Here is a 121896-nt window from a genome sequence, read left to right as displayed (position 1 = left end):
AGAATAGAAGCAAAACAAATTTAGGATACACTTTTCAAATATAAAACCTTTTTTGCTATATTAAAAAGATGCTTAACAAAGTAGTTATTAACACATTTGTTGTGTGTATAATCTTAAAAATAAACCAAAAATATTAAAATCTGTTAACCCAAATAGAATTATAAAAATGTTTATTTAAAAAGCATTAATTTTTAATATATAGTTAGAGTACAGCCAGAGCTTGTTCAAACACTGCCCTGCAAATCACAACTTGAACACTATGAAATGGGGAAGGGAAGCAGAAAGGCAGATGGGAAATGGGCATTAAAGAAAACAAAGACAATAAAAAGGATTGCAAAAACACAATTGATAAGTTTGTTTCTAATTTGATAAACTTTTTAGGATGGATAAAATTAAAAGTGCTTAAAACAAAAAAAAGTCAATGTCACTCATTACTTGTTGACATTAAAACATTAGTTATCAATGAACTTTATTGAGAGTTGGCCACACTTCAACTACTGACATGCCACAACATTACTCACAACATAGTGCCTTGTTTAAACTTCAAATATTTATCAGTTTTTTATCTTACACATGTACATATATACTAGGGAATTTTAAATATTTTTATTTACTATTTTATCTTTTTCTTAAAAATGCAAGATTTCATCTTCAGTTATGTAGACATGACAAAGGTGAAGTAAATAGGAACTGAATATAAAGAATATTCAATACCATGACATCATGATCTGGTACAACTGAAATTTTCAACCTCTTGCTCCATTTTCTAAATAAAAGGTAAGAAGGAAATCAGTGAGTTCAAAATGGAAAAAGGTAAAGAGATAGTACTCAATTGCTCCCCCCCCCCAGTAAACAACCTTAAAGATATTATTATATACACACACATATACCTGATAGTACCATCGATGGGACTTCATTAATTAAATTCCTTTGAAATGAGCCGGGACATGTTCATCTTATATTGAATTCAAATAGTTATAATCAAGGCACTGATGTCTTTATAAATACTAGTATTTCATATTTTACCACAATACTAGTATTACATACACATTACACTATGTGGGTACCATAGTATGATTTAGTCTAAGGTATATTAAATACTACATATATTATATACTAGTAGGTATATACAGTATGTAGCATTAATACATACACTATGCAGATATCATCTAATATTTACTTTCAGAAATTAGTACTCTAACATCCATTATATAAGTAAAGATGAATAGGTATAATTAAAAAGGAGCCACATATCTTCAAAAATACACAAAATACTTTTCATTTTACTGATAACTAATTTTACTTTTAAAGAATCAAATTAGTGACATGCTAGATTAAAATACATACAGAACTCACTGCATCTAAAAATAATCCATAATCCACAAATTTTAAAAAATGGTCTTTAAAGTTCCTTTTCTCAGTTGATTTCTTATATAGATTGGCTTACCTGAATAAGTGCTGTTTTGTCGTAGTCCCTGCGATGCTGATAAATACACTGACTGATTACTGCATACAAATTTTCCAACTGAAAAATATTATATTCTTGACTTTTTTTAATAACAGTCTTCAAAAGGTTCTGAAAGAAAATTTGATGTTTACAATGTGAGAGATAAATTCCCTGAAACAAGTTATTTTAATTTGGAGATCTGGGGAATTTTTAGCATTTAAGCCAGAGCCTTGGAGGACAAACCAAGTTCTGAGACAAGGCAGCCTCTGACGGTGCTCTGACAATTAGCTATAGTTAACTTTATCATCAGTCTATGATCCTGGCGCCTCTACCTCTACCTCTACCATTGGGATCTCTATCCTAAACACTATACTTAAAGAGATGCCCAATTTCAATTCTAGCCACATATATCTACAAATTGAAAAATAATCTCAAAATAGATTAATAGGAACAGCAATGTTTGCACAGACTATTTCATGGCACTTAAAAGTACATTCTAATAAATTTCAGTATGTGAAACAAAAATAGATGGTACATATACATAAATGAACTACTCTACCACTGCAGTGTTTTTTCCTTCTGAAACTTACTCACTGGACTTCTATGATTCTCTTAGTCTAGTTCTCCCGGGATATGCCATTATTTCAGTTACCAAAACATCCCATTGTGGTTAAGTAAAAACTAATGAAAAATGTCATAGTAAAAACTAATTAAAATGGTCATAGATAATGGTTATAAAAACAACAGAGGATCAATGACGTAGACAAGTATGTTAAAAACTGTAGTATCAACACTCTAACCACCTTCAACCATCCAGCATCTAAGAGTTGTTCTATACCTCAAATTTCTTCTTTCATAGATCATTATTTATTGCATGCCAAATTGACACACTACACCATCACAGTCCCTTTAATGGTATGTCATGTTACTAATCTGCACAATGAAAGCATTATGATGTTAATTTACATACTTTTAATCGCTCATGGTCCACAACAAGTGACGGTGTGGGCTGAGAAAGAATTGCCAACGCCTTTTCAACACTGATGAGCTGCTGTTGCTCTACTTGCGATCGTCTAGCTCGAGTCATTCGTAGAACACACATTTCTAGAATGAAAAATTATTATGATTGGTCGACAGATATCATAACTCCTAAGATAAATACCAGGTAGATTAAAAAGCATGACACAAAAACCGATTCTTCATTGACACTCTGCTGTAACATTAAGCTACTGCCCTCTTACACATTCAAACAATTGAGCACATTTGATAAGTATGTCTCAAAAACTGAGTTATTTGAGGGACTCTGTCTCCTACCAAAGCAGGAGACACAGAATTTTTTTAAAAAACATTTATTTTATTTATACAATAGCTGGGGTACAGGCCAGAGGCGCAGAAAGGAGAGAGGATTCACCAGAGACAGAGCGGGGAACAGAACAGGCAGATGTACCAAAAGCACTGCTGAGGGGAGCAGTGGGCGAGACAGGAGAGGTCTGCCGCACCATGTGGGTATCTCCTTGACCTGCAGGGAATCGAACCCATGCTGCAAAGGCTGTGAACAGCTTCACAGTGCTGTGCTCAACCCTCTGCATCACCAGGGAGGCCCCAGAAATTTTTTCAAGATTTATTTATGGGCCTCCCCTGGTGGCACGGGCGGTTGAGCGCTATGCTGTGAAGCTGTTAGCAGCCTCTGCAGCGCTGGTTCGATCCCAATGGCCAGAGAGAGTCCCATGTGGCGCCATAGACCTCCCCTGTCGCGCCCGCTACTCCCCTTAGCAGTGTATTTCGTCAGTCTGCCTGTTCTGTTCCCCGCTCTGTCTCTGGTGAATCCTCTCACTTCCCCATGCATCTGGCCTGTACCCTGGTTCTTGTATAAAATAAATAAATCTTTAAAAAAAAAAATCTTTTTTTTTTAAAGATTTATTTATTTATACATACAAGAGCCGGGGTGCAGGCCAGAGGTGCAGGGGGTGAGAAGATTCACTAGAGACAGAGTGGGGAGCAGAACAGGCAGATCCACTGAAATACACTGCTGAGGAGAGCAACGGGACAGACAGGAAAGGCCCGGCCATAGTCATTTCTGTTATGATTACTCAAACACATCAGAAGTCATGTCAAGGAAGTCCTTGAAAATGATTTACTGACAGTGTATAAACCACTGAAGAAATCCAATTTGATTAACTTAGTCAATACTTGTTCTTGACAAAATAAACCTTTGACCGTTACTCCTGTTTAAATTTTGTAAGACTAAATAATATTTGAGTTTTCTAAACACCAAACATATCTACTGCAGAGGTGCAAGATCCAGACAGAAGACAACTCCAAATGAAAAACTTTGGGAGTAGATCACTAGAATAAATACAAATAATCTTGGAACTATCCTACAATAGGGACAAATGATGGAGAATGTAGAACACTTGTTCTACATTACATGTTTGTTCTACATTACTCAGCAAGAATCATAGGAAACTGCTTATCTTGAACATCAAGTGGTACCTTGCCAGTTTTAAAAAACTGTATGGCCAAGCACTATGATGCATGCTTTATAGATATTTTAGTCAAGCCTCAAAATACCTCATTACCTGCGACTCTCTACCCCAAATTTGCAGGTGACAAAACTAAGGCCAACAGGTCAAATACCTTGCCCCAGGCCACAAACTACTAACCAGTGGAGCAAGGGCAAAATTTCAGCTATACTGATGCCAAAATGTGCTTTTAACAACAGTGACTCACTAGCCCAATCACTATGTTGTTATTTCTAATTAACAAATATCTGTATTCTGAAAGAAGTAGAAAAAGGAATAATGGAGATGGCAATTAGTCATGTAAGAATTTTAAGTGAAACACCTTTTAAAGTTTCTAAGATGCTTAATTGAGACAGACTTACCTTTTGTTTCATTTTCATCAGAAATATCTATTATCTGAGAGCTAGAAGCATCTCCATTGCAAGCAATCTTATCTTTCCTCAATTCTGGACATGGTGCAGTCTTCCTTGATTCTTCAAGTTCATTCTCCATACTGCAAGTATTTAAATTATTATTTCCCAATTCTATTTTGCTTTCAGAGGCATTTTGCTGCTTCTCATTTTCTTCCATTGAAGATTCTCCAGTGTTTCCCGTCTCATTGTGATCTACACTTGTATCTTGATTTTCCTCTGTATCACTCTCAATTTTGTCATCCACGACATTTTGGCTGTCATCTTTTGCCTGTGAAATTCTCCTCCGTTTTGTTATATTACCTAAGTGCCACTTCGACTTTTTGCGGATTTTTCTCTTCAACTGAGCTTCAAAGAATTCAAAGAAAAGGGATAGAATGTTGAACAATAGTCTAAAGTCTAAGTGGAGGGTCAGGGGAACAGGAAACTATCTTCTGAGATAGAAGAGAATCTGAGAAACTATACTTTTGTGTGGTTGGAGTATTAAAAAAAAAAAAGTGGATTACTGTGAAAAGAAGGTAGAAGTGGAAATAAATGACCTGTTAGTCTACAGACTTTGGATTTTATCTTCAATAATTTTTTTGTAAGTCTTAAATAATTTTAAGGAGGGTAATGACATGATCTGCTTGAGGTCTATATTACAAAAGATAATATTGGCAATACTATAAGAAATGAAAGAGAAGAGGAGTTACATTCTAAGAATAAGGACAAAAGGAAAGAGTATTTACAGACTCACATGAAATGAAAATCAGTTTCAAATCAAGTCACTGCACAAATACATGAATGTGGTTTCTTTGCAAAAATAGAAGTGGTTTTTTTCCTTTCAAAAATACAATGTTTCCTTAACTTTAACAAAATATATTAAAGGAAACTAAGGGAGAAAGTAAATGGTATTAGAAAAGAAAAAAGAATAAAAAAAAAGTACCCAATAGTTGCAGTACTTACCTGGAGTACTGCAAGCCACAGGAGTACTGGGTGTCTTTAGCTTCTCATTCTGTTCTGGATCTGATCTTTTATCACCAGGAATGGAATTTTGCTTTGGCATCACATGGTAGTAAGATGGGGCATATTTGGAAGAGCTACAACCTTGTAAATAGAAAAATGGGATACCATATCAACTTTCCAGATTTTAAAATTTCATGAAGGATTAAATATACTACATACGAAGCATTAATTCTAATATCAAATCAGTTTCCTACCTCTCTTCTTTCTAGATTCCTGAATTTCTTCACAAAGATGCTCAAAGTCTTCATCAAGTTCTTCCTTAATTATTGCATAGGCAGTATCTCTTAAAGCACAGGCTCTATGCCTAATAAGGCGATCTGAGAATAAAGAAATTTTCTTTACTAAAATAAATTCACCATGTTGGGTGAAGATTGCAGCCATTACAATACCCTTTTAACCCTTATCATAAATAGTACAAATTACTGAATTTGTGTCATTTTGTTTTTGGTGCTAATCTAGTGATCTGACCATCCAATTCAATATGGCAGACTAAACCCAAACAATTTCACTGTTGTCCTATCCAGACCTCTTTGAATTATCAGGAAAAAATTTAAGCACTAGTCAATAGCAAGACTCAGCAACAACATAATGTCAACAAAAGAGCAAGGAAGGTATCGGTGTCATCTGTGAACCAGGAATGTTAAAGAATTTTGGAAGTTGGGCATCCCTGGTGGTGCAAGGAGTTAAGTAGCAGCACTATAAAGCTATCCACAGCCACTGCAGCATGAGTTTGATCCCCAGGCAGGGAGCTGACGCACATGGCTCAGCAGACCTCTTCTTCCTCACCTGTTGCTCCCCTCAGCAGTGTATTTCAGTCAATCTGCTTGTTCTGTTCCCCACTCTGTCTCTGGTGAATTCTCCCCCAACCCTGCACATTTTGCCTGTACCCCAGCTCTTGTATGCATAAATAAATAAATCCTTAAAAAAAAAAAATTTGGGGGGCCTCCCAGGTGGCGCAGTGGTTGAGCACTGGGTTGCGAAGCTGCCCACAGCTTCCGCAGCGCCGGTTCGATCCCCAGCCACCGGGTGAGGGTCCCACATGGCCGCAGACCTCTCCTGCCGCCCGCTGCTCCCCTCAGCAGTGTACACTTCGGTCCTTCTGCCTGCTCTGCTCCCTGCTCTGGCTCTGGTGAATTCTCTCACCCTCCCGCGCTTCTGACTGTACCCAGTGCTTATATAAATAAATAAATCTTAAAAAAAAAAAAAAAAATTTGGAAAAGATACAGCAGATAGTACTATAATGACAGAGAAACTAAACAAAGACAATGGAACAGCAAACACTGGGGAAAAAAATCCATATTCAGAGTCCAAGCACTGTTAACTGAAATATACTTTGAGAGAGAAAGCAGGCTAACAAGTGAATGCCAGATTGCCTGAATGGCTGCCTCAGTGCCCCTACAGGGAAGCAGGATGCAATACTTATACCCAGTTCTATCTAACAGTTATAATATTAGAAGGGACAAAAGGGAGTTGCAGCAGCTTCTAACATCACATTTGGAACTAAGGCAAGGCAGGGCAAAATCTAAGCAGTGGTTCCCTAGTTTGGTAATACTGCGTCACCTGGGAACTTGTCAGAAACCATGAAGATGGGGCTCCATGATCTATATATTAAAACTTCCGTTCAGAGATTCAGAGTTTAGTCCATAGCACGCTTAGACTGTCACCATGAAAAGGAAAGCAGCAAGAGCAACATAATTGCAATGAAAAATAAAAAGCCCTCTGCTTTTAGGTGAATGCTCCTTCTTTCTACAATTAAGAGAAGTTTCCAACTTAACACACTATTTCCCATGGCATACCTCCAGAACTCTGAACTAAAGGGGAAAGTTTAAGGGCTGATAGGTCAAAGAAAAATAGTGAGTTTTTCAACTGTTAAAAAAAATCTCAGAGTTTGGATGTTATGTATAGAAAATAGCTGGAAAGATTAAAAAAAACCAAAACAAAACAAAAAAAAAACCTGGAAAAATATCCCAAAATTTAAGGGTCCTCCTCTGAAGAAAGGAAATGGGGATTTAATTTTCCAATGCTATTAGCAAAAATATTTTGATAATTAGAATTGTTATGATCTTAAACTAAGAAAATTTTTTCAAACCTACTTTATTACAGAAACTTGGGAAAGAAAATTGCTATATAAAGGAAGCAAGCTAAAGTTGATATGCAGTTTTGTGTCTCAGAGGTTTTTATCAGGTGACTGTTTATAAATACAAGGATTTTAAAGTGGGAGAAATCTGCATTCAAATTTTCTGTCACTTCCTATCAGTATGACCTCAAGTTTTTAAACCTGTGCATATTTCATTTTCCTATGAGTATATGGCACTAGAGCTATAAAAATGTTTATAATATAGCATCTACGATAAAATCAACCCGCACCAAGTTTTAGGACTCCCGATTTCACCACCCTGGAAACAAACCCGCTTATGTTTACCTCCAGGATCTCTATCCGGATTGTATTCCAAAGCATTGCTACAGATTAGATCAATATCACTCAAATAGTCTTTCACAGTCAGATATTTGTGGAGATCAATTTTACTGATTACAGATGAGAGGTCCATGGGCTGCTTTATTACAGTGACATAATCAGGAACCTAAAATGAAAACAAATGACCAAGTCACTAAATTAACTCCGAACATAAACATTTGGGTACAATTTCTCTGCCAGGTAATTTACAGGGGAGAGAATAAATATTGAAGAGAATGATAATAAATGAACATAAAGCCTTTGGCTATTTAAAGCTGGATTGTTTTGAATTTATTCCTATTTTTGGGCACCCATACCCCCCAATAACAGCCTATAGCTCTTTCCTCATCCAAATACCACCCACTCTTCAAAGTCAACTTAAAGACCTCACTCTCCAGCTGATGCTAAGTCTATCATGAAGTACCACATAGCATAAAGTCATTCTCAAATTGCCCCTAGAATGTTGGGCTAGACAGGAAATGTTTTAGCTCCAGGAGAAAGGGATGTTACATAGCTCCCGAAGACTCCATGTGCTTAGGACACTACTTAGCATGTTTTCATACAGAGAAAACAAACTCAGAGTATAGACAGGAAATGACATAAACTATTCAAATATTCTGATCTTTTGAAGCATTATAGCTTGAACACATTTCATCCAAACATTAAATTAATACCTCATCAAGGTCAACAGGTTTAGTAAATACTCTGAATCGCTTGTCAATAGCAAGTCTATGTGTAACATTTCTTAAGAAAATCCTCAGTTCTCTAAAGGTATCTTCTTCTTGTTCTTCCAGTCGTTTCACTTCCTCTGCTGTCATTGGTCTTGGCTCAGGTGGTGGTGCGACTGGGAGTACCTCCAAGGCCTGCAAAACTTCACATGAATGGAAGATTTTAGTTACAAGTTTCCATAATATCAAGGGTGAGAAATGATTCAGTGTATATAGTCATCAGGCTTTTAGCCTCCTTACATCTGCTAGGAATTGAAAGCTTTGCAATATTAAAGTGTTACTGTAATTCCTATTCTTACATCCCTCTCTAGCAATAATTTGGAATGCTAATTCCTAATTACCTCTGTTCTGGTTTAAGAACTTTGAAATGCATTATTTCCAGGACAAGCATATTCTAACTGTTAAATCTTTTTTAGTTAACATTTAAAATAATAAAAAAATATAACATGCATCAAATTCAACAAAAGTTTAATTCTATTTAAAGAGATACACAGGGCCTCCCAGGTGGTGCATGGGTTAAAGTCTCAGTGTGATCAAGCTTTTGCAAGCCACCATGGCATGAGTTTGATCCCCAGCCAGGGAACTGACCCACATGGTGCAGCAGACCTCTCCTGTCTCGCCTGCTGCTCCCCTCAGAGGTGTATTTCAGTAGATCTGCTTGTACTACTCCCCAGTCTACCTCTGGTGAATCCTCTCACCCCCTGCACCTCTGGCATGGAACCCAGTTTTTGTAAGCATAAATTAAAAAAAAAAAAAAAAAAAAAAAGATAAACAGAGTACTCAAGATAAATAAAAAAAGGAGTATAAGAGTGCTGCCCCAATAAGTTGGCTATCTGCTAAATGAATAAAAGACATAATTAAAACATCAGTGTAATATCATGTTACTAGCATGAAAAAGTACAATGGGTCATAAAAGTAGAAAATGGACTTGGAAAAACAGATTGGGGCTTTCTTTGAATTCGGCCCAAAGTTCATATAGGTAGGACCTATGTGAAATACCTCAGATACTTTAAGCACTTTATTCTGATAGGATGTGTAGATATTTTTTTTTTTTTTAATTCACCACCACAGACAGAGTGGGGCACAGAAAAGGCAGATTTACTGAAATATGCTGCTAAGGGGAACAGTGGGTGAGACAGGAGAGGTCTGCTGCACCATATGTGGGTTAGCTCCCTGGCCGGGATTTGAGCCCAGCTGTAATGGCGACAGCACTGAGACATAACTCCTAGGCCAACAAGGAGGCCCTGAGATTTTAACCAAAAGAGGTAACTTATGACAGGTTTTGTTTTTTTTTTTTAAGGTTTCATTTCTTTTCTTTTTTTTTTTTTTTAAAAAAGATTTCTTTAATTATGCATACAAGAGCTGGGGCATAGGCCAGAGATGCGGCAGGGTGAAAGGATCCACCAGAGACAGAGTGGGGAGCAGAACAGGCAGACTGGCCGAAATACACTCCTGAGGGGAGCAGTGGGCAAGACAGCAGAGGTCTGCCTCGCCATGTAGGTTTTTCCCTGGCTGGCCGGGGATCGAACTCGTGCTACAGAGGCTGCGGATTGCCTCACATTGCGGTGCTTAACCCCTTGTGCCACCAGGGAGGACCCTGTTTGGTTTTTTTTAAAGATCCATTTATTTATGCATACAAGAACTGGGGTGTAAGCCAGAGATGCAGGGGCATTGAGAGGATTCACCGGAGAGAGTGGGGAGCAGAACAGGCAGATGTACTGAAATACACTGCTGAGGGGAGCGCAGGCGAGACCAGAGAGGTCTGCTGTACCATGTAGGTTGCTCCCTGGGCAGCCAGGGATTGAACTTACGCTGTAGTGGCTGGCAGTAGCATGATAGCGCTGTCTTTAACCCCTGTGCCACCAGGGAGAGCCCCATGACAGGTTTTGAGTTTGTGTCATTTGATAGGTGGTAATGTCATTAACTGATATTTTATTCCTACCTTCTCAAAATTATTATATACTAACTTTGATATATAAACTAACCTGCTTTCTTTTTTGATATAGGAGGCTTAGCAGCTTGCTTTATAATTAAATCTTCAAAAAATTTTGTCCGTTCTTCTTTACCAGGTAACTGGACATTAAAAATTTCTCCATAATCATGAATAAATAATTCTTGCACCTTAAAAAGGAAAATTTATGCATCACATATATGTATGTATATAAACACACAACATGTACTAATTATGCAGTGCCAACAGCAGTTATTACACACAGATTTTTAATGACAACCTAAATTATTATAAAGAAAGGATTTCTTAAACCTTTCACATATCCTGGATTTATGTATATTTACATACAGAATAGGAGCTAAAAACTGTAATTCAGGTAACTGACATGATAATATTTTCCCTAAGGATTTTTTGAGTATTTTCACAACTTAAAGCAAGATATGAGAACGAGTGGTTGTTCAGTAAGAGCAAAGGCTTGAAAATAACAAGTATTGGTGAGAATCCTTGTGCTGGTATGACTATAAACCAGTGTAGCCACTGTAGAAAATAGTATGGTGGTTCCTCAGCAAGTTAAAAAGAATTACCATGTAACCCAGTATATATCCAAATAACTGAAAACAGTTTTTGTTTGTTTTATCACAGGGATAAACAATATGTGGCATATACACACAATGGAATATAATTCAGCCTTAAAAAGGTGAATTCTGACACAAGCTACTACATGGATGAATCCTGAAAACATTACACTACTAAAACAATCACAAAGGGACAGATAGTATATGATTCCACTGACATGGGATAAATAAATCCCTAGCAATGGAAGGTTTTTTAAAAAAAGATTTATTTATTTTTATAGAAGAACTGGGGTAAAGGCCAGAGGCGCAGGAGGGTGAGAGGATTCACCAGAGACTGAGGGGGAGCAGAACAGGCAGACGGACCGAAACACACTGCTGAAGGGAGCAGTGGGTAGACAAGAGAGGTCTGCCACACCATGTGGGTATCTCCCTGGAATGGACCTGGCAATGCAGAGACTGAGGACAACTTCACAGTGCTGCGCTCAATCCGCTGCACCACCGGGGAGGCCCCACGATGGAAAGTTTTAACAGAGGTTACCAGGGGATAAAGGGAGGAGAGAACAGGGAGCAAAGGGAGCAACTGTTTAATGGGTATTGAGTTTCTGTTGGGATGAAAAACTTTGAAAAATGATAGCAGTAATGATGTGCAACATTGTGAATACACTTGATGCCACTGAATTGTACACTTAAAATTATTTAAAATGGTACATTTCAGGGGCCTCCTGTTAGCAGAAGGGGTTAAGACACAACCTAGGAAGCTGTCCACAGCCACTGCAGCACGAGTTCAATCCCCCGGCTGGCCAGGGAGCTAATCCACATGGCACAGCAGACCTTTCCTGACTCACCTGCTGCTCCCCTCAGCAGTGTACTTCCGTCAATCCCCCTGTTCTGCTCCCCACTCTGTCTCTGGTGAATCCTCTCACCCCCCACATCTCTGGCCTATACCCCAGCTCTTGTATGCATAAATAAATCTTAAAAAAAAAAAATTGTACATTTTATGTTTATGTATATTTTACTGGTAAAAAAGAATAAATGCAAACAGATCACCAAAGGATGTCTCTAAACAAACCGCTGGCCTTTTCCAGTGTCATTACTATAGGACATGGAAGTTTATTCCTTATAATGAGGGCTTGTACACTTAGTTTGGGATATCTTTGCTAGAGAAGCTTATATTCTTAGCTTTTGTATTTTCTCCTTTGTAGGGTCTTCCATATTCAAAGATTATGAAAATGTTTTCCTCTAACATGTTATGATATAAACATTTTCCTCTTATTATTTCAACATCACTTATGAAACAAGTCTTCAGTTTTACCTAATTCCCTTACTAAGTTACCATGCATACAATGGGCAATAGAGTCTATTAATGGACTGTATTCTACTAATTTGCCCATTCTGGTCTAAATTCTAGTTTTAATTATTAACTCTGGTATATTTTAATATTTGGTAGGCCGCCTCATTACTTTCTTAAACTTTTCTTGGAAATTGAAGCACTTTATTCTTCACTGAATTTGATAATTCACCATTTTTATTGGGATTTTTATTAGAATCTGTCCTTTTTCCTTCTTTCTAGTGGCCTAGAGGGTATATGTTCTATTTCTATTTTTAATTGGTCTAAGTTTTAATAGACACATTCAAGCTTTTCCCCCCTAAACTGCAAGGTTAATTAATATCAGGCAAAAAAAAAAAAAAAAAAATCTGAAGTTTTTTTTATTATCCTTCTCTTTTACTATGTTCTTCCTCCCACTTCAAGTTCAAAGACCAATTTAATTTCACATCCATTAAAAATTTTTCCTATCACAAACTTGGGACAAGTTTTACTGATTTCTGCTCACCGATTTTCACATGCCACCCATACAAAATAAAAATTCCAAAAAAAGAGATAATCCCTTAATAATTCTTTTAGTCAATGGTTTATGGTACAGAATTTCCACATTTTACTTGTTATAGTTTTTTACCTTCCCTACATCCATATATAGAAAATTCAGGTAGTTTGTCTTAAGTAACTGCTCTAAATTACTACCAAAAGTATAAACTTACTCTCTTTGCTTCAAAATTCAAATTATTAACAAAGTTATAGATGACAGTGAGAATAAGCCAAGGGTATAAAGTGGCTACCAAATAGCAATTCTTTACTCTGTGTTAACCAGAGTCCTTAATCCATTCTGGGGACAGCCTTTCAAAAAGAATATGCAGAAAGACATTCAGGATAGTGACTAGAATTTTGAAGAAATTAAAAAATATATGTGTATTGTGTGGCAGAGCCTGCAGTATCATAATCAAGTTCTCTCTTTTTTTGGGGGGGCATACTGCTGTATTCTATTTCCTAGCCTCCCTCCCTTACATTTAAAGTATGGTTATGTGACCAAGTTTCGGCCAATGTAACCTGAGAGGAAATGATAAACGTCACTTTCAGGTTAGGAACGTGAATGGGATATGTTCCTTTCAGCTGGGTAGAATGGAAGCAATTGTCCTTGCATGCCAAGAGTTATCACAAGAACAGATTAAACAGGTTTACACTTGGAAACAGGTTACCTCGGAAACAAATGGAAATGAAGAAACGGAAGCCTCTCAAAACAAGATGGTTAGTTTAGGAGTCAGAGCTAACAAAATGAATAATGAAGAATGCATTTCAACAAAGGTGGGGACAGCCATATAAAGGACAGACTATAAGAAGAGTCCAGAATGATGATTAAACTAGAAACCTCAAGGATCTGTAATTCATAATTTCCCAGTGTATTCAAGTTCCAGCTAAATAATTCACAATCAACTACTGAGACAAAGTCTTTGAGAAGTCCTTGACCTCATTTCCTTCGACTGCCCTTCATGGTCTATTCTAGCCACCCTGGCCCTCTGCTATTTTCCCAACACACCTCAAATACACTTTTGCTTCAGTCTTTGCACTTGTTTTTCCCCTACCAGAAATCTCTGTTGCTCACGGGTCACTATCTTACCTTTTAACAAATGTCACTTTCTTCACAAGCCCTTACTTAGCCTATTTATTTAACACTGACCCTACCGCACTCTTTTGGCACTGCTTAGCAAGACTTTTCTCCATAGCATTAGATTAGTATTATACAATTTATTTAGTTTTGTCTTTCTCTTAAATAAAACATAAGTGATAGGATACAAATTTTTATCTATATTGTTCATTGCTATATTCTCAGTGCCTATATAACCATGCCTGGCGCAGAATAAGATTTCAAAGATCTTTTTCAATGATGTATTTGAATGTATTTTCTCACTGTTCCAAAACTGCAAACATATTTTGTCACAGGTATGGAAAAACATTCAATTCATTCAGTAAAGGAAAACATTCAGAATCCTACGATATGCTTATTATGTACTCTGGGGATGGAGGAGGAAGGAAGACCCTGAATGTGAATTTATGGACTTCATGTTCTGTTAGGGAGACAGAGTCCAACAAATTATCTAGTAACAGGATAAAAATAAAGAAGAGCAAGGGAAAAGAGCTATGGGTACAGGAGTTATTGCAGTAATTGAGAAACTAATCTGAAGATATCTTTAAGGTGACATTTGGGCAGAGACCTAAGAAAAAGAAAGGCTCATGCCAGATGAATATCTAGAATTAATTCCAGGGAAAAGCACGAATATTTGTTCTCCGCTGGTTGTTTTCAAAATTGGCAAATTTGAAGGACAATAATTTGGTACTATGAAAATTTGTTAATGGGCACACGCTTTAACTAGTCATTCAACTTTGAAAAATGGACATTAGCAAAACAAACAAACAAACAAACAAACAAAAAAAAAAAAACCTACAACCAAAATACCTAGGGACAAACTTAGATTTAAAAAAATCATGGGCGTGGGGAAAGGAGGAATTGGGGTGAAAATAAGGGGGTGCAATTGTATGGGAAATATAAAAATAAAAAAAAATTTTAAATGTGTGTAAATAAACGAACATAGGTGAGTAAAATATATAAACTGTAAAATGTAAAAAAACAAACAAAAAAAAATCATGACACATCAAGACAATGGAAAAAAAAAATCCATGCTGCTCTTAAGAGATTTATCTACTAGAAAACATAAGATATAATGCAAATTGCATATGCCATTTTGTAAGATACAATGTTGCACTATTATACACACAGATATACCATCCTGCCCAACAAGCACATATATCAAATGGTCATCAATGATATCTTTAATAAGAAAACTTTATCCTTTTAGTTACCTCTATAGCATTTAGAAGTTTTATAATTGAGTTTCTAATATTTTGTATGAATAATTCTTTTTAAACTGTAATAATTTTTCCTCTCACAAATTACCTCTTCCGGCAGAATAGAATGGGGTTTGTCAGAAGTTGCAAGTAGCAAAACTGGAGCAAATGAAGGAATATTCTGTAATAATGTGGTAAATGTGGCTTTGAGTGTGGGTCCAACTATTTCCCACCACAAGTGGATATGAGGAACATACACTATACTTGGTGCTGTTCTCTTGGCTTCACGAATCATCTAGGAGAGAGAAAAAAATTACTTTGGTATTGACTTAGCACATTTATGATGCTAGTTTAGTCTAGCAATTATGTTTAACTTCACAGAATTACCATTTAATGCTGTTTTTAAAAATGCTTCCCCCCGGTACAACAATCTTGTGCTTGTAAAAGTCTCATTTTTAGGAAAACATAATTGCTTCAAGCAATTATACAGCTCAAGAAACTTATTCCGATATAATAATCAAGGTCAAATATAAAACAATTTTACATTAAAAGTAAGTCAAATAAAAAATTAGCAAAACCAGAAACAGGATATCTGAGCATTTACTATGTTGCAGTCACTGTTTTAAGTAATTTATTCATTTAATTCTTGCAACAGCAATAAAAGGTAAATACTATTATCTCGATTTTGCAAATGGGGACAATGAGGCATAGAGGTAGAAATAACTTTCTTTCTGTGGGAGGTCACACAGATATTAAGTAAGGATTTATATCCACCCCCTTTATTGAGAAAACAATTATGCATAGTTCTACTTCATAAACATGAAGTCAGAAATAAGACGAAAGTAACCCACAGTACAGAGAGAATGAGGCAATTCTAGATTTTGTTTCTAGGAGACTGATCTGTCTTACAGGTTGTCTGATCAATGTATTACCTGGGCACATGTTTCTTCTGGAGATGTTGCACTGACTCCAAAAAGAACAGGAATGTCTAATGTATACACTGCAAATTTTTCCAAAGCATGAATGACTGCTGGTGCCAAATGAGAACCTTGTCCAAATCCTGGTTCTCCTACAATCAGGATTCTTGGTCGAAAAGACATAGGTTGATAACAAGCATTTCTGAAAGAAACGAAAAAGCTGTGTTTTACAAAAAGCAGAAATTTAAATTTGTATCATTTTTATTGAGGTAAGTTTAGTTTACAACACTGTATGTGATTCAGAGGCATAGGATCACACCGTTACAGATGCATGCCACCAAAGCACACCACCAAAGCACCCCTAGTCCTCCACCATAATCCATTGTGCCCCTTCCCCATTTGGGTGCCCCCCAACACTTGTAGCCTCAACTCTAAGGTCAGATTTTTGGGGTTATTGATTTATTATTTTTGTATGGCCTTTTGGTTTCCTATATTCCACATATAAGTGAAATCATCCTCTATTTGTCTTTGTCCTTCTGACTTATTTAACATTATTCTCTCTAGTTCCAACCATGTGGTCACAAATGCCAAGAATTCTTTTTTTTAACAGCTGAGTAGTATCCATTGTGTATCTGTATCACACTTTCTGATCCACTCCTGTCATTGGGCACTTAGGTTGTTTTCATAACTTAGCAACTATAAATATGGCTGCAATGAACACAGGAATGCACATATCCCTTCAAATTAGTGTTTTTGCATTCTTTGGGTAGATACCTAGGAGTGGAATTGCTGGGTTGTAAGGTAGATCTATATCTTTATAATTTGCGAAACTACCACACTCTTTTCCATAGAGGTAGGACCAGTTGATTCCCACCAGGTGTATGAGAGAGACTTTTGCTCCACTTTCTTGCCAGTACTTGTTGCTTCTGTTCTTTCTGATATGTGCCATTCTCACAAGGATGAGACATTATCTCACTGTAGTTTTGATCTGTAGTTCTCTGATGATAAATGATGAACACTTTTTCATGTGCCTGCTGGCCATCTGTATGTCTTCTTTGGATAAGTCTATTTGGTTGGGCCTTACAACCCAATTTTAACTCATTATGAGTTAAATTTTACATAATTTATGAGGCGGTGATCTAGTTTCATTCTTTTGCATGTGGCCATCCAGTTTTTCCCGCACCATTTGTTGAAGAGACTCTCCTTTCTCCAATGTATATATCCTTGGCTCCTTTTACTGTAAATTATCTCTCTCTATAGATGTGGGTTTATTTCTGGACCCTCAATTCTATTCCATTGGTCTGTGTTGTCCATTTTTATTCCAGTACCATATCATTTTGATTACTTTTACTGTACAGTATAGCTTGAGGCCTGGGAGTGTAATATCAACATTCTTCCTCTTGCTTTCAGGAACATTGTGGCTGCTTGGGGTTTTTTGCGGTTCCCTATGAATTTCAGTAATATTTCTTCTATTTCTTTGAAGAATGTCATTGGAGCATTGATAGGAATGGTGTTGAATTTATAAATTGCTTTGGGTAAGGTGGCCATTTTAACAAAGTTAATTCTTCTGATCCATAAGCAGTGAATATTTTCCATTGCTTTGTGTCTACTTCTATTTCTTTTAGCAATGTCCTGTTGTTTTGACTGTTAGAGGTCCTTCACCTCCTTTGTTAAGTTTACTTATAGATATTTAATTCCTTTTAATACAGTGTGAGTGGGACTGTTTTGAATTTCTCTTCTAGCTTACTGATTGCATATAGAAATGTACCTCATTGTTGTAAATTGATTTTGTAGTCACTTCATTGTTTTATTATTTCAATTAGCTTTGTAATGGTGTCTTTACGGTTTTCTATCTCTATTATCATGTCATCAACAAATAGTGATAATCTTAACTTCTTTCCCAACTTGGAGCCCTCTTTTATCTTTCTCCAGCCTAGATGCCCTAGCTAGGACTTCCAACAATATGTTGAATAGTAATGGTAGGAGTGGACATCCTAGTCTTACACCAGGACCCTAGAGGAAAATCTCTCAGTCTTTTACCACTGAGTATGATTCTGGCTGTGGGCTTATCATATACAGCCTCTGTTATGTTGAAACCTCCATTAACTTTAGGAATATTTAGTACTTTTTACTATAATACAACTTCAATGACCAAAAGAATTGAAATTTTAGAAAGAATTATCAGATGTAGAAAGAAAAAACAGATTAGTTGGCATCTTCCATCTATTCAACCACCATCTCATTTAATTTCAGGAATTTTCACATACACATGCATGTATGAATACATATATATTAATATGAAAGGGAAACATACCTATTCAAATGAAGAAAATTAAAATTTTCTTTTGCCTTATTAAAGGATTTTTGAGACAGTCCATTTTCATATACTGATGGAACATCATCATCACTGTATGCCAAGTCACTTTCTAGCAGAGGACAAGAAATATCTATGAAACAAACCAAAAAATTGCACATTAGTTACTTTTCTGGATTGCAAAGCAAATCTTTTTGATTCAGTCAGCAAATCAGTATATTTCAATGAAAAAAATTTAAGAATCAAAAACATGTGTATAGATATAAATAATAAGCAAATATAAAAATGCAACCCAAACTTGGGTTAAGAGCATTCTGTCAAAAGCCAAGGCAAAAGCACAGCCAAATTTTTTTCAAGAGGCTTTTTTAAAAAGAAAAATTTATTATTTATGCCTACAAGAACTGGGGTACAGGCCAGACATGCAGGGGGGTGAAAGGATTCACCAGACAGAGTAGGAACAGAACAGGCAGACTGACTGAAACACACTGCTGAGGGGAGCAGCGGGCTAGACAGGAGAGGTCTGCTGTGCCATGTGGGTAGCTCCCTGGCCAGCCAGGGATCAAACTTGTGCTACAGAGGCTGTGGATAGCTTCATAGTGCTGTGCTTAACCCCTTACACCACCAGGGAGGCCCTCAAGAGGCTCTTTTATAAAGAAACATTTATGGGATGTATAAAACATTCAGCTTTTACTGAGTATGAAGACTAAACGGCCAGCCACGTTTCATACCTGAGTCTAATGCTTTCCTTGTATTGATTTCTGCATGTGGAAATACTCTCTGCAGGGCTTCTAAGATCTTGTGAACAGTGCTCTGCAGGAGTGGTTTCACGATGGTGGAGAGCGCCTGCCCAGGGGATGTCACAGCTCTTTGGGAGGCTGGTATCATCTTTTGCATAGCTACCTCAAAATCCTTAGCTGAGATAATAACTGAAGAGAGATCCAACTGTAGTTTCTCACTCGTGGTATAGATCTGTGGGTAGCGTCGACGTAGAGCACATAAAGCAGCTTCAGAACATATTGATTTAATATCTGCACCACAATATCCTGTCCAAGGTAATCATAAAAGATTTTTTTAAAGTACATCACCTGATTAGCATGACCATAATTAAAAAAAAATTAAAATGAGTCTAGCAATACAGTAGCAAAATATTTAGAAGTAATAAAGCTAAAACTTTTCATTTATCCAGTGAACTTACACGACAGTAATAACTGTTACCAACAAACCTACCAACATTTACGAAATATAGAAGCACTACATATAACACAGGGGTCAAGGGCAAGTTTTAGAATTGAACAGGCTAGGTTCAAATTCCAATTTGTCAATTACTAAATGTGTGTTCTTTAGAGAATTACTTAGCTCTCTTAGCCACTTATTCATCTATAAAATATGGGTAAGAGTATCTATGTATAGTAGTGATGTGAAAATTACCTGAAATATGTAGCATGCTTAACAGGAAGATGAGAAAAATATAAATAGCAAAAGATAGTTAACATTAATATTATTGTCTGCTTTGCCCTCAAATTCTCTGATGACCAATTTGTCAAATACTTTTATTTAATAGGCAGAACTGTGTAATAAAACATGCCACAAATAAGAGATAAGAATACAGCCTCACAGTTCATTAAATATAACCTTGTAAGACTATAACTTGTTCCATCTTTGAAATGTATGCAATATTTCTTTTAATTGCTTAAAACAATGTTTACCAACACAGTTTTCTGCTAGTTCTTCTAGAAATATGTCCAATGGTTTAGGATTCCAATCCCTTGTATGAATCTTCAGAATTTCTTTTCGAGCCTAAAGATTAAAAACAATCCAATTTTTAACATCTGTACTAAGTCTACTCAGTTTAGAACAATTTCAATTTACAGTACTGCTAATTATCTAAATTTTTTTAAAAAAGATTGATTGATTGATTGATTTATACAAGCACTGGGTACAGTCAGAAGCGCAGGAGGGTGAGAGAATTCACCAGAGCCAGAGCGGAGAGCAGAGCAGGAAGAAGGACCGAAGTACACTGCTGAGGGGAGCAGCGGGAGGCAGGAGAGGTCTGCGCGCCATGTGGGACCCTCCTCCGGTGGCCGGGGAGCAGCCGGGGATAGAACCGGTGCTGCAGAGGCTGCGGATAGCTTCGCAACCCGGTGCTCAACCGCTGCGCCACCAGAGAGGCCCTAAATATCTAAATTTTAAAGAAATAAATACCTAACATACAGAGAAAAATTAAAAAGCAAAAAATGAGAAAAGATACATTTATGACCATTTAAGCAAGTTATGCTAAACAAATTTACATTATAGTGCTCAAGGTCTAGGCATCATAAATGTGAATTAAAGAAATTAAGTAACTCGAACTATTATTCATGCTGGTACATATTGTGAACTATTTCAGAGTACTAACAGCTCTACCCCTATTTACTTGGTTATCAAAGACAAAGTAAGCGGCTTTAAGATAACTGAGTAGGTTTTATGATGGTATCCATGAAAAAACCAATGCTAATGAAGTGACTAAAAATTGACAGTTCACAGGGTCATTTCTGAAACAAAATAAAGTCATAAGATTAACATCAAAGGCTTTCTTCCACCTGAGAGAATTTCAAGAGTATTTAAGTGAGGAGTTATATTTAAGAAAATAAAAAGTCACTTAAAAATTTTTTTTTTAAAAAAAGATCTATTTATTTATGCATACAAGAACTGGGGCACAGGCCAGACATGTGGGGGGTGAGAGGATCCACCAGAGACAGAGTGGGGAACAGAACAGGCAGACTGACTGAAACACACTGCCGAGGGGAGCAGCGGGCAAATCAGGAGAGGTCCACTGCACCATGTGCGCAGCTCCCCAGCCCGGGAATGAACTTGTGCTGCAGTGGCAGCGGGCAGCCCCACAGTGTTGATTTCCCAACCCCTTGTGCCACCAGGGAGGCCCCTTTCTTAAACTCTTTTCTTAAAAATGCTTCTTTTTTTTTTTTTAAGATATGTTTTATTTATTTATGCATACAAGAGCTGGGGCTTAGGCTTGAGATGCGGGTAGAGTGGGGTTGAGAGAATTCACCAGAGACAGAGTGGGGAGCAGAACAGGCGGATTGACTGAAATACACTGCTAAGGGGAAGAGCAGGTGAGACAGGATAGGTCTGCTGTGCCATGTGGGTCAACCTCCCTGGCCAGGGATCAAATTTGTGCTGCAGTGGTTGGCGATGGCTTCATAGTGCTGAGGCTTAACCCCTTGTGCCACCAGGGGACCCCTAAACAATGCTTCCTAAAAATACAAATATACATGTTTGGATGATAATCATGTGTGACTTTGCTTCAGAACACAGAGAACGCAATCTTCAAACTTTCACTGTATAAAGATTTGTTAATGATACAGACAACTGGGCCTCCCCTGGTGGCGCAGGCACTTGAACGCAGCATTGTGAAGCTGTCCGCAGCTTTTGCAGCGCAGGTTTGATCCCGACCGGCCTGCCAGCCAGCCGGTGAGGATCCCACATGGCACAGCATACCTCTCCTGTCTCGCCCGCTGCTCCCCTAAGCAGTGTATTTCATCAGTCTGCCTGGTCTGTTTTCCACTCTGTCTCTGGTGAATCCTCTCACCCTCCTACACACCTGGCCTATACCCCAGTTCTTGTATAAATAAACAAACAAATCTTTAAAAATAAAAAAAATGATACAGACAACATGCTTTGCTATTGCTAAACTTTGTGGGTAAATAATGAAGGCCTGCTGGGAACAGGACTTCTAAAATATGGCTAGAAGGCTGTGGTCCAAGGTCATTTTTGCTGGCTATAAGTGGAGGACTCTACAGCCAGAGAGCACATACATTATAACTAAAGGTATAAATTATGTGTGATATAAAACTGAATTCTTTCTAGGTAAAGATGTGCTAAATTCTGAGGCAGGGCCTCCCTGGTGGCTCAAGGGGTTAAGTCGTAGCATTATGAAGCTATCCGCAGTCTCAGAAGCTAGAGTTCGATCCCTGGCCAGGAGCTGACCCACATAGTGCAGCAGACTTCTGTCTCACCCTCTGCTCCTCTCAGCAGTGTATTTCAGTCAATCTGCCTGTTCTCTTCCCAACTGTCCCTGTGAATCCTCTCACCCCTGCACCATTGGCCTATACTCCAGTTCTTGTATGCATAAATAAATACACCTTTAAAAAAACAACAACACATTTTGTCAAAATTTGATGTTAAATTCTTACATCTTTATCAGGTAGACTGAAAAGGAATTCTCTATCAAAGCGACCAGGCCTTCGTAAAGCAGGATCGATAGAATCCAGTCTGTTGGTAGCACCAATGACCACAATTTCCCCTCTGCTGTCCAATCCATCCATAAGAGCTAGCAGTGTGGAAACAATAGAACTAAATTAAAAATAAGAGAGAAGAGATTAATCATATGGATTTTAAATTTATCATTTCATCTTTTGGTAAGATTTTATCCATTAAATATTTAAGTGAATTTTCTCAGAACATCTTATTACTTCCAGTGAATGAAAAATACCTAGAAAATAACATGGTAAATGGCACATGGAGATTAAAATCAATGAAAAACATAGTCAGTGTTTAAAAAGCCACAAAAATAATCTTGGCAATCACTTCATTAATCATAATTTCACAAAAGAATTTCAGAGTTCCCAAATATGGATTAGAAATAAAACTAATGAGTACTGGGTAGAGCAAACAGTATCTAAATATTTAAAAATATTAATTACAACTTACTATGTATAACTAATATGAAATTATAATTTAAAAAGTATAAAATACCCTGTATGTACTTATTAAAGGAACCCTAAAAAAAAAAAAAAAACAAAAAAAAAAAACCCCAAGACTATAAAGCATAAAAACAGATTTTCAATTACATTTAAGCTTTTTGCTACAAAGAGAGAATAGTAAAATGATCTCCGTATCTACCCCATCCAGTTTCAAGTTTCTGGTATTCCTTTTTTAAGTCCTTACCCAACTGTTTAAAAAAACCCAACTCACAGATATCATTTATTCCTGAAATATTTCATGCTAAGTATGTTACGTATATTGTGCTGTGAAAGGGACTTTAAGACTCCTACAATACTATGATCCAATGTAAACAATAATTCCTCATCATCCAATACCCACTTTTCCCTGATTTTCTCAAGGTATCTTTTAACATTTGATTTGTTCAAGCCAAGATCCATATATTGTATGTTGTCAAATGTCCTTCAAATCCGTAACAGTTTTTATTGCACCTTCCTCACTTTTTATTTTCTTCCTCCATGCCATTTATTTGCTGACGAAACTGAGCCATTTTCTTCTAGAATTTCCTTTATCACACTCTGAATTGTGCTGACTGCTTCCTGATGGGTTCATTTAACTTCTCCTCTAATTTCATTTTTCCTGTAAACTGGTAAGTGGATCTAAAAGCGTATAGATTCATGTTAAAGTATTGGGGCAGCATTTTTTTCCTTGAATTTATAACGATTTTTAAAAAGTTTTAAATTTTTTTAAAAAGATTTAATTTACTTTTGCGTAGAACTGGGGTGCAGGCCAGAGGTGCATGGGAGTGAGAGGATTTACCAGAGACAGAGTGGGAAGCAGAACAGGCAGATCTACTGAAATACGATGCTAAGGGGAGCAGTTGGTGAAACAGGAGAGATCTGCTGTGCCATGTGGGTTGCTCCCTGGCCGAGTGGGGATCGAACTCGTGCTGCAGTGGCTGGCAATAGCTTGATAGTGCTGTCCTTAAACCTTGCGCCACCAGGGAGGCTCTATATATTTTTCTTTGACAAAAAAATTCATCATGAGTTCATACTGATATCTCCAATTCAAGGTAAAGATTTTAGGGTGTAAACTCAATGTACTTTACATTTGTATCTTCTTTCTCTTAAGCTAAAAATCTTATTTCCTAACACATTCACAAAATTACTTATCTGCATTAGTCTACAATATTATTACTAACAAGAAAATAAATAACACGGTTCAATTATGGCCAATGCACTTACTTCTAGAGAAGTTTTATTGTCTAGATTTTTAATTCTTTGGTTAAAAAAGATTTGCATACTAAATTTTTCTCTTAAATTACATACACTTGAGATGGTGTGTACTTACAAAAATTATATTTTTTCTGTTAATATTTCTCCAATCCTTTTAGAACCATAACAAAATATAATAAGTACTCAATTACTTGAATGCAAAGTGGTGACAATATTGTTAAAAGTTTCTCCCTAAGGGAGGGAGGAGCACAGAGGACTGTGGTGATGGTGCACGGGTGCCTTGGGGAAGGAAATTCTATGGTGACTCAATCTGAGGGGGTGGGAGGAAGCAAATATTGTTTAAAAATAAAAATAAATAAAAAAATAAAAAAAAATTTTAAAAAAGTTTCTCCCTACTAACACAGTGAAATAGTATGGCTGATAATGAATTGTGTCATATATAAAAATTATATATAGATATAGATATTTTTACAATAGTACTTAACAATTATATTTTCTCAGAGCAACAAATGCAATATTGTAAATACTGTTTGGTGTTAGGAAAGTTAAATCATTCACATTACTAGATCTTGTTCCCCTTTTATGTTAATGTTATATTAATATAATAAAAAACCCAGGCATATAAGGCGGCATGTAAATATTTGCCTTTGGATACCCATAATTCATTAAGCAATTACAGGTAATTTATGAGACCATTTGAAAAGAAACTGAAAAACTAAGATGAACTGGGAACAGAATTAATTTAGATTCAAATGAGGCAATGTCACTAAGGAGAAGTGATCCCTTGGGTAAAGTTGTTTTATCATGGGGAGATAAAATCTTCCTATCATGAAAATGAGGAAATTGGGAAAATATTAGAATCTTAAACTAATTGTCATGCCCTAAGATATTTTCTTTGACTCAAATGGTGTATTAAAATTATTTGGCAACATTTAAAACATATTTAACCAAAACTTTGAAAATTAAATTTAAGGAAAGAAAATTTAACTCTATGTGAGCTTCTATACTTCAATAATGGCTGGCAATAAAAACAACTGACTACTCTCTTGTGACTGAACACTGAGTCACACATCCCCAACTCTTACTGTTTGCCTTACCTCACTGGACAGTGCACATTTAGTCTGTATCAGTTACATTTGTAAACAAGATTGTAATACTGTGCCTGAGAACACCCTGCCACCTAAAACAAGTTCATTTTCTTTTTGTATTACATATTGGGGTCCTACTACCAAAAAGGGGAAATTACTGGTGTGCAATGTTTCTTTCCCCATTCAACACTTTTATACCTCATGCATCCATCATCAATACAGCTCAAAATAGGAAGAAAGATGTATGTAAGCGCCATCAAACAAGTTTCACCTGTGAATTTGATCTTGCCTGCTTGAACGTACTGGAGCCAGACCATCGATTTCGTCAAAGAAAATAATTGATGGGCGCATCTGATAGGCCTACAAAGCAGATCCAGTGGTTGCACGTTATCAAGAAAAACCTCAAGTATATAGATTTAATATAAGCCATTTTAATCCATTTCATTTCCATGTGCTTATAAGAATTTATTTATAAATCTAAACATAAGTTCAAGAACTGTTTAAAGATTCAGAGTAAATTGTAACTATAGTTTAGTTTTATTTGCATTTTCAACTAGAAATATTTAAACTATATACTTTACTGGTTTAAATGCCTTAGACTTTATATAGTTATAGTTATTGGAACACACATACAAAAAAACTATTAGACCAAGACAAATAGAAGACAATGACATAAACTCCCTCCCTCTGTGCCAGAATGGGAAAACATTTCTCAAAGTGCCAGAGTTTTAAAAAATCTACTTCAGGGTCTCCCCGGTGGCGCAGCGGTTGAGCGCTGGGTTGCGAAGCTGCCCGCGGCCTCTGCAGCGCCGGCTCGATCCCCGGCTGCTCCCCGGCCACCGGAGGAGGGTCCCACATGGCGCGCAGACCTCTCCTGCCGCCCGCTGCTCCCCTCAGCAGTGTACTTCAGTCCTTCTGCCTGCTCTGCTCCCCACTCTGGCTCTGGTGAATTCTCTCGCCCTCCCGCGCTTCTGACTTTACCCAGTGCTTGTATAAATAAATAAATCTTTAAATAAATAAATAAACACCCTTCTAAAAAAAAAAATCTACTTCAACAGAGTTAAAATACAGCAGCTCAGTGAATTCCATAGATTAAAAAGCATTTAGAAAAAACGTAGATCATAATGTATTATCTCACAACATGCTATCAATACAATCTGAGATATCAAACTGAAAGTCACTCTGGGGCAGAACTAAACTACAACTTGCGTATGAGATGCTTTATACTGAAGACTGTCTCTTTAAGTATGAAATTACCACGCTCTCTCTAGGTATGAGACCTAGGACTCCAGAGAACTTAAGTCCAACTATTCCTTTCTCTTCTAACAATATAACTGTTCATTACAGGTTGATTTTTATCTCGCATACAAAAGAAAATGATCTAAAAAGATTACATACTTGGTTTATTTCTTCTGAGTTTATTTTTGTGAAAAGTAATTAAATTTAAGATTTATTTAATCCTTACATAATTGCATTTACATTGATTACATATCTATGTAGATAAATTTTAGTATCATACCTGATCAAAGAGCAATCGTAGCTGTCTTTCAGACTCGCCTACCCATTTACTCAGACAATCAGCACCTTTCCTCATGAAAAATGCTACTCTCTTATCTCCTTGACTGCATTCATTGGCAAGGGCTCTAGCAACCAGAGTTTTCCCAGTTCCAGGTGGACCATAAAATAAACAACCTCTGTAAAGGAAAGTTTATTTTAGCACTGCATTAAAAGATAAATGATTAAAACAACTAGAAACTAATTTTATGAATGCACTTAGTGAGTAAAAAAGTAAATGAGACAAATGAAATATTAAATATTGTTCAATCCACAAAACACAACTTAGAACACGGAATACTAATACTATGAAAGTAAGACTAAAACACAATAAAACCCTTCATTTGAAATGTGTATGTATTTTTATTCATCATGCTCACTGTATTACCTTACCTTGCATACAAGACATACTTAAAAGGACTTGATAGTTTACTTATGCAAGATATAAGGGGAAAGAAGAGGTTAAATCTATAACTTCTGGTGTCAGTGTCAGTAAAATAACATCAGAATTTTGCAAGAAAAGAAAAAACAAATTAATAATGGTTGGCTGGTAGGGATTAGAAGAACATAAAGTAATACCTGGTGAATTCACTGCTATGAGGTAACCTACAGCTATCTCAGAATATTTCCAGTTACTCATTGCTCTCAAAACAGAATTATGATAAAATGGTCTACAATCATTCTTAGTAGACATGTAAAAAGTATGTAAAAAGAGAATGTGCCAGGGATTAAGTTCTAAAAAAGTAATATGGAATATTCAATTTCAGATCATAAAATAACTGCTTTTGAAAAGAAACACTAATGGGCTTCCCTGGTGGTTAAGGGGTTAAAGTGTCAGTGCAAAAGAATAACTATAAGAAAGAAAAAAATCAAAATCAACAAACAACAATGAACCAGACACACTTCTGGGGGGGGGGGGCGGGGAAAGGAGGAATTGGGGTCAAAATTAGGGGGTTGCAATTGTACGGGGAATATTAAAAAAAAAAAAAAGAACTTATACATAGAACATTAAAAAAAAAAAAGTGTCAGTGCTATCAAGCAATCCGCAGCCACGGACGCACAGGTTCGATCCCCTGCCAGGTGGTTGACCCATATGGTATGGCGGACCTCTCCTATCTCCCCGCTGCTCCCCTCAGCAGTATATTTTAGTAGATCTGTCTGTTCTGCTCCCTGCTTTGTCTCTGGTAAATCCTCTCACCCCCCACACCTCTGACCTAGACCCCAGTTCTTGTATGCATAAATACAGCCTTAAAAAAAAATGGGTAGAGAGCCTCCCCAGTGGCTCAGTGGGTTGAGCACGGCGTTGTGAAGCTGGTCCACAGCCTCTGCAGTGCCGGTTCGATTCTTGGCCAGGGAGAAACCCACATGGCACAGCAGACCTCTCCTGTAGCACCCGCTGCTCCTCTCAGCAGTGTATTTCGGTCCCTCTGCCTGTTCTCCTCCCTGCTCTGTCTCTGGTGAGTCTTCTCACCCTCCCGCACCTCTAGCTTATACCCCAGTGCTTGTAAAAATTAAATATATCTTAAACAAAACAAAACAAAACAAAAAAGGGTAGACTCCTAGTGAAGCAGATTGAATACATTTTACATGTACTTTCCCCCTTAATTCCACTCAGTGCATGAAAAGCAAAGTGAACAACAAAAAGAGATGACATCACTTAAGATATCCCAAGAAAATTTTGCAGGTTACATGCAGATATAGAAGACACAAAGAAATGGAAAAATATTCTGTGTTCATGGGTTGGGAAAATAAAGTGTTGAAAATGGTCATAAACCTAAAGCAACTTACAGATCTAATTCAATACCTATCAAAATCCGAACAACATTTTTCAAGGAAAACCACCCCAAACAGCCAAAGCAATTGGAAAGAAAAGATAAATGGAGATATCACACTCCATGACTTCAAGCTATATACTACATAGTGAGAGTAATCAAAAAAAAGTATGGCTTAGAACAAAAACAAAAACCAGGGCCTCCCTGGTGGCGTAGCGGTTGAGCGCTGGGTTGTGAAGCTGCCCGCAGCCTCTGCAGCGCCGGTTCGATCCCCGGCTGCTCCCCGGCCACTGGAGGAGGGTCCCACAAGGCGCACAGACCTCTCCTGCCGCCCCCTGCTCCCCTCAGCAGTGTGCTTTGGTCCTTCTGCCTGCTCTGCTCCCCACTCTGTCTCTGGTGAATTCTCTCACCCTCCTGCGCTTCTGACTGTACCCAGTGCTTGTATAAACTAACTAACAAAATCTTTAAAAAAAAAAAAAAAAAGGAATACAACAGTGCAGAAGTAAGCCTACACAAATATGGGCACTTAATCTTTGACAAAGATGCTATGACATACGACAGAGAAAGGAAAGCCTCTTCAACAAACGGTGCTGGGAAACAAGCACCGTCTCACTTAAAAAAATGAAACCAGTTCATTATTCAATTCCATACAAAAAAATCAATTCAAAATGAATTAAAGTCTTACATAGAGGACCCGAAACCGAAAAATACATAAAAGAAAACATGGGAGATATACATTCCTAGGCATCAACCTCAGATATGTTACTTAGGGACTCAATTCAAGTGGAAAGGAAATAAAAGCAAAAAATAAACAAATGGAATAGCATCAAATTAAAAAGCTTTCACACAGCGAAAGAACCACAAAAACAAAAAGGCAACCTGCAGTTTGGGAGAAGATATTTGTGTATGACATGTCTGACGGGGTTAATTTAAATAAATACAATTCAACAACAAAAGAACAAACAAGCCAATCAAAAGATGAGCTAAAGAGCTAAACAAACACTTCTCCAAAGAAGACACAGATGGCCCAAAGGCACATAAAAACATGCTCAGCATCACTTATTATAAGAGAAATGCCGATCAAAACCACAGCAAGATAACACCTCACACATGTCAGAAGGGCCTGCATAGACAGCAAACAACAAATGTTGTTGAATGTATGAAGGAATTCTCGTTCACTGTTAGTAGAAGGTAAATTGGTACAGCTACTATAGAAAATGGTATAGAGATTTCTTAAAGAACTAAAAGTGAACCTACTACATGATCTGGCAATACCTTTCCTTAGCTGATTATCCAAAGAATATCAAAAAGACAATATGCACTCCTATCTTCATTATTCACAATAGCTATGCTACAGAATGAACTTAAATGCCCACCAACTAATGACTGGATAAAGAAATTGTGGTATATATACTCAATAGAATATTTCCCAGCTATTTAAAAAAGATAAAATAGTGTCTTTTGGGGTGGATCTTGATGTGATAAAGTTAAATGAAGTCAGAAAGTTAAAGACAATTATTGGATGGTTTCACTTACTTGTAGAGTATAAGTAATTGAAGAAATCAAACTGGCAAAACACAAAAGTAACTCTATGAAAAATAAAGTAGAGGAGAGGGGTGAGAGGAGGGATAGGAGAAGAAAAATGACAGGGTAGTGGCAGAGGAACATCAGTGACGGATGAGTGTAGAATATGAACGTTTAAGTATGACGCTGTACTCCCAAAATTATAGTTATGTAAAGGAATGTCAAATCAGTAAAAAAATGATTAAAAAAAAATACATGACCTGAGCAAACCTGGAAAAGCTAAAAAATCTAAATAAAAAAGCCCCAAATAATAAAGTCAATTTATAAAACCACCGTTAAGAGTTTAGAAGCAGGGCCTCCCGGGTGGCGCAGCGGTTGAGTGCCGGGTTGCGAAGCTGCCCGCAGCCTCTGCAGCGCCAGTTCCATCCCTGGCTGCTCCCCGGCCACTAGAGGAGGGTCCCACATGGTGCGCAGACCTCTCCTGCCGCCCGCTGCTCCCCTCAGCAGTGTACTTCGGTCCTTCTGCCTGCTCTGCTCCCCACTCTGGCTCTGGTGAATTCTCTCACCCTCCTGCACTTCTCACTGTACTCAGTGCTTGCATAAATGAATGAATGAATGAATGAATGAATGAATGAATAAATAAATAAATCTTAAAGAAAAAAAATTTAAAAAGAGTTTAGAAGCAATGTATTTCAAGGCAGGAATGAAAGGTAAGGTTGAAGGAGGAAGGGGTAACAGTGAGACCTTGATTCTCTGCTCCTATCCTATGCAAGCAACTTACTGGGGTGGTTTATTTTCTGGATGAGTTAGAAAGTCCATACCTACTGGTGCAACCAACTAACACTCAGTTTCACTGCTAAAATGCTGGCAGCCAGGCTGATAATTTTCACAAAACTGTAAGATTCATCTCTGGGAAAAAAACACCCATAGATACTGACTTTGAGGATTTAGCCCCACTAATGAGCTTTAGGGAGGAAAAAAAAGAAAAAAAAAAAAAAGGGGGCTTCTTTAACAGACAGTTAAAAAGAGTTAACTCTCTTTTTAACAGAGAGTCAAGGGATCACTAGATACTTAAGGAAGGCCTCTATCATCAAGAGACCAAAAGAGAGAAAAGGTAAGAAAAGTAAATTAATCTAGAAGGTCTAACATTTATCTGACATGAATTAAGGAAAGAGCAAAAAATGAAGTGGAAGTTACCAAAGAAACAAAAAAATTGTCTAGAAATCAAAGAATCAAAGACACATTTCAAATTACAAAGATATTGAACAACAAAGGGGGAGGGGAAAAGGACATTAATAAAGTGTGAAGTTACATTCTCAAAGAAGAAAATAGGGCCTCCCAGGTGGCGCAGTGGTTGAGCGCTGGGCTGCGAAGCTATCCGCAGCCTCTGCAGCGCTGGTTCAATCCCCGGCCGCCAGGTGAGGGTCCCACATGGCGCGCAGACCTCTCCTGCCACCCGCTGCTCTCCTCAGCAGTGTATTTCGTCATTCTGCCTGCTCTGTTCCCTGCTTTGGCTCTGGTGAATCCGCTTACTCTCCGCGCTTCTGACTGTACCCAGTGCTTATGTAAATAAATAAACAAATCTCTTAAAAAAAAAAAATTGATACAATCTCAGGATATTCCTAAAATGTGTTTTAGTGAAGCACAACTATAAACCAAAAGGCCTCAGCTAAACCAAGGAAGCAGGGAACTCCGCACTGAAAGAAACATAAAAGTAATTCCATGATGATGGTGATGGTAAGACCAAAGGCTTAGTTACGCTACAAGACTAAGAGCAAAGGGAAGCAGAGCAAAGGCTTTAGGAAGATGTGTTAAGAAAAATGAGGAGCTAACATGTTACTTGACATATATATGACTACTGAAAAGAATTTTATAACGAAGATTACATGGATGAACTAATAAGGACACATCAAAGCGTATACAAAAAAACAATGCCCTACTCCCAACACACACCCCCCAAACCAGACAAGAATTAAAGCTGAGGGTGGAAGAAGAAGCTGTAAAAGAGAGGAAATAGTCATATTATGCAATATATGGGTCAGCTCTAGGAAATTATCACATAACCATAAAGTAAACCTGTGTATCAATTCAACAATTTTATTTATTTATTTATTTATTTATTTATTAAAATGATGTTGCATGAATATGATCTTTTTTTTTTGGGGGGGGGTTTATTTATTTATTTATTTTTATACAAGCACTGGGTACAGTCAGAAGCGTGGGAGGGTGAGAGAATTTACCAGAGCCAGAGCGGGGAGCAGAGCAGGCAGAAGACGGAAGTACACTGCTGAGGGGAGCAGCGGGCGGCAGGAGAGGTCTGCGCGCCATGTGGGACCCTCCTCCGGTGGCCAGGGAGCAGCCGGGGATTGAACCGGCTCTGCAGAGGCTGCGGGCAGCTTTGCAACCCAGCGCTCAACCGCTGCGCCACCGGGGATGCTGGCAGCCAGGCTGATAATTTTCACAAAACTGTAAGTAAAGCATCTTTATAGGACAAGCTTTATTAAATGTATGAAGTCACAAGAGATATCATTTTCAAAGAATCAATTTTGAAACCATTTTTCATGTGAAATATTAAGAAAGTAAAAATATTCAAAGCATCCAGTTCCTTGGAGAAGTATAATTACTGTCAAGTTGGAAAATTTAAATAGAAAAGTACCAATTTTCTGTACAATAACAGCATAACACAGATTCTGGTTAAAAAATGTAATCAGATTACCTTGGAGGCTGAATTTTGAATTTCTCAAAGACTTCTGGGTAAAGTAGTGGAAACACCACCATTTCTTTTAGAGCTGCAATATGATTAGATAGGCCTCCAATACTATCAAATCGCACCTGGTAATAGAAGAGTAACGTTGAAATTATTAATTTTTAAGCCAAATTGTCACTCCATCCCCAAACCATCCCCAGACCACAGTCAACTGAGTAACAGTATCTTAGTTGCAGTGTGATTATTAAATAATATGTAAAGACTTAACTTTCTGATGAAAAAAAAACTTTTCTCTTTAATTTTTAAAACTAAACTAAAACAAAAAACAATATACAGTTTAAGAATATGCTTCAAAATACTACTCACTGAAGAATCGAGCTGCATTGGGTCAACATCAGCAAGACTTGCTCCAATTTTCATTCGATCTTTATAAATTCCTTTTAATTCATCTTTCCGAAAATTTAGTGGCAGGCATCTGTTAAAAAAAAAAAAAAATCCTTCAACTCACCTTCCTCCCCAAATTCCACATTAGAATAGGGATATTGTTCTTTTTTTTTTTTTTTAAACATTTATTTCTTTATGTGTGTAAGAACTGGTATCGAGGCCAGAGGTGTGGAGGGTGAGAGGATTTACCAAAGACAGAGCAGGGAGCAGAACAGGCAAACTGACTGAAAACACTGCTAAGGGAAGCAGTGGGCAAGAAAGGAGAGGTCTGCTCCGCCATGTGGGTATCTCCCTGGCTGTCTGGGATCTAATTTGTGCTGCAGAGGCTGTGATAGCTTCATAGGGCTGTGCTTAACCCCTTGAGCCACCAGGGAGGCTCGGGATATTTTTCTTATAAATTAAAAAAAATTTCAACTGGAGCAATCTTGAGATTATGTATTATAAATTCTTCATTTTCCTTATAGGCTGAGAACTTAAAGTGTTAGAAAAACATATTATCTATCTGAAGCCTTACTGTAAGATTAAAGATATACAACCAAATGAAAATATTGGTTTTTCAAGATGACACAGCAACTTCAAGAAATTCATGGTTGAGAATTCACAGTATCAATATACATTACAATGACTGTGTGTAACACATGCAGAATGTTTACCATTTGGCAAAGAGTATTTTAGTTTAGGTATTTTATATGGAATGGTTCATTAAATCCTAGTAGTCTTATGAGGTTGGTATTTTTATTTTTCCTACTTTAAAAGAAAGCCAAAGTACAAAAAGTTCAATTAACATGACCAAGGTCGGGTCTCCCTGGTGGCACAGGCAGTTGGGTGCAGGGCTGTGAAGCTGTCCGCAGCCTCTGCAGTGCCCATTCGATCCCTGTCAGCTGTGGAGATACCCACATGGCATGGCAGACCTCTCCTGTCTAGCCCGCTGCTCCCCTCAGCAGTATATTTCAGTCATTCTGCCTGTTCTGTTCCCCACTGTCTTTGGTGAATCCTCTTGCCCTCCCACACATCTGGCTTGTACCCCGGTTCTTGTATAAATAAATAAATCTTAAAAACTATATATATTTAAAAACAAAACAAAACAAATAAACATGACCAAGGTCACAAACTACTAAGTGGCCGAGCCAGGAATCAAACACAAGCTGTGTCACCAGACATGCAACAACTTTTGCTATAAAATCTCCCAACAAAATGTTGAGTCCACCAGCATTTGGATAGAAACCAATCTTCTCAAGCAAGGAAGTGTTACTACTTTCAAAAAAGTTACGGTAGATTTCAGAGAATATACCTAGAAGAACCTGCTTGTTTTCTAGATGGGAGAATGAAAACTGATGCTATCAGATGGTAAGATATCTGTATGAGAATGCCTAAGAAAGAAGCACAATTGAACACCAGTAAAATCAGACCATGCTTATTCACCCAAGTGTTAATTCTCTCTTGCCCTAAAAATAAATTGCCCATGAGGAATTTATACATTGATCGAAGGGACACAAAATTTCAATTGTGGCTTCTTAAATAATTCTTAATATAAACACAAGTATATAAGATAAAACCCACAGAAGTAGATGCCTATTTCTACAAATGAAGGCAAAGAAAAAACCAACTAATCTAAGTATACAGCTTTTGCTTTAACTCACTGTTGTCTAATAGAAATGAAATGCAAGCCACAAAGAAATTTAGATTTTGTTACCCATCCTAAGCAAAGAAAAAAGTAAAATTAATTTTCATAATTTTCTTTATTCTATCAAGAATATTATCAAATCAATATACAAACAATATTTTTAAAATTGGGATAGTTTATAATCTTTCTGCACTAAGTCTTTGAAATCCAAGAGTGTATCTTTCACAAAAGCTTATAGTATGTATCAATTCAGACTCACTATATTTAAAGAATTTAACAGCCGCACATGGTTAGTGCCTACCACACTGCTGTAACATGATTAATAAAGGATGCAAAGAATGTGATATAAAGAATGACTGGTTTACATGCCCCTTTAATTATGTTCAAACTGCTTCGTCAAGCACTGCTTTCTATTCTAAAAATACCATGTTTTTAGAATCTAAACACTACATTTCTCATTTGCCCACCCATACCTGTAAAGGAGAATCATCCTTGTCCTATCTACTCAGATAATTATTGTGAAAATCAAATGAGTTGATTAGTACACGTGGAGACTTACATTATATGGAGGATGAAATGAGTAAATCCTTCAATTTTCCTTGAGTTCTATAATAAGAACGTATTGTCATAAACAAAACATATATATTTGGAATGAAAAAATTTAGTTGCTTCCTCAAATTAGTGTTTACCAGGCACCATTTTGAGTTATATAATGGCTGTTCAAGAAGACATGATCGTAACCTACTATTAGTTTCAAGGTTAGACATTTCAAACAAGACAGTATGTACAGGTTTGTACATTAACCTGTTGCGTAATTTTTCAATTAGTCAAGCTGTACCTATTCCCAAATTATTCAGTTTCTTACCACCTAAAAAGAAAAAGAAAAAAAGCTGGCAATTTAAAAAGGTATCAATATGGCATATACCTGTTGATAGCTCTATTACGGCTCTTTTTTCTTCGCCTCTCAAACTGCTGTTCATCATCAGAAGAGGAAGATGAAGTAGAGTCACTACTGTGGATTGCATGCCTTCGCCTAAAGTAAAGAAAACTGAAATTATGATGGAGAAGGGCAGGGGAAAAAAGGCGTAAGACACAATCATCAGAAATACCTAACAATCCAAATAGGTTTATGATAAGATTAATACATTTGCTGAACAAATAAAGTAATCTTAATTTTTTTTTTTAAAGATTTATTTATTTATACAAGAACCAGGGTACAGGCCAGATGCGCGGGAGGGTGAGAGATTCACCAGAGACAGAGCGGGGAACAGAACAGGCAGACTGATGAAATACACTGCTGAGGGGAGCAGCGGGCAAGACAGGAGAGGTCTTCTCGCCATGTGGGTTAGTCCGAGGCCGGCACTGCAGAGGCTGCAGACAGCTTCACAGCGCAGCGCTCAACTGCCTGCGCCACCGGGGAGGCCCAATTGGTTGTATTTTTGAAGGTAATAAAATACTTGGATAACGAAGAAGAAAAAAGAGGACACTGCAATAGAGCTGACCATTAAATGTTCATTAAAATAGGGCATGACCCAAGCAGAGTGATTCTTAATCTTGATTTAAATCAGTTTTCCTCAAAGAGCAAGATAGGATAAAGAGGATATGACCATCTTTGGGATTGTAATTTTTTTTAAAAAAGATTTATTTATTTATGCATATAAGAACTGGGGTATGGGCCAGAGGTGTGGAGGGTGAGAGGATTCACCAGAGACAGAGTGGGGAGCGGAACAGGGGGATTGACGGAAGTACACTGCTGAGGGGAGTAGTGGGCGAGACAGGAGAGGTCTGCTGTGCCATGTGGGTAGCTCCCTGGCAGGGGATAGAACTTGTGCTGCAGAGGCTGCAGTTAGTTTCATAGGTTGCGTCTTTACCCCCTGTGCCACCAGGGAGGCCCTGGGATTGTAATTTTTGAAAGTACCTTCAATGTTTCATGATAAATAGTTTCACATTTGGAAGGGAATACCTATTTCCAAATGTCAAAAAACCGTAAAAGGAGAAAATGAGAAATTTCATGTAAACAAATCAAGAAGGGTAAAAACTTAGGAAAAAATAAATAAGATGGGTCTTTTATCTACAGTATAGTATTAATTTTGTAAAGTCACAACTGTCATATATGTAGATGAGTTGTCCAACTCATATGAGCCTCAATTTTCTCACTTAACCACATAAAAGATAAAAATATCAAATTCATAGGTTGGTATTAAGATTTTTTAAAAAAAGTAATCATTTCTACTACTGGACAATTAATTGCAAAAGACCTATGCGAGGGGGGCGTTGCAGGGGAAGAGGGGAGGTGTGCAAAGAATCTGACTGGGAAAACCTTTAATCACTCTATTTGCTCAGGGTCTAAGCTTTTCTTGAGTCAGAGTGTTATTACAGCTAGGTAATTTCCAAAATGTAAAAAGTTCACAAACTATTATTTGGATAATGTAGACCCAGAACTTTGTACCTAAAAAATTCTGAAAACATATCTTTCTATTAATTTGAAATGTCATAAAGGCAATTTATACTTATTATGACTACTCAAATGTTTTGCTATAGAATATACTTCACTACATTGTTGTAGCACAGATGCCCCCTGCAAGGTTTATGTTGCACATTATGTGTATTGCATGTTACCTTTGTAAATCACTCCCTGCCACCCACAATCTGAAACACAAGTGGCCCCAAAGATTTCGGATAAGAGATTGTGAAAACACAGAAATAAGTGAGAAAATATTCCTTTACTGTTCATCTACCCACACACACCCAAGGTAAGCCTGAAACTAAAGCTAGCATAAGTCCACAGTTTTATAAGAACAACTGATTTAATATTACTATTAATATTAGAGATTCTAATTTGTAGTCACATAATTCACATAAATGTTTATGGTTTCACCATGCAGCCACATAGACTAACTTCACAGTTAGCACACAGTTACTGAGTGCTTCTGGGAATTCTTCATATTATTTCATTCTTTTTTTTTTTAAGATTTAATTTATGCATACAAGAACTGGAGTACAGGCCACAGGTGCAGGGGGTGAAAAGATTCACCAGAGACAGAGTGGGGAACAGAACAGGCAGACTGACTGAAATACACTGCTGAGGAAAGCAGTGGGTGCGTCAGGAGAGGTCTGCTGTGCCATGTAGGTAGCTCCCTGGCTGGGGACTGAACTCATGTTGTAGTGGCTGCAGAGAGCTTCATAGGTTGCATCTTAACCCCTTGAACCACCAGGTAGGCCTTCATTCATTCTTTATTAATGTTAAAGCTATTAAATATGTCAGAGTGTAACATGTAAACTTAAGGTGTTCCTATTAATTTGATACATTTATATACTGTAATATGAATGTGACTGTAGCAATAATAAGCACCTATCATATTACATTATTATCCTTTCTTTTTTAATGGTTAGAATAAATTCTAGTCTCTTAGCAAGTTCGATGATTATTCCCAAAGTTCAGATCTACATACTAATAATGCTGGTGACACAATAAAATCCTTTGAACTAATACGAAATTTCCAACGTTTGATTAACAATGTGGGTACTTTTAAACACTTCAATTGTAAAAAAACATATGTAGCACTCAATGTGGTTCACACACTAAATACTTATACGTATCAATTCACCTAATTCTTAAAATACTGTAAGATAGGACCTATTATCTTCATCCCACAGTTCAAAAATCTAAAGCACAGACTGCCTGGTAACTTGCCAAAGATCACTAATAAGTGCTAGACCTGAACGTGAAGTCCAGGGCAGGCCTAGTCATGAGTCCAGGTTCTTCGTAATTATTCTATACTGAAGAAAGGCCATTATTTCAGGTTACAAAGGATTATAAACACATATACCCACACTCGCTTTTTTCATTTTACTAAAAACTTTTAAAAAGGGGCATGGACAAGCACTGGAACAGCATTTTAAACCTAACCAGAGCTCTTAAGAGTTACCAGTTCTATGGGCCTCCCCTGGTCGCACAGGCGGTTGAGCACAGCGCTGTGAGACTGTCCGCAGCCTCTGCAGTGCAGGTTTGATCCCGGCCGGCCGGCAAGGGTCCTCCTACATGGCGTGGCAGACCTCTCCTGTCTTGCCCGCTGCTCCCCTCAGCAGTGTATTTCGTCAGTCTGCCTGTTCTGTTCCCTCCGGTGAATCTTCTCACCCTCCCGCACAATTGGCCTATACCCCAGTTCCTGTATAAATAAATAAATAAATCTTTAAAAAAGAAAAAGTTGTCAGTTCTAGTGCCTTGACAACAGGTAAGGAGTATTTTGGAATATTAGCAAAAACAATTGTGCTATTATGTTATCTTCTTATTCAAAGGGGTTAAGTTTATCCCAGAAATTGCAAACTTAAGCTGAAAAATAAACCTTAAGGGCCTCCCTGGTGGTGCAGGCGGGTGAGCGCCGCACTGTGAAGCTGTCCGCAGCCCCTGCAGCGTGGGTTCGATCCCAGCCGGCCGTCAAGAATCCCACATGGCGTGGCAGACCTCTCCTGTCTCACCACCTGCTCCCCTCAGCAGTGCATTTTCAGTCAGTCTGCCTGTTCTGCTCCCCACTCTGTCTCTGGTGAAGCCTCTCACCCTCCTGTGCTTTTGACTGTACTCAGTGCTTGTATAAAAAAATAAATCTTAAAAAAAGAAAAAAAAAAAGGCGATGAAATATTCATACCACCTTGCAAGAAAGTTAAAGAGAAAAAAAAAGCTTCAAAAGGTAACTGTCAAAAGATCAGGTGATAACAAGCATTAGTAAAAATGTGGAAAAATTGGAAGTTTTAGACGCTGCTTTATGGGAATGTAAGATGGTGCAGACATTTTGGAAAACAATTTGACAATTCCGCAAAACATTAAATATAAGCATATGACCTAGCAATTCCACTTCAAGATATACACCCAAGAGTAATGAAAATATGTATACATGTGAAGTTGCATATTCAAATTCATAGCAGGCCTTTACACAATAGCTAAAGTGGAAACAAAATAAATGTCTAGGGGCCTCCCTGGTGGCTCAAGGGGTTAAGCACCACACCATGAAGCAATCCGTAGCCTCTGCAGCATGAGCTCAATCCTGAGCTCTATCTCCGGCTGGCCAGGGAGCAACCCACATGGTGCAGCAGACCTCTCCTGATGCGCCCACTGCTCCTCTCAACAGTGTACTTTGGTCAATCTGCCTTTTCTGTTCCCCACTCTGTCTCTGGTGAATCCTCTCACCCCCCGTATCTCTGGCCTGTACCCCAGCTCTTGTACACTATTAAATAAATCTTAAAAAAAAAAAAAGTCTATCAACTGATCAATGGATTAACAAAATATGATATACTCATGTACTGGAATCTTCCTAGACAATAAAAAGGAATGACATACTGATACATGCAACCATGTGCATTTACACTGAAAGTGTTATCCCAAATGAAAGAAGCCAGTAAGAAAAGATTCCACTTAAATGAAATACCCAGAAAAGGCAACTCTATAGAAACAAAAAGTGAATGCTATTACTGGGGTCTTCCTGGTTGCGCAAAGGGTTAAGCACAGCTCTGCAAAGCTATCTGCAGCCTCTGCAGCTCGAGTTAGATCCCTAGCCAGCCAAGGAGCTACCCACCTGGCATAGCAGACCTCTCCTGCCTCGCCCCCTGATCCTCTTAACGATATAGTTCAGTGAATCTGCCTGTTCTGCTCCCCTCTGTCTTTGGTGAATCCTCTCAACCCCCCACACTTCTGGCCTACACCCTAGTTCTTTCACACAAAATAAACAAAAACAAAACAAAACAAAATATATGTATACATATAAATATATCTATATATATATATAAACTTTAAGGGAGTTATCAAAACCAACACCAAGAAGGTCACTGCATAAAATAATGTGCCCTATACTTTAGACGTGTCAGAATCCTCCAATAGTTTATAAGATCTCCAGGTAAAAATCCTGGGTTAGTCATTTTTATACCCACAGTGCTTCACAAGCAGTAGTACTCAAACATTTGTTAAATAATTAAGAGAGGGGGAAAATCCTTTACCCATGGAGTTATGAAAAAATGTGAGACATCTTCCCAACACAGAATGAGTAGACTCTGTAAACATGAGCACTCCGGAACCAAAGGGGCAGAAAGGTTTCCTACTCTCTGGATGATATGTTGTTTATAAAGAAAGTCAATGAGCAGCATGTTACTTCTAGAAACAAATGCATTAAAGATGGGAAAAGAAATTAAATCTCAAAGTAACTACCAGTCTCACTTCTGCTCACTCTTAGAGAGACCTGTCCCTTAAATTAGGCAACCAAGACAGCTGCTCTGGGCATATGCTTGGTGGTGATTTCACAGAGTACTATACTTTCCTTTTCTGAAGATCATTAAACTTCACTACTAAGTCTTTCACAATATGGCACCAATGAAAAGTACCAAAACACGGCATCGTTGGGAGTAATTTATCTTGGGCATCCCTGACAGGCTGAGTTTGCGTTCCTGGTTCTCCATCTCTCCTCTGGTTGTGTGAAAAGGGATGATGAAACAAGAAATCTAGACTGTATACTTGTGATTTTAAGAATCTTAAAATAAAAAGACCTAAGGACACATGCAGTATTTCATTTTCCCTGTGAGAGCAGTTGCCAGCACTTTCAAGGTGCTTCCTTCCATGACCAAAACATGGTCAGATAGTCTGCTTCTATGAGATTTCAAGAATTGTTGCCATAGCTGCAGTCTCATAGGATTTCACTTTTACTTCTTAGCAAATTAATAGCATTAGGGAAAAAGTACCATTTCCTAAACCAATGTCATTTCCCCCCCCCTGCCATTTTAGTCTTCACCAACAAACTGTCTCATTCATAAACTACTAGTACATCGAAAGTTCTAATGCATCAGAAAGTCATTTATTATTTAGGAGAATGAGCAAATAACAAGAATTCTCTTTTGAACTTAAATATGAGACAAGCGACAAGTGTGGGGATGCAGAAGGAAAAGGAATTCACAAATAATTTGAACAAAGAAAATTAATGTTCCCTATATGTAAGAGAAACAAATTAAAAAGTAGACCCAGAAAAGGATGGCGAGTGTCATGAGCAGTCCAGAAGTTATATAGCTTAGAAAGTTTGTCATGGTAGGAAAATATGTGTGTGATAGATTAAACCTATGCTCTAACTTAGTGAAGATTAAATGAAACTGTCTATATAAATGCTTAATACCAAGCAGGGAGTACAGAAACTAAAGCAAAGGTATTAAAGTGTGGAACAATGACAAACTACCTTACCATGGTAGTTACTAACAATACCTATCAGTGGAAGCAAAAATAAAAACTAGACGGCAGTAGTAGGGATTAGAGCAGTAAAGACATACAGCTAAATCTTCCAAATATACTCAATTCTGGAATCAGACAGCACTGTGAAATTCTATATTGATACACCCAATCCTAAAACTCTAGAATCCCACCCTAACATAGCCGCAATGTTGTCATGAATCAATCACTACTTCAGAAGCAAACCTGTTCATTCGTTTACAATAAGGACTTCTTGGTCCCGCAGAAGATAGTCGATATCTTGATCTTGCAGGAGAAGCTGGGCCACTGTAAAATATATTGGGCTTTCTCTGGTGACGAGGTTCTAAAAAACAAAACAACAACAACAAAAAATCACATCTATATGATACGTAAGTATAATTTTGTACTTCATCAAAATACTACAAGAGTGCTTCTCTCATGAAAATACTAATACACATATATTAGAATATTTTACTGATCATGTTTTAAATCATTTATGTCTACAGAGTTGCCACTGAAATTATGGACAGCAGAGACACCAACCAAAACACACTGGCCATAAACAACCATTATGATTACACTGATGTATAACAGCTGATTATAAGCCCTGCACATGTTAATAAGTATTGAGGCTCAAAACTGATATAAATCGAAAGCACTCCTAATTATATATACTAACAAAATAAACTAAGTAGAAAACTGTGGAATCAAATAGACAAAAACATAGATTTCAAAATAGCCCAATTATTTGCTTTGGTCAAGGCTAACATTTAACTTTCTCTGGAAGAACTGACTTCTTAAACATTTAGGATAGATATGAAAGACAAAGGTCAAGAGTAGTTAAGAAAATAAAGACAGAAAGAATAGAGGATGAGTAGTAAACATAAAGGTAATATAAGTACATCTCCTGGAAAAAATACATATACCACATACTTTCCAATGGAGCTTGGTAATATACAGTGGCTTTTCTCTGTCTAAGATAGTATCGTTTCTGATTATCTTCTTCTCCATCTTCTTCATCTTCATCATCATCATCTTCATCTTCTTGGTCTTCCCCCTCTTCAGATGATTCTGCAGTTAAGAAACATTTACTTTCAGGATACTCAGCAAAATGTTAATTTTTAACATCAGGGAAATGGGATGATCTACTTATAGATTGTTCATAGAAAGAATCTAATTTTTTTTGTAACATGAAATGAAGATTTTTAAAAATAAATGATAGAATTAAAAATAACTAAGGGGGGGAAGTAAAGAAAGTTGTCTGAAGGCTGTTTTAAGTACTAACCTAAAGTTTATAATATTGCCATAAATTTCATCAATATAGGAGACTAAAAAACTTAAGCTCCAAGTTACTGACAAAATTTAGTATCACCTCACTTTGCTTTTGCCTATTTTAAACTTAAGTTTCACATTCCATCCAACCCTTGTAGCTGTTGAGTTACTTGTACCAAAACTCAAATAATCTACTTAACGATAGTGTAAACTACCCTCACCAAACACTTAAAATCAATTTCATTAAACTGGTTATAACTCAAGAAAAATTCTAATATATCACAGCAGAAAATCATCAACAGACTAGTAAAACTAAATTTCAGTTACCTTTAACTAAGATAGGCACAGAGAAACGTGTTGTCCGTTGATGTACTATTTAAGCAAACCAATTTTATTTACTTCAAAACTGATTTCAAATACTTTCGCAAACAAAACATATTATCCTTTTAAGCTCTCCTCTGCTACCACTTTCTTCCTTTGAAATTATGACCAATCCTCTGATCACTCACAAACTACTATAGCTTCTAAAAAGCATATTTCCTATTAAATAAAAATGATTAAAATTCAAACCCAGACGGAACTAACCTGCACTGCCTTCTTGATTGTCAGTTGTTTCTTCATCAGTTCTTTGAATATCTTTCTGTTTTCCTCTTGTGTACATATTAAGATCCCCCTCAAACATTTAAAGAAAAGCCATTACATTCAGTATATTTTTTTAAAAAAGTTCAGTAAGAACTCCAAATATTGCGTAAAATGAAGGTATCAACGGCGATAAAACTTTCACAATTCCAGCAATGACTAGTGACTGATCAAAAAATGCTGAACAAAGTAACAATTTAACTAATGGTTAAAGTTAAAGGGGTCAAACTGGAGATTAAACCATCCTCTTAACAGAAGAACATACTTACTTCTCCTGTTTCGTTAAACACTCCTAAGTCTTCAAGTTCTCTCATTCGCTGTCTACGCATCTTCTTCATGTCATCCATTTTTTGAAGTACAGCTTCAGCAGTGCTTGGAAAAAAAAAAAAAAAGGTAATAAATAAGCTAAATTTCTAAAAGTAGTAAAATTTAAAATCTTAAACTTTCTCCCATTGGACTGAGTGATATTTAAAAATTCTATAAGCATTGTTTTACTTTTACAAAAGTACTTTGAAGTTTCTTTGCAACAATCCAATATATAGCATTTATCACAAAGTCCTCTAATAAACATACTTCATGGTTTACACAAACAAAAAGCAAATATTCAGGCTAGCTAAAATTTGTGATCCCTTTCCAGCAGAAAAAACTTTGCCAGCTAAATCAGCTTGATCTAAATAATTTTTTACTTACTTTGTTATAAGTTTGTCAAACAGTACAGACTGGTTCATCGCACCATAACGACTTCTAATTCTACAGCTGCGGCGTACTTCTACATCGCCATTCTCTTCATGCAAGCGTTCCGTAGTTTGAACAATGTTTCTAGTCCTTGATGATGGAGTAACTGGAATCACTTTATCTTCATTGATGCATATATAAAAATAAGTGAAAAGATTTAAAATAGCATTTATGAAACAATTCTAGGACCTCCCCGGTGGCACAGCTGTTGAGCGCTGGGTTGCCAAGCTGCCCGCAGCCTCTGCAGCGCCAGTTCGATCCCCGGCCACCGGGCGGGGGTTCCACATGGCGCACAGACCTCTCCTGCCGCCCGCTGCTCTTCTCAGCAGTGTACTTCGTCAGTCTGCCTGTTCTGTTCTCCACTCTGGCTCTGGTGAATTCTCTGACCCTCCCGCACTTCTGACTGTACCCAATGCTTGTATAAATAAGTCTTAAAAAAATTAAAAAATAAAACAAAAAACAATTCTAATATGAAAACTCAGTTAGCTACACTTTCATATAACAAAATTATAGCATCTTGAACTTAACTTTCTTAAAAATATTAAAGTGTTCTAATACAACATTACTTCAATAAATAAATTAGGTAGCAGGCCAAATTAAGGTAGATAATAAACAATTTGGCCTTTACACACCAATTTAGTTTCTGAAACAAAAACGTTTAAGAAATATTAGAAAACAAAAATAAAGTTATAACATACACCTACCATTTAATCCAGTCATTCCATTCTCAAGCAAAGAGGAAAGATATATAATACAGACTTGTGTACAAATGTTCAAAGCATTTTTCTGATAGCCTCAAATGTCCATCAAAAGATGAATAAACAAATTGTGGGAAACAACCTAAGCATCCATCAATGGATAAAGACAATGTGCAAATAATATCACGTACACTCACATAATGAAACATTATTCAGCAAGGAGGACAACATGGGTGGACCTTGAGGGCATTATGCTAAGTGACAACACTATGCTCAGTGACAGAGAAAGGAATTATCTCACTTATCTGTGGAATCTTAAAAAAAAAAATCCAAATCTACAGAAACAGATTAGACTAGTTGTTACCAAGGAGGAAGGGGGAAGAGGATTTTGAGAAAAGGGAAGATGTTGGTCAAAGAGTACAAACTTCCAGCTATAAGACGAGTAAGTTCTGGGGATCTTACATATAATGTAAAAATTATAGTAATATTGTATTATATACTTGGAAATTGCTGACAAAAATTTTAAATGTTCTCATCACAAAAAAAAAGAAATGGTAATTATGTGACACCATAATAGGTATGACTAGCAAATCAATATGTGTTGTATGCATACCTTAAACTCACTGTATATAATTGTAATTACGTTACAATAAATGTGGAGGGGATTGTAGTATAGCCATATAATGGAATACCACTCAGCAATAGTAAGTAACAACATGTTGGGATATTCAAATATGTTGAAAGTCAGACAAAAAAGAATGCACACTATATAATTTCACAGATACAAAATGCTAGACTATGCAAAGTAATCTAGAGTAACAGAAAGCAGACTGGTGGTTGCTCAGAAAAGCCGAACTAGGGGAGCCAAAAGGGACTATAAAGGGGACTTTATAAAGGAAATTTTGGAGGGCAGTTGTTATCTTCACCACCTTACTGTGGTGACAGTTGAACATCATATGCTTATATGAGTAGGAACTGCATGCATCTCATACACATGTAAACAAAATATTAATTACATGTTTAAAAAATCTGAAATGTCTTTAACATTACTTACCTTCTTTGCTCTCTTCCTTTTTTTTGTTTGCCTGCTGTCTGGCCAACTGCCTACATGAAAAAAATACACTCAATAATTCAAAGTAATTGATGTAACTCGAAAATATCTATGCTGATATGAATTGTGGCTAGATAAAGTCTAAGAACCCTGCTGTGAAATTCATTTACTCTTAGCTAAACATAATTAAATGCAAAGCCTCTTACTTAGAATAAATGAAATCTGTAGCCTGAGTGTTTAGGTACAAATGGCCTAAGCTCTGAGCAAAAATAAGACAATGTGTTTTATATCACAGGGCTACAGCGATCTCACATCTTTGAGAATATAGACCTACAAACAGAACTAATGTCCTTTGTGACATTCCAATTTCCAAGAACATTTGTTGGCTATAATTTTATAAACACAGGTGAAAACAGTCCTATTCGTGAATCATATATTTCACCTACAAACTAGCAGATACAATCTAATTAATTGCAGAGAAAAATTTCTAATGCTTAAAAAAAAAAAAAAAAGTACCCACCCTCCACTCATATTTTTTCCAGAATCCAGTGAACAAACAAAACAGTAAGTCTCATTAACTTATTCTTAGTAACTCAATTTTCCTTACTATTTGAACAGGCTGTATCTTTATTTGCAAATGGGCTGGTTACACACATGGAATTTCAAATGTGATACTTTAAGATAAAATGAAACCATCTTATCCAAAGAGTTAATTCATCTATTCTTGTAACAATATGTGTCATCAAACAGGAAAGAAACAAGAAGAAAAGAAAAACCTCTGCGAACTCCATAACGGTCTAGGGTTACCGTTTTCAAAGGCTCATCATAGACTTTTCTTGTAAAGGAGCCCTTCTATACCATTTAGATCAATACTTTTATAATCCAGGGCCCTGTGAGATGCTAGGGACATAATCATTAAAGCAGTGTTTTTCTTCTCCTTTTTTTTTTTTTTTTTTGCCTGCATGGACAGGGGAGCACGCTTCGCCCTGCAGATGTTGATAAAACTTTTTCTTAAAGGGTCGGATATTTTAGACTTATGAGTCATACAGTTTCTGTACCAAGTACTAGAACAACTGTAACACTGAAACAGGAAAGCTATCAGACAGAATGAATGAGCATGGCTTTGTTTCAGTTAAACTATTTGTAACAACTGACTTTTGTCAACCTGAGACTATGATGAAAGTGATGACTCTTTTCTCCCTAGAAAACAACATCTGTAAACACAAGCTTAAACATTATTCAGAGGTGTCAGGTGCTCTCTAAGAACCACGATTACTAGACTTAAGAATGTCAGATCAAAGAAATATAGATCCTGCCCTCACAAATCTTCCTGAATTATCTAACAATCTTGGTCCATGGGTCTTTGAGGCCCAAACAGTTGAAAGCAAAGGAAGAAAAAAAAAAAAAATCAGGGGCCTCCTTGGTGGCACAGGGGTTAACTATCAGTGCTATCAAGCTACAGCCAGCCACTGTGGCATGAATTCGATCCCAACAGATACCTGGCCAGGCAGCTACCCACATGGCACAGCAGACCTCTTCGGTCTCGCCCACTGCTTCCCTCAGCAGTGTATTTTGTCAGTCTGCCTGTTCTAATCCCCACTCTGTCTCTGGTAAATCCTTTCACCCCCAACCTCACTGGCCTACACCCCAGTTCTTCTATGCAAAAATTAAGTATTTTTTAAAAATCAAGAAGAGACTACTACATTCAAGCAAACAGGTAAAAAATAGCACAAAGAGTTAATATCCTGATAAGAAACAGGAAAATTACATAAAGCAGAATTCAAAAATACTGTAGGCCATTTCACACTAGGTCTCATAGAAATAGATCCATATGTTTTCACTATGTAAAATAACAGTCTTTGAGCAGCAGTTCTCCTGCCCACATGCAACTATGCAAGTGTTGCTCTACACCAACCTTCTTCCTTTGCAAGGCAGCGCTCCTCCCAAGACTGTGACTATGCCCACCTGTGACTACGCAGGCCTCTTTTAACAAACCTGTCCTTTTCAGGGACAACTCTTTCTGCCCACTTGTGTCTGTGCAAGCATCCCTGACTCCCCTTCCCTTTTTATAATAAACACAGCCAGACGGGGGACAGTGTCAAAAACAAAACTGTTCTGTGTCCTATGTGAAGGCCGCCTGAGAAGCACACCAACACAAGAAATTCATAACTGATTCAAAATTGATAAAATACTTGATAATGAGCAGTTAGGACTATAACTACCATTCTCAATGTATTGTATAGGCTATGAAGCAGAATCACATATTATAAACAAATTATAGTCACAGTCTCTAGCTACTCAAGTTCTTAAGAGATTAGATTTTGTTTGCATCAACCATCTCTGTCAATTGTATTCACACATTTCACGAATGTCTCCACACGAGAAAATAAAAACAAACCTCTATACAAATTAAAATTTTAATAACCATTTTGACAATTTTATTTCAAAGAAATTACATTTGATGTAATGTTCACTATTAGTCTAGAATATACTTAAAAATTAAACGCAAATCCTAAATTATTACTTTTAATAGTATTCTGAATTAACATTCAGCCACCATGTATTACCTTGTAAAATGCCTGCCATTAGTATGCTTCTCTGTTAGCGCCATATTTTTATCAAAACTAGAATCTGAGGAATTCTGTGCATTCTTTTTCAAAGATCTTAAGGCACGTGTCCGGTGATAGGTTTCAACTTCCTTAACTGAAGATCCATCCTGTAAGAAAAATTAAGAAAGTCATCCAAGTTTTTCTTTAGTCAATATCCTCAAGTTAAACTCCTAAGAATTTTCTCTGATTATAACTTGTTAACTGCTTTTTGAGTGGAATCATTTTGTATCTGTCCACAAAAACAACAGTAGTTAATAGAGCTAAGACTAATAATCAGTAATGTCATTTAGCAATGAAATGGCTAAATATAAGATTTACTGATGGCTTTTAACTACTTGATAGCAAGTGTTCTAGAGAGTGAAATTTTCCACAGCTGATAAAAAATTCCAATAGTTCATTAATAATAAGTAGTCCTTTATTTTAAGGTTATAGAATTTAGACACAGGACCTCCCTTAGTAGTGCAAGGTGTTAACTGTCAGCACTGTGAGGCGATCTACAGCCACTACAGCTTGAGTTTGATCCCCAACCAGGGAGGTGATCCACATGGCGCAGCAGACCTCTCCTGTCTCACTCGCTGCTCCCCTCAGCAGAGTATTTCAGTCAATCTGCCCGTTCTGTTCCCCACTCTGTCTCTGGTGAATCCTCTCACTCCCCGCCCCCCAACCTCTGGCCTGTACCTCAATTCTTGTATGCACAAATAATCTTTAGGAAAAAAAAAAAAAGAAATTAGATACACACACACACCCCACCACCACCACCACCACCACCACCACCACCACCACCACCGTATGCCATGAAACCAGTGGCCGCATACCTTATAATAAACTGGCCCCATCAAAATTGGAACTTTGGCTAGAATGCCAAAAAGTAGTTATTAGTACCCATTTCACCCAGGTAATGCAAGCAGTTCAAGTCAGAGACTGTTTAGCTATGTTAATCTACTAGAAAAACCACAGAGGTCTACATAACTTTATTTTGGCTCAATAGACTAGAGGCTCTCTAGTGGGTTGCTTTATAAGGAACAGAGGTTCTGTCACAAAGTGTTCAAAAGTTTATACACGTGTCTCTGAAATATATAAAAGATAATTTTAATTAGAAGAGAAGGCAAAAATACTTTTATCAGGACATTTTGTCATTTAATTTTGTTTCAGGCAGAAAATGTGATTGCTCACAAGTAAAATACAGGTTTTACACTAAAGGATTTGTTTAAGAATTAGACAGGTACTACATACAACATTAAGTGTTGTGCATTAAGTGTGATTTGTTACACCTTTATCAGTGTACTTACATCTAAGGACGTTTGGGGAAAAAAAAAAAACCACTTTTAGGTAGATGTCTCATTAGGAAAAGCTTAAGAAAATGTACTTTTAGGCCTCCCTGGTGGCGCAAGGGGTTAAGCACCACACTATGAGGCAATCCGCAGCCTCTGCAGCAAGAGTTTGATCCCAGGCAGGCTGGCCAGAGAGAAACCACATGGCAAAGCAGACCTCTCCTGTCTTGCCTGCTGCTCCCCTCAGCAGTGTATTTCAGTCAGTCTGCCTGTTCTGTTCCCCCTCAGTCTCTGGTGAATCCTCTCACATCTCTGGCCTGTACCCCAGCTCTTGTATGCATAAATATATAAATCTTAAAAAAAAAAAAAAGAAAAGAAAATGTACTTTTAGATTCTCCACTTCCATAAATACTTTTTCTTAAAACTAATGTGCCTGAGAATGCACCTTAACACAAGGCATCCTTTCACTGACCCTCTTCCCATTTTACAAAAGAGAAGTCCTCTCATTCTGAATCTTACTATTGTGGATTGCCTGAAGGCATTAAAAACCTTCAAAGGTGTAGGTGTTAAGAAATTGAATGACTAAGCTAGGCAAAAAATTCTTTTCCTTTGTTAGTGGCTTCCAATTCTCTGCTTTCAACAACATTGAAAGGAGGCCTAATCAAGCAAAGAGACCACTAAAAATAGTTTTTGGCAGATGATTTTCAGCATATAAGCTGGAAAAACTGAGTGAGTGGCAGGCACTACTAAACAAAACTCTTTATTACTATCTGGTTATTCATATGAACAATATTTCTCAGTGCTTACTTACATATATAAAAACAATGAAACCGATGCAGAGCACTGTCTTCAGCAATAGGTTCACCCGCAGATAGATGAACTAACTGGGTAAGGGGATGGTGAACCACATGAAATCTTAGTGAGTCTTATTTTCTAATCATTTCTGGATCAAAATAGAGAATGTGTTTCTGTTTAGATAGATCAATCAATCATTAGTAAGTATAATTAACTCAATCCACAAAAATTTTATTTCTTGAAACCTTGTAGTGACAGAAAAGTTGGGGTAAATTTCGCTTTACAAGTATGAAATGGTAATTAATGAGCACAAAAATATATCATACTAAAATACTGTGGGTTAAGTAGATTGGGGAAAAAACAATAAAAGGTAAAATTTCTGGCTACTAAAAGAGCTTGTTCATGTATTATTTTTTAATGTTTCAAGACAAATATGTCTTGAAATTTTTAGACAAATATGTCTTCCAATTTTTAGAGTCCAGTGAATACACATGAAAGTCTCATATAACAGTTTTTTTTTTCAAGTCAACATTAAAAATTATAGACTTTGTAACAATTTAAATCAATGGTGAGTTGGGGGCCTCAGATGGCAGGTTTTTTTTTTTTTTTTAATTATTCTTTTGAGTCCTAGCACAGTACTCTTTTTTTTTTTTTTTTAAATAGAGGCATTTTATTTATTTATTTGTTTGTACAAGCACTGGGTACAGTCAGAAGCGCGGGAGGGTGAGAGAATTCACCAGAGCCATAGCAGGGAGCAGAGCAGGCAGAAGGACCAAGGTACACTGCTGAGGGGAGCAGCGGGCGGCAGGAGGGGTCTGCGCGCCATGTGGGACCCTCCTCCGGTGGCCAGGGAGCAGCCGGGGATCGAACCGGCACCGCGGAGGCCGCGGGCAGCTTCGCAACCCAGTGCTCAACCGCTGCGCCACTGGGGAGGCCCGGCAGGTTTTTTTTTTTAAGATTTATTTATTTATGCATACAAGAGCTGGGGTGCAGGCAACAGATGTGGGGGCTGAGAGGATTCACCAGAGACAGAGTGGGGAACAGAACAGGCAGATGTACTGAAATACACTGCTGAGGGGAAGCAGTGGGCGAGGCAGGAAAAGTCTGCTGTGCCATGTGGGTCAGCTCCCTGGCCAGGGTTATAGCTTCACAGTGCTGAGACCTAAGACTTATGCCACCAGGAAGGTCAAGTGATAGCTTTAAAACACAGCAGAGCATATAGAGCTTCAAAAAGGCAGAGATTTTTTGAAGAAAACAAAGGGGCGAAAGTTTTGTGACACTGAACTTGGGAATGATTTCTTGAGATTATGACAACAAAAGCATATACAACAACAAAATGTGTAAGTTAGACTCCATCAAAATTAAAACTTTTATGCAAAAGACACTATCAACAATGTGAAACAGAAACCCAGGAAATAGGAGAACAAGCTTGCAAATCACATACAAGGGACTGAGATCTGGAATATATTAAAAACTCCTAAAGAATGGCAAAAAATGGGCAATAGACATTTCTCCAAAAAATAAATGCAAATGACCAATAAACACATGAAAAGATGCCCCACATAGGCCGCCACAGGAAATAGAAATCAAAACCACACTGGTACCACTTCACAGGCACTAAGAAGGCTCAAAAAGAGAAAAATAAGTGTTGGGGGATGTGGAAAAACTGGGACTCTTGCACACTGCTAGTGGGAAAATACAGCAGTATAACTGCTGTGGAAACAATAGTGTAATTCCTCAAAAAATTAAACATATTATTATACCATATGATCCTAGCAATTCCATATACCAAAAAAAAGGTAAAAGCAGGGATTTAAACAGAGAATTTGTATACCCATGTTCATAGTAGCATCATTCACAATAGTCAAAAGGTGAAAGCAATCCATGTGTCTATCAACAGGTAAATGGATAAACAAAATGTGGTACATATCAATACAACAGAGTATCATTCAGCTTTAAAATGGGTATTTTAACACCTCATGCAACATGGATAACCTCTGACTTTCAAAATGAAGTAAGTCAATCATAGAAAGACAAATACTGTATGTTTCCTCTTATGTGAGGCTCCTAGGGTAGTCAAATTTATAGACAGAAAATAGAACTGTGATTGCCAGCCTCTGAGAGGAGAGAATAGGGAATTAGTGGTTAATGGGTACAAAGTTTCATTTTTGGAAAATGAAAAAATTTGGAGATAGACTGTGGTGACTTACAGAAGAATGTGAATGTATTTAATGCTACAGAACTGTACACTTAAAAATAGTTAAATCTTATGTTTTATTACAATAAAAAAAGAAAGTAAATGTCATATTCCTGGGGATAATAAAAAAGGTTTGTTTCCATAGAAAAAAGAAAAGGGTGGTTACAGTAGGGGGAAAAGGTTCCCTGAGAAATCTGGAAGATTTAATCTCAGAAGTAGTGTAAGTGAATCTCTGACTTACATAGTGAGTTGGCCTCACTACATAAACAACAGGCATCAAGAAAGGCTCTCAGGCCTCCCTGGTGGCGCAGCGGTTGAGCGCAGGGTTGCAAAGCTGCCCGCAGCCTCTGCGGCGCCGGTCCGGCCGCCGGGCGAGGGTCCCACATGGCGCGCAGACCTCTCCTGCCGCCCGCTGCTCCCCTCAGCAGTGTATTTCGTCCTTCTGCCTGCTCTGCTCCCCGCTCTGGCTCTGGTGAATTCTCTCACCCTCCTGAGCGTCTGACTGTACCCAGTGCTTAAATAAATAAATAAATAAATAAATAAATCTTTAAAAAAAAAAAAAAAAAAGGCTCTCCTTCGGTGGTGACTGATAACTACACCTGAGGGGAGAAATCCTACACTGTGAGAAAAAAAAAACAAAGATGTAAAAATAACAGTAAGTCATTAAAAATAAATAAAAATTTTTAAAGAAATACCAAAAAGAAAAAAAGAAAAGAAAGGTTCTCCTTAAAAAGTCACCTATAGAGAGGTACAAGTGAATCACCTATTTTATACATTGGGGAACTTAAAAATTCCGTTAACTTTCAAAAACGTTTGTTATAAAAGCAATACACACCCATAATAATTGGAAAAATGAAGACTGCACTAAGGTGAACTTTCCCCAATTTGGGCAATCCAAAACCACTATTAACCTTAGCATAGTTCTTAAGAGAAAGTCACATTTTAATACAGCTAACCAAAGTAATTCTGGAGCGTTAAACTCCCAGTGTTAACGATAATTAACTCTGGATAGAAATGAAACTTTCAATTTGTTTTTTATATATTTATAAAATGTATTACTAGAAAAAAATTTAAGAAGTAAAAAAGAAGACATACTTAATCTGAAAACTAAACCTGGATACATATGGTATTCTCATTTAAACTTTGGTTAAAATCTAATTAAATACTGAGTTTCGATAGTTTTTTTTTTTTTTTCCCCAAAAGATTTATTTATTTATTTATACAAGCACTGGGTACAGTCAGAAGCACGGGAGGGTGAGAGAATTCACCAGACAGGCAGACTGACGAAGTACACTGCTGAGGGGAGCAGCGGGCGCGGCAGGAGAGGTCTGCGCACCAGGTGGGACCTTCAGCGGCCTGGGGATCGAACTGGCGCCACAGGCCAGTTCTCAACCACTGCGCCACTGCCACCCGGGAGGCCCTGTTGATAGTTTTTTGAAAGTTGAATTTTTAAAAATAAAAGACACAACATGTTGAATTTTAAGTCTGTTATATTGAAAAGGTGACGTTTTAGCAAAGGTTTGAAGGGAACAGATTCCCAGGTTACCCTAGAACTCAGTTCCATGGCTTACTACAAAGGTGAATGTGGCAAGTTATTTAATATCTCTGCACCACTGTTCTCTCATTGCAAAACAAAGACAATCATACTGACTTGATTCAAGTTATGAGAACTGAGTTACTATAAGAATCTTGGAACACATCAAACATGACAGGTTCTGAGCTTTTTTTTTTTTTTTTTAAATTTAAAAAATGGTAATTGAGCCCTGGGTTGCCAGGCAGCCTCTGCAGCGCCAGTTTGATCCCTGGCCACCCGGGAGGGTCCCACCAAAAAAAAAAAAAAAAAAAAGGTAAAAGGTAAGGAATGGAGCAGGCAAATATTCACGGGAAGAGTATTCCCAAAGAGGTTAGAGCAAGTGCACAAAGGCCTGGGTATTCAAGGACAGCTAGGCCAGTGTACTGTTAAAAGACTGAGTTTTGCAAAAAGGAGAATGGAAAAGGATGGCATGCTAAAAGAAGGATGTCACTGGTCGGTTTTTGAGCCGGAGGGTTTTGACTTTAAAAAAAAAAAATCACTCTGCAAGCTATAATGCGAACTGATTGTTGAGGGAGGGGAGGATATATATACATATAAAGGTGAAAGAGAGAGCCCAGTCTAATCTATTTAATAATCCAGGTAAGGTATAATGATCTGCCCAGGATGACAAGAGGACATGAGAAGTGGTCAGATGTTGAACAAACTTTTGAAAGCAGACCAACAGAATCTGCTAACATGAAAGGAGAGAAGAACCAAGGATGACTCTAAGGCTTTTGGCCTCAGGAACTAGAACGATAAAGTTGACATTAAAATAGTTTGATTGTGGCCTTGACAGCTCACAGTGACGGAGTCCGAAGTGCCAGGTATTCAAGTAACTGCCTCACATCGAGGATCACATTTAAGCCTCGCTCCCCGCGCGGCGGATCATCCCTCCTTTGAACAAACAGACACTTACTCATAAGCTGCGACTCAAAACTAACAGTTGTCCGAAGCAACTATGTTGCTTTACCAGCGCTCCACACACCCCTGCAGTTCCAGGATCGAGCACTGCCCGGAACATCCTAAACACTCAATTGCTATTTATTGAAATCGTCAGCTTTTCTGAGCGCAGGTTAATAAGTGACTGAATTCACAGCAGACGTGCCTGGCCTCCCCAGCCCGCTACCAACTTCTGCAAGCGATTGAGAAAGAGAGAGATCCGATCCCCAGCCGGGAAACCCTTTGTTTTTCCAATTCAGAGCCACCATCTCACACTGAGGGACTCTTAACCCACAGTCCTGGGGGCACCCACCGGAGAGAGACGGCGGATTTCATCATGCCCACTCCCCCTTCGGCCCGCTGCATCGCTCTCCCGCACGCACACCCGGCCTCCCCGCCCCGTGCGCTCTCGGGGCGCGCGTCCCCCACCCCCAAGCCTATCTTCAGGCCGGCAAACCCGGCTACTTCCTGCAGCCCGAGCTTCCCCAGCGCGGCTTCCTCAAACCCCCCCACCTCCCGGGCGCGGCCCCTCCACCTGCCCCTCTCCGCGGCCGGCCGCCCCGCGCCCCAGACATCCGGCCCGGGTTTCAGACCTGGACGGGGCAGCGCTGCCCGCAGCCCCCGCGCCGCCCCTCGCAAACTTCCCGCGCGGGCGGCGCGGAGGCGGCAGCGCGCGGCGCGGGGAGCCGGGGACCCCGCAGACAGCACGAGCCGCGGCTCCCGGGGCACCTTCCCGAGCGCGCCCGGCGCAGAGCGCGTCCTCCGGGGCCGCCCGGGGCGCCGCGGGAAGAGCCCGCACGCGGGCGCCGGGCTCCGACCCCCACATTATGCAACCCGGTTAGTCACGGCGCTCGCGCTCCCCGCCGGCCTCCCGGGCCGCAAGTGGCGGGCAGGGAGCCCCGATTTTGATCTCGCCAGCCCAGCGGTTCCCCCAAACGTGTGTTCTGCGCCCAGCGCGCGGTCAGTCGCGGCGCGGCGCGCTCGACAGCGGCCACCCCGGGGCGAGGCGGGGCGCCCGGGCGGGGGCGGGGGGCAGCGCCGGGCCGGGGCTCCCTCGGCCCCGAGTGGGGGGCAGGCGGCCGCCCGGCCGGCCCCGCCGCGCGATCCCCTCCCCCGGCCCCCGGCCCGCGGCCCCCGGCGCCCCGGGCCTCAGACGCCGCCCACCGCGCCCGCCCTCGGCGCCCCGCTCCCCGCCCCTCCCCCCGCCAACTGTCACCCCGGCCCGCCGCCGCCCAGCCCTCACCCGCCCGCCCGCCCGCCCGCCCGCCCGCGGCGCCCCCCGCCCGGCCCGGCCCGCCCGCCCGCCGGCACTCACGCCCGCGGCGACGGCGGACGGCGGGGCTGCGCCCGAGGAGCGCAGCCGCCTCCGGCCGATCCGCTCCAGGCTGAGGAACTCGGAGGACAGATCCAGGGAGTCGGCGGTCGAGGTGGCGGAGCGGCTGGGCAGCTCCGCGCTGCTGCGGAGGACCACCATGGTCGCCCTGCGGCCCGCGCCCGCGGCGGGAGACGGACCGGGCCGGCGCCGCCGCTCGGGCTCTTCCGCGCTCCGAATTCTGGCGCCACAAGCTCCGCGCCAGCGGCCGCGGCGCGCACGCCTGGGATCCCTCCGCCGGCCGGCCCGCCCACGCGGCCACGCGACGCCGCGCGCTCGGAACTTTCCTCCCGGTGGGAGGCCGAAGGCGCGCCGGCTGAAGGCGAGGGACCCCGCTCCGACCTGGCCGACGGCCTGAGCGGGCCCGGGTGCGAGAACACTGACTTCTTTTTGTTAAGTAGTTCCGGCTCTCCGGACTCGGCGGAAGGAGACGGCGGGTAGCGGAAAGCAGTCTGTTTGGAATTTTGGCGCGTGGACGTCGGAGGGGGGAAGGGAGGCGGACGCCCGCTCTGATTGGCTGGCGGCCTGGAGGCCCCGCCCCGCGCCGCTCCGCCCCGCCCCGCCCCGCCGCTTCCCGCCAGGAGGGTTTCAAACTGTGCGCAGAGCCCTTGACTGGGTCTCTCGGCCTTTGACAGGTCTTGGCCTTGATCCTTAAGGACTTTGTACTGATTTTTGTTTGTTAAAGAGAGCTTAAACCAAGCAAGTTAACTACCGAAAGAAACGGAAGCTAAAAGCGACCCCGCGGAGTACTAGCAAGGGCGCTAGTTCGATACCCAGCGCTGCAACATACCAGTTCATTTTTTTTTTTTAAAGATGTATTTATTTATGCATACAAGAGCTGGGATACAGGCCAGAGATGCGGGGGTGGTGGTGAGAGGATTCACCAGAGACAGAGTGGGGAACAGAACAGGCAGACTGACTGAAGTACACTGCTGAGGGGAACAGTGGGCGAGAGGAGAGGTCTGCCGCACCATGTGGGTAGCTCCCTCACTGGCTGGGGCTCGAACTCGTGCTGCAGAGACTGCGGATTGCTTCATAGTACGGTGCTTAACCCCTTGCGCTGCCAGGGAGGCCCCAGTTCATGAATTTGACCCAAATGTTCATCTCCCAGGATCCTCACCTGCAATTAACTATAATAATAATACCTCACTGCCTAGATATTGTACCCTGGAATCATGTCTGCACATGGCAAGTGCTGAACAGTATTTGTTACCATTACAGAAGCACAGAACCGTCTTTACGCTACAGCAGATACTTCACTACTTTGTAATGGATAATAAGGACATGCTGAATGAGCAGAATGGGACAGGAGTCGGGGGATACAGAAACAAAAGCTATTTATTGATTTGAATAATTACATTTCCTTAACTCGATTTTATTAAATATTTATTGAGCATCTGTTATGTGCAGGCACTATTCTCAGCACTGTAGCTGCAGCAGTAAACAAAGAGCTGAAATGCCTTGTAGATTTTTTTTTTTTGCCCTATAGATCTTAAATCCTGGTGGAAAGAGAGACAAACTACATGATACGTTTGCTGGGATGTGGTGTTATGGAGATATATAAAGGAAGGCAGCAGAAGGGAAGCATGCAGTTTTATTTATTTATTTATTTTAAGATTTATTTATGCATAGAAGAGCTAGGGTATAGGGCAGAGATGGAGGGGGCTGGTGACAGGATTCACCAGAGACAGAGTAGGGAACAGAACAGGCAGAGTGACTGAAATACACTGCTGAGGGGAGCAGTGGGCCAGCCAGGAGAGGGCTGCTGCGCCATGTGAGTTACTCTCTGGCCTGCCAGGTTGGAACTCATGCTGCAGAGGCTGCGTATTGCTTCATAGTGTGGTGCTTCACCCCTTGCGCCACCAGGGAGGCCCCAGCATGCAGTTTTAAACAGGGTGATCAAGGGCGATACTGCAGAGAGAAGTATAAGCAAAGTCTTAGAGGAATTAGATATAGCTGGTAGAAGTTGAGGATGGCCAGGCCAAAGAAATCTAAGAAGAAAGCACAAGTAGGAGCAGATCCTGAGCGCTGTGGGCCTCATCTTTAAGGGTTTTTAAAACTTTTATTATAAGTGAGATGGAAAAACATACATTTTTGAACAGAGGAGTGATTTATTCTGACTTAAAATAAAATCCCTCTGGCTGCTACATGAAGAATGCAGTATTTGGCACCTACTTATGCTAAAAATTTTTTTTGTTTTTCATCTGAACTTCAATTTTAACTTGGCTTCCTTTTATTTGCTGAGTTTGGCAACCCTAGTTAAGATGCCCTTGTGGTTATCCAGGCAAGGGTCCACGGTGGTACACACCATTTTGAGTGCTGTGGTGGTGTTGGAGTTCAGGTGATGCGGTTCAGCACATGGCAAGTTTATTGAGGAAAGCACAGAAAAAAAAAAAAAAAGGAGAGGGAGACATCTGCATAGACACAGGGAGGCAGTCTTGAAAGACAGGAACTGCATTTTGCCAGAGCAAGGGCTTTTCTCTTATAGTGCACTTGTATGGAATTATTTGTGGAAATTATTGCCTTGGGTCAGGTTAGGTTGGTATGCTATTGATAATCCTCTCTGTCTCCACCTCTGGCTTGATAATCTTTTCTGACCCCACCTCATATTCCTGGAAACTCCATAACTGGGTTTAGTTTAAGATTCATTAATCATCCCTACTCCCACCTCTGGTGTTTGATATTGTGAGACCTTCCATCCTAAATTTTTCTACTCTCAGTTTCCATCACAGGTAATGAGAAATGGTCAGATTCTAGGTATATTTGGGAGAGTCCATTGAATTTGCAGTCATTGGATTTAGGTGTGAGGTTAAAGAGGAGTGAAGAATGACTCCAATTTGTTTGTTTAAGCTAAGATGAAGCAGCGCTTGGATTGGAGAAGCCTGAGCTTTATTAAAGCAAGTTGGGAATATCAGGTATTCCATGGCGAGGGGGATTCATGTAAGAAGAATGCTATACTGTCTTAAAAATTATGATGTAGCTGTGTTAATTTAAGCACATGTATTGATTTAGGAAAAGAAAGGCAGTAGAAACTAAGGTTTTTACCCACAACTCCTACTGCTTCAAGAGAGTCAGAGTTTTTTACCTCACATATTACAGAAGAGTGTTGAAGTAAGAGCTAATCACAGAATCACAGCTCCATTACCTCATTTGAAATGACGTCATAGGCAGGTCACTTTCCTTTGGTACAAAGTTAGAAGGCAGACTTCAAGTTGGACAGGGATATTTCTTTCAGGAATGTTGTAAATCTGACCTTGCTTAAATTTAGTGGCTAATCTCATTGATTTCCCACCAAAGAGAACCCATGGGGTTGACCATCGTTGCCATTTGCTGTTTTTTAGCTACGGTGAATTTTTTTCCCATTTATTTATTCATTTATTTATTTTAATTTTGTTTTTATATTCCCCATACAATTGCAACCCCCTTATTTTTTCCCCAATCCCTCCTTTCCCCGCCCCCCACCCCCCATAGAGTGTCTCTGGTTCATTGTTGTTTGTTGATTTTGATATTTTCTTTCTTATAGTTATTCTTTTCCCTTTATTTAGAAAACTTATTTAAGTTTTTTAGATTACTGCTATGAGTGAGACCATCCGGTATTTTTCTTTTTCTTTCTGGCTTATTTCGCTGAGCATGGTCCCTTCCAGCTCCATCCATGTTGCTGCAAATGCATGTTTTTATCTTTTTTGAACGCTGAGTAATATTCCATGGTGTATTTTTTTTTTTTTTAATGGGACCCTCGCCTTTGGCTGGGGAACAAACTGGCACTGCAGAGGCTGGGGGCAGCCTCGCAGCCCAGCACTCAACCACTGCGCCACCAGGGGAGGCCTTAGCTACAGTGAATTTAAATCAGATACTGCTCCTATCTCAGAGGTCTTCTGTTTGTAAGGGTTTAGGTTAGGCACTGCCCACCTCCTTCCATGGCAATCTACAGGGACAGATACTTCCTTTTCCTTTAACCAGGCCTCTGGGGCTCAGGCATATGACCTCAGTGCAGTCACTGGGCTGGTCCCACCTTAGATATTCATTCCCTCTTGAAGGAATGACCCTATTATGCAGGGGCAGTGTTTACTTGTGATGGCAGCTGCAGAGGACACACAGGCAGTGGCATTAGTGGTGGTATCCTAACCAGCTGATTTTGGAGTTTTTGGAGCATTATCTCAGTGTCACCTCGTTGTGTTTTTATCCTCTGAGCCACAATCAAACTCCCTCCTCTCTATCTTAGTAAATTTGACTTTCTGTTCAAGTTAACCAGAGATGGCTTCTGTTGGTTGCATCCAATAACTCTGACTGGTAGAGAACTTCAGGTCAGAAAGGGAATATTACCTGTGGTTTCTTAGAATGACTCCGACAAAATGAATGTTAGCCTGACCAATGAGACCGGCATCCCTTCCGATCTCGGAGTTGGAGGGTCAGGAGAAAGAATATGTGGGTACAGGAAGTAAGGTGGGAAGGAAGATATGTCATAATTTTATGATGTGTTCTTCAGACTTTCTGTCTTTATCAGCTTCCTCTGAATGTACTTCAGTTTCTCCATTTTCCCATGTAAGGTGTTGTACACAGCCCAGAGTCTAATACCAAGCAGCAGCCAGGCCAATGCAGAGGGCCCTTGCACTACTGCCTCCTTGCCTCCCCATTCCAACATGAATAATAATAACAACTCCCAGCCCCAATGTGAGGTGCTTCCCCTAGAACTCCCATAGTACATTGCTGTCTCAGCACTTAATACTTTCTGCTTTACATTGTCTTGGACTATCATAGAAAAGTTGCATCAGATAAATGCAAATCAGCATAACAAGAGGAATCCCAGGATTTAGCCTAGATTTGTGTCTGTTGGTTGGTTGGTTTTACTTTTTATTAACAATATTCAATGTGGTGTTAAGGTATACGCCCATCTCATGAAAGCAACATAGCAACAGGTATTAAAAGATCTGGAAACTATTTAAAACCTACGATTTAGGAATTCTATTTATAGGATGTCATAATAATCAAAAGTGCACACGTTGATTTATGTACAAAGATGTTGATTGCAGCTTCATTTATAACAGTAGAATCTGAAAACCCAATATACAATGGTAGGGGCAAAGTCTGTCCATGCAGTTTTCTATAAACTTTCAAGAGGTTTTTCTTATTTAAAAGTTTTGTTATTACAAAGCAATAGATGTGAAAACTTGAAGCAGTACAGAAATGCAAAGGTACAAGTCATTCTGTGTGATTGCTATGAGGAAACAGTTTTCTTTCCACTGGAGTTGCTCAGCCTGGAAAATATGTAGATGGTCATCCTCTCCACAGAAGCCAAGTCACTTCAGAATGAAGTCACGTACTGAGAAGCAGACAGAGGGAGTGAGTCCTGTATCTGGTCCCTTGAGACCCTGGTTTCTGCAGCTCATCCTTGACTTTGACAGCTACTGCGACATTCTTCCTGTGAAATGAGCTAATCAGCAGCCTTTCTGCCTTTTAACTGAATGCATCATGACTAATACAACGGGGGCCAGCTGTTTTGTGGGAATTAAATGGTATTCTGTTTGTGCTAGAATCCTATGCTAACCAGTTAATTCCTCCAACCACATGAAATACAGTCCATTCGGCATGAAATGGACTTGGTAAACCACAAAAGATAACCTTTTCCTCATGGGCACAAGTCATCCTGGGAAAAGACATCACATTCACCAGAGTATAGTGTCTAGGATACATACTTCCTCTGTTATGAAACTCAAGATAGCAAGTACTCATTTTAGTCTTATGTCATCTATTCCAACATAGTTTCTCAAGGAGCTGTAGGAAAGCTTTGGGGTCATACGCTAAAGCTCCTTTAATATGCTGAGCCATAACTCATCTGGGTCTAAGGATATTTATTTATTTATTTTTTATTTAATTTTTTTTAAACAACTCTTTTTTTTTAATTGTTTTTTTTTTTTTTTTTAAGATTTATCTGTTTACCTATACAAGCACTGGGTACAGTCAGAAGCACGGGAGGGTGAGAGAATTCACCAGAGCCAGAGCAGGGAGCAGAGCAGGCAGGACCGAAGTACACTGCTGAGGGGAGCAGCGAGCGGCAGGAGAGGTCTGTGCACCATGTGGGACCCTCCTCTGGTGGCCGGGGAGCAGCCGGGGATCGAACCGGCGCTGCAGAGGCCGCGGGCAGCTTCGCAACCCAGCGCTCAACCGCTGCGCCACCGGGGAGGCCCTCTAAGGATATTTATTTATTTATTTTTTTTAAATTTTTTTTTTTTTTTTTTATAGAGGCATGCTTTATTTATTTGTTTGCTGGTTTGTTTGTTTGTTTTGTTTATACATGCACTGGGTACAGTCAGAAGCACGGGAGGGTGAGAGAATTCACCAGAGCCAGAGCGGGGAGCAGAGCAGGCAGAAGGACCGAAGGACACTGCTGAGGGGAGCAGCGGGCGGCAGGAGAGGTCTGCACGCCATGTGGGACCCTCCTCTGGTGGCCGGGGAGCAGCCGCGGATCGAACCGGCGCCGCAGAGGCCGCGCGCAGTTTCGCAACCCAGCGCTCAACCGCTGCGCCACCGGGGAGGCCCTCTCTAAGGATATTTAACCCATGGAAAACAACAAAGTGCTTTCTACCATGACACCAACTTGGCTTTGATAACTTCAGTTATTTTTCTTTTTCTTCACAGCTTGAGGATCATTTTCTTTGACAGAGAAAATGCAAGCAAATTAGCACTAGGTATTTGTTTTCTTTCATGTGCCTGATCACATCATATCATAATGATCTCAAGCAATGGGATTATCTCCGCCTTTTTTCTTCTAGGTCTTAATATTGAGCATTTAAAAACATCCCCACCCCCCCCAGGAAAAACCAACCACTTTCGTTATTAAACCTCAGTACAGGGCCTCCCAGGTGGCGCAGCGGTAGAGCGCTGGGTTGCGAAGCTGCCTGCGGCCTCTGTGATCCGGTTCAATTCCCGGCGGCGCGCAGACCTCTCCTGCCGCCCGCTGCTCCCCTCAGCAGTGTACTTCGGTCCTGCTGCCTGCTCTGCTCCCCGCTCTGGCTCTGGTGAATTCTCTCACCATCCCGCGCTTCTGATTGTACCCAGTGCATGTATAAACAAAACAAACAAACAAACAAACAAATAAATAAAAACATGCCTCTATTTAAAAAAAAAAATCTTAAAAAAAAAAAAAAACAAAACCTCAGTGCATTATGTGCTATAGAATTTCTGAATCTCCCCTTTCACATCTGTAGCCCTTCTCTGTATTTTCTTTTGCCACACATCCTTCCTCCAAACTTGGATCCTTTATGATCCTAACTTTATTCGGTATTGGCTTCTTTGAATCTCTCTCTCATTTATTCTTCATCCAGATCATTGGATTTTCTAGGTCAAAATCTAGCTCTAAGCACCACCTACTCTTTTGAAACCATATCTTTTTTATAGTCTGTACTGTGAAGTCATGTATATTTTTAATATGATCTATTTTTTCAGTGTATAAAGTAATTCCTACTTATATGAAAAAATTTAGAAGCATAAAGAAAGCATACTGTGGTAGAGACGGCTGGCTCTCAGTATCCTTTCCCCCCTTCCTTGAGACACTCAAATGTTGGCTGGGCTGCCCAGAATAAACCCTCCATTTCCTCATGTCCCTGGCACACGGCTGTGACCACGTGACTATCTCTTAGTCAGTGGAATGTGGGCAGAAGTGATGTGTGTGCAACTTGTGGGTTTTGTCTTTAAATCTCCTGTTACTCCTTTTTCCTGGTTTTACCTAGTTTTACTGGCCAGAATGCAATCACAGCTGACATGGTGAGGGAACCATCTTCTGTGCAGAGCAGGGAACACCCTATAAATGGCCCTCCATCAGAATATCAGGAGCCTGGCTAGTTCTATCGGTTCTGGAATATATATGCCAAGGCTGTTATATGAGAAATTAACTTTATCTCAGTTAGGCTGTTGCATTTTGGGTTTCCTTTGTTACAGCAATCTCACCTGTAACCTAGTTTTAAAGTCCCGTAGTTGTAGTCTGAACCTGATCAGAAGAAACCACGTGGTAGGTTAAGCAAGAGAAGTAGAATGTCAAGCATTCACTTTGACAAAGGCGTAATTATAAAATACAAGAAAACTGTATGATGCAAAGGACTGAGAAAGAGTACTTGAGGAAGGGCACCTTCTGAATGCCTGGGTGATTGGTGGGGTGAGGTGGGGGAAGCTGGGGAGGCTTAAGGAAGGAAGGATTGCTTAGTGAGTGGTCCTACAGGCCACAGATGACTGCCTGCAGGCCGGGAAGGGCTAGCTGAAGGAGTAAGGGCAGGTGGCTCCCTCCTGGCCTTGCAAGGCTCTGGTTTGTGTGTTAAAAGAGCTTCAGAGAGGTGATTGCCAGGTTAAAGCTGCATGAGCAGCTGCATGGGCAGAGGGTAATGAGTTCTGGGAGCATGACTAGAGCAGAGATGTTTTCATGACCACACACTGGTTCCATCCTAGAAACTTCAGGAAGCTTCTTCCTCCAGCATGCTTTAATGAGAAGGCTTAGCACAGTGCTCACTTTAAAGGAGACTAGCTTAAAGGAATTCTCTTATTTCTAGTACCGCCTACATTGAAGTGTAGTGTATATTTGGATCTGAGAGGCAATAAATTGATAACTGATACAAGGATGTATGTTCAAAGTCTTTAGCACTTAGGGTTTTTAGAACGCTTGATATATGGAGAATCTGACCATAGATGACCTATAAAACAACCTAAGGATTTTGATTTTATAATGGGAAGAACCGGAAGTAGAAATGTCCATTGGAAATACAATTCATAAGGTTATAAAATGCAAAGGAAAAGTCCTCCATACAAGAGGACATTCATTCACCAGAGATAAACACTGGTTTAACAACTTGGTGTTTTTGCTTCCGGCAAACAAATACATGGATAACACAAAAAAGAACACACTTGTGGATGTCAAACTTTTTTTTTTAAACTTAGATCAAGAAATCAATATGTCATTGTAAAACAATATATGCAATTCTAATTAAAAAAACACTTACCATATGATGAGATTTGGGGTGCTAGCCCTCTACACTGTCTTCGATGTGGTTAAATTTGGAATGACACTCCTACTCTTCTAGGACTCTGGTGTTGGATGGTGGATTGGATGAAGGGCCATTTGCAGAATGTTCCCTGGTGCGCACAGAAGATGGTCCTTTTCCCCCCTAACACCCTCATCATCTCTGCTGTGATTGCATCCTGGCTAGTTAAGACCAGGGAAAACCAGGGAAAAGGAGTCACAGATTTAAGGACAAAACCCACAAGTTGTACACACATCACTTCTGCGCACATTCCACTGACTAAAAGATAGTCACGTGGTCACAGCCATGTGCCAGGGACCTGAGGAAATGGAGGGTTTATTCTGGTCAGCCCAGCCAACATGTGAGTGTCTCAGGGAAGAGGGGAGAATGGATCCTGAGCGCCAGCGGTCCGCCTCAGTGCTTCTAAACTTTCCCTTTGAAAAGTAGGAATTTTTATATTGAAAAAAAATCATTAAGGGCCTACCTAGGGTTTTACAGCAGAGACTATAAAAAGGGACTCTGGGCCCAAGGAGATCAAGCTTTGATTTTCACACACAAGGTTGTCATGTCACTGGCGCAGCCTTTTGCATCGCGTCTGGTTCCTTCCCAGCGGGCGAGCCCGAGCCTGGAGGAAGGTCTGTGACTCGTCGCCGAGCGCCACTGAAGGCCCATTGGCTGCGCCACGCCCAGCGCTTCCCCGGCCCGCCCCGGGACGCGAGGCCGGGACCTCCCCTCTCCGGGGCGCACCGGACCCCGACCCGCTCCCCCGAGACCGCCGCCCCAGCGCCCGCCCCTCCTGGCCGCACCCCCTGCTGGGGCCCGCCTGCTGGGGCGCGCCGCCCCCCGCCCCGCCCCGCTCCGCCCCGCCCCGCCCCCAGGCGCGCGCCGCCTCCGTGCGCTCAGGGCCGCGCGCTCCCCGCCCGCGCCCGCGCCGCCCGCCTCGCTCGGCTCCCGCGGGCCCGGGCCCGGCTCCGCCCGCTCGCCCGGCTCCGCCCGCTCGCCCGGCTCCGCCCGCCCGCCCGCCCCCGGCGCCCCGGGGGGCCGCGCCCCGCTCCGCCGCAGCCCGCGCCGCGCCGGCCTCTCCCCGAAGCAGCCCGCGCGCCGGCCGGTCCCGACGGTCAGCCCCGGCCGAGCCGCGCGCCATGGACGGGGACGCCGCGGCCGCCCGCTACCAGCCCGCCAGCCCCCCGCGGGACGCCTGCGTCTACAACAGCTGCTACTGGTGAGCGCGGGGCGCCCCCCGCCGGCCGGCGCCCCCCGCGCGCCCCGGGCCTGCCGGCGGCCCCCGGCCCGCAGCCTCCGCGGCGCGCCTGCCTCGGGCCCGCGGGGGCCTCGGCGCGGACGGGCCGCGTCCCGCGGGCGTGGGGGGTCCCCGCGGCCCGGGCTCCGCGCGCGCGCCCCGGGGGAGCCGGAGGCCGAGGGCGCCCGCGGAGCGCCTGGGCAGGGGGAGTCCTCGGCGGGCGCCGGTGCTTGCGCGCGGGTGTGGCGGTCGCTGCAGTTTTGGAGGCGCAGATTTTATGGGAACTTTTCCGGGGTCACCCAGCTAATAGCGGCCTGGAGTCCCTTTCAGGTCGTCTTGCGCCCGAAACGACGCTGTGGTGGTAGTGGTTATGCTTAACCCCTGCCTCCCCGAGGCCTAATGCGTTGGAGTCCTCAGTTACCCCACCAGGGAGGGTCTGTTAGTCCCATTTTGGGGATGAGGACAGTGGAGCACAGCGGGGTGCAAGTAATCTGCTCAAGGCCACATAGCCATGTGAAAGTGTAGGGATGGGGATTTGTGGGCAGAGTTTGGTTCTGGAGCCCAGTTGATGCTGTTTTAAGCCTCTCCGTAGCCAAAGCATGATCCGGCTCTTGGTCCTTTCCACTCCTGCACCTACCCTCCCAGCACCCAGTCCCGTACAAGAAACTGCAGGGACATCTGAAACTACTTTTCTCTGCTTCTGCCAGTCTCCAAACAGTGCCACCAGAAGCTTTACATCTGTGTACCCCAGCATGTGAGGCCCAGTGCCAAGAGCGTCCATCTTTGCCTAGGAGATACTATTACCTGTCATTTGCTATTAATATATCTTTCCTAGTATTACAATACTAATTACTGTTATTACCGTTGTTTATATCTTTCTCATGAAAAGACTGAGCCACAGAGAGGCCTGGTTGCCTAAGATCACTCACTGATCAAGTGGGGGTGCTGAATCAGTACCTGTCTTGGGGAGACAAGGCTGTTAAAACTACCTTCTCTGCCTTTTACCTCTAAATCTTGTTAGTTTTCCTCCTTAATTCATGGTCTTATTCATTCATCCAATAAATCTTTTATTAGGCACTTGGAGTGTGATTCTACTCTGGGCACTAGGAATACAGCAGTGAACGAAATAGACAAATTCCCTGGTTAAGATCTCATGATTTTGGTATTTTCCAGAGGGAAACAAGTCATGTGGGTGGTGCTAAGTTGCTATGAGAAAACAAAAACAAGGTGAGAGGTGGTGTCTTATTTTATGTTAGGATTTTATTTATTTATTTTTTTAAGATTTATTTATTCATTGATTGATTGATTGATACATACATACATACATACATGCACTGGGTACAGTCAGAAGCGCGGGAGGGTGAGAGAATTCACCAGAGCCAGAGCGGGGCGCAGAGCAGGCAGAAGGACTGAAGTGCACTGCTGAGGGGAGCAGCGGGCGGCAGGAGAGGTCTGCGCGCCATGTGGGACCCTCCTCCGGTGGCCGGGGAGCAGCCGGGGATCGAACCGGCGCTGCAGAGGCCGCGGGCAGCTTCACAGCCCAGTGCTCAACCGCTGCGCCACAGGGGAGGCCCTTATGTTAGGATTTTAAAGAAGACGTTGTGACTAAGGTTAATACTGTTAATACTTTGGAATAGAGATCTAAAGAAAAAGAAGGCAGGAGGCTTGTGACTAGGGTGGGGGAACTTTCCAGTCAGGGGGAATAGCAGTTGCACATGTTCTGAAGACATGAGTGTGAGTATTCTGGCAATTGCAGGGTGGCTGCTACAGTGTAGTGATCTGGTAGGAGAATGGTAAGAGATCAAAGTCTCCTCAGTGATCTCTCTCCTTGTAGTTTCCTCAGCCATAAGATAGGCCTTCCTTGCTGTACCATTCTATTCTAGCCCCGCTCTCCCCTGTTCTGATCGGTCTTTAACCTTTGTGGCCTTCACGTTGCCCAAAGCTGTTCTTAATTTATTCTGTAGAATCACCTGGGAACTTGTAAAACATACAGATCTTAGGACTCCATCCCAGCACAGTGGAGGAGTTTTTGAGCACATTCTAGAAGAAGAGCATAGACAATAAAGTATCTTCTAGAAGAAGGGCATAGACAATAAAGTATCGTCAGACCATAGTAAGCTCACCCTGTATTCCTATTACCTAATTTTGAATCTACCTTTTCTGCTCCCAAGGTTTCTTTTTTTTTTAAAGATTTATTTATTTATACAAGAACTAGGGTACAGGTCAGAGGCACAGGAGGGTGAGAGAATTCACCAGAGACAGAGCAGGGAGCAGAACAGGCAGCTGGATCAAAGACACTGCTGAGGGGAGCAGTGGGCGAGGCAGGAGAGGTCTTGCCACGCCATGTGGGTTTCTCCCTGGCGGGCCAGGAATCGAACCTGGGCTGCAGAGGCCGCGGACAGCTTCACAGTGTGGTGCTCAACCTACTATGCAACTGGGGAGGCCCCCAAGGTTTCTTAATGTTGACTTGACATTTTGAGCATGCTGATTCTTCTTTGTAGAAGACTGTCCTGTGTATTGTAGGATGTGTAACAGCATCCCTGGCTCCACCTTCTAGATGCCCATGGAACATTCCCCTAATGTGAACCAACCAAAAATACCTCTAGATATTGCCAAATGTCCCCTTGGGGGCAAAATTGTCCACATTTTCTCAGTCAGGTGAGCCCTGTCCTGTCTTAACACATCAGGTAGGTGCACCTTACCACATTTACTTTTGCAGGTTGTTGTAACTTGAAGTAAGTGCTTCTTTACTTTGTTAGCGTCTGTCAGATGTTTACTATCTTAGGAGATCCACTCAGAGATAATAATGGTAGCCAGTATTTGTTTGGCACTGTGCTTTTTGTAGTGCATTACTGATTCAGATGTAATTGTTTTGTATTTTTCCAACTTTTGTTGCTCACATACTGTGCGCCACAGATCATTCTTGATTAGCTTCTCTGACCTCAGTACATCACCAGTAATCCTTCCAGATTCTCAGCCCTTAAGTTGCTTTGTTAACCTTTCTGCTACCAAAATGATGAACTTACTTATTAGGATGTTATCATAATCCTCCCCTCTCCCCAACACACTTTTTTTTTTAAAGGTTTTAAATTTTTTTTATTTATTTATACAAGCACTGGGTACAGTCAGAAGCATGGGAGGGTAAGAGAATTCCCTAGAGCCAGAGCAGGGAGCAGAACAGGCAGACTGATCAAGTACACTGCTGAGGGGAGCAGCAGGTGGCAGGAGAGGTCTGCGTGCCATATGGGACCCTCGCCCGGCGGCCGGGGATAGAACCGGCGCTGCAGAGGCTGCAGGCAGCTTTGCAAGCCAGCACTCAACCACTGCGCCACCGGGGAGACCCAGCACACATTTTTTTTTTAAACCAGATAAATGGGTGGACTTTAAACCAGATAAATGCCAGGACTTTACACCAAATTTGAAGCTCTTTCTGTTCTAATAGCAACTCCCAGTGTTTCCAGATATAAAGTCTTCATTTCTATTAACATCAAGGGTTTCATGAGCTCTTCCAGTGTGATATTAATTATGCTCTTGGAAAAAATCGATGGTTAGAAAAGGACTACAAATTCATAGAAGCTCTATGCTTAAATTTGTTTTTTCTCTGGGTAATGACACATACTTGAAAAATAATTGGCACAGTACAGAAAGTTCTCATTTAACATCAACAATAGGTTTTTGGAAATAGCACTTTTAAGCTAAACATTGTGTAACAAAACTAGGTTCTTGAATAATGCTTTGTTCATCCTTGACCAGGATTTTTCCTCATCAACATTTTAACAAATGATGTTTAACAAAATGATGTTATTTGAGGATGCTATATGTTCAAGCCACACCTGTGAATAATAGCCTACCAGTAGTGCTTGGGGTGCACATGGATTCACCAACTCTTTGCATTAACTCTGCCCAGCCTTGGGGCGGTAGGAGACGGGAACACCAGGAGAAATCACTGACCTATGCCCCCCTTCAACTTCTGGTAGCCTTCAAAATTAATGATTCCCTCTTCTATGCTTTTTCTGTGCATCTTTTATGGCCTCCTATGATGTTTGCTTATTTATTGATCTGTCTCCTCTCATTGACTGTCAGCTCTAATTTCTCATTATACCCTTTAAGCACTTAGCTCAGTGCTTTGTACAGCACAGACTCTTGAAGATGTTTATGGTAAACACTCCAGAACATCTGTAGGCTAGACAGACAAATATCTTCTCAAAACATGGCTTAGAAAATCTAGATTTAAAAAAAAAAGCTACTAAATGTTTTATGTCACGTTAAGACAGTAAATTTTTGAGATTCCATACAACATAACATTGAAGTAGCTGGTAGCTATCACCTGTTGTAACCTCTGCCATTGCTTTTTCCATAAGGCGTTGTTGGTATTATAGAGAAGAAGAAAAACCATAGGAGAAAAATATAGATTCCTAACTTCATTATTTTAGGCCTAATCTTATACACCATTGAGATAGTAGATGAGCCCAAGACTTGTGTATATCCCTAAAATTATGGCCACTGTCCTCAATGCTGTTCCTTCCTTGCTTCATTTTCAGGTAGCTGGTGACTGGGAATAAGGTTTTGACAAGACAGATCGAGTTGTGTATGTGAGCACAGTGTTGGTTCAGCTGATATTGAGCAAAGGTGTAATGTGGCTCTTAGAAACACCTAGGAACCCAGAGGCGGAGCTGTGAATATTACCAACAATGACTGCTTGCCTGTGTGGGAATGTGACTGAGGCTACTGATGGGGCTCGGTTTGATGCAGTGGATACTGTACTCTTAGGCAGTTCAGACCTCTGCTTCAAAGAGCCATGGGCCTGTCGTAAGGAAGAGAGCATCATCTGGGGCAGAATTACAGGAAGATGGATTTCAGTTCAGTATGAGAAAGATCTTTCTGCCGGTCAGGACCTCCCTTGTACTAGAGAGGATTGGGGCATCCCACACACAGGGCCTCCCTCCAGAAGAATTCCTGGACATATCACATAATTGCCCTGATCCTGCTACTTAAAATTCCCATTCTGCCCATTCCTAATGGTTGCAGAAAGCCATTATTAACCAAGATCAATATGATGTGATTTTCCACATTTTGCAGGTGAGGGAAATGAATACCCAGAGAAGTCAGAATGTTCTCAGCTTCTTACCTTGTAAGTGGCAGTGTTTAAATTCCAGCTTTAACTCAAGTCCCTGTACGGCAAAGGCTGTAAAGTATTGACTTAGCATTTTATCAGTTAGAAAAGGCCTCCATATGCATGCACTGCCTTTAGGAGGTCAGAGCTCTGTGTCTGGGGAGGGTCCACATGCAGTATAGGCTGTAACGGCTCATTGGGGTGTTCTAGAGGATGCTCAAATGTTAGCCAGTTGTTGGATGAGATGGTGTTTCAGCTCTCATCCAACTTCTTTGTCATCGTCAATCTTCTGTTCAAGTTTGAAAGACACAGAGCATTCTTGCTTAATTACACTGATTGTTATTTTATTTCAGTGAAGAAAATATTTGGAAACTCTGTGAATACATTAAAAACCACGACCAGTATCCTTTAGAAGAGTGTTATGCTGTCTTCATATCTAATGAGAGGAAGATGGTAAGTTGGGTGAGTGATAGCAGAAAGAAAAGACTTAGGATGACAACAGAAGCTAAATATAGCTTAGGTTTAAGCACTATTCTAAAACACGTGTTATAAAACACAGCAATATTGTGATGTTTGTTCTTGAGTGAGATTTTTCTTTCTAGGACACAGTTTTGTTAGAAGAGTTTATTCCTTGTAAGTAAGGGAAGATATAGTGGTATGTTTACAGATTAAGTCTCTTTTCTCTAGGTATTAAGTTAGAACATTTAAAATTGTTTAGGTTAGAGCCATATGGTTCAGGTTTGACATAAACATTTCTTTGTCTCTGGAATTTAAATAGACTGCAGTAAACATATGCAGTAATATAAAAAGTAAGTCTGTTGTATTTTGTCAAGCACATTTGCAAGCATCATCATTTGATCCTAATGGAAGTATGTGAAGTTAGATATGGTTCAGACCACTTGGTTTTATAGATGAGGAGATAGAGATACAGGGAGGCCCCATGAATAATTAAGGGACAAAGCAAGAGTTCAACCTGCCTGGCCTTTTGATTCTTAGTTCAGGTCTTTTTCTACTCTCCAAATACATATATATGTGTGTATATGTGTGTGTGTGTGTGTGTGTGTGTGTGTGTGTGTGTACACAATTTTGCTTTTTCATAGTGAAGGACACTGGAAGGATTTTTATTTCATTTAGTAGGAATTCCTTCTTTCTCCATGATTGCTGGTTACTTAGAAATATTTTTTATTTATATGTTGCTATAAAATATTTGATCATGATTTAGCTGAAATTGTGGCTTATGAAGTTTACTGTATTTTGTAGATACCTATCTGGAAACAACAGGCAAGACCTGGAGATGGCCCTGTAATCTGGGTAAGTGGGCAGTGCAGAGAGCTGCCGATGCGGCCTTGTACTCACTTAGTGGTATTACGTTTCCTTAAAGCAGACCTGATGGGGCAGTAGAGAAAGCCTATGGTTGTTAATAAATTGACCTCTTGAGGGTAGGTGTTATTTGGTGTGAGGTAGAAGCTCTTACAGGCATGTTTTCTTTTAGTTTTGAAATTATTATAGAAATGACTTTAAATGGACTATATGCCAGATATGTTTGTCATCTCCTAGTCCCGTTTCCATTTAGTTCTGGAAAGGAACTTTAGCAATATCCAGTTGCACGGGAGAATTATATGCACACTGTAAGATACAGGTTTCAGATTTGGTCAATCTAGAGAAGGGGTCAGGAAATAATGTTCTCGCACGCTTTCTAGTGACCACGACTGACATTTGAAAAATGTGACCTACCTCAGCCCCTTCATTTTTCAGGTGAAGAAGCAAGCTCACATACAGTAGTTCAGGGTCATCTAACTGATGAGTAGCAGGACTGGGTCTCAAAACTGGGTCCTTTTTGATACATATCTGTATCACTTTAACCTGTCCCCTTAAAGAATGGACTTGTGGGGCTTCCCTGGTGGCACAGGGGGTTAAGATGCAACCTATGAAGCTATCACCAGCCACTGCAGCATGAGTTTGATCCCCGACCAAGGAGCAACCCACATAGCGAAGCAGACCTCTCTTAACTCGCCTGCTGCTCTCCTCAGCAGTGTGTTTCAATCATTCTGCCTTTTCTGTTCCCCACTCTGTCTCTGGTGAATCCTCTCACACCCACATCTCTGGCCTGTACCCCAGTTCTTGTATGCAAAAATAAATAATTTTTTTTTTTTAAAAAAAGAATGGACTTGTATCCACTAATAAGCATAGCGATAAAAGTCAGTGCATGATAATGTAACAAATAACTAGTTTCTGATACTTAAAAGATCATTTGAATTGGCTTTATTCATTTACTTAACCTGTATTTATTGAATGTGTATTATATGCCACAAGTAATAGGAAATATGTACTTCGAAAACACTAATATGAGGTAGAAGGTGTTGAGAGAAACAGCTTTTATTTTATTTTTTTTAAAGATTTGGGGGGGTGGTGAGAGGATTCCCCAGAGACAGAGTGGGGAGCAGAACAGGCAGATCTACTGATATACACTGCTGAGGGGAGCAGCAGGCGAGACAGGAGAAGTCTGCTTCACCATGTGGGTAACTCCCTGGCCGGGGATCGAACTCATGCTGCAGTGGCTGCCAATAGCTTATTAGTGCTGAGACTTCACCCCTGTGCCACCAGGGAGGCCTGAGAAACAGATTTTAAATAAGACAGAATTTGCTTCTGGAAGGGATTGGGGGAATTTTTAAAAAGATGAACTCATGGAGGAGGAAGCATTTGAGTTGGAGCTTGAGTGGGGGAGATGGGAGAAAGGTGGAGAAGGTTGTTGTACTTGGAGGGAGATAACGTGAATAAGTCCAAAGGAAGAAAATTATAGACAGTTGTAGGGGGGAGCAGCTCTTAGTTTCGTTATCTGGAGGGCAGGATGCATTAAGGACAGTGGAGGGAAGAGACATCCATTTCTGGTGCTATTTCTGCTTCACTCAGGTAGACTTGGAGCTGAAGGCAGCACTTTAGGCTCTGATGGTCCAACATCACTAGCGTCCGTTATCTTTCCCACCTCATGGGGCAAAGTGAAATAATGTTTGAGAAAGTGCTTTGTAAGCTTTGCAGCACTAGCAGGATAAGATGGTATTACTGATGTTGTTAGATTGAATTTATCATCTTGTGTTCTCTGTGAGAGCATTTTTCTTCTGAGGATCTTCAAGCACCAGACTGCCCTCATGTCCCTGATAACCTCCCTGTCTTCCCTTCCGGCAAGTTACTGGTGTTGGGCCGTGCCCAGTGTCTGTAAAGAGTGAGAATTCACATATGCACCATGACCCAGCAGAGTGGGAGAAGCTCTCTGTCCTTCTCTCTCTCTGGCTACAGACTAGGACTCGACCGATTGTTTTTGAGAAACAAATGTAGTGTAGAGCAAGAAATTAAAGTCCTTCTCTGCAAGAAGTCCCCTTTGTTAATAGTTTGGAGTTTATCTCTGCAGACTTTTTTCTCTGCATTCATCTGCATGCTTACGTACGTCCCAGTGTATATACATAAGACTTTAAAAAAAAATTATAACATGTACTCTGCAGTTTAATTTTTCCATCCAGTAACATGTTTTTTTCCCCTTTCCATTTTCCACATAAATTTACCTCTTTTTAACAATTGTATAGTATTCCACAATGTGATTGCTTCGTGGTTTAGTAACCGTTCCTCTTGGATAGACTGGTTGTTTCTGGATTTTCTTTTTTTTTATATAAAGAGATTTATTTAATTATACATAAAAGAGCTGGGTACAGGCCAGAGATGTGGGCGGGTGAGAGGATTCACCAGAGACAGAGTAGGGAGGAAAATAGGCAGATGTACTGAAATATGCTGCTGAGGGGAGCAGCAGGTGAGACAGGAGAGGTCTGCTTTGCCATGTGGGTTGCTCCCTGGCTGGCTGGGGATTGAACTCATGCTGCAGAGGCTGTGGATTGCTTCATAGTGTGGTGCTTAACCTCTTGCACCACTAGGGAGGCCCTGTGAATTTTCACTATTATAAACAGTGCTGTAGAGAGGTACTTTGTAAAATACTTATGTGCATATGGGCATTTTCTGTAGGAGGGATTCCTAGAGGTAAAATTGCTGGGTCAAAGGGTATAAATTTAATGTATATGAACATTTTTACGATTTATTTAACCATTTCCCTGTCAATGGACATTCAGTCTATTTTCAGGGTTTTGTGTTTGCTTTATTTTACTTTCCCATTATGAGGAGGACTGTATTAGCCTTATATCTGTTCATGATGATGTTATGTGCGTTATTACTGTAACCTTGGAATTACCATCATAAAGTTAACTTCAGCTTTTACTTCTAGGATTATCATGTTGTCTTACTTCATGTTTCAAGTGGAGGACAGAGCTTCATTTATGATCTTGACACTGTCCTGCCATTTCCTTGTCCTTTTGACACTTACGTGGAAGATGCCTTTAAGTCTGATGAGGACATTCATCCACAGTTTAGGAGGTGAGGAAATTCAGGATGGATTTTTTGACTTTTTTTTTTTAAATTTTTCTCCTTTTTTTTATTGAGGTAACATTGGCTTACAACACTGTGTGTAGTTCAGAGGTGACAATCACATCTCAGATGCCATGCCCCCATGCCACACCCACTGCAGAGGCACCCATAGTTGTCCACCATAGTCCAGTGGAGGGTCCCAACTTTCTTAATTTAAGCCTTGACAAAATTATACTGAAGTTGTTGGTGTATGTTTGTAAAGATCCTTTGTCTTGGCATCACCATTACGTTAATATTTGACAATGACATGCTACACAAAAGGTTTAAACTGTTTTAAAAGTGATCTGACAGGTAAACGGTTGACAGATAAAAGACTGAAAATGTGGTGAGATTACAAACATTTTCTTTTGTTTCTGTTGGGAATTTCTCTTGCTTGTGTGTATGTGGAAGTGGGGGGGGGGGTGCCTTGTGATGCCAGATTTCTAAGGGTTAAATCGCTGCATGTGAAAATTATGCCCTTTGCTCCTAATGCACAATTGATTAATTAAGGACAACAAGATACATTTTTTGCCTTTTGTAGCTTGGGATTTCAGTTTGTCATTTCTCAGTGACTTTTGTAACAGGTCCTGAAGCTGTGTATATGTTTAAGAACTGCTGATAGAAGGCAGTTTTACATGTATGATTTTGTGCGTGTCATGGAAATGAGTCTGTATAAAAATGAGCTAGAGTTTCAGTTACTTCTCCAACATAAATGGATGTTGTTTGATCCACAGGAAGTTTAGAGTGATACGTGCAGATTCATATTTGAAGAACTTTGCTTCTGACCGATCTCACATGAAAGATTCCAGCGGAAACTGGAGAGAACCTCCTCCCTCCTACCCCTGCATCGAGACTGGTGGTGAGCCAAGATGCCTTCTCAGGCACTTATCACTTTCTGGCCTCCTTCAATCAAGGGCAAAAATTCTGTCATTTATATAATGACAGAATATTGTTATATATTAGATATATAGCGTGGGCATATCTTTATTATTAGATTTATTTTATTTTATTTTTAAAGATGTATTTATTTATGTATATAAGAGCTGGGGTACACGCCAGAGATGTGGGGGGTGAGAGGATTCACCAGAGACAGAGTGGGAACAGAACAGGCAGACTGACTGAAAATCACTGTTGAGGGGAGCAGTGGGTGAGACAGGAGAGGTCTGCTGTGCCCTGTGGGTAGCTCCCTGGCTGGCCGGGAATTGAACTCGTACTGCAGTGGCTGCAGATTGCTTCATAGTGTGGTGCTTAACCCCTTGCGCTATTAGGGAGGCCCCAGATTTGTTTTTTTTTTTTTTTTTAAACTATTTATTTATTTATTTATTTATTTAAAAAAAAAAAAGATTGCCTTTGTTTATTTTTTTAAAGATTTATTTATTTATTTATACAAGCACTGGGTACAGTCAGAAGCGTGGGAGGGTGAGAGAATTCACCAGAGCCAGAGCGGGGAGCAGAGCAGGCAGAAGGACGGAAGCACACTGCTGTGGGGAGCAGCGGGCGGCAGGAGAGGTCGGCGCGCCATGTGGGACCCTCCTCCAGTGGCCGGGGAGTAGCCAGGGATTGAACTGGCGCTGCAGAGGCTGCGGGCAGCTTCGCAACCCAGCGTTCAACCGCTGCGCCACCGGGGAGGCCCTTATTTTATTTTTTTTAAAGATTTATTTATTCATTTATACATGCACTGGGTACAGTCAGAAGCACGGGAAGGTGAGAGAATTCGCCAGAGCCAGAGCAGGGAGCAGAACAGGCAGACTGACAAAGCACACTGCAGTGGGCGTGGCAGGAGACATCTGCGCACCATGTGGGACCCTTGGCGGCGGCCAGGGATTGAAGCAGTGCTGCAGAGGCTGCGTGCAGCTTCGCAGCCCAGCGCTCAACTGCTGTGCCACCGAGGAGGCCCCCCAGATTTGTTTTTTAGATTGGTAATTGAGGTGCATAGAACAGGGTTGGAAGGCTCAGCACTTGTGGGAGAGGAAAGGTATTCAGAGGCAGAACCATGACATTTAACAAACTGCTCAAGTAGTGGATATACCTGCTGCTTGGACACTAGACCTCAGGAGAGCTGCATGTTTGTGTCATTTAACAGTGGGCTCAGTGACTTTGCAAGGGAGGGTGTCATGCGATAGTGAAAGAAATCTCCAGTGTGATAATACCCTTGTAATGTGCGATATGTCATTCCACTGACTTCTTAATGAAATCTGGATTAGAAGGTGAGAGATAACAGGTTTTTTGGTAGCACTTAGCTCATGCAGGTTCTTTTAGGCATTGGTCCAATTTATAATTTCCCGATATTAAGTAGAGAAAGAGTTCTTCACCCTATGACTATTATTTGGAAACTCCATGGGTTTGAAACATTATTTGTGATTATAAGTAATTCACAACATTTATCGATGAGCTCATCCCCTCACAGGGATGATACAGTCTGTGTGAAAGTACACTACAAGCTGTGCAGTGTGCTGGGAAAATAGGACAGTGGTGAGAGTTCAGCCAGGAAATACAAAATGTATTTGGCATATTTGAAGAGAGTAAACGCTAGAGAAGAGGACTCTTTGTGAAAAGCTCTTGTAATTTCTAAAATTTATGTTGGAATTGCTTTTTGGTTCACCAGCCTGCTTCCCAGCCTTGGCGCTAGAACTGGGGTGCCTCCTAGGTTAGGGGAGGGCTTCTTGGGTCTTCCTCTGGGTGTCAGCCTGCTCTGCGGGGAATGGTCTTGACAGTGTGTCTTCAGCAGCACCCTATTTCTCTTTCTGATGTGAGCACCTAACAGTCTAGCACACAGCTGTCACTTAGTAAATACCATCTTGTCAGCCCTGAGCCTCTTGGAGTCATTCTTTTGAGTTTGAGTCATTTCTTTGGCTGCCCAGTAGATGAGACTTTGTGCCAGATTGTTACATATTAGCTTAAATTTAAATTACACCACAACCCAGGGAGGCAACTTCATTTTCCTCTCCTGGTAGAATGTGACCTGCAGTGTAAGATGGTCAAGCCCTTTGCTGAAGGTGCACAGCTGGAAGGTGGCAGGGTCCCTGTGCTTGGGCTGGGGCTTCTTAGAGGTGGGGGTGGTAATGTCTTTTTTTGCCTCGCGTGAATAATTCATCAGGGGTGTCCTGAACTTGAGACTGAAACTGAAAAGAATCTGCTCTGAAGTGTGGCGTGAACATTGTTTTTTTGGTTAATCACTTAACCATATTGTAAGGTTCTCCTGTGTGGTAAATTCGTTACTTCAAGCCTTGTATTTATCAATGGAATGACTATTTGAAATTAGGATAAATGGGAATTACTATTGAATTGGCTTCATTTATTTAACATATCACTTGCATGCTTAATATATGCCAAAAAACATAGGGAGTATGCACTGCAAAAGAAGAAAATGTGTTTAGATACTTTAATAGCAGCTTTTCTTAGCCCCCCCCCCCCCCGAGTTAGGTGACCGAAGCAACCCTCATGACTTAAAAAAATGGAGTAAATTTGTCTGCAGCACCCCGATTTTCAATTCAATGTTTTATGTTTTAAAGAAAGAAACTCTTTTTTTTCCTTATAAGGGAACTGAGATTTCCAGTTCTCACAGCCTTGCCCTAAAAACTCAATTCCAGGGCCTCCCCTGGTGGCGCAGGCTGTTGAGCACCACGCTGTGAGGCTGTCCATGGCCTCTGCAGCACTGGTTCGATCCTGGCCGGCGGGCAGGGTCCCACATGGCGCGGCAGACCTCTCCTGTCGCGCCCTCTGCTCCCCTCAGCAGTGTATTTCGTCAGTCTGCCTGTTCTGTTCCCCACTCTGTCTCTGGTGAATCTTCTCACCCTCCCGCACATCTGGCCTGTGCCCTGGTTCTTGTATAGATAAATAAATGAATCTTAAAACAAACAAACAAACAAACAAACAAAACACCTCAGTTCCAGCACCAACCCCACTGAGGGTGGGGTTTTCAGGGACATTGCCAAAATCTTGGGTTGGGTTACAGAATTCACCAAATGTGTCCCCTTCTGTTCCTGAGCCCTTCCTGACTCTTGTCCACACACAGCTCTCACTGTCTTCCTCTCAGATGTGTTAGAGTAACCCTGGCTGGTTTGTGCCAGACTTGAGGAGGATCAGAGTGGGAGAGTTGGAGTGTTTTGTGTGGGAGATTACAGGCAAATGCTTATTTGGTGCATAGTGATCTTTTAACAGTTCAGCCTTTTTAAAAAATATGTTCATCTTTTAAAGTAACAAGTGCCTACAGCTACTGACCATTTTTTTATTAATTACATTTAAATATCCAAGAAAACACATTGTCATATTTCACAATTTGTTGAAGATTTCAGTTGACTGACTGACTTAGGTGGAGCTTGGCATCTGCCCCAGGTAAGCAAGGACTTCCACCCTGTTACCCCCTGGACATGCCCATGTTTACTTTATTTCTGGTTACTTGGTCATCCTGCATCTCAGCTTTTCTGATAACTTCACAAATCCTGGCTTTAGTGATTATTTAGCATTTTTTTGTAGGTCTGTTCCTGTTTCTAGTTTTTTACAGCCTACATTTATCCTCATTATTGAAAGGTGTTTTTGTGGGTAAATGAATGCTAATTATATATATATATTTTCTTTCAGTTCTTTACTGGTATCTCTGCTCATTGCATAGTTTCTGATCAAGGAGCAAGCTGCTGTTCTTAGATTTGTTTCTTTGGGTGTGTAGTGTCTTTTTATCTGTACTAGCTGCTTTTTAAGATATTTGTTTTTATCACTAGATTTTAGCAATTTGATGATGGCGGACTGTAGTGTAATTTTCTTTAGGCTTATACTCCTTGAAGTTTGTTGAGATTCTTAGATTGGTGAATTAATGGTTTTCATCAAATTTAAAAACATTTGGTCATTTTTTTCAAATATTTTTTGTCTCCCCTTTTTTATTCTCATACTAAAACTACACATATGTAGTTTGTTTGATATTATTCCTGTAGGTCAATTATGCCCTATTACTTTTTTTTTAAATGTGCACATTCTTTTTTATTTATTTATTTATTTATTTATTTATTTATTTATTTATTTATTTATACAAGCACTGGCCAGGTACAGTCAGAAGCACGGGAGGGTGAGAGAATTCACCAGAGCCAGAGTGGGGAGCAGAGCAGGCAGAAGGACCGAAGTACACTGCTGAGGGGAGCAGCGGGTGGCAGGAGAGGTCTGCGCGCCATGCGTGACCCTCCTCTGGTGTCTGGGGAGCAGCCGGGGATCGAACCAGCGCTGCAGAAGCTGCTGGCAGCTTCACAACCCAGCGCTCAACCGCTGCGCCACCAGGGAGGCCCAATTATGTCCTATTACTTTTTTCCAAACTTTTCCTCTACATCATTTTGGATAGTTCTTATATTTTTGCCTATAAATTCATTGATCTTTTCTCTGTATTAACTAATTGGTTGTTGTCCCTTCTGGGGGAATTTTCTCTTCATTGTACATATTTTTTCATCTTTAGGAGTTTCATTTGGGGCTGATTTAATATCTCCCCTTTCTTCATCATGCTTATTTTTTTATTCTGCTCTTTTGAATATGTGAAGAATTTATAATAGCTGTTTCTTGGTCTTTGTGTGCTAGTTCTGTTATCTTTGTCATTGTCATTGCAGTCTCTGGTAGTTGATTTTTCTCCTGACTTTTGGGTCATGTTTTCATGTTTCTTTGTGTGATTCATAACACTTAGTTGGATGCTGGACTTTCAGAATTTTATATTGTCAGAGTTGTTGGATCTTGAGATACTTTTTAACAATACTGTTGGGTTTTGTTCCATTGTGTGGTTAAATCACTGGGGGTCAGTTGTATCCTTTTAAGGCTTGCTTTTAAGTCTGCTTAATGCAAGCTCAGAGCAGCCTTTCATCTAGGGCTAATTGAGCCCTGCTGCCTGCATGGCCCTGCTGCCTGCATGGCCCTGCTGCCTGCATGGCCCTGCTGCCTGCATGGCCCTGCTGCCTGCATGGCCCTGCTGCCTGCATGGCCCTGCTGAGGACTCCACCGAATGCCCTTGTGTTCCGAGTTCTCTCCACCCTGGCTAGTGGGGACTGTGGAAGTTCTGGGACTTACTCGACCAACTATTTTCTGGTGCTTCTTGCCCTGACCTCATGAGATCGTACCTAAAGGGGTGTGTGGGCGGGGAGGGGGCGGAATGGATTCCCTCTGTGGATTTCCATACACTGCACACTCTCTTCTCTGATAATCTCTCACACTCAGATCTAGCAGCCTGGGCCTGCCTAAATTGAGAGCAGAGCGGTGTCTATGCTGTGGTGTGGGAACTGCCCTGGGATGGGGCCAGTATGTGGAGTGATCTAGACTTCTCCTGGCTTTGCTTCTGCTTTCTCACGAATCACAGGCGAGTGCTTCACATTGTCCATTGTCTGGAAACAGTCACTTCATCTATTTCTCCAGTTTTCTGGTAGTTTATGGTGGAAGTTTAGTTCTGGTAACAATTCTTTGATGGGCAAAGCAGAAATCTGAACATACATAAGATTTATTTTTTAATACGGAAAATTTAAATCACATGTAAAAATAAACAGTATATCAAACTTTCAGTGTTTACCAGGTCATGACCAATCAATTCATTTATATCCCATCCACTTTCTCCTTTCTTGAATTACTTTGAAGAATAAACCATTCATTATGTCCTTTCATTTCTTAAAAATTTCATTATGAATCTTTAAAATACAAGGATTTCTTTAAAAAAAAATTACCCCATTACCATTATATATCTGAAAATGTTAACAGCAATTCTTTAAAATCATCTATTTCTCTAGTCAGTGTTCATATTCTCAGTTACAAAGTCATCATCTTTTTTCATCCAGTTTGTTTATTTGACTCAGCGTTCAGAGTCAAATAGTGGGGAAATAGTGCTTGGTTGATAAGGCTCTTAAGAATCTTTTTTAATATTTAGAGTCCTTCTTTAACTCTTTTTTTTCCCCCCTTGTAATTTGCTGAAGAAACTGGGCCTGGAAGAAACAAGCTGGTTTTGCTGATTGGCTCTCTCTTGTCTCCTTTGACTTTACTATAAATTGGCTGTTAATACAATACATTGGCAGTTTGATTGTCCATGTATTTCCTTTTCTTTTCTTTTTTTTTTAAGATTTATTTATCCATGCATACAAGACCTGGGGTACAGGCCAGAGATACGGGGGTGGGGGGGGCAGTGAGCGGATTCACCAGAGACAGAGTGGGGAACAGAACAGGCAGATTGACTGAAGTACACTGCAGAGGGGAGCAGGGGATGAGTCAGGAGAGGTCTGCTGCACTGTGTGGGCTGCTCCCTGGCCAGCGGCCAGAGATCGAACTCTTTTGTGCTGCAGAGGCTGCGGAGTGCTTCATAGTGCAGTGCTTAACCCCTTGAGCCACCAGGGAGGTCCCTGTCCATATATTTTCATTTTGAAATTATTATAGACTTATAGAAAGTTTGCTAAAACAGTACAGAGTTTCTTTATTGTCTTTACTCAGATTTCCCTTAATGTTAAGTTTTACATAACCATAGTCTAATTATCCAGACCAAGAAAATGGTACAATTGACACAAAAATATTAACATAACAGTATTGATACAATACTACTAATTTCTAGGCCTTATTTATATTTTGCATTATTTTCCACTAACTTCTTTTTTTTGATCCAGAATCTCCTCCTGGACATTACATTTAGTTGTCATGCCTCCTCAACCTCCTCATTTTGTGTCAATTCCTTTTTTTCCTTTTGCAGCTTTTATATTTTGAAGAATTGGTCTGGTGTTTTGTGGAGTGCCTCATTTGGGTTTGTGTGATGTTTTTGTCATGATTAAATTGAGGTTAAGTATTTGAGATGAGAACACCACAGAAGTGATAACTGATCTTATCCATTAGAGTTATTTTTCCTACCTTTGATCTTTTTGGTTGTTTTATTGCTATTAAAATGCGTTTTCAGTGCACATTTCTTTCATGTGTTTTTAGATTGCAAAATGAACCTGAATGATTTTATCAGTATGGATCCTGAGGTCGGATGGGGTGCTGTCTACTCACTCTCTGAATTTGTTCATCGGTTTGGCAGTCTGAACTACTGAACTTGACATCTGGACATGGTACCATGGTGAAATTATAGGATATAAACAGTCCATCCTTTACTTGGGACAGTAAACAGTACAGTTGGCTTAGCATTATTTTTTTTTCTCTCTTAATCCAATTAAGTTGAAACACAAGTTTTGTATGATTTTGGGTTTTTTGATAATTTAAGTTGGAATTTGATGTTGTGTGTATTTGCTAAGATATTCCTATGATTCATTTGTTAAAATGTGGTGATGATTTATGCCGTAATTGTTCTTTATGATAATAGTGTAGAATTTGTGTCCATTCTGAATGTTTTGCTTTTCCCCAGCTATATTGTAAGCTCCTTGAGGGCAGGGTTGTGACTCATTGCTCTGTAAATCTCTAACATAAAAGGTGCAGAAACAAATGTTTGCTTGTGATTGTGCTGCTGCTTGAGGAGGGCTAATATTGTGAGCTGAATCAGCAATAAGTATTAGTCTTTTTGGACTATTGTGTTCCTAAAAAAGAAGATAGCCTTCTCAGGCTTGAGTGTTGTTTGGCCTATTTATGTTTCTAAATAAAATTGATTTAAAATTAATTTTGCTTTGAAGATTTTGTGTCATTGTTGGTCATATGAGAGCCTAAGAATATCTCAGTCGTGGATGGGAACCATTGCTTTACAGTGCAGCACCATTGCCTTCTTGAAGATATTTTGGTTTTAATCATTTAATTCCAAATAAAAAATGTTTGGCATTAAACTGGCATTCAGCACTAGCCCTTATTTATGTTTTCATGGTTCTACTGCAAAAAGGAACAATTACTATAAAATGAAGGATGTCCAAGCTTTTAATCTTCAGTGAGTTTTCTGCTTATTAAGAAGCTTTCATTTAATATAGTTCCTCTGCCTTGTGCCATAGAAGGATTAACGATTGTTATTTACTGAAGAATCAATCTAAGGAACCATTTGTATCCATTTGATTTAGCTGACCAGGAAAATTCTGGGAAAAAAGTGAATGAACTTTTGGAAAGAAAACAAGTATACTATCATGTTATTTTATAATTTAGAGCTAAATATAGATCCCATATTTAAATATATCATGAATTTCAGATGGTCATTTAAAAGAAATATATGTTGCTAAAATGAAGGAGATAAATTAAGAGTTTGTATCACGAAAATGCTTTGTCCTGAGTAAAATGTTTCAGGGATCAAAGGATTGGACTCTGATTTACAAAATTGCATTTTTGGAGGGTTTTTTTTTCCCCTTTCGCTTTATGAGGAGTTTTCCAATCTGGTATTCAATTGAGTAGTACAGACGAAACAGGCTATGTATGTTTGACCTTCCCAGCTACCTTGCCTTGAAATTGAAAATGTCCTACTTCTAACCAGCATAGGGAGCAAAGTTTAGTTTTAAGCCTATTAAAAATAACACCCCTTGGTCCAACCACTATGGAGAGCTGTGTGGAGATTTCTGGACCTACTAAACATAGAGCTTCCATATGATCCAGCAATTCCACTCCTAGGTATTTACCCAAAGGACACAGAAACATCAATTCCAAAGAGCACCTGCACCCCTATGTTTATAGCAGCACTATTTACAATAGCTAAGCTTTGGAAACAACCCAAATGCCCAAAAATAGATGACTGGATCAAGAAGATGTGGTACATATACACCATGGAGTATTACTCAGCATTCAAAAAAGATAAACACATGCCATTTGCAGCAACATGGATGGCGCTGGAAGGGATCATGCTCAGCGAAATAATCCAGAAAGAAAAAGAAAAATACCGGATGGTCTCACTCATAGCAGGAATCTAGAAAACTTAAATAAGGGACCAGGAAAAAGAATAACTATAAGAAAGTGAAAATCAAAATCAACAAACAACTATGAACCAGAGACACTCTATGGGGGGTAGAGGGCGGGAGGGGAGGGATTGGGGTCAAAATAAGGGGGTTGCAATTGTATGGGGAATATAAAAATAAAATTTATTATAAAAAATTCATGAACACAAACTATCTCCTGCTTTTATCGGCTTTATCAATTGTTCACAAATACATATTCATTTAAAACAAAACAAAACAAAACACCCCTACCTTTTGAAAGTTCCCATTATGCCACTTAGCTTTGACGAAAGGGCTACAATAGCTCCTGTTTTACTACTGGTAAGGAATCTGAAGAGGATTTTCACTTTTATGGCAAAAGTTGAAAAGTGCAAACAGGTTTCAGCATTTATGTTGCAGCAGCTGATCTGGAGGCAGCAGCACTCCTTATAGTGCATGATTCCCCCCCCAAATTCCTTTCCTGAAAATTAACCTTCTAAGTGTGTGTGTTGTCATTCTTGCTTTCGCTGTGTGTTAGTGTTATTTTAGTTTATATGTTGCTAATAGGACTTCGTAAGCCATATTGGGCGCCTGGGAACACTCAAAACTTTTCCATATAAATTCATGGTAATAGCTTCAGCTTTACATGATTTTGACTAAGATATTCCTATGATTGATTTGTTAATATGTGGTGATATATGCCACAAATTGTTCTTTATGATAATAGTGTGGAATTTGTGTCCACTTTCGGGTAGTGGGGGAAACCTATATCCAGCAGCCAGGAGCAATAGAGGACACTTGTTGGTGTGCACTTGTCACGTAGTCCTGGTTGCTCATCGGTAAAGGAATATTAGCCTCAGCTGGGCCAGACTTGGACACCTACTCCTGGACGCATCTGAGAATGACATGTTGCTGTATTCTCTGGAGTTGCTGTATTGATGTGTAGATACAACACATCAGGATTCTTGCCATTGGATTGCTAACCCCCAGGAGCTTGGGACTGGATTGGGCATCGATCCTATTGTGGGGGGAAGGACAGACTCAGGGTGCACCCAACAGCCCCAAAGCTGTGAGAGGTCTGAGGCCATTTCTGAGTGCCAGCGCTAGCCCCTGAGTGCCAAAGCTAGCCCCTGAGTGTCAACGCTAGCCCCTGAGTGCCAAAGCTAGCCCCTTTGAACTTCTGGCTTGTATAAACCAGTGAATTCCTTTCTCTCACCAGCTTGTGTGGGTTGACTATGCTGTCAGTTTTAACTGGAAGGTAAGTTCCATTGCAAAACTTCCCATCAAAGTTGTTTATCAGGCCTTTAAGCAGTGGTTACTTTTTCTGTGCTTTTCTCTGATGTCAGATTTGCTTCTTTTTATCCTCTATATGTGTGAGGACTGAGTAAATATTGATAAATGCTGTCTGTTTGGAAAGAGGAACTATCTAGTCAAGCAAGGGACTGAAATAGAAGTTGCAAGTTGACTGTGATAGTAAAAGTATCTGAGAATCTGACAGCTGAGCAGGGAGGCAAATACAATGGGCAGTGACTATCACTTGAAATGGGCTTAGGAGCGCATGGGAGGGAGGTGGGAGGAAGCAGAGCGATGTAGTGAAGGGAACAGTGATGGGACAGCACTGGAGGGGACATGGGGTAAGGGAGACCACCATGTCTCATCTGATTCTCCCTTACTATGTTTCTGTTCCTTCAAGAAGATTCTGTCTTTTCAAGAAGATCGCCAGAGACTTAAAGAATTGCTCTTGCTCTGGGGAATTTCTCTCTCTCTCTCTCTCTCTCTCTCTCTCTCTCTCTCTCTCTCTCTCATCATTTGAGGCTCTCTCTGTCCTTTAGCATCAACATGCAGGAAAGCCCGCAGGGATAGTTAATTCCGATGTGGAGAAGCTTTAGGCACCACCCCTTAGACTGCCTGCTGCTTTCCTTCTCTCCTGCTCACCTTGCAAAGTTTTCTCCACAAACAGCCAGATGGCTCTTTTAAAGGTATCAATTAGATCTGAGGCATGCAGCAGGGGAGGGCAAGAGATAGGGGTCAAAACTGGGGAGGGAAGAGCACAAGGGACTGTGGTGATGGCTCATGGGTGCTGTGGGTTGTGGGGGAATTTCGGGGACTACAAGGACTACGCCAGAGGGGAGAAGTCAAATACTGTCCGAAAATTAACAACGATGTAAGAAAATAAATATGAAAAAACAAAACAAAACAAAACACACAAACCCCCAAACAGATCATCTCACTCTCCTGTTTTAAAATAACATTAGTAACTGCCACTTTACAATGGCTTCAAACTGTACTTAAGTTAAAATCCACGACTCTTACCCAGGCCCATAAAGCCCTGTGTGGTCTGGGTTTGACTCTGATTCCAGCTCCACCCCTCCCAGCCCCTTCTCCGTGCTGCCTCTTCCACTTTGCGTGGCTATGGAGTAAGATGAACTCACTCTTTCCTCAGAGACCTCACCTTCTGTTTGCGCTGATTTATCTCTTCTTTCCCATGCCTTTGCTCTTTTAAAAGATTTATTTTTATTTATGCATACAGGAACTGGGGTGTAGGCCAGAGGTGCAAGGGTAAGAGGATTCACCAGAGACAGAGTGCGGAGCAGAACAGGTGGATCTACTGAAATACACTGCTGAGGGGAGCAGCAGGTGAGACCGCAGAGGTCTGCTGCGCCATGTGGGTAGCTCCCTGGCCAGGGATCAAACTCATGTTGCAGTGGCTGCTGATAGCTTCATAGCACGGACTTTAACCCCTGCACTACCAGGGAGGGCCTGACTTTGCTTTTTGACTTAGTGTTTCTGTTTCCTGCAGATAAATACCCAGAAATAGGATGACTGGATTATCTGGAATTTCTATTGTTAATTTTTAAGGCACCACTGTTTTCCATCCTGGCTGTTACAGACCCTCACCCAAATGAGTGGAGAAAATTCACCAGAGAGCCCTAGCTATAATTGAACGAGGCAAGTCTTTATATGAGGCTCATGAATGAGGGAGCCACTGCTGGGAAGGAGAATTTAGACCGGCTCCTTGGAGGAGCTGGAAGATATTAAATGGTTGGCTATGAAGCTGGGTGGCGGAGAGCAGCATCATTACTCTTTCTGGGTTGGTCTGCATTCTAACTACACGTGTGGGCACTCGGCCTTCTTCCTCCAGGAAACTGTAAGTCTGTTGTTAGTCAGGATCTAATGCTCTTTGTCTAACATGGTGCCTCATGGTGGACAGGGCTGCAAGCCCATGATTTAGTCCACCTGTTCAAACAGGACTTGGGGTAACTCTTACCTACTGATTCACAATTTCTTTTACATCAGTTGTCTTAGCTGCACCAATTTACATTCCTGCCAAGGCTTCTCCACACTTCTTATCTCTTGTCTTTTTTTTTTTCAAAGATTTATTTTTATTTATTTATACAAGCACTGGGTACAGTCAGAAGCGCGGGAGGGTGAGAGAATTCACCAGAGCCAGAGCGGGGAGCAGAGCAGGCAGAAGGACCGAAGTACACTGCTGAGGGGAGCAGCGGGCGGCAGGAGAGGTCTGCGCGCCATGTGGGACCCTCTTCTGGTGGCCGGGGAACAGCCGGGGATTGAACCAGCGCTGCAGAGGCTGCGGGCAGCTTTGCAACCCAGCGCTCAACCTCTGCGCCACCGGGGAGGCCCCATCTCTTGTCTTTTTTGATAAAGGCCATTCTCACAGGTGTGAGGTGACATCTCATGGTGCCCTGGAGTTCCCCGATGATTAGTGAGCTGAGCACCCTTTCTTGGCTGACACCTCCTTGACCTTTAGGTCTCAGCTCCAGGTCAGCTAATCCTTCCCTGATGGCTCATCAAAAACTGGTCCCCCCAGGTGAACATCACCTTGCTTAGTCACTTTTTTTTATTTATAGCAGTTATCACTAACTTGTATACTTACTTGTTTAATTTGTTCATCAGTTTTCTGCCTCTCTGATGCCCTATTCTGTCCACTCATGTAGTGCCTAGTACAGGGCCTGACACGGTACAGGTGCTCAGCAAATACTCCTTGACGAGCTAATAATGGAACAATTCCCATCCCAAAGGAGTCCGGAATACCACGTCCCCCTCTCCCCTGGATCTCTAGATAATGCTGGAGAAAGTGCTGCTAAATTCTTGCTTTTTTTTTTTAAATTTTTTTAAAATTTATACAAGCACTGGGTACAGTCAGAAGTGCGGGAGGGTGAGAGAATTCACCAGAGCCAGAGCAGGGAGCAGAGCAGGCAGAAGGACCGAAGTACACTGCTGAGGGGAGCAGCGGGTGGCAGGAGAGGTCTGCGTGCCATGTGGGACCCTCCTCTGGTGGCCTGGGAGCAGCCGGGAGCGAACCGGCGCCGCGGGCAGCTTCGCAACCCGGCGCTCAACCGCTGCGCCACCGGGGAGGCCCTATACTGCCCTTTTTCAAGTAGATTTATTTATGTATTTTTTGCAAGTCTCTCCAGCTTCAACTCCCAGCCCAGTCTTTCATCTTTGGTCTGGAAAGCACATTACAAATGACTTCCGCAGATAGTGAATATGATCCCAAGCTGATTTTACTTGAATCCATCTCACCTTTTGGCAGGCACCTCTCTTCAACCTCCTGTTTGCGTCCTGTATGGAAGCATCTGGTTCTGTACGGAAGCTTTTTTTTTCTTTTTTTTTTTAAGATTTATCATTTATACAAGAGCTGGGGTACAGACCAGAGGAGCGGGAGGGTGAGAGAGTTCACCAGAGTCAGAGCAGGGAACAGAAAAGGTAGACAGGGCAGTGGGCATGACAGGAGAGGTCTGCCATGCCATGTGGGAATCTCCCTGGCTGGCCGGGAATCGAACCCACACTGCAGAGACTGCGGACAGCTTCATAGCACAGCTCTCAACCCGCTGCACCACTGAGGAGGCACGCCTGTACGGAAGCTTTTTTTTTTCCCCAAAGATTGATTCATTTATGCATACAAGAGCTGGGCTCTAGGCCAGAGGTGCAGGGGTGGTGGTGGTGGTGAGAGGATTCACCAGAGACAGTGGGGAGCAGAATAGGTGGATCTACTGAAATATACTACTGAGGGGAGCAACGGGCAAGACAGGAGAGATTTGCTGTGCCATGTGGGTCAGCTCCCTCACTGGGGAAGCTTCAATGGCTGTGGGTAGCTTCATAATACTGTCTCAACCTTTTGCACCAGCAGGGAGACCCTGGAAACTTTTTAATGTCAAGAGAACTTAATGTATGGCGGGGCTTTTTTCCCCCAAAATTGGCACCCACGATGCGACGCACATGTTATATCTAAGGTGCTAGGCATTTTTAAGAGTTTTTTAAGAGTTTTAAAAAATGTTGCTGAACAGACTGATCTCCTTACCAGGAATAATTGGTTTGGTCAGTTCTGAGCAATTTCTCTCCTTACAAGAATTGAATTAACAAAGTGTGTATTTGGAGGATTCATCGTGTATTAAAAGATGTAGTGGCAGGAAGGCACACTGAGCAGGTTTTCTGATGCAGCAGGCTGGGTAAAGGAGGAGAGAGTCCTGGAGTCCTCGGTGGCTTTTCAGGCTTTTATTGGGATTTACCGGGTACACAGCAGGCAGGGGTGCTGGGGGACCTGGAGGCTGGCAGACCTCCCAGCCCCCAGCAAGTCTTCACTCTATCTGGGCTCTCCGGCCTTCTCTTGTAGTTCTGCATCTGCTTCTCTGTTTCTGCTGCTTCTTTTCTCCTGCTGGCATCCCCGTGACGCCACCCTGAAAAGCCCAGTCTTAGCCCAAGTGAATCCCATCTACATATGCCCACACCCTTTCCAGGTGCCCGCCATCAGGCATGCATTCAGGACGGAGGGTTCCGTCATCTATCCTAATGCCGGGAGGGCAGAAAAGTCTGATATTTTACTTACCCTACAAAAGAGAAGTGAAGACCTGTTTTATGTGATTGCCTCAGGGTCAAAATTTTTTAAAAAGTGCTTCTTTTTAAAAATGCCACTTAAGGGCCTCTCTGGTTGCACAGGGGTTAAAGTCTCAGCACTATGAAGCTATCACCAGCCACTACAGCACGACTTTGATCCCCTGCCAGGGAGCTGACCCACATGGCGCAGCAGACCGCCCCTGTCTCACCCACTGCTCCCCTCAGCAGTGTGTTTCAATAGACCACCTGTGCTGCTCCCCACTCTGTCTCTGATGAATCTTCTTACCTCCCACACCTCTGTCCAATACCCCAATTCTTGTATGCATAAATAAATAAAAATAAATCTTTAAAAATATAAATAAATATGCCACTTAAACATGATCCTTTGCTTTCCCATCCTCTTGACTATCACTTATGTGACAACATTTGAACCTGTAGGCATCTTGGAAACTTAAAAATAAATAAATCGATTTGGTTCAACCTCTATGGCTAGCAATGCAGATATTTATATATAAAAATACACTTTGACTCTGTAATTCACCATCTAGGAATTTCTATTTTAGTTGTACTGCACAGATTTAAGATGGTGGCTAAACAAAGGAGTTCATGGTAGCACTGTGAATAATAACACAAGACTGGAAACCACCTCTAAGCTCACTCACAGGGCACTGAAAAAACAGAATTGAAATAAAAAACCAAACAAGCCACAACTTCCCTCATGAACACAAGACCTCTTTTTTTTTAAACACATTTTTTTTTTTTTTGTAGGTGCTGCTTTGCTTCAGCGGCTCTCTAGTTAAATCTGCTCTGAGCAGAGCAGCCCAAGCCAGGTGTGGGCTGCACTCTCCAGTGCTTGCAAGACTGCTTGTGGGAGGAGAGACTGGGGAATGGGAATCGGCCCCAAGCTGTTTTCTTATTCTACTGCCCTTGGCCTTTTTGCTCACCACTTCTAAGCTTTAGGATTGGCAGCTGTGAGCTCAGGTGAGACCTTTAGACAGCCAGGAACTGAGTGTGGGTAAGAGGTCTGTGCCTTACATGCCTGTGAGTTGCAATTTGGGTGCAGAAAGATGCAGGAAGCCCACGGGCTCCTGCAAAGAGAGAAAACCTTCTTAGCCATTGTAGGGTAAATGAAGTTGACCAGGCTTTTATGCCATTGGCCTCTGTGGTTCTCACCTGCAGCCTTGATTTTGTTAACATAAAGGCGTGTGGGTGTGGGCACATGTGCCTGACTATGGGCACCTGAGTGTGGGGGCATGCGTATGTGCAGGTGTGCATACCTGAGCCAAGAGGTCAGGGAGGTAAGGGTGGCGTCACTCAGACACGCCACAAGAGGACGAGGCCACGAGAGAACGCCAGAGATGCTCAGAGAAAAGACATATAGATATTCTCAGGTGGTTCAGGTTGCTGTCTCGCTGCTGGCTGTTTTCCCCTGCTTACTGTTTAAACCTGTGAAAATGATGCCAAGGGCTCCAAAATTCTTCAAATTGCTAGAACCTACGGTGAACTTAACTGTACCCAAGCTGGTTGCAAAACAGTCATCTTTTGATTTCCTATAAGAAACTTAAAATCATACCTCACGTTAATGCTTATTGGTACCAGGTACTTACTGCTCAGGGCTCCTTGTGTGAGTGAGGATTAATCCTTACAACAAGAAGTTCAGAAAGTTGGATTCCAAATTGTGAAATCAAAATCTTTGCAATTCTCTCAAGGAATTGGAAATTATTAGGGAGTAGGAATTACTATTATCCTCATGCTTCTGATGAGGAAATAGGGTGGCAACTTGCCTGGGGCAGCACAGCAATGTAGAGAGGAATGTGATTTGAATCTTGTCCAGCTCCAGAATTGTTGCCTCATAAAAGGAAAATCCAGTCACTTGGGAAGAATCCAGAGGCAAAAGGGGGCATTGCCTCTCAGGCTGGTCTCAGGCTGAGGAGCAGGGTGGATTGCAGAAGTGAGAGTCTAGGAGAGTGATGGGATGGCCTGTCTTTGACATATGGGGTGCCTTTGCTACTGGAGTCATCAAACCACAATTTAGGGTTGAATCTTATAGGAGAAAAGGGGGCATGATGGGAGGCTTTTAAACAGAGGAGGAATGTGGAAAAACTAGCATTTTGCAGTATTCTCTGACTGGTTGCAGGATGGGATTGGCAGAAAGGAGGGAGGGGCCATCAGCTGGAGGAGGCTGGGGGTCGGGAGGCTGCTATGGAGTAGGGAGGAAGGATGGATCTGGGAGATTGTGTTTTGAGGACTTGGTAGGACTTACACTAATTGCATGCAGGGTAAACGATGTTTATCAGGCTTTTTCCTGTCCTCCCACCATTGGCATCTATGACCAACACCTGCGGTCTTGCAAGGGCACCTGTAATTATGCCCAGAGAACACGGGGCATGTGTATATGTAAATGGGGACACCTGTGGAGAGGGGTGAGGGGCTATAAGGGTGGCCTCACTCTGAGGCGACAGATGGACGAGACAGCTAGCGAAACACTGAGAAAGTGGGCCTGTCCCCCAGGTCAGCATTAAAGGCCTGTAAAAATCTATGGAAGGCTCCAAAATTACCGTCTCCCCTGCAGGCACTGAAGATGAACCTGCACTGCCTGGGTTGGTTGCAAAACATTGCAGGTTGCAGAGGTAAGCCAGGAGATAATAACATGCTTAGCATACTCTGTCACCCAGGGGTGGGGTCCTTCTGCTTCACATTCAGTCCTTCAGTAGGCTGTCCTACTTTTTCCACATTTAGGTGCATTTCGTGCTTCTCTCAGGGACTGCTCAGGGCTCTCAGAGTCTCACATTCATCTCCCAAAATAGTTATTTCTGAGGGCATGGTGGATGCTGGCTGCTCTGCATTACCCTACTCTTCCTCACCTAAGTGAAGCACCTGTGTCTCCATGGGCGCTTCCCTTGGCCCTCACCGGCTTGATCCTGGCAGGCCAGGGGTGCAGGGGAGTAAATGCCTTGGAGCAGTCCTGGGAGGGCAAATGCTCCTCAGAGGGCAGGTCTCTGAGCAAGGGGCTACCATCTCCTGGGGTGTCCAGCAGGGTTGCTCCCCAGCTCTCCGACAAGTTATTCCCACTTGGCATCTGCTCCATCACCACCTTCCTCAGCCCTGCTGTGCCTCCCAGGATCCCCTCTCAAACTACTTGTACCCACTTCCTAGCTCAAAGTCTGTTTGGGGAGAACCCAACTAAGGACAGTGTATAGATGTTAGTATTGAGACCCAGAGGGGTTTTCAATTTGTTAAGAGCATAGATCCACCAGGTAGCAAGTCTAGATTTTCATGCAAGTTGCCAGAGCCCTAGTATAGGGTAAGTGAAAAGGTATCAGGCTTTTCTGCCTTCCTGCCATTAGGCATAATGATAGATCCTTGCGGTCCTGAATGCATGCCTGATGGCGGGCACCTGGAGTAGGGTGTGGGCATAGGTAGATGGGATTCACCTGGGCCAAGGCCGAGGCTTATAAGGGTGGCGCAGCAGAGTGCAGTGTGGTGGTGCAGTGCAGAGGATGGAGGGGTGCAGCAGAGAGTGGTGGAGCGTGAGGGAGTACGGTGACGATGAACAGCAGAGAGCATGAAGACAACATGGCTGCTAGAACCGGTAAAGAACCTACCCGGTATGGGTTGGCTGCGTTACACCTAGGATCCTGATTTTTCATTTTTTAAAGATTTATTCACAGAAGAACTGGGTGTAGGCCAGAGGTATTGGGGGTGGGGGTGAGAGGATTCACTGGAGACAGAGTGGGGAGCCGAACAGGCGGATCTACTGAAATACACTGCTGAGGGAGCAGCAGCAGGAGACAGGAGAGGTCTGCTGTGCCATGGGGGGGCGGGGGGGAATGGAACTCGTGCTGCAGTGGTTGGTGATAGCTTGATAGTCCTGTGTTTTTAACCCCTGCGCCACCAGGGAAGTCCTTGATTTGTACTTTGATTTTGCTCCTTTTGTCCTAGATTTGCTTGGTCCCTTTTATCCCTTTCTTGTATGCTTTAGACTTTTGTCAAGCTTTTGGGCATCACTGACCCTGCTTCAGGCCAACCCTGTTTGGCTGGCCATTTACTCACATGGGGATGGTAATTCTGGGTATTGGAAAATTATTAGAAATTCCCTTTCTACTTTTCCTTCTCTGTGGACACTAATTCTATTAAAGATCTTCCACACAAAGTCTTCTTTGCATTTGTCCACATGGGTGGCTGAGTCCTTTTGGAGTGTGCACCGGATAATAATTGGGGGTCCCTGAATATTCCCTTAATGCTAATGTGCTAACATTTTTACATGTCTAGCTTTCCTACTAGTCTGACTTACTAGACTACAAACTCAAAGGCAATGTTGTGCAACCGTCCCAGGCCAGGTAGATTCACCGTTGGCTCTAACAGTTTAAAAGAGAATTTTGAGGCCCTTAGTGTCATCTTCATAGGTTTTAATAGTAATCAGGAAACCAGTCATCAGGGACAGCAACTTGAGCTCCCCTCCCCCAAGGTGACGCCACCTTTTTTATCCCCGCCCTCCTAGGCACAGGTGTGCACGCTTGCACATGCGCACACACTCATGCGCAGGTGTCCACAATCAGGCATGCGTGCCCCACACCCACGTGCCTCTGTTCCGCTCAAGGCCACAGGTGATAACCACAGAGGCTAGTGGCGTAAGAAGCCTGTTTAACCCATTTACCCTACAGTCAGGAGCTATGGGCTTCGTAATTTTGTACTCAAGACAACCAGCCCTGTGTCTTTCAGAGAGTAGATGCTCAGTGTGGATCTGTTGAAAGGAAGAACTGGAACATGAAAAAGGTGGTAGGGGGAGGAGAAGGCATGGGGTCCATGACAGTGGAACACGGAACAGAGGTCTCCAGGCATCTGGACGAGTGTCCTGCTGTAAGGGGCAGGAAATGGAACATGGTGCAGGTTTTCTATGACCCGAGCAGACCGGGTAAGGAGGAGTGAGTCCTTGGAGCCCTCAAGTGGCTTTTGCAGGCTTTTATTGGGATTTACCAGGTATGCAGCAGGCAAGGGGTGCCAGGGGGCTGGGAGGCTACTAGGGCATCACCTACCAGCCTCCCAGCCCCCAGCAAGTCTTCACTCTTTCTGGGCTCTCTGGCCTTCTTTGGTGGTCTCTGCTGCTCCTCCACTCTTCCATCCTTCTCTGCTCTCTGCTTCTTCTGGTGTCCCTGTGATGCCACCCATAAAAAGCCCAGTCTTAGCCCAGGTGAATCCCATCTACATATGCCCCCACCCTACTCCAGGTGCCCGCCATCAGGCCTGCATTCAGGACCGTAAGGATCCATCATCAATCCTAATGGCAGGGGGCAGAAAAGCCTGATATTTTTACCTTACGTTCCATTTGCCTCGGAGGAGACAAGGTTAGATAAGGTTAGAGCTTCAAAGGCAGAAGACCCTAAGGGGGCACAATGGTGGGCAAAAAATTTGATAAGAATTTGAAAAGTCCGTTTTCCAGAAAATCATGCATGAGGAAAGATAAAATCTAGAGAAATCATTCTTTTCTTTTTGTTTTTAAATAGGAGAGTAGTAATCTTAGCTTTGTAGGAGAGACGCTGCATGGATTTTCAGCAATGAGTAAAACCTACAAATCAGACGCTCCAGGGCTGTATTTCAGGCATTGCTCTGCAGGGGACAAGGACACCTAAGATATTTTCTTAGAACGTTCCTTAAGAAGTGATGATAATATTTATTGAACTCCATTTACACTGTGGGCCAAGCCTAGGTCTTGGCCGCATTAATTCACTTAATCCTCCTGTAGACCTTGGGGTGTAGGTACTATTAACACACTCCTTCACAGGTGAGGGAGCTGATGTGCAGAGAGGTCCCCAGGTCAGCAAGGTGGGATTCCACCTCAGGGCTATTTGTCTCCAGAGCCCAAGCCCTTCTCAGGCACAGCTACCCAGACCCAGACCCTTCTCCCCTCCCCTTTACCAACAGAGCCCTCCCTCGATCAGATTTTGATATCATGGAGCGTGACCTGGGGAGGGGATCTACTGTAGGTTTGGAGTTGAGTCAAAGTTGGCTAAAAGCACCACATACCGCCTTCTTGAAAAGCCTCAGAGTCTGGCTTTTTCTTACATTGCAGCAGGGTTTTGGAGGGCATTTTGATGAATGTTTTTTTGCTCTCGGTACACAAGGGGGAGCATTTAGCACAGGAATGGGAATAAGATTACCGTAGGGAGTAGTTTTGCTTTTTGTTGAGAAGAACATCGCCTGCCCTCTCCCTGTTACAGCCCCTCACAATGTCTGGCTGAACCATTTAAAAGCAAATTGCAGACACATGAGATTTTACGTATAAAAACTTTGGCAGGATTTCCTAAGAACAACGACGTTCTATCTAATCACAACAATATTATCATGTCCAAGAAATTTGACATTGATATTATCCTATATTCAGATTTCTCTAAATATCCATAGGGTGTCCTTAATTGCTTGTTTCCTTTCAACCTTTGTGCACATGGGATCTCTTAATATTCTCTTAATATTATTGGATCGTGGTCATTTTTCTGGAATATTTTGTTGTAAAAAGTTCATTATTTTCACTGGCTATTTAATATTCCATGAAGCTGATGTGCCATAACTCACTGATATATTTCTCTTTGTAAGTATATCATGGTATTACATGAGGCTTTTTCTTTATCAGTTGTGACTCAAGTACCAATTGGATATCAGATTTCAAAGTGAGAGTCTCTCATATCAGATGTAGATTCACTAGGTGTCATATGCTGTTCTCCAGAAAGCTTCTGTGGTGGAGACTTGTGTAGAGTAGTTTTGTTGGGGAGTGTGAGGATCAACACAAGTAGGGGGGAATAAGGGAAGTCGAACTGGGCAGAAGGGGTAGTTGAACTTTGACTCGCTCACTACAGTGGCTCCAGCTGGTCCCTTGAGGAGCTCTGGAGCTGAGATGATCTTGCGGAGGTGTCCCCTATGGAGGCCTAGGCTGAGGCTTTCTGTGTCTCTGTGGACAGTCATTGGACGCGGGTTACCTTGGGAAAAGGCCATGACCTTGAGTGAGGTAGCTCTCTTGAGCTTAAAGCACTTTTCAGAGACTCAGAGTGGGAATGAGAGCTTTGGTTCTGAAGGGTGAAGGCGAGACCACAAGGTCACTCCACCAGGGGGCTCTCATGAACCTGATGTCTGAGTCTTGGGGGCCCTCTGCTCCACCAAAACACACTTGATCAGAGTGATATAATATAACTTCAGAACTGGGGAATTGACTTGACATTGGTACAATATTTTGAACTCAACCATAGACTCCATTTAGTTTTCATATGCATTTATGTTTGTGTTACTATGAAATTTCCCCCAGTGTAAAGATTTGTGGATTTGTGTCATCACTATCACAACTGCTCTATTACTACAAAGAAACTTCCCCAGGCTACACCTATAGGGGCAGAGCCTGCTGCTGAACCTACCCCTGACAACCACTATGTATTCTCCATCATTATCATTTTACCATGTCAAGAGTGTCATATAATGGAATCAGGCTTTTTTTTTAAAGATTTATTTTTTTATAGAGGCATGTTATTATTTATTTGTTTGTTTTGTTTATACATGCACTGGGTACAGTCAGAAGCACGGGAGGGTGAGAGAATTCACCAGAGCCAGAGCGGGGAGCAGAGCAGGCAGAAGGACCAAAGCACACTGCTGAGGGGAGCAGCGGGCGGCAGGAGAGGTCTGCGCGCCACGTGGGACCCTCCTCCGGTGGCCGGGGAGCAGCCGGGGATCGAACCAGCACCGCAGAGGCTGCGGGCAGCTTCACAACCCAGCGCTCAACTGCTGCGCCACCGGGGAGGCCCAGGAATCAGGCTTTTCTTATTCAGCCTAACCTTCTGGAGTTCCAGCCACACCAGGTGGTAGTAGTAAGACATTTGTCTATTCGCACAGTGTTTATCCAGTCCGAGAGAGTCATTTTAAGTCCTGAACAAGAGGATCCTCTGGGTGGGTGAGAGGAGCTCAATGACATCTGAATGGAGTAAATTGCCAAGGCACCGAGCATTGAGGGGTAGTGTTAGCTGGGATGATATGCTTCTCCTTGTCCTGAGAAAACTGAAGGAGGTCTCCAGAGATGGGGATCTTCAAAGATTCCATGAAAAGTGCCACAAGGGAGAGGCGGTTTTATATAGATACAAGGCCCGGTGAGTGCAGAGACTGCTTATAAGAGTATGGCCACAAGCCAATCAAAGTATTTCCAGGCATAACCACTTCCTTCTGCACCTTCTGTCCATTTTGACATTGGATCCAAAACAGCAGCCAGCGAGTGGGGAGGAAATGTGAGAGGAGTGGAGAAAAGAAGAAACTGACCACATAATTAGCCCTCTCTTTTCTCCTTGCGAAAATGTTAGCCAAGAAGGTTGGGAGTCTTTGTTATGAAAACTGAATTGGTGATAATATAATAAACCAACACACTGATTACTCTATCAAGACCACAGTTGTGACTTGACCTGATCACCTGTGCGTGAGCAAAGCAGGCAGGACCTGTACTACTTGTCATGTGGAGTCAAAGACGAGCTCCTTTCCCCCCCCCACCCACCTCTGGTCCCCCAAAACTGAGTGAATTTTATTTTTAAAACTTTTCTTTAGAAAGTATTTTGAGATTTATGTTTTCATTTTTTCAAAGATTCATTTTATTTATGCATACAAGAGCTGGGGTACAGGCCAGAGGTGTAGGGGGTGAGAGGATTCACCAGAGACAGAGCTGGGAGCAGAACAGGCAGACTGACTGAAACACACTGCTGAGGGGAGCAGAGGGCGAGTCAGGAGAGGTCTGCTGTGCCATGTGGGTAGCTCCCTGGCTGGGGATTGAACTTGTGCTGCAGTGACTGCTGATAGCTTCATAGTGCTATGAAGCTTCATAGAGTGCCACTATGTTTTCATTTTTAAGTTATAATGTCTCTATAACTAGCCAGATATTATATATGCTTTTATTTTTTTCTCACCTTGTGAAGAGCTTTATTTCTTTTGTTTCATTGAAGTCACGTTGGTTTAAACACTGTATCTGATTTAGAGGTACAGGTTCACAACTCCTCAATGTATGTCACCACATCACACCCACCACCAAGGCACCCGTAATCCTTTACCATAGACCAGTGGACACCCCCCCTTTTTTCCCACCACCACCTTCCCTCCCTGCCTAGTAGCCTTCATTCTGCAGTCATTTCTAGAGCTTGTTTTGATTTAAAAATCGAATAAATTTTAGAGAGATGGTGGGTGAAAAACCATGAAGTATGTTTTGATTATGTTCCTATACCAGTTACATAAATAACTTGGAAATAAACATCTTCTAAACATAAGCTTTCAAAAATTTTTATAGTATAATTTCCTTAGAACAAATTCCTAGGAATGGGATTAATAGGTCAAATGGCCTGGATATTTTTAGGGTTCTCAAAATATTGCCAAGTTGCTTTTCTAAATGTTTGTACCAATTTACTTTCCACCAGATATTGTTTGAAAGTTTTATCACATATTCAATTATATAGGATGCCATAAGATTGTTAATATAATGGAGTTAAATGCTCTGTTGATGTTTGGCATAATTTTTATTTTATTTTTAAAAAAGATTTTATTTTTATTTAAATTTTATTTTTATATTCCCCATACAATCACAACCCCCTTATTTTGACCCCAAGCCCTCCTTTCCCCACCACCCACCCCCATAGAGTGTCTCTGGTTCATAGTTGTTTGTTGATTTTGATCTTTTCTTATAGTTATTCTTTTTCCTGGTCCCTTATTTAGGTTTTCTAGATTCCTGCTATGAGTGAGACCATCCGGTATTTTTCTTTTTCTTTCTGGCTTATTTTGCTGAGCATGATCCCTTCCAGCGCCATCCATGTTGCTGCAAATGGCATGTGTTTATCTTTTTTGAATGCTGAGTAATATTCCATGGTGTATATGTACCACATCTTCTTGATCCAGTCATCTATTTTTGGGCATTTGGGTTGTTTCCAAAGCTTAGCTATTGTAAACAGTGCTGCTATAAACATAGGGGTGCAGGTGCTCTTTGGAATTGATGTTTCTGTGTCCTTTGGGTAAATACCTAGGAGTGGAATTGCTGGATCATATGGAAGCTCTATGTTTAGTAGGTCAAGAAATCTCCACACAGCTCTCCATAGTGTTTGGACCAGTTTGCACTCCCACCAGCAGTGCAGGAGAGTTCCTTTTTCTCCACACCCTCGCCAACATTTGTTGTTGCTAGTTTTTTTAATATGTGCCATTCTCACTGGTGTGAGATGGTATCTCATGGTAGTTTTGATTTGCATTTCCCTGATGACAAGTGATGTTGAACATTTTTCCATATGCCTGTTGGCCATTTGCATTTCCTCTCAGAGAAGTTTCTTTTTAGCTCTTCTGCCCATTTTTTGACTGGATTATTTTCTTTGTTGTTGTTGAGTATCATCAGCTTTTTGCAGATTTTTGTGATCAGTCCTTTATCATTAGTGTTGTGTGCAAAAATGTTCTCCCAGTCAGTGGGGTTTCTCTTTATTTTGGTTACTGTCTCTTTTGCTGTGCAGAAGCTCTTTAATTTGATGTAGTCCCAGCTGTTGATCTTTGCCTTCACTATCACTGCTTTGGGTGATGTGTCTGTAAAGATGTCTTTGATGTGCATGTCATGTAGTGTTTCGCCTATATTTCCTTCTATGTATTTTATGGTTTCAGGTCTTATGTCTAGTTCTTTAATCCATTTTGAGTTGGTTTTTGTATATGGTGTTAGGTAGCAGTCAAGCTTTAAACTTTTGCATGTAGCAACCCAGTTTTCCCAGCACCATTTATTGAACAAACTTTCTTTGCTCCAATGCATATTCTTTGCTCCTTTGTCAAAGATTAGTTGACCATAAATCTGTGGGTTTATTTCTGGATTTTCTATTCGATTCCATTGGTCTGTGTGTCTGTTCTTATTCCAATACCATGCAGTTTTGATGATTATGGCTTTGTAGTATAGTTTGAAGTCTGGGAGTGTGATGCCTCCATTCCCTTCTTTTTTTTTCCAGGAGAGCTTTGGCTATTTGGGGTTTTTGGTGATTCCATATGAATTTCATCAATAATTGTTCTATTTCTTTGAAGAATGACATTGAAATTTTTATTGGAATAGCATTGAATCTGTATATTGCTTTTGGTAGGATGGCCATTTTAATAATGTTTATTCCTCCAATCCACGAGCAGGGGATGTCTTTCCATTTCTTTGTGTCTTCTATTTCTTAAAAAAGATTTTATGCATACAGGAGCTGGGGTACAGGCCAGAGGTGTGGGGGGTGAGAGGATTCACAAGACACAGAATGGGGAACAGAACAGGCAGATTGACCCAAATACACTGCTGAGGGGAGCAGCGGGTGAGTCAGGAGAGGTCTGCTGCGCCAGGTGGGTAGCTCCCTGGCTGGGGACCGAACTCGTGCTGCAGTGACTGCGGTTAGCTTCATAGGTTGTGTCTTAACCCCTAGAGCCTCCAGGGAGGTCCCCTGGCACCACCAGGGAGGCCCCCTGGCATAATTTTTAAAGTGCATTTATAATGCCACATTTTTTGCATTAGATATTTTACCAATTTCTTTAAATTTGGCACTAATATCCTGAGTATAGAATATACTCTGAGGGGTCAGATTTCATAAATTTATAACTGAACATTCATATTTAGCTTCCAGGAGTTTCCTGCAACATTTAGAGCTCAAATCCTGTATGATTTGCGGGCAAAGAAGAAAGGGTGGGGGAAGGGCAGAAGCTCCCCGAACATTATAGCAGGGGCAGTGTTATGAGTGAGAGAAAAACAAATGAAGCAAGGGCTGTAGGTAACACTACATTTTCTGTACATCAGAAATACTCCAAGGTAGAAAGTTCCCCGCCCCCCCCCCAATTTTTTATTCATTTTTAACATTTTAAAAAGGACAGGGCCTCCCTAGTGGCACAGGCGGTTGAGCGCTGCACTGTGAAGCTGTCCGCAGCCTCTGCAGCGTGGGTTCAATCTCTCTGGCCAGGGAGATACCTACATGGCATGGCAGACCTCTACTGTCTCACCTGCTGCTCCCCTCAGCAGTGTATTTCAGTCAGTCTGCCTGTTCTGCTCCCCACTCTGTCTCTGGTGAATCCTCTCACTTCCCACACCTCTGGCCTGAACACCAATTCTTGTATGCATAAATAAATCTTAAAAAAAAAAGACATTAGGAAATGGAGCGGCGCCTGCATAAACACAAGTGGGCAGCAAAGCTGCCTATTTTTTTTCTTTTTAATGATTCTACCTACATATTAGAGTGAGGACTATATAAAGGTTAAGGGAGTTAACTTAAGCATAAATAATGTGTTTACAACAATGAATATTACAGACTGGGTTTCTTATATAAACTTGATATACCTTTGATGATACAGAAAACCCTTCATCACTCAGAGCTGAGAGAAGTTGTGCTGAGAGATCCATCCTTGCAAAAGGGACTCCAGTTCACACCTGCAGACCCACTCTCTGGGGAAGAACAAAACACCTGGTGAAATACTGCAAAACAAAGCATGGCATCAACTCACACAATTGCCACATTTCCGCAAGGTGCTTTCGTATGTGGTTTGCAAAAGCAGTTTTTCTTTCCCCCCTATTTTCTGTGTTAATCTTTCACATTGCTATTCTTACTATTAATATCATTAATATCATTGGCATGCGTAGACAATGCATTATAGATACTTGAATAGTGAACATATTCTTTTCAAAAAGCTTGAAAAACATTTAAAATACCTCTGGATTTTAAGAATAGTAACAACAAATTTTCAAGTATGCTTCACCAGCTTCCCCTAATGTCAGCAACTTCCATAGCCCCGTATCAAATAAAATAAGTAAACTACAGATCTTTTCTGAGTCAGGATTCAATCCTGGATCCACATTGAACTTAGTTATGAGACAATCTTCTCACTTAATTTATCTTTCATGATCTAAAAAATTATTTATTTAAAAGATTTATTTATGCATAGATACTTTGTTAAAAAGATTTATTTATGAATACAAGAGCTGGGATACAGGCCAGAGGCGCAGGGGATGAGAGGATTCACCAGAGACAGAGTGGGGAACAGAACAGGCAGACTGAAGTACACTGCTGAGGGGAGCAGCGGGGAGACAGGAGAGGTCTGCTCCTCCAGGTGGGTCTCCTCCCTGGCCAGGGATTGAACTCATGCTGCAGTAGTTGCGGATAGCTTCATAGTGCTGATGCATAACCCCTGTACAACCAGGGAGGCCCATATGTATAGATACTTTTTTATGCATATACAAGAACTGGGCAGCAGGCCAGAGGTGCAGGTGGTGAGAGGGTTCACTAGAGACAGAGTGGGGAGCAGATAGGCGGATGGACTGAAATACACTGCTGAGGGGAGCAGCGGGCGGGGTGGGGGAGTGGGCAGGTACCCTATCAGGCAGGTCAATCCTAATGGTGGGAGGGCAGAAAACCATTTACCCTACACAGAGATATAAGGAGAGAGTGAACATGGAGTTCAGTGTGATCACATCACTGGTGTAAGAGACGCTGCCAGAAGCTGTGTCTTCAAGGGGCTCTTCAAATCTAGGGATAAAACTGCATTATCTTTCCCAAAGGGGAAAGTACATTCTTTAGAAAAAAAAGTGTTCTCTGTAACTGCCCTTGAAATACAGTTCCACAGAACTTTGGGGAAAACTAACAACCAAGCCAAAAAATGCTTTTTTAAAATAGCCATTTTGCAGATGAAGGTAGAAGGTAGAAACTTTACAATGTTCCTCCACCACAGCAGTTCATATTTTAAAACTTCTATTTTTAACCTGATGGTGGGATTCATGGCTAATGCTTATGAGATCTGTGTCTAGACATTTGAGAAAAACAGGAAATGAGTTACATTGTCATAACTTAAGAGTATTTAACCTTGCGTCTTCTAGCTCCCAGCTGTGCCTGCTTTAAAAACAACATTCCTTGTCTCCAGAGAATTTTAGGGCATTTAGAGAACTATAATAATCTCTTTAGGGAGCAGAAGTAGCTATTTTGGTGGAAAAGGAAATGAGCACATAGGTTTTCTGTGCTTGATCATAAAACCAAGGCAGCTGCTGGAGGAGCGTGTTGCTGTTCTCTTCTGAATCCCAAGGATACGCTCACAGCTGTCTCTGGCTTTGTGCGACTCACTGGCTGAAACGCAGCCTGGGGAAGGCATTTTTCCCGCTGCCCTGGATTCGTGGTGTGATGCTGTGGGATTGAAAATGGCCCCCAGAAGCCTCCCTGGTGGCATAGGCAGTTGAGCACAGCACTCTGAAGCTGTCCACAGCCTCTGCAGCGTGGGTTTGATTCCGGACAGCCAGGGAGATACCCACATGGCGCGGCAGACCTCTCCTGGCTCGCCCGCTGCTCCCCTCAGCAGTGTAATTTAGTCAGTCTGCCTGTTCTGCTCCCTGCTGTCTCTGGTGGGTCCTCTTGCCCTCCGGTGCATCTGGCCTGTACCTCATTTCTTGTATGCATGAATAAATAAATCTTAAAAAAAAAAAAAAGAAAATGGCCCCAGAAGAGCAAGTGCAGATAAAGCAGGTGGCATTTATGGAATGCTTTTTATTTGCCAGGCACTGAGCTAAGCACATCACATGCACAATACTATTTAATCAACAAGCTGAAGAGGTGGTAGCTACACTTACCCCCATTTTACAAATGACAAAACAGAAGGACAGAGAAGTTAAGGAACTTTGCAAGAGTAGCAAAACTGGCCTTTGAACCCAAATCAGTATGACCCAAATCAATAAGAACCTCTGTTCTTAGCTGATATGGAATGCCGCTGGAGGGCTGCTGAGAAGATTAAGTGAGATGATATATGTAACAGGGTCGTCCTGTTCTGGGTTCCTAGTCAGCATCAGGAGCCATTCCAGCTGTTATTTACATGTATAAGTAAAATGCTGCTCTTCAGTATTAAGATGCTGCTGCTCACCCACTACTGTAAGCTACATAGTGTGAGGGCTCTCAAGTAGCTCTTGAAATGGAGGGCGTAGAGGTGGTGAGGATTTGTACTGGGCGCATTTATTGTATGTGGCATTGCAGTGGGACTGGAGACTCAGTGATGTGGACAGCGGATCAAGTTAGAGGATTTGTAAATAAGTAAAAGGAACTGACCCATACTGCAATAATGTCTACAGTTTTGACATTATTAGCCCTGTAGGGAATGATCATACAGTACATATAGCGAGCATTACAGATTATATATTACTATGTTACATATTAACATAACATATAATCAGGTAGGGTTATATATGACATAATCCTTGTGCTCCTGGAATTTACACTCTAGTGAAAAATACATTCAAAACAACAGAAAAAAAGAACCAAATGGAAACATTAAATTGTGATAAGTGAAAGTAATCAAAGGATTAAGATATAGAGTAATGGAGTTGGGAAGGCCTGGGGGAAGGGAGGTCCAGATCCGGATTGGCAAGGAGTAGTAAAGGAAGGCTTCCTTGAGTAGGTGACATTTAAGACTTGATAATAAGAAAGGTCCTGGGAAGAGTAATAAGTAAGGTCCTGGTAATTTGTTTCAGCAGCCACAGGAAATGATTTTAGGAACCTTTTTAGTACTTCAGGCTGAAGGAATGTGGGGCGGGAAGTGTGACTAGAACCCAGTGAGAAAGCTCTGCAGTGAGAATCACAGGCGTCTCTGTGGCTGTCAGGAGTGGGGCAGCCTCACCCTGCCCCACCCTCCAGGTCCCTGTCTCCCTCCCACTGACCAGATCTAACCAGGAGCTACAGGCAAGGGACCCACAGGTGCAGTTCACCTGAGCCCACCTCCAGGGTCACTAGGAGGGTGAAGGAGAGTGGAGAGTGGGTCTAGAGCAGCAGATGATCTTCAAAGACTTACCCGGTTCTACTTCCAGGCAGGATTTTGGTGAATTAAAATCATCAGAGTTTTGGATGTACAGAAAAATCCATTTCACTAATACTAATTATACAGTATTTGTGATGAACTGCGATGATGTAACCACTGGACTAGGCACTATGAAAACAAAAAGTGGGGTTTTTCCAGGATTTGGTTCATTGGGAAGACAGCTCTGCAAACATTATAATACAGTGATCAGGCAACAACTGGGATATAAGGCTGTGCCTCAGGAATTGGGGAGCAATATTCAGACATGTATATAGAACAGGGCACACCGAATTGGGCCCTGCAGGGAGAGTAGGTGCTTACAAGCAGGGAAGGGCTTTCCAGACAGTGAGAGCCACATGGGCAACCCACATGCAGTCAGTGGCCAGTTAGACTAAATGTGGTTTGGAACAGCTGGAGCAGAGGATGAGTAAGGCTTTGATGAAGGCTTGGGGGAGGCAGGGGCTTTATTATCACCAGACCTGACCTCATGACAGCGAACTTGAGTGTTGGGACCCAGGTTATTGGAAGCCTCAGCATGATTTGAAAAGTTATTCTAAAACTGACAAAAATTTACTCTTGCCAAACTTTTAAACAACCCAGAATTATTTTAGGGTTAAAGAAGAAAATCCCCCCTTCATTGTTCTCTTCTGTGTCCAACCAAATTGTTCCTCACCAGCCCCCAGGAAGCTATTGTTAGTGGTCTGGGATGTCCTTATTGATGTGTTAAAGCTTTTATGCATCTAAATGTCCAAACCGACTGCTATGGATGGAAGACTGACATTCGTATGTAGAAACCCATACCCCCAATGTTACTTAATGCATAAATAGGGTTATTAGGAGGGAATTAAGATTACATGAGGTCAGTTGTCTGCCATGTGAGGGCACAGTGAATAGGTAGGTTGTCTGCAAAACTGGAAAAGAACTCTCATAAATACCATACCTTGATCATGGACTTTCCAGTCTCCATTGTTGTGAAAAAAAATTCTGTTGTCTAAGGCCATAGTCTATGATATTTTGTTATGACAGCAAGAGACTAAGACATCCATCCCAAAGGGAAAAATAGCAGAAAGAATTTTCATTTGCCTATCACCCAGTTCCAACAAATATCACCCAATTCAGTAATTGTTGAATTTCAACAATTCAAAAAGATCAATAATCATTTAAAAATTCTATTAAAAAATTTTTTTTAGATTTATTTATTTATACAAGCACTGGGTACAGTCAGAAGCGCGGGAGGGTGAGAGAATTCACCAGAGCCAGAGCGGGGAGCAGAGCAGGCAGAAGGACCGGAGTACACTGCTGAGGGGAGCAGCGGGCGGCAGGAGAGGTCTGCGCGCCATGTGGGACCCTCCTCCGGTGGCCGGGGAGCAGCCAGGGATCGAACCGGTGCTGCAGAGGCTGTGGGCAGCTTTGCAACCCAGCGCTCAACCGCTGCGCCACCGGGGAGCCCCTATTAAAATTTTTAATTGAAATCTTCCCTAGTACACATTTCCCGTCAACCATTTGATTTCAGTGACAAAAACCCTACTAACCAACTGGGCATAATGGCATTTTCTTTAAATTAGACTCTATTTTGAATTAAAGAGTTTTATTATAAACTGTGTGTTTTTGGTTTTTCTAAGTATATAGAAAGCTTGTATAATTCAGATTTATTGAATTTTCCTGATTTAATGTAGACTGACTTTTTTATTAAAAAAAAACTTTGTATTAAAAATTTTTTTTTAATTGAAGTAAAACTAATGATAACATTAGGTTCAGCTGTCCATCTTGAGAATCAATCCCTTTTCCTGATTTGTGTGCCCCCTCCTCTTTTCTCTTCTGGTAACCACATTGTTCTTAGAGTTTTTTGTTTTATTTAGTTTACCTGTTTGTTTTTAAAGTGAAATCAAATGCCATTTGTCTTTCTCTGTCTGGACTTTCCAGTCTTAACTCACTATTCTGTCTTAGCTTACTCAGCTTAAGTCCCTTGAGGTCCCTCCATGTTATTGCAAATGGGAAGGTTTCATCTTTTCTTTATAGCTGAATATTCCATTCAATAAAGATCTGTTGTATGATTAGAAATGGAGGTTTGATGTGATTAGATATGTGTTCTTGAAAGATTTATTGGGCAGCAAATTTGATGTTTTTGGGGTGGCTGAGGTTGGAGATGGGGACACAGATTAACCATCACTTGCAAACTCCCTGCCAAGCGATGCTGAGGATTCTAGTTGCAGGAAGCAGCGGAGGAGAAGAGGGGCCCACAGGCAAAGATTTAAGAGTAGAATAGTCCAGTTACATGTGTTTCAATCATCAGTATGTGTTTCATTGAATCTAAGATGCCAGGGATCTTAAGATGCAGCCTGAATTCAAAGATATTTAAAATGAAAAGAGGGCCTCCCTGGTGGCACAAGGGGTTAATAAGCACAGCACTGTGAAGCTATCCGCAGCCTCTGCAGCACGAGGGCCAGGGAGCTACCTACATGGCGCAGCAGACCTCTCCTGTCTTACCCCTTCAGCTCCCTTCAGCAGTGTATTTCAGCCTGCCTGTTCTTTTCCCCACTCTGTCTCTACGAATCTCCTCATCCCCCCACACCCCTGGCCTGTATCCCAGTTCTTGTATGCATAAATAAATAATTTTTTAAAAATGAAAAGAATATTTATCTTGGAATTGATGAAGTGCAATAGAATTAAAAGCTGGGACCACCAACCCCACCTCCATCCATGGGAACATGGACAGTAACTCACAATTATCAATGTATAAAAGAGAAGCAGGATTTTGGTATCTGGAATCCTGATGCACAGTATGGATCTATGAACATGTCTTTTTTATGCTTCTCAAGTTGAACTCTTGCTGTTCTTGATTAAAGAACATGGGGGTGGGGGCTTATGTGGTTGAGAACTTTATAGGAGCCTTTTAATTTCACAAAATGCTACCCAGATGTGATGATGTCATTTATGAGACCACAATCGCGCTCTGTTTGGGGGCAGCCAGATTCTGTTTATTTAATAAAAATGGATGTTTTGAATGGTGGTGTTAGGGAGCCTGGCCTGCTACTTTCTTTTCCAGGAGCTTTTCTGGGCTTCTGGACAGAACTTGAATTCCACAGGCAGATGGAGCTGTTCTCCATCTTTTCCTTCTCAATGTCACTCCTGTACGCCTGTAATAACAGGGTACCAGCATCCCTTATTTTGGAGCTGGGATGGTTATATAAACACCCCGGGCTGCACTTCGGGGACCTGAACTCCTGTGGAGGACATGGCATTCAAATCAAGCCGCGCACACCTGGCTGAGGGAAGGACTCAGTTTTCTACAGAAGAGCAGACTCAGGGGCAAAGGATCAACGGGCCAGAGGGGCCCCATCACACCAATGAGCTCTTGTCTGCTGGCCCAGGACCCCACAATGAATTTTTGCTTTTTTTTGAAATTGTACTAAAAAATTCATGTGAATGTTTTTAAAAGTCCAGAGCCAGACTTTTTCGTTGCAAGCTATTTTAGGACTATATTTTATTGGTTGCTGTTTTGGAAAAAGTACTTTTGCCTCTATGTTCCCGGAAGTGCCCAGCAAAACTGGTCACTCTTAACTCCTACACTGCACAGTGAGTGTAGGCTCAGCGTTAAGACAGCTCAAGAGAATCCTAGCTCTACTGTGTGTTTCTGGAAAAGCTGTTTGTCCTTCCTGTGCCTCAGTTCCCTCCTCTGTAAAGTGGGAGTAATAGAAAGTACCTATTTGATAGAACTGTTGCGATAATCATTTATCATGCTTAGAACAGTGCTTACCATTAAAAATGAAAATAACAATAATAACCACAATATTGAGTACTAACAAGTACTCAAATCATGATGAAGTGCAATAGAATTAAAAGCTGGGACCACCAACCCCCCTCCACCCATGGAAACATGGGACACTAACTCAAAATTATCAATGTATAAAAGAGAAGCAAGATTTTGGTATTTGGAATCCTGATGCACAGTATGGATCTATGAACATGTCTTTTTTATGCTTCTCAAGTTAAACTCTTGCTGTTCTTGATTAAAGAACATGGAGGTGGGGGCTTATGTGGTTGAGAACTTTAGCAGAGCCTTTTAATTTCACAGCTCCCTTCATCCCAACAACCATCCTATGAGCTAGGTGTTATTATTGTGTTCATATTTTAGATGAGGAAATTGAAACACAAAAGTCCATTCTATTTAAGTTGAGTAGTATTGTCTCTCTGCTGAACCTCATGTATACCTGATTGTAGAATATTAAAATTCTAGGTTCATATTCCTGGCTCCCCTCCATTAATATGTGGGCTTTTCAAATGTGATCACTCTGGCTGTCTTTTTTGACTCCGTAGACCTAGCATGGAGTAGGTATGTAACGTTGGCTAAACTGAAACTAGCTTACTGGGAAGTCTCAGTTTGGGAGACATGTATGTAAAATATTGGCGCCCAATCATATCATCTGCTTCTTCCTGAGACTTTATGGGAACGGCTTCCTTGACGAGCGTCAGATCAAATTCTGCAGCTTTCAGCTCTTGTTGGTGATCAGTGAGTCAGTGGGCAGCTCTCCTCTCCTCCCCCAGGGCAGGGCGGGAGGCTGTGGCCACAGGGACTGCTGGTCTCCAGGTGGTTGGCTCTCTTCCTGGAGGTTGGGTAGGGGTGGGAGTAGGAGGCGAGCAAGGGGAAGAGGCAGACGCTCTTCCTCACTTTGCAGTCAAGACGAGGTTCCTATCCTCTCTCTGTGGGTTGTCACTGCTTCCTTAGCTGACTGATTTTGGCTGGTTGTCTCTGAGGCAGGTTTCCAAAATGGACTCTCCTGTGGGGTGTGTGTGTGAGCAAGTTTTGGGAGGCCTCTTTGTGAGTCTCACCCCACACACTTCCTTGCATAAAGATCTGGCTTCAGCAAGCCTTCTAGCTCCAACTCCACTTTAGCTCCCACCCCTTTCTGTGATCGTTGGGGCCACTGATGGGGGTGGTGGTGGTAACGATACCCTCTTGAGATGGAGGAAGGATCACTCTAGCCCGACTACCTTCTTAGTGTCTACTCTGCCCAGGGAACACTTGCACGTCCTTGCATGCCACTGGGGACAGTGCAAGGTGCTTTGCTGCCCTCCCTCCTGCCCCATATCCCTGGCCAGTGTCCTCTCCAAGTCTCTTATCCTGTCCAGGGCAACATTGCTTGGCCTGTTGCCCAAGCAGCCCTCTACAAGGGAGTGAAATATCAGCCTTTCATGCTGGTTTCAGGCTTCATCAATGAGTCTCTTAGAGTCCTGCTGTGACTTCAGGGAGGGCCACAGGTTCTTTCCATCAGCACTGCCTTCCTTTCCCAGCTGACCTCCCTCTTCACTCCTTTCATATTGATTCACAGAATGGAGGCAGTCGGGATGCTTCATGGTCTCTCCATCTGTCCTGCCAGGAGGTAATTTGTGCCAACTGCTGGATTTAGCATAGCAGTGTCATGTGTGGTCCACGTTGTGTTTATCCAAATTCCCAGGACTTCACTGAAGCATCATTCACAATAGCCAAGACATGGAAACAACCTAAGTACTCCTCGACAGATGAACAGATAAAGAAAATGTGATAAATATATATTCATCAGTGGGATGTTTAGTCATGAAAGAAGAAAAAGATGGATATTCTGCCATTGGCTACATGGGTAGACCTCAAGGACGTCATGCTAAGGAAAATAAGTTGGAGAAAGACAAATACCATATGATCTCACTTACATGTGGGCTCTAAAAAACTCAATTCATGGAAAGAGACTAGGATCAGGGACTGGAAGTTGGAGGAGTGGAGAAATGTTGGTAAAGGTCCAAATTTCTGCATCTAAGATGAGTAAGTTCTGGAGTGCAAGGCACAGCATACTGTTTACGGTGAATAATATATGCTTTAAAATTGTTTGGAGATCTTACATGTCGTCATCACGCACACACACACTCAGATGGTAATTACATGAGGTGATAAAGGTGTTCACTATGTGCATCAAATCATGTTGTATACCTTATACTTACTTGGTGTTTAAAGTTAATTATATCTCAATAAAACTGGAGAAAACAAGACAAAACCAAGGACAATTCCAAACTTAAAAAAAATCTTCCAGGGATAATATAGGAAACACACTTCATTTCATAAGCAATTCTGTGAAACAGGACAACATTTAAAATATGTCTTTATCTGTTCCCTTCACTCCTGAAGCTATGACTTTTAAATTAAAGCAACTGGAATTCGGCCCCCCCCCCAAATTATATACCCAGGCAAATTCTCTTGGAGCGAAGGAATGTGGCTCATGTTAGGAGTACTAGAAAGATAGATGTCCCAGACCTAGGAAGTGAGGTGACCCATGATAGTTCAACTAGTGAACATTAACAATGCGAGCACCCCCCAAAGGAAAAAACAACAAAATTTTGAGTAAAGGGAAACCAGAATCAAAGTCCTGTTCAGCAATTACCAAATTACAGAGAATGATGTTCTATTAAGTTTTTTGGGCAGATCATTAACATTTCTAGGTCTCAGTTGTTTTATCTGAGTAGTGGAGGGGATGTGCCTATAGGAACATACTAGAAGCTGGACCAGATCACTTCTGAACATCTCTGTCAGGTTTAATATCTTTAAATCTATGAAGTGTATGGTTTTAGGGTAGCCTGAATTCAAGGTTTCTCCCCGTTCTAGTTTGTTTCGTTTCAAGGTGAAATGGCATTTGTGTCAAAGCTGTTCGTAGTTGTGAAATGCCCAGCCTAGAAGGAAGGGCGGATTCTAAGCAGGTGGGGGAGCTGTGTGTTCGCACATCTGAGGGGGGGTGGAAGCACCCCTGTGCTCTGTGCATCGTCTGCTCCATCCACCCGGGGTTTCTGCCAGGGCAGGGCTCATGGCACAAGTCAAGAACTCTGCCAGTTTTCAGCAAGTCCTCATCTACAGAAAGACCGTGTAGATATCAAGGCTAAGAAAGGTTTATTTTAGAGACCTCTCCAGATCTTGTGCAGGAAATATATATTTCACAAGTATTCTCTTCAAGGTATTTTGCTAGGTGCCGTGTTGGAAAGACAGAACACTGAGTTTAGGGTCAGATTTGACCCAAAACCACACTTCTGTGGTTTAGTAACCATGTGACCATCTTGTAATGGTAAATGTTCAAAACTCAGCTCTCAAAAAACAAAGGAGAACGCCCAGAATTGTTCTTGCTGATTTCTGTGGTGTAAATATTTCCACTATGACCGATTTTAATTTACCAACATGTCACTGAATATGGAGTTGGAATGCAATTAAACACACTCAGCTGGGCTCTCACGAGCCAGCTCCAGCATGCCACGTGTGATCCTGGACAAACTGCTTAATTCTCTGAGCTTCCTCCTCAAATACATTGTAAAGTGGGACAATGCTAGCATCTGAAGTGTTGCTGTGATGATTAAAAAGAATGTATTTAAAAGCCCTTGGCAAAGAGTAGGATTCAGTTTATTATTGATGTTGAATCTGGGTTTTCTTATTTCTTATTATCTTATTATCTATTCTTATTATCTATCTTATCTTATTTCTTATTATTATCTTATTATTTCTTATTATCTTATTTCTTATTTCTTATTATCTTATTTCTTATTATCTTATTTCTTATTCATAAAATTGAAAGGATTTTCAACCCCCCAAAATTCTGATAGTGGGTGTGTCTGTGCTGTTATGGGAAGGGGGGAGGGATAGGGAAGGGATAGGAGGAAGAAAACAAGAAATAAAACTCCCATTTGGGGGATAATTTGCTTTACTCAAAGACTACTGATTTAAATGGTAACTACATCTAAAAGCAGTATCCTCACAGCCATGTCTCCATTGGTGCTTGACCCAACAACGAAGAACTATGTCCTAAGCAAGTTGACTCAAAATTAGCCATCCTTCTGCAATTCTGGTGGGAGTGCAAACTGGTCCAACCACTATGGAGAGCTGTGTGGAGATTCCTCAACCTACTAGAGATAGAGCTTCCATATGATCCAGCAATTCCACTCCTAGGTATTTACCCAAAGGACAAAGAAACATCAATTCCAAAGAGCACCTGCACCCCTATGTTTATAGTAGCACTATTTATAATGGCTAAGCTTTGGAAATAGCCCAAATGCCCAAAAATAGATGACTGGATCAAGAAGATGTGGTACATATACACCATGGAATATTACTCAGCATTCAAAAAAGATAAACACATGCAATTTGCAGCAACATGGATGGCGCTGGAAGGGATCATGCTCAGCAAAATAAGCCAGAAAGAAAAAGAAAAATACCGGATGGTCTCACTTATAGAAGGAATCTAGAAAACCTAAATAAGGGACCAGGAAAAAGAATATAAGAAAGAAAAAATCAAAATCAACAAACAACTATGAACCAGAGACACACTATGGGGGCCGGAGGGGAAGGAGTGGTTGGGGTCAAAATAAGGGGGTTGCAATTGTATGGGGAATATAAAAATAAAATTAAAAACTATTTTATGCAATAGTATATGTATTTTAAAAAAATTAGCCATCCCATTGCTCCTTCAAGGGGTTCACTGAACTTCTGTTTTCTAGAACAATGACAGGCTCAGGACCCTAGGGGTCACAAGGAGCTTCAATTTCCTCCAAAAGGGACATTTACCTAAACTTCAGAGCGTTTTTTCCCACTAGTGGTGGTAAGCCTTGGTCTTTGGGGCGTAAGATACAGCCCCTGTTGACCAGACTCAGAGAAGCAGCCCGGTTCTCACAGACTCAGCTGTGTTGTGGGCGTGCGTCTAATTTTACACCATCTCCTCTGAAGCACCGGCTCAGCAATTCCTCTCTGAATTCCTATGGTACTTTGTAGCTCACGAGGGCACTTGGAACTTTGATCTCGTGTTGTGGTTGATGTACATTCTCTTGTCCCTCCCAGCCCCTCACAGGTACATGGTATGTACCTTGACGATAAGGGCCGAGCTCATACTTCTGGAAGGCTGCACCAGGGCCCAGGACACTGTGCTGATAAACATTACATATGGAGAGAATCTGAACACTGACTTTCTGTGCTGTTTCTTGGGCAGAAATGTGATTGGCATCACCTCAGTTACACCTGTGAAAAATGAGAAGGAGGCAACTTTACCCCTGACACTGCCAGGCAGAGTTTCCTGTCTAAGTCTCCGTATCTGGCTGAATTACTCTTGCTGCTGCATTAGACTATGCAGGCAGTAGTCACTCTCATTTGTAGACAAACCCTCACTCAGTTTGGGTTGGGGGATAGGCAGCAGAAGGATCAGTGGGGAGTCACCTGAAGGGGCAGAATTCAAAGGGAAAAACTTTGTAGTGGTGGACTGCTGGGCACACTAGGAAATCCGTCAGGTGAACTATATTAATTCCTGTTACCGCTGTAATAGGTTACCACAATTTAATGTCTTAATTCATCAGAAGGTCAGAAGTCTGACATAGATCTCACTGGGCTAAGGTCACAGTGTTAGCAGACCCAGTTCCTTTCTGCAGTGTCCAGGGGAGAATGGCTTCCTGTCCTATTTCAGATGATATGAATGAGAGGCGTTGCTTTTACTCCTTGGCTTGTGGGCCTTGTCTTCATCTTCAAAGCCAGTGGTGGTGGGATGGGTTCTTGTTGCATTGCTGCACTCTCACTTTTTGTCTCCTTCTACTTTCAGGGACTCTCGAAAGCTCTGTCAGTGGGAGGTGTAAAGTTGTCTTTTTGCCATTTTGCATAGGCTAAGTTGAGGTGATGCTGTAAGGGGCGGGAGGGACATGGAGCAGGATCTCTATGACCCGAGCAGACGGGGTAAAGGAGGAGAGAGTCCTGGAGCCCTCAGTGGCTTTTGCAGACTTTTGTTGGGATTTTACTGAGTACACAGCAGGCAGGGGTGCTGGGAGGCCGGGAGGCTGGCAGGCCTCCCAGCCCCCAGCAAGTCTTCACTCTGTCTGGGCTCTCCGGCCTTCTCTGGTGGTCTCTGCTTCTTTGCTCCTTTCACTCTTTCATTCTCTTCTGCTCTCTGCTCCTGCTGGCATCCCCGAGACGCCGCCCTTAAAAGCCCAGTCTTAGCCCAGGTGAATCCCATCTACATATGCCCACACCCTACTCCAGGTGCCCGCCAACAGACATGCATTCAGGACCTCAAGAATCCGTCATCAGGGCCTCCCCGGTGGCGCAGCGGTTGAGCACTGGGTTGCGAAGCTGCCCGCAGCCTCTGTAGCACCAGTTCGATCCCCGGCCACCAGGCAAGGGTCCTGCATGGTGCGCAGACCTCTCCTGCCGCCTGCTGCTCCCTTCAGCAGTGTACATCAGTCCTTCTGCCTGTTCTGCTCTCCACTCTGGCTCTGGTGAATTCTCTCACCCTCCCGCGCTTCTGACTGTACCCAGTGCTTGTATAAATAAATAAATCTTAAAAAAAAAAGAAAAAAAAAAGAATCCGTCATCAATCCAAATGGTGGGAGGGCAGAAAAGCCTGATACTTTTTTCACTTATCCTACAGATGCCAATCACATTTCTCAGCATGGAGACTGATTGCTTCAAATCCTCTCTGTAAGTAATGTTTAATTTAATCATACCTTCTTTCACATGGCACTTTCTCCTTTGCCACGTAGCCAGCAGAGCTATTTGAGATGCATTTATGCTTAATTTATTATATTTATGCTATTAATTTACTTGGAAATGTTTTGCTTATTAGGGTTGAAGCTTATTTAAGCAGGTATTTGAAGTACTAAAAAAAGAAGATGCATTAGATTTACAAATGCAGCTTTAAAACATTTAAAGGAATTTTTATTAAGTTTGTAAAAGGAACTTTCTGAAAAAGGAACTTTAGTCTATTCAATTTGCATTTATCAAGCAGTAATAAAAGGTTCTCTTATTTTGTATGAAAATTTATTAGACTCGTAAAGATTTAGTCGAACTTCAAAGAAACTTTAATGAAAACTGGGATTTTATATTTGTTCCTTTATCAACTAAGATTAATTTTTAACCAAAAAGCTATAAATAGTTTTGTCTCTGCACATAAGCTCATGTTGATTTTTATTCTAGTGGAGGCTAAAAATGTGGTTGTGAGATTTCAAAAGCATGTTATAAATGTATGTGCGGGTTTATTGGCTCATTCAGCCCTAGCACTATGCTAAGGAGTATGCAGTGGCGAATGAGACTACGGCGTAGCCAAGGCCATCCCCCTGAAAGTGTTATGGAGTGTTATGGAGGAAGGTGGTCCTCAGGAGCAATAGATGCTTATTGGACACAAGGGCAGGGAAAGCATTTTAGGTTGATGGAACAGCCTGAGGAAAAACTGCATGGGCTGTTTGGAGACGGTGAGATTTTGTGATCTTGGTGAAAGTTAAAAAAATTATCTCTAATTACTCATATGCCTTTCATAGCATTTTAAAAAAGATTTATTTACTTATACATATAAGAACTGGGGTACAGGCCAGAGTTGTGGGGGGTAAGAGGATTCAGCAGAGACAGAGAGGGGAACAGAACAGGCAGATTGAATGAAGTACACTGCTGAGGGGAGCAGGGGGTGAGTCAGGAGAGGTCTGCTGTGCCATGTGAGTAGCTCTCTGGCTGGCGTGGGGATCGAATTCATGCTGCAGAGGCTGCGGATCACTTCACAGTGCTGTGCCTAATCCCTTGTGTCACCAGGGAGGCCCAACTTTCATAGCATTTTTTGGATAGACAGTTAGTGGCAGGATGAGGGTGGTTTCAGATAGAAAGTATCCAGTAAGTCAATCACATACAAGTATATTATCTGAACACATTGCACCCAACTGGGAAACAGTGTAATTCCCAGACCGATTTCTTTTTTTTTTTTTTTTAAGATTTATTTATTTATGCATACAAGAACTGGGGTGTAAGCCAGAGGTGCAGGGGGTGAGAGGATTCACCAGAAAGAGTGGGGAGCAGAACAGGCAGATTGACTGAAATACACTGTTGAGAGGAGCAGCTGGTCAGACAGGAGAGGTCTGCTGCGCCATGTGGGTCAGCTCCCTGGCCAGCCAGGGATTGAACTCATGCTGCAGTGGCTGGTGACGGCATCATAGTGCTCTTTTTAACCCCTGTGCCACCAAGGAGGCCCCCCCCAACCCGATTCTTAGGAAATCATAATTGTTAACATTTATTGAGCTCATACTATGTGCCAGCAGCCAAATACTTAACATGCATTCATTCACTTAACCCTCACAACTGTTAAGTAATAGATTTATTATCGCCAATTTAGAGTTGAAGAAGTTGGGACAGAGGACTCAAGGTGCCAAAGTTACACTGTGGGTAAGTTGCAGGACCGGAATCTGAACCTTATACAAGCATTTCCTCTTTCTGGACTATTCAAGCCCTCATCCTTCTGAAGCTGGCTTCTTCTCACCTCAACTTTGACATTTCTGCTCAGTCTGTCTTAAGCAGGTTCTACTTGTTACTCTGTCAGTCCTTTGTTTATTCTCTTCTTAGCACTTACTATGAATTAACATTTTTTCCTATTTTTTGTCTTTCCCACTAGAGCCTAAATTCCGTTAAAGTAGAGTCTTGTTCACTATTCTATTCCCAGTGTCTTGCAAAGGGGACTAGCCTATAGTAGCTGTTCAGTAAATGTCTGTCAATGAATAAACTGATAATGCTATCACAGTTCACTAGCCCCTAATCACTGTCTAACACAAACAGTAAGTGGAAATAGCTCATCTAAGTAGAATGTTGTATTATTGGCCCAAGATGGTACTCAGCAGCAAGCTTAGTTTTCTATATATTCCTAGACATTTTACAACAATAATAACATGTTTCTGAGGTGGCATATAATTCTCAGTAGGGAAAAGATAAACATATTCAGTACGATAAATGCCAACTGGAATTGACAAACACCAAAAATGCACCAGTGTGTGTTGTTGGAAAAACATTTATTGCAATTCAGTGTCAAAAAGATTTTACAAAAATATGCCACTGTCTGGTACAAACAACTATAAAAAATCAATTCGTCATGCAAGAAAAGTGTGCAAATAATTTATACAGAAGGACTCAGGTCATACCATATTAAACATCTTTGCATGTCATTGGTCTAACCTTACACTTTTAGTTAACAATGTTCAACCCCCTAGAATATTTTTCATTAAAAATAAAGTAAAGGTTCTAAGCATAGGACATGGACTTGAATATGCATCCCCTTTCACCAGGGTGATTGGCACTT

The 121896-nt window shown here is 41.4% G+C and overlaps 2 protein-coding genes across 5 annotated transcripts; one reads left to right on the top strand and one right to left on the bottom strand.

The window, feature by feature from the left end:
* Positions 1-721: 721 nt before the first annotated feature.
* On the bottom strand, positions 722-57772 carry ATAD2 (ATPase family AAA domain containing 2; the record flags this gene model as incomplete). 4 transcript variants are annotated; one of them, XM_084230435.1, is made up of 28 exons in its annotated part: positions 722-766; positions 1448-1576; positions 2418-2551; positions 4332-4727; positions 5325-5465; positions 5579-5701; positions 7807-7966; positions 8514-8710; positions 10553-10688; positions 15380-15565; positions 16203-16389; positions 18502-18634; positions 19230-19544; positions 20208-20298; positions 22692-22851; positions 25815-25903; positions 27063-27237; positions 33110-33225; positions 33467-33575; positions 36094-36201; positions 42613-42730; positions 43321-43458; positions 44245-44332; positions 44568-44670; positions 44989-45154; positions 46786-46835; positions 49350-49498; positions 57482-57772. In XM_084230435.1, the coding sequence occupies 28 exons, from the start codon at positions 57638-57640 to the stop codon at positions 722-724; spliced, it is 4101 nt and encodes a 1366-aa protein (XP_084086561.1). The 4 variants fall into 4 exon arrangements, with proteins under 4 accessions (XP_084086561.1, XP_084086559.1, XP_084086558.1 ...); XM_084230433.1 differs by having other exon boundaries at positions 49350-49485; positions 57478-57640; XM_084230432.1 differs by having other exon boundaries at positions 44989-45148; positions 57482-57640.
* Positions 57773-67685: 9913 nt separating this feature from the next.
* NTAQ1 (N-terminal glutamine amidase 1) lies at positions 67686-85363 on the top strand (the record flags this gene model as incomplete). The annotated part of the gene is made up of 6 exons (XM_084230313.1): positions 67686-67765; positions 73250-73349; positions 74157-74207; positions 77161-77309; positions 78074-78198; positions 85254-85363. The coding sequence occupies 6 exons, from the start codon at positions 67686-67688 to the stop codon at positions 85361-85363; spliced, it is 615 nt and encodes a 204-aa protein (XP_084086439.1).
* Positions 85364-121896: the final 36533 nt, after the last annotated feature.

The sequence above is a fragment of the Talpa europaea genome (assembly GCF_964194135.1).
Source record: "Talpa europaea genome assembly, chromosome: 3".
NCBI classification, from domain to species: domain Eukaryota; kingdom Metazoa; phylum Chordata; class Mammalia; order Eulipotyphla; family Talpidae; genus Talpa; species Talpa europaea.
This window is presented reverse-complemented; position numbering and strand designations above follow the sequence as displayed.